Source organism: Excalfactoria chinensis, chromosome 1, assembly GCF_039878825.1.
Source record: "Excalfactoria chinensis isolate bCotChi1 chromosome 1, bCotChi1.hap2, whole genome shotgun sequence".
Lineage (NCBI taxonomy): Eukaryota > Metazoa > Chordata > Aves > Galliformes > Phasianidae > Excalfactoria > Excalfactoria chinensis.
Window position 1 is genome coordinate 105,511,716 of NC_092825.1, and position 144,179 is coordinate 105,655,894.

At 41.0% G+C, this 144,179-nt stretch overlaps 2 protein-coding genes across 2 annotated transcripts; one reads left to right on the forward strand and one right to left on the reverse strand.

The window, feature by feature from the left end:
• Positions 1-14,837: 14,837 nt before the first annotated feature.
• Positions 14,838-63,478, forward strand: MAOB (monoamine oxidase B). Its single transcript, XM_072345110.1, has 15 exons — positions 14,838-14,997; positions 33,634-33,728; positions 34,697-34,834; positions 45,080-45,184; positions 46,081-46,172; positions 49,018-49,159; positions 50,501-50,650; positions 51,312-51,471; positions 52,515-52,611; positions 53,392-53,445; positions 57,652-57,709; positions 58,694-58,791; positions 59,935-60,046; positions 61,153-61,215; positions 61,644-63,478. The coding sequence occupies exons 1-15, from the start codon at positions 14,952-14,954 to the stop codon at positions 61,797-61,799; spliced, it is 1,566 nt and encodes a 521-aa protein (XP_072201211.1). The 5' UTR covers positions 14,838-14,951; the 3' UTR covers positions 61,800-63,478.
• An 8,508-nt stretch (positions 63,479-71,986) lies between these two features.
• On the reverse strand, positions 71,987-116,876 carry LOC140249870 (amine oxidase [flavin-containing] A-like). The gene is made up of 15 exons (XM_072332101.1): positions 116,721-116,876; positions 102,738-102,832; positions 99,153-99,290; positions 92,737-92,841; positions 90,631-90,722; positions 85,775-85,916; positions 83,920-84,069; positions 82,531-82,690; positions 81,061-81,157; positions 79,495-79,548; positions 78,221-78,278; positions 77,716-77,813; positions 76,240-76,351; positions 74,730-74,792; positions 71,987-73,912 (listed from the first exon to the last, which is right to left on the reverse strand). Exons 1-15 carry the CDS (start codon positions 116,797-116,799, stop codon positions 73,757-73,759), a joined length of 1,599 nt encoding a protein of 532 aa, XP_072188202.1. The 5' UTR covers positions 116,800-116,876; the 3' UTR covers positions 71,987-73,756.
• Positions 116,877-144,179: the final 27,303 nt, after the last annotated feature.

Sequence of the window (144,179 nt, forward strand, 5' to 3'; positions counted from 1 at the left end):
AAAATGGGAAGAACTAAGTGTGAAAACCTAAGAAAAAAACTTGAATCTGTGTCTGCAATTAAGTCTCATATGAGGGCTTGTAATTTTGCATAGCAAATATAGGTTTGTAAGTGCAGTGCTTATTTCACATTGAAAAGGTGATACCAGGCATCACAAGCAGTTACTTGCAGTAGCTCAAGATGATGAAGAATGTGGCCACCCAGGGGAAAGCTTTGCACAACAGAAGGGACAAGGAATGGTCTTTGAACCTGAAAAACATAGAAAGACAAAATCACTACTTTCCACTTTTCTTATTATACCTGAAGTTGCCCATTATGTCAAGCCATACTCCCAGAAGAACCTGGCACTAAACTAAAATCTAGCCCATCGTATTTTTACCCTCTCCAGCAATTTGTTTTTTCTTGTTCCTTACAATTTTATGCTGCGGGTATCCTTCCAGCAGCTGTGGGGTGAAGAAGACCTTGCACAGACATCCAAGGGGTATTACCAGGTGCCACATGTTCCACTGAAATCCTGGCAATGACTGGAAAGGCATGGTTTGTGATAACCATGGTTTGTTCTGCCAGGTCTAAACTAAGATGTTTGGTAGATAGAGTGAGCTTGGGCTCAGAATTAATAGGATGCCTCTGTGGAAGAATTGGCTGCAACCACATGGTAGACAAAGAGGAGTCTAGAAGGGGGGGGGAAAGCATTTTGAAAACAAACAAAAACATAACAAAACCATACAGTAAAAACCCAAACCACACCGGCACACACAATTAACAAGGCCAAGTCTAAACCAAACCAAATAGACTTAACTGCTCTGCAACATACGGGGATTCTCCTTCTTATTTTAACACTTACTTATCTCAGCTGCTTTCTCATGATTTCCTGGTCTTCTGCTCTACTTGCGCAAGAAGAAAAACAGTAACACACAGGTAAACAAACAAAACCTGATGGCTGTGAGCAGCTGTAACATGGCTGATCTTGCAGAGATATGTTTTGCAGACAAAACTATCAACTGAAACTACATCTGCATCACAAATAATTGTAGTTTTGTGATCTCTCATACCAGAATCCAAACCTAATTCTCATGTATGTGATAAGAAGTTTTAGAAGGAAATCATGTTGTAAAGGAAACAAATATATATGTATGTATATTTCTAGTGCATGCTTTTCATTCTGTTCTTATTACTTAATTTTCCTCTCTGATATTTTTGTTTTTTCCTCCCTGAGGGTAAAGTCCAATCATTATAAATGTAAGCAGCATTAGTAATTTAAGATGATCTCATATGTCAAGGTTAGAAAGACTCACTGTCCTTTTCACTTGACAACTACCCACTGCTGTTAGGGGCTACTGAAATCAACAGTAACAAACTCCAGTGTTGCACTGTTACACTTGCACTGGAACTATTGCCCTGGTTGTTTGGTGGGTTCTTTTTTTGCTGAACTCTATAACAGTGTAGCAAAGCATGGCTATAATATATCAAATACAGCATGTCATACTGAGTGTCACACAGAATTCAACAGATGGGATTTGTCTCACAGGCACTGTATGGGAGATTGGTAATCACAGCCTGAACCTCTGGTTAATCAGCTGAGGCAAGTATGGGGTCAGCTGTGGGAGCACAGGTGAGAGTGATGTAGCTGTGCTCCCGGAAGGGGTGGAGCTCGACTCCATCTCCTCTGAGACCTCATTTAAGGGCTGACTCCCACTGAAGCAGTATCTCTTGGAGATTGCTCACCAGTGAGGACTGCCCCAGCTTCTTCAGCCAAGGTGCCACCACTGGTGAGTTTTCCTTTACTTATACCTTCTGTACATTTGCTACCATCTGTATATTAATAACCAATACAGGCACACACACCTCTGACATGTAATTAAGCCATCTGTCCGGCTTCCCACTGGAGTCAGCGTAGATCCAGTTGAGATAACGGAGTCTGAAATCAACTCACCTGACTTGACATTGTCCTCTGTCTTTGCTGAGCAGAGATGAACAGTCATCTAGACCAGACTAAGTGTTTTGACTAGATGATAATGGATTATCACAATGATATTAGTGCAAACAAAGTGAGGAAGAATGGTCTAGGTGGAACTTCTGAAGGTTAAGTAAGCAACTACCCTAAGGGAATAGCCACTAGTAAATGCTAAGTGGGATTTGATAAGAAGTAGAGCCATTCATATTTTTGGTGATGACAAAGAATATGGAGTAGAGATGATACTTTAATTGTGCATGACTTGAAGTGGAAGGGACTGCAAGTACAGTGGAAGAAATTACTGGTATTCCAAGAAATCCTGTCAAACTGAAGGTGCTTCCTAAAGAATGCAAAATAGATTAGACTAGAATAGAAACAGAGATCATCAAGTCCACCTGTCTGACCACTTCAGGGCTAACTGTAAGCTGACACATGTTATTGAGAGCTTTGTCCAAATGGCTCTTGAACACTGACAGACGTGGGTCATCAACCACCTTTCTAGGAAGCTCTTTCTAGTGGCTGACCAACCTCATGGTAAAGAAATGTTTTATAACATCTAGTAAACAGAAGGCAAAACTACAAGATGTGGTAGACAGGAAAGAATAATCAGCTGTACTAATATAAGCCTTCTTAACACTTCTCCAAGAGATGTAGCAATTATGATGGGTCACAATAGAGCATTACTGATTAGTTATGAGAAATTTAAATGGGATACTGGAAGGCACCATGAAGTACCTGAAGCAATCCTTCCAGCTCACTCAGTGTTAACAAAACTTCAGCAGATACAGGGGAGAGAAATTCCAAAAGACAGAGGGAATGAGAACATAGCCTATAAGAGAGAACTGAAACAAGTGAGTAGAGAAAAGAAGGCTGATAGGAAATCTGCAGAAAATATTAACATACTGCTGCAGACATTAGACTACTAACAGCTATAATGAAAAAAGAAAATCTTATACAAAGGACAATGGACCAGAAAGTATTTCAGTAGGTGGTTGTGAAAAGATATCATTGTGTGCCTTGAAGAACACTTTAGATAAATGTCCTCCTACAGATGGTTTAGGTATGATGTAGTGAATTACATTATCTACTCAGGCCTCCTTCAGACTCCTGAGTCCATGCCCTTATGTGTTACAGGGCAGCATGACAATGTTGTCACAGTATCATCTCTTGGAAAAGTTTATGATGAGTGACTCCTGAGGGGAGAGGGCTAAAATACAATGTCACCGAACAAAGCAGGGGAAGTGTGCTCCCTCATCATAGGGACTGTCACAGAACAATCATGTCAAAGTGATGCTCTGACTGGCAAGTAGAAAAGCAAAATCTCTCACAAACTGCCATCAAAACTGAGATAAAAAGACAGCAAAGCTGCAACATTTCGATAAAGTAAATGTACCATGATTTTTAATTCTTTTAAATTTTTTTTTTTTTTTTTTTTTTTTTTTTTTTTTTTTTTTTTTTTTTTTTACATAACTGGGCAGCCTGCAGAGACTTGGCAACATTTGAATTCTTAAAGTGCAGGCTAAGGCAGACTATTTGATCTAACTGCTCTTTGGCAAGAGGTATTAAAATGTTTGCTTGTAGCTGTGAGCATGAGCTCACAAAGCCCACTGCAGATGCCTGTGGAGCCGAGATAGGTTAAACCCAAAATCTTGAACGTACCAATCTCTGTGAGCTTCTACCTTTTTTCCACTGCTTTCTCCTTCCAAGAGTGATTTGATTATGTTTCCCCTGGCTTATGTTTTCTGCTTCTGTTCTTGTTTGTACTCCACATTTTCCAAAGGCCTTAAAACATACATCACATAGCCAGGAGGCTTAAACATTTCCAGTGACTCAAAGTCATGGAATTCCAACCAGTCAGCTCTAACTTAGTGTAGCATCACTTCAAAAATTCTGTGCAGTTTTGGGTGCCATGAAATTAGAAGGACATAAGACTATTACAGTGTCCAAAGGAGGGTTTCAAAGATGGTGAAGGGTCTGAAGGGAAAGGCATATGAGGAGCAGGTAAGGTGCCTTGGTTTATTCATCACAGGGCAGAGGAGCTGAGGGAAGGGCTCATGGCAGCTGGGGCTCCTCATGAGGGGAGCAGAGAAACAGTTCTGAGCTCTGCTCTCTTTGACAGCGACTGGATGGGGAAAGGCAAGGAGCTGTGCTAGAGGAGGGGCAGCTGGGGGTCAGGGAAAGGGTCTGCACCAGAGGGCATTGGGCATGGAATAGGCTGCACAGGGCTGTGGGCATGGTCCCCAGTGCTGGAGTTCTGGGAGCATTTGGACAGTGCTACCAAATATGCAGTTTGGATTTTGAGTGGTCCTACGTGGAACTCAGAGTTGGACTCAATGATCCTTGTAGGTCCCTTCCATTTTGGGGTATTCTATGACTCCATGACTCTATCGGTCCTTGGCACAGACATTATCAATATTAATCTGTGATTGTCCAGCAATAAAGAGATATTCCATTGTTTCAAATACATTGCCAAGGCCAAAAGAAATAAGATATATTAGTTTTGAAGATAGGTACAGAGAGGTTTTCTCTTTTTAGGCACAACGATATATTGGGAAGAAGATGGCAAAAAGTTGAGGAAAACTGTGTCCTAAAATCTCAAAAAACAAACCTAGGGAAAATATTTTGAGGGAAGAAGGCAGTGATGAGTAACAGGTATATGACCTCTAACTGCAATTCAAGAAAGTTCAAGATATATACAGCGATTCCATTAAGAATAGGCAAATACACTCAGTATCAGGGCAATAGTCCCATTGGAATCTCCAGTAATGGCAAGGAGCCAAGGATGAGATGTGTGAGGAATCAGAAAGCAAGAGGCAGGATGGAAACTGAGTAATTGAGGGGGATCTCTTTTCTTTTTTTGCAACAAGTACAAATCCTTCTGTCAGAAAGAGACTGAAGTTACATAGTCTGCAGGGAAGCACACATACCCCTTACAAGACATTCTGCACAAGGGCTAGGATCTGGAATATTACCAATATAAATAAACAAGGAGGTAGAGTAACATTATAATCCTTTCCTTGAAAATTGCTTCATCAGTAAACTGTCTTGAAACACTAAGATTACGAACTTTCTGGAGAAGTATACACCAGCCAGTACAATACTTTTTCTGTATGTATGTAATTGCCATGGCCTTTTCAAATGCCAACACTGAAATCTTTTCTGCACTGAAAACTAAGTATTGGATACGTGTTCAGGCTCTGAGGCTTCATATGGCTACAGTAATAACCAGAACATCACTTTTAATTGTATTCTGAGGTTTATTTCAGATCACTGGATTATGAATCATTACTGAGAACCAGACAAAACTACTGAAGCCAGACACATATAGAAAAAAATAATATATAGAAAAAATAATTTCACCCAGAATTTCCATTTTGGTGCTTCATACATTTAGACTAGGTTGTTCTATCACTTTTAAACTGAGTTATTCTATCATGTTCATTATGACAAAAAAGAAAAAGAAAAAGTATGCCAAGAGAATGTAATCTTACTGTTCACATGAATGGAAACAAATGTGTTTTTCATAATATAGCTGAGACATATCAACCTTTTTCTGGCTTGTCCAGAAACAAATGGTGCCAATACAGTTTGTCTTATATGGAGCGCAGATCAAAATGCCAGCAAGATGAAATAACTAGCAATCATGAAGCCTGTAATAAGAACTGCTGCTCTTCCAGTATTCATTTCCAATATATAATGCTGTTACAGATATTTCAAAGGAATTGTTGAACAAGAATAATGTTGAAATACAACTGAAATAACTACAGCTGATGACTAATTCCAGTGCAGAATAAGATGGCAATAGTGCTAGCTGCAGAATACATGCGGTGATAGCTCTCCTATAGCTCGCATCAGTAAGTCATAGATTTGTAGACTGCTTTGTATTGGGACATTTAAGTTCATCCAGTTCCAAGCCCCTGCTATAGGCAAGGACAATTTCCTCTAGACCAGGCTGCTCAAAACCCCATCCAGCCTGGTCTTGAGTGCTTCCAAGGAGGGAGCATCCACAACCTCACTGGGTAACCTGTTCCAGTGTCTTGACAACTTCACTATAAAGAATTCTTTCCCAATAACTAGTCTAAATCTACCCTCTGCCAGTTTAAAGCCATATCCCCTCTTCCTGTCGCTACCCACCCTTATAAAAAGTCCCTCCCCAGCTTTTCTGTAGGCTGCTTCAGGTACTGGAAGTCCACTGTAAGGTCCCCTTGCAGCCTTCTCTTCTCCAGGCTGAAGAGCCCCAGCTCTCTCAGCCCATCCTCATAGGGGAGGTGCTCCAGCTTTCTGATCATCTTCGTGGCCCTCCTCTGGACCTGCTGAAAGTGCTGGAAGTATTACTCCACAGTAAGACATCGAAGTCCAAACAGGCACTTCTTATCAGCCAAAGAAAGACAGGCATATATGGACAGAAAAGCATTCTTTTTTAAATGTCTAATAATAATCAAAACAATCAACCTCAGAAATAATGCTGTTCCATACTTAGGAATTAGTGACATCATTTCAATTGTATGCTGTATCATTAAGCTGCCCACATGCAATAATATTCGTTTATATTTTAACTTCACTTCTCCTTAACATCAGAGGTAAAGAACTCTGTCATTCTTCACTTAGTGATTTCTAGAGCTTTGGTCCTTCAGACCTGTGTTACCTCTCAGATTTTCTGTAGGCAATCATGCCTCTTTAGAACAGGGTTCTAATTACAAACTCTGCAAAGACATTAGCTCTGTGATCATCTGCAGATCTCTTGCTACAGTCTCACAGAACACCATGCTCTGAAGACAAACAGATCCTCAGAATTGATTTACAGGGTACAAAGAGTCATTTCTTTTAAAATTTGGAATGACATTATTTGGTGACTTGTAAGCAACCCCACTATCTCTGGAATAGGTCTCTGTTCACGATGCATTTGCCTGTCAGTGAAATGATAAAGACTGGCAAGCTATGAATTTTGGAAACCACTTTTCAAAAAATTACACTGAATGCCCATGGCACTGTATTATCTAACCTCTGCCATTTGAGGAAATGTTATTCTGAAGAAGTACCTGAATGCTCAATGCCATTTTAAAATATAAACCCCAGAACCAGGCTCCAATGTCTCCAAGTCTGAAAAACTCCCCAAATTCATCAGTTGAGTGTATTCTGGCCACAGAAGATTTGTGGTATGCCAGCAAGACTGTCCATAGATGAATTATATTCTGGGCCTGCACTTACATCTGTTAAAGTGTGCCCTCTCCATGAGTGTTGTACATGTTTCTGTGGTCAACAATCGTCTGGAGCTCTGGACACTTTGCATAAGCTGTTGTCACAAACACCTTTCAGAATTAAATTAAAACAAACAGCAGCTTCATGTAATGAAGGAATCAGTCAACATCAAACAGCTGTCATGACCGTATTCCATGTCTGGATCAATGAAAAATCACAACATTCACACATCTGTAGTACCTCTGCCAATAGTTGTGCTATCTTAACCTCCTATCACCATGAAGTCCTTCATCTAAGTTTTATGCACACTTTACTGTGTACACTTCATAGCTGAAGTTTTGTATGCATTTGTGACCTCTTTCAAGCACAGCAAACTGCTGTGTGTTTAGGTATTATGACACTGACATATCATAGCAAGATTAGGACTTGAAATAAAAGTTCTGAGCCCGGTTTATAAGCCATGAGTACCATTAACTTTACAGAGGGTTATTGCCAAGGAAAACATGACATGGGAAATTCTAGACATGATCTTGTGAGAGATAAAACGAACATTTAAGATACAGACGAGCTCACTTGGAGAACTATGTATTGTTAAAGACTTGACCACCTTCTTCCTTCCCATTCATAGAGGCAGGAAAGACTGTTAAGGGGGGTAATATCCAAGAATATTGTGCTGTATTTCTCTACAACTCCTGTCTTACTATTTCCTTACACGGGATAGCAATGTGTTCAGTATGGGCACCATTTGCAATTGTATGAATGTAGCCATCATCCTGGCTTCAGGAGGTCTGGTCCTCCATCAGCACACTGGAAATGCAAAACCTGCAGTTTTATCTCTGACCTTCATTCAACTGGGTAAATGCAGACACCGCAGGCCAGCCCAGCTCTGCTACTAGCACTGAACCTAGAAAGCATTCTTACACATAGTGATCTCCTAGGGGCATGACAACAGTGCTGGCTTTCACTGGGACACAGCTCAAGGGCAGAACCAGAGAGCCTTAAGATTTGACTCCAGGGTGTATAAATCAGTGGTTACAAGCTAGATTCTCCATGATCTCTCACCTCTCACCATGGGATCAGAGCTGCAGAGCACAAAGTCTAGAAGCTGTGGAAAGGAACACTACTCCACGTTGTGCAGCACTTTCTTTAGAAGAAAACCCACAGTTGTTTGTCAGGGAAGTGAGTTCTTGTAATACACTAAAAGTCAGTGGGTAAAAAGTATAAGGGATGTCAGTTCTTTGTGCCAATATTAAGGAATCTCACTTCAGAATGAATTCCTTCATTAAGCAAGGCTCATGGTTTATAATGTTTACAATACTGAAGTCTCCTATGAAAATGTCATCTAATTAATCCTGATGTGTTTACTTTGCTTATTCTCTACTGTGTTTTTTGGTCAGTCAATCCTAGAGAAAATTCTAATGAGCTCAGGGTATTTGAAATCACTAGCCAATATTCAAAAGGCCATTTCTCTCTGGCATTACCTATACATGTTCTCCAAGTATGAAAGTATGCAAATATACTTGATTTATTAAAATCTTACATCAGCAGTAGGGCTTTCATGACTGAATTCCTAAGTCCTGACTGAGAAAACTGCTTCAGTGGCTTCACCAGACTGATACAACATAAAAGTTGTGTTTGTTTGCCATAAAAATTACCAGATGTGATATTTTTTGTACATCTGTCCATGTATCTCTGGGCAGGTATCAGTTCCAGAAACGTGGCTTAGATAAAAGTCTGTCTAACCTCAGCAAGCTTCTTAAATGCATTAACGTTCTTCTTATCCAAAATAATACAGGTATAACAAACCAATTTATTTTTCTTTTAAGCCAGAAGTTTTACAATAGCAATAGGGACCCCAAAATGGGCTCTCAGAAGACAGATGCCAGTACGAGACTTTCCTCTGACTCCAGTGAATTTTGAAGGAGAAACCTTTTATATTACCATCAGACATCAACCATTCTTCGTGAGAGAAAGCAATGGTCACCACATACTGAAAGGAAGCAAGCAGAGAGATGTGTCTGGTGGCTCGGGACCAAGATTTTAATTGCAACAGAGAAAATGCAGAAGGCATGCCTTGATTTTTTCTTCCATCTGCTGTTAAATGATTATTGCCAGAAGAAATACTGCTAGAGATCTTCTCCCAAGCATGCAGACAGTAGGGTCAGGTATTTGAACATGACACACTTCCCAGAATTGAAACATGCTGTTTTCACACCACATCCTTAGTGATATATATTCTAGATGATTATGTGAGTCAAGACTGTGGTTCATGAAGATAGAGCTAGGATCAGGTGAGGTCTTTAAGGTAAAGGTCGCATGATGTTGTCCAGCTGGTTTCTCCTCTCTGCAAAGCAGCAGCATTTTAAAATATCCTGCCTAGTTCTGATCTCTTCCAAAACCTATCCTTTCTGAATCTTAACTTACAGTAACAGTAACTACATGCTGGATACCCCATGAAACCAAAATATTGATCACGGCAAATGTGAGAAGAAAAAAAATATTTGCATCCAAAAATTATTGTTCTAGACAAAAAATAACAGGAAGACAACTAAAAAAAAACAACAGTCTTAGCTCTAGATTCTACTCATTTTTATCTACTGTAGAGCCAACAAGTGCATACCTGTGTATATTTTACTCTCTGGAAGAGGTTTGACATTTATGCAGATGTGTTAAAAGAAGTATCTATAGAAAAACTGATAAGGAACTGTACTTGGGATTTAGAAAGGCAGTTAAAAAGTTTGGAGAAAGCCTAAGCTTGAGAAGAAAAAAAAACCCGTGTGTATAACAGAAAGAAAAATAACATGAGCATGGAAACTCTACCCAAAACCTCAAGGAATAGGATCAAGCCTTGATCCCACAGGACTTAGCAGAGGAATATTTGGATTAAAGACTGCTCTTCACGGGGCTTCCATTTTGATTGTTTAGGAAATACGTAGTGCAAAGGGCAATTATAGGACAAAAAAATACGGTACAGCAGACAGCTACTGACTGTTCTATGGGTGCGTAACATCTTTGCTATGATTTTAATAATTAGAAAGGCCTTCCTGTATGAAGTGGCTCTCCGTGCCTGTTCAAGGAGATGGATCAGCTTTGCCTCAGGATATGGAGGGACACCAATAAAAGGCAGGGAGGGTGACCAGGACACAGAGCTTTTGCATAGATAGCCTTGGCCTCTGCAGAAGAACAGGGAGACAATCCATCCTGAACTCAGAAGCTCTTTTTGAGGAGCAAGGACAAGATCTTATGTTCTGTACAAAACAACCCAAGTGGTAAGCTTCTGGGGAAGATTTGCATTGATTTCTCTCTCTCTCTCTCTCTCTCTCTCTCTCTTTTTTTTCCCCCTAGGTTACAAGTATTAATTACCACTTCCATCGCCTTCACTGAAGGCTCTTTACTATGGCAGGGGGTTGGAACTAGATGATCTTTGAGATCCATTTCAACTCAAGCCATTCTAGGATTCTACAATCTTGGTACTCAGGCCCTTGTTCTGGACTTGCACTACAGTTCTTTGTGCTCAAGGGAAGCATGTTTGTATTTACATAACAAATTTACTAATGGACTTAATCTTGTAGGTTTTATATTTAACAATCAGTCCTACTTGGAAAGGAATTTGGCTGATAAAATATCCAAGTTTTGCTTATTAGCTTTAGATTAATGTCAGACTGTTTGATGCTGGATTCAAAATCTTGGCTGCTAACATTTAGGCTCTTAGGTTAATCAAGATACATTTTGATCTTGTCTGATGCTGCTTTAGGGCAAATGGATTGATTAGACAACCTTCTGAACTCCTTGCAGGAGTTTTCATTTATTGGAAAGCCAGACATGAAGCCTATGCTCATTTAATTGCACTATTGCACTGTGTTTCAAAAGCACTGACATGTGCTTTCACTATTTATGCACCAGTTGTTTCAGAGAAATTGAAATTATGTAAAGCTGTACACCTATCTTCTGTAATGTCAGTATTCAACAGAAAGTAAAATGCTTCTCCTTGTGTAGTTTTTCCACATGTGACTGTGATTCCTTAAGGTTCTTTCTAGACTTTGAAACTGTGCTCTTGAGCCTGACCATCTGACATGAAAACAGACTAAGACCATTTAGTTTTTATATCCCAAGTAGAATTATGAAGCTCTGGGAGTCTGTGCTGTTCTTGTCTTGGGCTGCCTCCTCGTGCAATAAGGGATGGTAGTGGTGATGGAGAAGGGTGGGAGACAGGATGAGTGCCCAAAGCTTGCTGATATGGACCTGATGCAGTGAGAGTTGACACCTGGACCCAGGATTCTTGGCGCTGACCATACTGCTCTTGCTGAAGTACCTTGGTGATGCAGGTGCTAAAACAGCTTGCTGCTAAAGGAAGAATTCACTCCGCCACTTTGATTAAAGTCAATCCTGGCAGGAAATTTCAGCAGTGAAAACCATCTTTTCCTAAAGTGGATACTTTCTAGCTGAATATGATGAAAAGAGACAGTAACATAAACAAAAGAAAGACTGTTTATTAAAAACACTGCTATATAAGGAGCAGAAACTGAGAAGATGTGTAATTTAGAACTCTGTGCTGTGTTTTTACCAACCACTGACCAGACAGTCATGAATCATGAGCCTGAATTCTACCTCTTAGTCTTTGTAAGTTTGCAGATCTTTGGCTTTGACCCCTACTCCATCAACTTTCCACTAATTTCTCAAAAGATAGTCCACAGCTGTTAGTTCATTTTCTGCCAGACAGTATAGCTATTTATGCTATCTTATTACCACAGTGTCTAAGTGTCTAAGAAAATTTATGGAAACAATACACTTGTACAGGTCTCAGGCGAGTTCCCTTCCAAGCTGATAAAATGTGGAGGCTCTCAGTTGCTCTGTTTTCTCAGAAATTTGCTTTGCTTGCAACAATGTGCATTCAAAGGATAATGTACCAAAATCCAGGTAGAAAAATCTTTTGTCTGCTAAATTAGATGGAACCACATGGGATGTGAGGAGTAATGGGACCATAACAAAACAGAAACAGAATCTTAACATGATTAGATGTTTTCAGGCATAAGCAAATCTTTTTTCCATCAAAGCAGCTTTACTAGGATTACATCTACATGTTGTAGACAAATACACTTTGACTAAGGCAGGTGTGGTAAGGATGTATTAGGATAAGTAAATGTGCCTCCCTTCACTGGTGGATCCTAAAGGGCTTGATTAGTGTTAACTCTGTGAACAGGAAAGCAGAAGGGGGAATATGATCTCTGTTTAAATGGACCATTGTGTAAACACTTTTGAAGCAGAAGAGCCTGAGATGAAAAAAAAATAAAAAATGAAACTTTGAAATGGATTTATTGCAAGAAAGATGAGGAAAAACAACTCATCTGGCTTTAGGAGAGATTGCTTTGCTCTAGGTAGAGCTAGATTTATTCACCTGAAGGATATTGCATTCTCAGTGTCAGGATACCAGGCTTAATGACCCAGATGTTCACTTAATTGTATCTCAACAGCCCTTGGAAGGTTCTTGCCTTCAAATGCCCCTGTGGACCTTCAAATGACTCTAGGGTATGCACCATGTCATCTAATTGCAGACAATACAGCCTTCTTTGTTTCACTCATATTTGAAAAATATTGATAATTCCTTAGGCCACCGGGAGGAAGGCAGGGACCAGGAGAATCTCAAGCCTAAGTATTATTGATGTTGGGATCTTTGGCATTTGGCATTAGATACAGATGTAACCATAGCTATCTGTGCTAACTGTCCAAATAAAATGACCCTCTTCTGCTTTTGGAATGGCCTTCTTCCGCATTCAACCTTTCACATGGGATTTGAAAGAAATATTTACAGCTGCTGTTTCTGGCAGACACCTAATAATTGTGTGTCCCTCAGTAAGAAGAGGTCTTGGAGCTTGATTTAATCTGCTTAAATGAGACAGATTCTCTTTTAATTGGATTAAGAACACGTATTTCTGACAAGAAATGCCAAAAATTGCATCTTCTGTTAATTCAGCCTCAGCAGCCTCCCAATAACTTCTTTTTATTCAAGTTGTTTGGAGAGACCTGTTTATCTCTTCAGTGTTAACTACTTTTCTTAAAAATAAGGAACTTCTCCCTGTAAATGATCAGTCAGGTGGAAATGTTTCAGGCAGGGCTGGTAACACTCAGAAAAACTGTTTTCAGAGGGAGAGATTTATGATGCTTTTAATGAGGCAAATACCATTATGTGGACAATGCTCTCAGACATACTGTCTGATTTTTAGATGGTCTTGTGTGAAAATAGGAGTTGGACTTGGTGATTCTCACAGGTCTCTTTTAATGGAGGATGTTCTATGATTCTATGGTTACTGCTATTTACATCCACAATGATGGAAAATCTCAGAGACAACTGACCAAGAACAAGAATGGGAGAGAAAACTCCCAGGCCCTCCATAGGCTATGTGGAAGTAATATGGCTCTGCAGATCTGGTGATCAACAGTAATCATCTCCCAGCATCTCTCTGAAACAAATATATGTCTGTATTCCACTGCCTCTAACAACACTAGATCCCAGTTAATCCTCAGCCATGCTGAAACACTACGTCAAGTAATAAACATAAGGGCAACAAGAAAAAAGAGATGAGTCCAAACTGATCAACGTTGCAGGCAGTTGATCTAGACCCATCTTCATCCTGCCTCCTAACTCCTCCATTTTCCTCCCTTCCATTCTCCTTAAAAAGACAAGACTGCACCTGCTGTAGTCAACATTTGTGACTCCTGTCACAGCTCTCCCTGTCTTTGCACACCAGAAACTATCATGTGAGTTATTGTGGAAGAAAAAGAGAGAATTCTGTCCAGACTGTCACAGCTTGTTTCTTTCAATGTGTGGCTCCAGGAAACAGAGAAGGGCATAGACTGACTAATGCCTTCAGTTCAGAAGGTTCTTGGGGTTGGATCCCTTCTGCCTTGAGCTAGCTGCGTGGGGAAGATCAGGTATGACTAACACGGCTACTAGATATAACCTGTGCAGATGGAACAGAGTCATAGAAACATAGAACTTAGCCTTAGGATGAAAGGGACATTAAAAATCATTTGGTTTGAACTTCTTCCCATGGGAAGGGCTGCCCCACACTACCTCAGGTTGCCCAAAGCCCCATATTTGAGCACTTCCAGGGATGGGGCACTTCAGCTTCTCTGGATAGCCTGTGCTGGGTCCCACTGCCTTCTGCGCAAAGAATTACCCCCTAATGTCTAACTTAATTTCCCTTCTTTTAGGCTGCACAAAGGCAGAGCATCCCCAAGTCCTTTTCAGCAGGGCTGCTCTCATACAGTTCTCCTCCCAGTCTGCAAATGTATCTGGAATTGCCTTGATCCAAGGGCAACACCCTGCCCTCAGCCTTGCTACACCTCAATAAGTTCACGTGCCTGCTTCTCAAGCCTTCTGGATGGCTTCCCTTACTTCTACTGTGTCAACTGTACCACCCAGTTTGGTGTCATCTGCTAATGTTAGCACGTGTACCATCTCCAGACTCCTGGAGCTTCACTTATGGTAAAGTAGAAACCCAAAGAGATGGAAAACTGCACTGGCTTTGTATGGAGCCAGCCTAAAGGCCGAAGGTGAAGGTACTGACACTTGTTTTTGCAAACACCCAGCCCCGCGGGAGGTGGGTGAAGGACAAGCTGCCTCAACCTCTGCACCAGCCTCACCCCCGCCGCCTCCCCAGGCGGGGTCCCTCACAACCGGGGAGACGAGAGGCGGTACCCGGCGGCTGGGCGGGGCTGTGCTGCCCGCCCACCGGAGCCGGTCCGGAGCCGTCGCCGCGACAGGGCGGGAGGCAGCAGCCGGGGCGGGGGTCAGCGCCATGGCACAGAAATGCGACGTGATCGTGGTCGGGGGCGGCATATCAGGTGGGTCCGGCGGGAGGGCAGGGCCGGCACTGTACGGGGATTGAGCATCGGTCGGGTGGTGGGGATGATGGCTCCGGGACGATGCCTTGCGGGGGTCCGCGCCCCAGGAGCTGGGCGCTGCCGGAGTCAGGTTGGGGGAGGTAGCGCTGGTGTCTCAGTTTACGAGTCTTTAAGCGTAAAGTGTCCGTAATTCAATCTGTCACAGGTTGTGCAGACTTTGTTTTATTTTTCTGTCAGTTTACTCTGCTGTCCTTCCTCGACATTCTCCAAACCCATGTCATTCCTATCCCTGGAAGTTTGGGACAGATGAGGGGTATGCACTCTGTTGCTTCTAGGTTGAGTTCAGGGATGTCACGTAGAGGCCCTCAGTCACAAATGACTGATATAAGTGTTGGGATGTCTTCTGTTTAGAGCAGGTAGAAGCATAAAGGAGTGAAGCCAGAAAGCAGCTGGGTCATTTCCCCAGTCTTTAGTCCTTCTCAGCCCAGGTGTAATGGAGGTGAGATCAGCAGCCTGCAGAAAGTAACAGCAGGCCTGGGAGCTTTGTTGCATTTGGTGGCAACCTGCTTTTTAGCCTAATTCTGCTGGAAGAGTGCTGTGCATGCCCAGAATGAATCTCGCTTGTGCATTTTGTTCTGAGGCGCATGGGCCCAATTAAATTGCAGTATGTGTGATAGATTATCTTAGTTTTTCTTCTGTGCCTTTGACATATGAAACAGCTGCTATTTGGCCTGTGCCTGTTGGAAGAAATGCATTGTGGTAGTTCCTCTGACATGTTAGTCCCATTAGTTCATAATGATTATGCATGTCCACAGATCCAAACAGCATCTCTTGTGTTGCGAACAAATTAATCAAAATATGTCACAAATCATCTAGAATCATAGAGGTTGTAAGGTTGGAAAGCCCAGTAAGATCATCCTTCCTTTTTTATTTAGTGTGGCTTTTCATTTCCCCTACTTATTCATATAAGGTAGATTAATTTTTGCACAAGCGCTATGCTGAGGTGTGCACTGTGGAAGGAAGGTGTACAATATGTAGGGGATAATGGCGTGTTTGTTCCACAGGACTTACCCACCTTGTTGCCTTAGAGCTGATTATTTCTATGAGCTGCCTGGGCCTTTAGACTCTGATATCTTTTCCTAAGGATGGTGCTGTGATAAGAAACTGCTGAATAATTATTAAATGTTTGAAGTGTATTTATGTGGTTAGCAAAAAATCACTGTTTCATGAAACAGAATTGATTATAAACACTCTGTTAGGGCTAATTTTTAACTTACACCTTGTTTCATAATGAAAACATTACAGCAAATTAACCACTGTTATGTATTTATGCCTTTTAAAGCCTCAGTAGCATGTTTTTGTACAGAAGCTGTGCTACAGGTTCCTTTTCTTTAATGAGTTGGAATCAGAGTTAGTGTAACAGATTTTAATATGTCCTCGGTTTTCATTGTTGCCATGGGAATATTATCATGGCAAGCTTGCACAGACTTCATATGTTTTCTCTTGGAGCAGAGCAGCAGTGCTGCGTCGTGTTCACTTGTGTGCTTTGCTCTTTTCTACCTGCAGACAGAAGCAAGTGGCATGTGGTTGTCAGAAACCAGTTTTCCACTTACTTTTTTTCTACACCAGATTGCTCTAAAGTACTCTGTTCTTGTGTTGTAGCAGCTTTTCTCCAAATCCCACACAGAGGCTTGAAAAATACACGCATACGAGAATTACTAGTGACTCTCTTTGGTCACTTTACTTTAGCTGTTATTTACTACTCCTGATTTACCTGTCTTTTATCTGTGTGCTTGTTGTAAATCATTGGACTTGTACACAGGTGCATATAACACCATGCTTTTATATCTCCTTGCCCTTATTGAAAACTGCCTGTGGCATGCTAGACTGCTGCAGAGAGCTGGTCACCTGTTGACTGGAGAAGGAAGCTTTTGATTTTTGAAATGGGTCACTCTTTGGAGACTGGGTTTACTAATGCTCCAGGTTTGGTTTCCTTCAGAAAGTCACTGTCCCAGGAGCAGCTGGCAGAGATTAGCTGTTTTGCCTTTAGGGGAGGCAGGCATTGTTAGGTGCACTGATGTAAAACAGTGGATTGCTCCCCCGTCCTTCAGGCTAAGTGTTGAGTTGGCTGATACAACAGCTAAGGCAAAAGCTGGTCAATGAAGAAATAAAAAGCTGCTGTACTGATGCAGAAATGCGAACAAACATTGCAGAGGCTGCTTTCAGCTCTCTGCTTTCTATTTATTTACTTTTTTTTTTTTTTTTTTTTTTTTTTTTTTTAAAAGGTAATACAAACTGTCCATTTGAATACTCCCACAGTTGTGCAGCCCTTGAAACCAGCTGTTTTCTGGGATGCATCAAAAGAGAGGAGGCCAGCATGGAGAGAGAGTGATTGCGCCCATCTATGTTGAGATATTGGCCTAGGGCCGCCCAACACAAAAAGATGTGGAGCTGTTGGATTGGATCCAGAGGGTGCCATGAAGATGATCAGAGGGTTGGAGCACCTCTCCTGTGAAGACAGAGAGCTGGGCTTGTTCAGTTTGGAGAAGAGAAGGCTGCTGGGAGACCTCATTGTGGACTCCCAGTACTTAAGGGGGGCCTACAAGAGGGATAGACAGAGGCTTTTTACAGGGATAGGTAAAACTTGTCCTGTGTAATAGGACAAGGAACAGCAACAGGAGGATCTATTGAAGGTTCTGTTTTATGGACAAAACTGCAGCAGTCTTTGACATTTCTGTGAATGGTGTAGTTTAAAAAGAAGTGCCCATATGTATGAAAAGGCTTAGCCATGGATTGTATGGAATACACTTGATACTGAGGAATATTTAGATTGGAAACGTAAGGGGGTAATTAGTTCTGTGGAGATTTCCAAACTTGAGCAGTGTCTGGATTTTCTGATTCTTCAGAAGCATCAGAAAACCTTAAGAAGTTTTCTTAAATCAAAATTTGGAAGCTCTTCAGAGGTTTCACATTAAAAAAAACCCCAAACTTGCTGCATATATTTTCAAAACTGCCTTCCTGTACTTGCTTTTGTTGTGAAGACCTCTTTCCTTTGAAAAGACCAGATTTTAACCTAGCAATTTCTTATACTTTAGTCATACTCAGTCATACTCAAGAAAATGTTTCTCATAAATTAGTAGTGCATAGATTTTGCAATCAAAGTGAGGTTAATCAATTTTTTGTGAAAGGCAAAGTCTTTTTTGACTTACAGCCAATGTTATTTGAAGTATGCTTAGTGCTTTCTCGTTCACAAGAAACTTGTATGTTGCTGACTGAAAACCTGCCATAACAAAAATATTTCTATTGAAATGGTAGATTTATAAAATATTTACGCTCCTATCATTGTGGTATTGAGATGTGATTGTACTCTTCAAGTCTCTACTTGTGTGAAGGTTTAATGCACTGTGTGATTACAGTATCTCTCACTCCATCTGTAAGTCAATTTCAATTTACTTAGAAAGAACACAAAACAAAACAGGTCAGGTGTTCTGGGGGCCGTTATCTGAAGATGTTCAATTTGTTCTAAAATAGACTGAAGCAGAGGGCAGAATCAGTTTTTGAAATAAAACACAAGATGCATTACAAGAAAAGTATATGTGAGATGTATAACTTCCTCTGTTTGCTTATTGGTGTTTTCCTTTTTCTCTCTGGTGGATATTTACAGTGTCATAGTAGTTCTCTCTTGGAAAAAAAAAAAAAAAAAGTCCAGTTTGTCAAAGAAGGTGCTATTTTTGGAGAACATTCTCAATCTAGCAGTCCTGTACCGTCTATCTTTTTGGAAAAACAAACACACAGGCATGATTGAAATAACTGTGAATCATGCATTGGATTGGACGCTTCTGAGGGAGGACTGTGACCATCTCCAAGCCCCTCTGCAGAGGGGTACCACTCTCAATAGGATGCAACAGGCAAAGAGAATCTGGGACATTTCTCAATTGATTGAAGCTCTTTCTTCACATTTTCAATTGTCTGTCCCTGCCATAAGGAGTTCTTCCTTCTGTTTTCAACTGTGTTCATGGCTACTGCAAAGGAACACAAAGCAATAAAGCAGAGCCTGCCAACTGACTAAGATTTTTCACACAAACCTTGGCAAACATAACAAACAGTGCAGAAAGCAGCTGTGTAATGCTGTGAGATAGGCTGGTAGCCTAGGCAGCCAGGACAGTAGTTGTAAGTCACTCTCTGATACCTCCTAGTTGATCTGAAAGTTGATGTGCTAAGAAGCTTTCCCTTCTGTCTGAAGAAGCACTTTCATCTCACAAGGCTCAAAGCAATGCATCATTAAGCAAAGCTTTTCAATTTATTTATTTAACTGTTACAAAAGGCTGGTATTAGGGCAAGTTCATCACATACAGACAGCAAAACAAGCAAACTATCTCAGAAGGAACAAAAAAGATAAGTTAGGATACCAAAACTTTCTGCAAAAGATTCCTGAGTAACTGTTACAAAGGTAACTGCTGGAAGTACACAAGTTTGTGTGTACCAGTTCATGTTAGTGTTGCAGACTGCAACCTTCACAGTTGTTTTCTTGTCTGCACTGCTGAATTCTCTTTTTGACAAGATTAGACACAGGAGAAAATGAAAGTCCTCTGTAAGACAGTTCAGCGTGTTGTTTGCTTGGGAATCTCCTGGTGTGATACTTGTAATTCAGTAGATTGGTCATAGTCTGGTTTAACACTGGACTAGCACCTAACAACACCAGGGGTGGTACTAGATTTTAATGTGCATTAGTTCAGAGCAGGCGTGCATCTTAAGCAGGTCTTCTGGTTGACCCTATTTACTGCTCTATGGTATGTATCACAGAGCAGTGTCGAAGCAAACCCATTGCATTAATTTTTCCTTGAGGAGTCATGCTCTAGGAGCTTGCCATTTGTGCTCCAGCCCCTGAATAGGATGTTCAGTCCTTAGGATATAAGAATTAGTCTGAAGTAAAGCATCTTTCACATACATGACATGGGATATTCAAGGTACAGTTATTTTACTCTGTAGATCTCCTGTTCTGCTTTATTTGCTAGCAAAGACACTGCAAACTTGCTGTCTTGTAATACTTTTAGTTATATGTTTCAAAGGTGTATATATGGAAAGAGTAAACTTTCCACCTTTGTGTTCTTTGTCTATGGAGGTGCAGTAAAAAATTTGCTGTGCCACCCTGTCAGCAGATATGCACCTGCATCCCCATCTCCATCCTGTATGTCCTCCTTGCCTAGTTTTATTCTTCCTTTCTATAATTGTCTTGTAGCATCAGTAGATTGCTGAAAGATAAGTTCCGTATTTCTATGAAATTTGATCTGCCCATTTTACTCTTTGGTTTCAGAAAGGATAGGAGTAATTTTAAAGTCACACAGTTCAGCATGCTCCTTCCATTGTGGCAAATGGCTGTAGTGTTAATCTTCACCAAATGGGAGAGATATTCACCACTATTTACCACTATCACCAGATATTCACTGAGAGTAGAAGCCCATTCCCTAGAGGCTGAGTAGAAGCCCATTCCTCTGGCTCCATATGTGGTTTGTTCAGAGTGTCTGATGTGATCTCAGGAGTATCCAAGGACTTAAAGAGAGCTGGTGAGTGGTGTTGGCCTTTCTAAAAGGTGAAGAACTGTGGCAAAAAGCTAAGTAGGCCTGTTTGTAGTGCTTTAATAGACAGCCTGAGCAATGCAAGCTTTGTTTGCTTGATTGTCCCAGAAGTGAACTTCTAGCACTGTGTGTAGTATCATAAACCAGCAGAGAGTTTGCTTTATTTACACATTTCACACAGCAGCTAATGACAATGAATTAGGTCTTATACATAATTCAGTCAACCGAGAAGGCTTCTCTTCTTCAGAAGTTACTATTGTGTGTGTAAACAATCTGGGTGATTTTGGCATGTTTCCCACTGATGCATTTTGCTTCTCTGTAGCGCAACCAACAGTGGTAGTTAAATGGTTCTGTTGATTAAAAATGAAAAGCAATATTGTTTCACTGCTCCTTTCCAGAACAGGAGGAGCTTGCCTTTGTGTTTCGTCTCCCTTTCTGCACAGCTACTTCATAGAGTGATGCAGTGGTAGAGTCTATGTTGGTTATAGAAGTTTTCTAAGCAGTGTCATGGTAGATTAAAAACCTCTCTTTAGTTTTCCTTTACAGAGGATTTATCTTGTTATATTTATAAAGCACTCAGTTATACTGTTTCTGAAATCAGTTGTCATTTAGCTGGGCTTTAATTACATGAGGAAATTGCTTTCATGTCATTATAGTTTCAATCATTTAATTTTTATGTAGCTGTCTTTGAACTTAACATGATTTTCCTCCAGGGCTGATAACCTATTTTATCCTTGTAAACTTATGTCAGATATTAAGGGTCTTGCTCTATGAGATGGTTTGTTAAAATGTGATCATTCATCTAATCGACTAGTCTTTGTAGAGGCTGATGTGTTTAAGAATTATGTAGGATCCTTTTTTCAAGATACATTTTTCTCATTTCAGTGGTCAGTAGGAGCACACTACAGTACCTTGTTACTTGAACCGTGAATGTCTTGTATTATTTTCAAGAACTCATCTGTGCATTTGTATCTTGCCCAGCTTCCTTCCTGTCAGTTTTCAGTATCTCAGTTGAGGAGGTACTGAGTTCTGAGTGGCTTAGCAAAAAGACTGGAAAGTGCCTACCAAGCCACACCGATGTTGCCTTGACTTTAGGGTCAAGAAGCAGTTATGATGCTACTTACAGGTAGAGCAGGCTTCCAAGAAGAAGAAAAGTAAAGAATTAAAATCTGCTTGAAGGAATTCAATTCATCTTTTCCTCCATCTGTTCTTTTCTTCCCTACCTCTTTCTGTGATGCCAGTGAAATGTACCCATAACCTGAGAGTTTGTGGAGACCTGGTAAGCAGACAGCTGTCTTGGTGAACTGAAGAGTTTCTGAGTAGGCTTGAGTGATTTCCATCTCAGTCTGCCTCAGCTGCCTCTTGTTTTATTTAAAATAAAATTCATGTTGAGGTATGATGTTGATGCTGAAATTATGCCATCTTTCATTATGCCTGAGCAAGGTGGGCATGTAGCTGTACGTTTTGCTCACCACCATACCTCTGCTCTGTGTGCTCTGTGCCTAGAACTGAAGAGTCTGGCTGTGATTCATTAGGGCCCCTGGCATCTTGCAATTGCAATGATTAGGATAGTGACCTCTGTTTGACATCCCTTGCTTCAAGTGGTTCAAGTGTTACACAAAGTTTTAATTCACGTGAAGCCTTTCTATCTATTTCATTATGTCTGTACTATTACTTTATATTCTATTACATCATGTCTGTATTATTCAACTACATTGTCTCTTCCAGTTTCTAAAATATGACTCAACTGGGAGAGAGAAGCAAAAAATACCTCAAATATGCCTCCTGTAGCCTTCTGCCTCTCAGCCAGCTAGTTTTTATAGATGAATTATACCATCAAGGTAGAACATTGAATATGATCTTCATGGTGGATTGCACACAGCAACAGCTGATCAAACAGCCAGTTCATGCTATATAATATCCTTGTGGACAGGAGCTTGCATGTAAACTTGCACCCTGTTTGCTCAAGTGATAGATCTGTGTTTGAATCACTGAATGTTGGACCGAGACACCTCTTTTGTTCCAGTATGAGTTAATAGTATGAGACTAGCTTCATTAGAGGCTGAATCAGTGAGTTATGCTAAATAACGAGCAGAACTGAGGAAAGAGTATGAACTCTTTTGTTTTACACTTTGGATGCTTCTTTTTTTCTTTGTGCTTCATTCACCTTTTTATTTTTTTCCACCCACACATCCTATCAGAATGGGGGCAAATACAGTGGTAAAGTATTTCTTTTTTCATAACACATTAAATAACCTGCTTAGCTCATGACTAAGAGTGGTGATGCACTGGAACAGGCTGCCTGTATAAAAGTGGTAGACTCACTGTCCTTGGAGGTGTTCAAGAAACAGGGAGGTGTTGCACTGAGGGACATAGGCAGTGGGTATGGTGGGGATGGGTTAATGGTGGGACTAGATGGTCTTAGTAGTCTTTTCCAACCTTAATGATTTTATGTTTTCTCTTGCCTGTAATTAGAGAGAGAGGAAAGACAGAAACTTGGAAATCTTCAGTGGTTCCCTTTTGAGCCTTCCTAGGTGACATCTATGTTCTCAGCTTTAGGTATCTCAGCCCAGTTGATGTCTTAGTTCAGCCAGGCAACCCTTCATCCTGGGCCAACCATCAAGAAATGTAGCGATTGACAAAAAGCTGTCAGGCATGTATGATTATTCAGTTGATTATACAGGATACTGAGCAGCAGAACACTTATCAGTTGTTCAGGTGGAGACACAGTTCACAACTCTTCGTAAGCTGCACAAGCTATCAGTACTTAGCTTGTGTATGTATGTGTTTGTACCTGCTTGTATACATGTGGGGTGTGCATATATGTAGCGTGGATTCTCAGAGAATCGCCAGAGCATGATATGGTGTAAATTTGAAAGTGACACCCAGACAAGACCTGCAATGTAAATCTGTAACTAACAAATGGAACTGGTGTCATGGCTTGGATGAAAATAATTAGTGAAATATCAAGAAAAACGTAAACTAAAATGAGCACCCATAGAATGAGGACATGGTTGCTCAGCTGGGGGCTTTGATAGCTTCCCTATGAAGTGACCATCTCTAGATGTGGATGCATGTGAATAACTGGAGAAATGTGAGAAATTACATGTGTTCCTTAACATCAAGATCTAAGAGTGATAATCTGGTGATATTTTTTAGTTTCTATTTCTAGTAAATTCAGTTGTGTTTGATATTGTACTTTTCTCCTCAGTAGGCTTACAAATAAACAAGTAATAATTATATCATTAAGAACATGCAAGGTTTAGTAAAACAGATGAGCTTTTCTCTTCTAAGGCAAGTGCTGCATAATTTTGCAAAATTTTCCCAACTTAATTGAGTTGTTTTTTTTTTTTTTTTTTTTTTTTTTTTTTTTTTTTTTTTCCCCTCCCCACATTACAGTGTAGAAGGAAAAACTCATTTCAAGAGTAAATCTGGCTGGCATTTTATTTACTTTTGTATATCTATGTAACAGTAATGCCTAAAAGGATGCTTTTAGTAAGCTACCCTTATAGTGCCTCAGCCAGGAAGGGGCTGAGTCATGCCCGGGTTAATGTGCTAAGCTCTGTTAGTTCTAATGCTATGATATGTTTGATGTAGTGCTACCTTGTCTTTCAGTTATCTCTGACTTCTTTGGTTCTTTCCTCTGCTTGCTGTGTTTTAAGGCAGTATAAATTGTAAACTAGCAGAGAAGGGATTATCTAAGATGAAGGTGGCCCTAGAATTGAAACTGTCAGATAATGTTGCAGTACAGATAATACTAATAGAAACACAATTAATGTTAACTCTTCAGCATGTTCACAGAATGGTTGGGATTGAAGGGGACCTTTGAGACCATCTAGGTCTAGCCCCTGCTATAGGCAGGGACACCTCCTTCTAGACCAGGTTGCTCAAAGCCCCATCCTTCCAGGCCTTGAGTGCTTCCAGGGAGGGGGCATCCACAGCCTCACTGGGCAACCTGTTCCATTGTCTTGCCACCATCACAGTAAAGAACTTCTTCCTAATACCTAGTCTAAATCTACCCTCTGCCAGTTTAAAGCCATCCCCCCTCATCCTGCCACTACCTGCCCTTATAAAAAGTCCCTCCCCAGCTTTCCTCTAGGGAATGTATACATATATTTTATATGTATATATATAAATGTGTGTGTGTATACACACATATATATGCACCTCACTGGAGCGTACAAAATAACTTCTGACTCTTTTAAGCATGAGATCCAAGTGTGAGCTGGGCATTGAATAGATCTATCACTCCATGTCTAAGATAGTAGCATTTCTTAAAATAAACAAAGCACACAGTAAACTACTGATGCTGGAAGTATTCATCTTTTAAAATGCTGGAGTTCCCAGTTTTATCAGTCTGAAGTTTCATTGGAAACCTTAAGTGGAAAAGTGCAATAAAAACTAAAGAGAAGGCCTGATCAAGGACTGGACAGCTGTGGTTTCAGGACCTAAGCTGAAGCAGAACTGTGTGGAAGGAAGTGGTTTTCCACACAAACGCAATAAGCCGTCTTCATTCTACATATAACAGGATTTGAGCTAAGGTGCTACCAGTTTGTTTGTCTCACTCATTGCTAGTCAGACTCAGTATTGCTTCCAAGGTGTGAAGCCTTGCACAAATTTAGACTGCTTAATAAATACACCTCCCTGCGCTACAAATGAATCATCTAGAAACATTGCCAGGAAGGAAAGGTCACATGAGGTTGAGGGCTGGGAGTAGAACCGATGCTCTTGTAAAGTTGCAGTAACTCACTGGGATGTTCATCTTGACCTCAGTGACAAGGTTATGGAGCCAGCTCACAGGATGGAAAAACTCACTGCCTAGGCTCAACAGTGAAATGTTAACAAGAATAAATTATATTTACTCATGAAGTACTGTATCCTAGGCAGAAATGTTATGCTCTATGTACCAGTATTTTAAATAAATGCATGTTTTAGACAGGCAGAATGATGACATGTTAATTGTTCATTAGGATTTTAGAAACTGTTGCTTTTTTAAATGCTCAGACACTGTAGGTGGCATTCATCACTGCACAGTAATACAGCTTAGAAAGAGAGAGTGTTTCCCCTCATGCTGAAACTGCGTGTTGCTTTGATACCTTTCACTGTGTTGTTCAGTGAATGGAGGTAAGATATTGAGAATGACCAAGACAACAATTTTCAGACACAGCTGTACGCTGTGATGAGGTTCTGAACTGTGATTTTGTCCTTTTCTTCCATGACATTGAGTAAAATATCTAAAGTACTTTTGTAGATGTGACTAAAAATTTTAGAGGTTAAAGGAGTATATTCACATTTAAAAACATACAGAACTAAGTGAAGATCTGAGTTAATAAAAGTTACTGTCGGGTTGCAGTATCTCACTGTCCATGTAGTCCTTTGCATTTCATCCCTTTTTGGCTTTTTTGTCATCTAGAGGTCCTTGAGCCATCTGCATGCTGCAAACCTTATATTGCAAAGGACTAAGGGTGCAGTGAAGAAGGAAAACTCAGTATTCTTTTCTTATGCATGCCACTGGTTTTGCAAGCACTTGGACAGTCTGATGTGAGCTGAGTTTCAAGCTGTGTAGTTATAGCTGTCTGTGCTGTAGGGCTCCCATTGCAATTCTGAGCATGTCTTTTGAGTTTACAAAGGAAAAGCATTATTCATGAGAGCAAAAATTGCTTGACTATTTTGTATTGAGAAGGAAGGTGCAAAAAATGGCTGTACCACCACCCAGGCCCCAGACTACTGTTTTCTTTTGCCTTTTTTTTTTTTTTTTTTTTCCTTTAGTCCTTACTTACAATGCCTTGTAGGCATTATTGTCTCAAGCCATTGTTTCAATTAAAATATTTTAACTTAGTTATGATCATGAGTGACAGAGGTAGAGGTGACCAACGCCAGGTTCAATCTCTCAGCAGCAGAGCGGTAATCAGATTTTGTTCATTAGAGAGGTCAACACAAACACAAACAGTGCTATTAAATTGCTGTTTCTAATATAATAATGCAGTAAAGAAACCATGAAAGATTTCAAGGAGAAAACTAACAGGTACCAAATGGCTGCTCAGCTACAGGTAGGAAAATGTCTTTCCTCTGGATTTGCTCCCCATTCCTTCTTTTGCTTCAGCATTGCGGTGATATGCTGTGTTGTGTTCCTGACATTGAACTTACAGGGTTGGTTTTTTTTCTGACAGCTCTGGAAAGGAGGTCAGAGAGCTGAGCCCTGAGTATAAGCATGGAGACTTTTTATTTGAATTTCAGAATAATTAGGTCAAAACAGCAGCAAATGTAATTTTTTCCTTTAACTGAACTAATTTTTAGATGCTTGGAACTTTCATAGAGGGTTTTCATGGTTGAAGGAGTGTTCCTCTGCTTCCCCGTAGATTTTCCTCAACTGCTTAGGGCAGATTCACCTTTGTTTCTTCCTAATGCTCTCAGCCATACATAGTGATTATGTTAGCTGTGAGCAGAGAGGTTCTTGAAATGTCTTCTGCAGTATATTTTGACAGATGGGTGTATTTGGCTTTACTGGATACAATTCAGTTCCAATTGGAAAAGACCCATAAGATCAAGTCTGACCATCAACCTGACCCAGCACCAAACCCACCACTAAACCATGTTCCTCAGTGGCACATCTACACATTTCTTGAACACTTCCAGGGACAGGGGCACCACCATCTTTATGAGCAGCCTGTTCCAGTTCCTCACCACTGTACCTATGAAGAAGTTCTTCCTGATGTCCAATCTAAACCTCCCCTGGCAGAATTTGATATTTCCTCACCTCCTATCACTGCTACTCTGGCTACTTCAGGATTTGTAATTATGTGAGACTTGTTGCTTTCATTAAAATAAATTGTGTTCCTGGCCCCTCTGGTTGGCTGCTTGCCTATTCCAAAGGTCATAAAATCGTAGTCCCGTCACTAAACCATGTTCCTTATTGCCATGTCCACAGCTCTCTTAAATATTTCTGGAGATTGTAGCCTGCCTATACAACCAACATTTGTATGCAGTTCTATGTGTGTGGTGCATACTACAGATGTTACAACTCCCCTGCCCAGCATGTCGGAAATATACCTTTGCTGCCAAAACAAACAAGTAACTAAAGAGAGAATCATATAGAATGGCTTGGGATGACATGGACCCAAAGGATCATCGGGTTCCAACCTACCTGCCACAGAGGAAAAGTATTAGCGAATTTCATGACAATAGGAGTACAAATGTGATAGCAGCCTGTTCAAAACAAAATTTTCCTTGGAGAGAGAAATTATAAGATTCTAAAATAAACAAATTTCTGATAGCTAACTTGAAAACTATTAGATGAATACCATACAAATACCATTGCTTTAAAGGTAGTTGTGGGGTTTTTTTGTCCCCTCAACCCTTGATAAAAGTTAAGACTTTATGGATAATTTTTATAGCCACATATATGAGAGAAAAGAGATGTTTTGTTCTTAAGATATAGTAAATGTGGGGGACATGCTAAAACAACATGCAATTTAAAGAAGGTACAACAGGACCTGCAGGAATATCTTAAAAAACAGACATTATTTACAGCCTCTCCCTCCAAGTTAACCACCTTATTCCCTGTACACTGCAATGGAATTGGATGTAGCCTGAAGGAGAGAGAACATCCTGCTGATGGGATTGCTGATGTGCATTGGTCTAGGTATCCAGAGTATGACAGAAGTATCCTAAATGGATACAAATATTCATATACAAATACAAACACAGAAATGCCCTTTGGAGAAGTTTCAGAGGCACAGTTTCCAATTTCATTGTTTCTGGTGACATTTTTTGGAAATAATAAGGTTAAAAATATTTAGCAAAAAATATTCAGTAAGAAGTACTTCAGTTGAAAGTATTCAGTAAATTTGCTGTTTCCAGACAGAATCATTGAATCATAGAATGGCCTGGGTTGAAAAGGACCATAATCATCAACTAGTTTCAACCTCCCCTGCTATGTGTGATCAGACCAGGCTGTCTAGAGCCACATCCAGCCTGGCCTTGTATGCTTCCAGGGATGGGGCATCCACAGCCTCCTCAGGCAACCTATTCCAGTGTGTCACCACCCTCTGAGTGAAAGACTTCTTCCTAATATCTAACCTAAATCACAGAATCACAGAATTTTAGGGGTTGGAAGGGACCTCTAGAGATCATTGAGTCCAACCCCCCTGCCAAAGCAGGTTCCCTACACCATGTCGCACAGGTAGGCATCCAAGCAGGACTTGAATATTTCCAGAGTACTTGAATATTTCCAATATCTCCACAACCCCCCCTGGGGAGCCTGTTCCAGTGTGCCATCACCCTCACTGTAAAGAAGTTCTTGTTCACATTTGTGTGCAACTTCCTATGTTCTGGCTTATGTCCATTTACCCTTGTCCTGTCTCCACGTACCACTGAAAAGAGTCTGTCCTCACCACTGTGGCCCCCACACCTCAGATATTTATAAACCTGGATTAGATCCCCTCTCAGACATCTTTTCTCAAGGCTAAACAGACCCAGTTTGTTTAGCCTTTCTTCATAGGGGAGATGCTCCAGGCCCTTCAGTGGTTATAAACCTCCCATGTCTCAGTTCAAAACCATTTCCCCTTGTCCTATTACTGTCCACCCTCACAAACAGCCCTTCCCCCTCCTTTTTATATGCTCTGTTCAAGTATTGGAAGGCCACAGTGAGGTCTTGCTGGAGCCTTCTCTTCTCCAAGCTAAACAATCCCTCCCCTTTCTTCATAGGGGAGGTGCTCCAGCCCTCTGATCATCTTAGTGGCCCTCCTCTGGATTCAATCTGGTGTTACAAAATTGAGATCAGTTTTCAAAAATTGTGCTTAGAAATTCTTTTGAACAGATAGGTTTCTTTGACTCTAAGGCTTCACTGTAGTTCATAATGCCTAGAAAAATATGACTTGTCACACTAATCAGTCCAAATGTGAATATGGATTGTGCCCTAGCACAGAAATTCAAGGTTACCATTAAAAAATAAACACACATTGATTGTTCGCTTAATATAAGGAAATTTTGAAGGTTAGGACATGAACTGGTGATGAAGTCCTTTCATCAAATGGTGCATTAGGATACTTAGTAGGCACATAGATATCAAACAGGGAAGAAAGAAGTTGGAAGTAATGTTAAATAGTTCTTCTGATTATTATGTACGAGTAAGATCTGTGTGCATGCAAAGTGCTGCCTGATGGAAAAACGATTTCTGTGGCTTGAACTTACATTATAGCATCCCCTGGAAGGCAATCTCCTACCAGCATCTCCAAGGGGTTGCATTTAGATAACGGGTTGCCATGGTAACTGATAAAGGCTTGCCTGCTTTACCATAATCTAAGCACAATGGTGTTTTCAGTCTAAGGCTTCAGATAATACCTAGCATCTCTGCTTCTTTGTTGTTTGCACTAATTGTGTATCAGTTCACTGAGTGGAACTGCAGGTGGGGCTGCTTTGCCATCTGTATATGCATAAGTATGCATGTATATATATATATTCTGTTGTACTTCTGTAAGCTGTCTTACAATGGTTGCTGTCCTAAATTCCTGTCCCCAGTGAAGTGGTTAAAGTGTCTCAGATTGCAATTCGTATATTCAAATATTGAATATTGCAGTTTATATCAGTTTTGGTAGAAATATCCCCAGAGAGAAGGTTGAGATGTTGCTGTATGAAGAAACATTGTTTAAGAAATGGGAGTAACAGCAGCCCTAGCCACACTTTCAGATGTGCTTTATGTTTGAATATGGTTGGTTGCCTCCTTTTTGAGCAACAGGGGTAAAGTAAAAATCTGTCTCTTGCCTAGTGGTGGGTGCAGGATGAATAGGTGAGCTGGAAACAGTTCTGAAATGCAAGGGGTTAAACCTCTCAGCCAGTCTGTGCATGCTTTATGGAATGCTTTGTGGAATGTTAATCACAGAGAAGCCTCTTGATCAGCCTCTGTCTCTTAGCCAGAAAAAAGACTGTAATTTGTAAGAGTTTCCCAATTCTTTAATTCTGAGAGCACACCCCAGCCTCATGCCCGATACTTGTGTTAGTATCAGTATCTATTTGCTGCTGTTTTGGCACCCTATATGTCCTTGTATCACTGTGGCAAAGAGCTCTAACTCTGCATCATCCAGTCCTCTGACTGTTACTGCAGTATTGCTCCTTTCTGGGGTCTGAGATCCAGCTCCAGGGAAAGAATGGCGAGGGGTGTTGTGGCTGTACTATGGCAGTGATATGGTGTCAAATATGTGAGATACCAAGAACACATTTGCAACAGCAGTCTTGCCTTATCCTGTCCTGTGTGTGCTGCAAGACCTGATCTGGTTCTCAGCAGTGCCATCTGGATCTTAAGCTTCTGCCTTCACTTCTTAGAATCATGGAATCATCACAGTTGAAACAGACCACTATGATCACCTAGTCCAACCATCAACTCATCCCCATTAACCATGTCCCTCAGTGCCATATCCACACGATTCTTGAACACCTCCAGTGTAAGTGACTCCACCACCTCCCTGGGCAGCCTGTGCCAGTGCTTCACCGATCATTCTGAGAAGTTTTTCCTAGTATCCAACCTCGAACCTCTCCTGATGCAACTTAAGGCCATTACTTCTCATCCTGTCACTGTTAAATGGGAGAAGAGGCCATGCCCTACATTACTGCAACTTCCTTTCAGGTAATACTAGAGATAAGTCTTATCTAGACTAAACAATCCCAGGAGTTCTTCCCCAGTGTTAGATTTCTGTTAGTACTGAAGCAGAGGAGTTGGAGGGTGGCTATGTTTCCCACCTTTGCATCATTTCTCCAGCAAAACTGTGGACCATTCTGGAGCTGGTATGTATGAGAGAGAGGGAGGTGGACTATTAGATACTGATAAGGAGTAAGTGGTGAGATGGGGCCTGTAGCCTGCAACTTTCACTGTGGAGTCAAGCCCCAAGGACACATCCCTGTCCTTACAGAGATCTGATCCACTGGAAATTGGCATGGATGGTGCAATATCAGTGCAGAAGGAGGCTCTGCTTGGTCTTTCTCCTTTGTAGAATCTTAAAATCACCAAGGTTGGAAAAGACCTCCAAGATACATCCAATCCTACCATCTGCCAACCACCAATATTTTCCCCCTAAGCCATGTCCCTTAGCACAACATCTAAATGTTTCTTGAGCACCTCCAGGGGTGGTGATTCTACCACCTCCCTGAGCAGCCTATTCCAGCCTGACACCCTGACACTGATATTTATTTTTTATTTATGCATAAGGAAAGACTGATCCATCCTCAGAATGTACATTTGTGGACATATGGGAAAGGAAAGTGACATCTGCCCCCAGATAAATAATAGGGAGTAAACAGTGGCTAGCTGAGAGATGAGAGTGGTAATGTGGCTGAGATGTGCGTAGGCAAATGACATGATGGTGTCTGTGCTGAGCCCTGTGAAACCAGCTGCCTTCCACTTGAGTCTAGGGAGCCATCTCTTCAGCGGCTTCTCTGTCTGTTCAGCTCCTGGGAATAAGATTGCTATTTTCCCAGCTGGACTGAGATGTTTATTCATTAGATTTTCATTAAGAAAGTCAGATCTCATATTGCTTAATCAGTGTTGGTCACTGAGTAGTATTAATTGATAAGTCAATACCTGTTAGCATGATAAGCCAGCAGAAATCTTCTCTGATAACAGCCTTGAGGTCATATATTCATCTGTAAATTATTAATAAATACTATTGAACTTGTCCCAGCTGATCAAATATTTGTCTTTGCTCAAGAGCAACATTTTTTTTTATTTTATTTTTTTTTCCTCTTTCCATGGTAAACTGTGTTTGTTTAGGGATTTTTTTTTGTCTATTTGTCCTCCTAGAACCGATCTGTTCTTGAAAGTTGCTTGGAGATTTGGGCCATGTTTATGCACCACGACTGTTTTCTGTATTCTGTTCTCCTTGGCTTCCTTAAATATTTGTGAGAGTAGTCAAGGCTGCTGAGCCAGCTGGATGTTTTTATAATCTAGTTTTCTTGATAGGGAAGTATGGAAATACGAGTATTACTGATGGTTTTCTCTACTCATCAGCACTTATGTGAAAACTTAATTTATCTTAAGTTCGTGAAGCTGGAAGTAAAAGCAAGACAATATGATCTTTTAATGAAAACACCTCCTACTTTATTCATTTATTTATTTATTTTCCAGAAAACGCCCAAGTCCTTTAAAAATAGGTGTACATTGTCTCTTTTTAGACATTGGGAAATGAATAGCTTAATTTATTTAACCAACATTGCTCAGCTGCTTCTCTACTGGGAGCAAGAACTGGATCTTCTAGTCCCAGGCAAATAGTTTGCCATCAGGATGTTCTGTAATGCTCTCATTGATACTCTTTCTACCTAGGACTGCTGTATAAAGTGTTTTCATCATTGTCATTTCATTCAGTCTTGCCATGCTAGCTTTGGCCATCTGTTTTTCCTGCCAGTGCTTTTGGCATTTTTTCCACGGCTAACTTATACTTAGGACAATCTCATTTGACTCTTCATTTCCCTCCTCCTTCTCAAAAACTGCATGTACTAAGACATCAGGAGGAAACTGATTGCCTTCCAGTGGTGACAGGACAGGGAGCCAGAATGGGTAAGGAAATTATACTGTGTAAGTGTGGTTTCTAGCCTACTGTGTGCTCAGCATAATTTAGCACATCCTATCATGCAAGAAGACCACACTGCCCATCAAAATATGTTGCTTGCTATTACACTGGAAATTCAGCCACATGTGACCAAAATAAGAACCTCAGATTATACAAATCTCAGTTTATTCACACTGAACTGTAAGGTAGTGGTGATCCTAAAAAGTGGAGACGTTGCAAGTTGCATTTCCTTTGTCTTGTACACGCTTTGTAGTTCCCTTAATTCCCATAGTGGCTTGATACACTTGCTGGAGGGCCTGACTGATATTTTCTCTGCATTTGTGAGGATTTGTGGCATCAGAACTAAAATGAGATGTTCTCTCCTGTATTCCCATTGCTCCCTCTCTTGGTGTCTCAGCTTTAAGAAAAGCAAAATGAAGAAAAAAATATACAAAGAAAAATTTTAAGGAATGAAGCTAGTTTCTAGTGCATTTTTTACTTTGTTTCTTTTTCTTATCTTTCAGGTCTCTCAGCTGCCAAACTATTGACTGAGTCAGGCTTGAATGTTGTGTTGCTAGAAGCCAATGACAGGGTTGGTGGAAGAACCTTCACTGTAAAGGTAATTGTCTCCAAACCCACTTATACAATATATGTGCATACTTAGTTTATATTATACATGTGTATAATGTGAAATTGACAATTAATGCATATGTATGATATATATGTATGCACATTGTGCACACACTATATAAATATTATGAATAAATGTATTTATGCATATGTTCGTACTTATTTAACTTACCTGCTAGAGGACACCCTTGTGACAAAATTGCCAGAGAGGTAGCAGAAGGGAAGTTTCCCGGTACCACACAAACAAGAGTAGGAAAAGACTGGTGGAATGATGGGGGCAGAATGTTTCCATGTTATCTGCAGGCACTGGAATCATTCATCTTTTCCTCTGGGAAGGAGCAAATGATTACCTAAGTTTTAAAGTTATTTCCTATAGAGTGACTCAGGAGAAATCTCTATTTAAAAATACCCAAAAAGGCTAATTGCGTGATGAAAATCTTTGAGTTGAACTTTTAACAAACACTGTGAAGAATGATACAGATTACAGGAATGGCAAAGGTGGCTGGAGACCAGTGTTGTTCACTCCGTTACCACATGCTCTGTCTTGACCCAGGAGTACCCCATGTACTCTGCTCATCAAAAAACCTTACCTGTGCTGTTCCCTTTTATACTCTGTATTGAGCTAGTTTCTGGTGAGATGCCCAACCAAATAAGAACTGTGCAGACCTCTCTGACTCCATCTTCTATATTAAGGTCTTTGTTTTCATGCTTGTTGTGAGGCCTGCTCCCTTACAGCCTTAAGATGCTTCTGAAATCCACATATGAGATTCTTAATAGTTGCCACTCCTAAACTTAACCAAGAGAAATAGAGTTTCCTGTGGGGAGAGGGATCTTCACTAGAATGCTTGAATAATTCATCTAGATTTCTCTTTTAATCTGTGTGGTGTTTGCAAAAGTCACATCTCTTTTTTATAATCTTTTTTTTTTTTTTTTTTTTATGTGTGTGTGATATACTAGAATAAACAAGTTAAATATGTGGACCTTGGAGGAGCCTATGTGGGGCCAACGCAGAATCGCCTTCTGCGGTTATCTAAAGAGTTAGGAATAGAGACATATAAAGTGAATGAAGTCGAGCAGCTGATACATCATGTCAAGGTAAGATGCTTGTTGCTGTAAACAGACAAGTTCAAGTATGCATCCTCTGAGTTTCTTGAAGAAAAATAAGTATGCTGGTAGAGAAGAACTCATAGAAATTACTATATGCATGCATATCTAAATGTGTACCCTTGTAGATGCATCCTTGCAACTGATGCTTTGATTCAAGTCTGAGCTCGTAGTTAAAAGTTCCCAAAATTTTCACTGTTTCCAAGTAGTACAACTGCAGCTGTTCTATAGATGCCAATAAGGTTCCTAAATTCTTTCCTTCTTTCTTGATACTGCTTGATACTATTCTACATGAGTGTTGCACTTTCACAGAACAATGTTCTGTGTTCATTCTGAGGAAATTAACATTGAGATTCATTATATTCTTATGAAAAGACTTGCAGTGACTGGCAAAATATTTGTTGGATGATAGTTGGTGTCTGGTCAAGGGTTAAGGAAAATGCTCATGTGCTTAAGCTGACAGCAATAGATAAAAAATATTCTGTCATATGTTTTGAAGTATCTTTCCCATTCAATTGTTATGAAAAAGAAGTGTGTTCTCAAAGCAGTTTCCTATGATTGTCAACAATTAGTCCTGCTGTGGTAGAATTGATGAGTACATCCACACTGTTTTGCTAAATGTGCCTCTAGCATCATCCCCAAAGACAAGTCTTCTGCTTCTTCACACTGTGGAAGGAAGTCACGCTGTGAGGGGAAAGTTGATGGTGGAAGACAGTTGACATGGCTGGTCTGCATGGTAAACTGTCAGGATAACCTTGCTCTCCTAGCATGGTGGCATTCCAAAATACTGTCATAAGTCACTGAAACATACCATTGCCAAAGCTGGAGCTGATATGAGGACTTCATCTGTCAGCAGCCAGCACAGGCTTGGCTGCTTTTTTTATTGGCAAGACCCCATTTTCTTTTCAGATCTCTAGGAGCCAACTTGTTGGGAAGGATGCTGGCATTAGTATGCTGGTTGAAATGACCTTTTGTTTTCCAACAGACCTCTAGAGTGAGGGAAACTACAGAAGTAGAAGTTTGGGCTCTTTCCAAAGGTAATCTGTTTTTGACCACAAGTGTCATAATACATGGGTTGCTAGAGGTAGGTTGGGTTGCAAACAGCCTTTTGCCATCATCTATGGACATTTCTAAGCACAGGGCACTCTCAGCCTTCCTCCCTATCCGGCACTGACAGAACTTGCTGGTGTTCAGGAATGTATCCCAGGCTGGCAGTAAAGGATGTGCCTTGGCGCTGTCTGGGTATAGGAAGGGCCTTGCATTGTGGCAGTAAGGCTCTTCTCAAACTGAGGGCTGAGCCAGCAGAGTCTGTCCAGACTCAAGTCACGGGAGCTTATGCAGCAGTACAGCTTGTGTCCAGAGATCCAGAGTTGAGAGGAGCCACTCTTCTACAGAAGGCATTTAAGCCACCTAAGTCTGGGGGATATGGGATGTTTGATACTTTGGCTAAGGTTCTTAGATATACTGGGGGGATGTGGCAAATGTGGTAGTTTTATACATGCAAGAGTGGTAGTCTGAAGGTTGGCAGGTATGTGTGAGATTGGCACCATGCCTTACACAGACCTGTGAAAAAAGAGACCCTGGAATTAGCAGGATCCTTCAGGATTCCAGTGTGTCACAGTTTTATCATCCTGCTTAGAGCCATATCCAGTCCTGTGAGTTACTAAACATCATCTGAGGAGAGATATTGCATGTCTTGGTGGTGGCTGCTTGTGGGAGAACTCCTGAAGGGAGACAGGGTAAAAGTGTCCAGGGAGAGAACTGTGTGCCAGGACTCCCTGGAAGCCAAGCAAGGCTTAACGAAAGAAGATATCACACAGACAGTAGCTCTTCCTTGTAATTTCTTAATTTCATTCATTTTTAATCTTATTTCTTTTTTACTGCTGTGCTTATACAATTAGTATAATAGAATATTATACTATGACACAGAATATGAATGTTATATACTAAACATGTACATCATTGCATGTAGAAATGAGTGCACTAATCCTTCAAGTTTTGCATTTCGTGTGACTATAATACAGTCCTTGCAGATCTCTCACTTTAGCCATGTGGCTGCACTTTGCTTTCCCTGCAAATGGACAATGCTTTTGTGTGATCTATAAAATCCAAGCTATACTCTCAAGTCATATACCTTGTAAAATAGACTCCAAAATATACAAAGGTCTGGTGAATTTAAATTCACATGCTGACCCAAGCTTCGTGACTATAGACTAATAACCTAATGAAGTTCTGGACCACAACATGCTCTCTGAATTCAGAGAGGCGGTGAAACCTAAAGGATTTAATTTTTGTCTAACTGCACTATCAGGCATCAGAGTGCATCTTGGAAAATCAGCTGCTGTTTTTACAAGTACCCAAAGGCAAAATCAAGCCTTTCATAGTTAATTAAATTCATTTTAGAGGCTTTTTAATACAAGTAATATATGCAGCTTCTTTGTACTACAAAATGAAAAGAATGGATTTTGTTGATCTCTGGGTGTGTCGCTGCTAATTAAGCTTTACCAGCTTGATTGGATTGTGTGTTTTCTCCCCCTTTAATCTTTTTTAATGCCAAGTTCTATTGTGAGTGTATTTTTGAACTCACTTATATTGTGTTTGATATCTTCACAGAAACTCAAAATTATATTTCTTACCCTACATTTTTATTTTTTTTTTAATTTCCCTCCACTTGTTAAACACCTTCTTTTATGGTTTTTGAAAGGATATTGGTGTGCTCTTTTCATTTGTGTAAGTGCTGTTTCATCTGTCTCAGGGAGAGAATTAGTAGAGCTCTGCAAGTTGTATTTGGTAGGCAAATTGCTATCTGAACACCATTGCTTTTCAGTAGCGTAACCAAAGTTAGGTTCATAAATCCAGATCTAAGAAACAAAAGTATCCGAGATATCAGTATCTCTTAACAGTGGTCCTTTTGGACTGGTAAGCAGATAGTAAATACTTCTTAAAATCAGGTAATTTTTCCTTACCTACTCCAGGGAATTTTCAGGGCCCTATTTTAGATAGGCAGATCTGCAGCTTTTCACCACTGGCTTTTATTTCTCTCACCAAAGTGACAGCTTATGTCTTCAGAAAACAAGCCAAACCACATACAGCCCACATAATGTTTACCTTTGCTATGTAAAGACTCTCTGGAAAGAGATGTTGAAATACGACAATATTTCAGATGGTTGTGTGGTATTAATTGTGAACAGATTTGCTTGGCTAATCCAACTTGTGTTTAACTTTTGTGTAGTCCCGATAGCCATGCAAACTTCTTGCCTTTTAAAGCATGAATCACTGCTAAGTAAGATAACTAAAGTTTTGATTTGGTCTGCTACCCTAATCCTGTGTAATTAAGCAATTATTGTATGTCTGGTTTGACAGATCAGTCTTTTTGTAACTTGATTCCTTCATATATGGTAAGGATGATCTTCCTTGTGTCCTGCTGTGATGCCAACTGAGCACACTCTGATCCCATTTTCACAGTTTTATCTTTCTCCAGTTCTTTCTCCCACCCCATTGGAGAGGAATACTTGACTGAAAATAGCTGTGTGGTGCCGAATTGTTACCAAGTTAAACCACAGGACTAGCCTGCAGGGCACTGCTGAGGTGAACATTTAATCTTATACACACAATACTTTTACCTAGGACCACATATGTACTCTAATGTTAGCAGGCTACATGCTGACCTACAGTGAATCTGCAGAAGTTTTTTTTTTCATGACCCTCCTGGGTGTCATTCATTTTCAGCACTATTGTGTTTATTAAAATGCAGTTTGCTGTGGTCTTGTTCATGAATAAAAATGCGATGGTCCTGTTCTATTAGGCTATAACTGGCAGCAGGAAGAGTGATTGCTTATAGAATATATATTGCTTATAATTGGGGAATTTACTAGTGTTTCTTCTGTGCTATCACTGATGCGTACACCAAAGCAACATGATTTCTTTTAGCTTTTGACCTGCTTCTTTGCAAATCTAAGGGCAGTATCTCCTGGCATAGTGTATAATATGTAGTATAACAGCTTTAATGGATTTTGAACGACTATATAAAGGCACATTCATTTCTCTTTTGTTTATCTTAATTAGAGTGCATCCAGAGAAGGAAAAGTCCGTGAGACTATTAGATATCAAAAAATTTAAGTGAGGCAGAATGGCTTCATGTCTTTATTTTTCTCTTTTCTCTGACAGTTTCTAAGTCAGAACTTAGAAAACTGGTGGAAATTATCTGAATCTTGAAGAAGCTGGGAATCTGGCACCTTGTAAAAGAATTCAAAGACAGTGAAATTACTACGGCGCCTTGGTAGTTTCATATGTTCTTACTCAAATGCAGGTCTGCCTTGATTAAACTGTATTCTAGATATAGGGATGCAATCATTCCTGTCACAAAATGCCATGTCATTATTCACCCTGACTGAGAGCCTCAGGGGAGACTCTGAGGACTGAACAGGCTGAGGTAGGTGAGAGCATCTGCCAAACCCACAAGGGATGTCCTCCATGCTGTGAATGAAAAGCAGCCACTGGCAGGAGTAGAGGGAAGGCAGTTCTTTTCATACCTAACCTGTAAATAATGGACATTTTCCCTTTTATTTGTGCCAGTCACTTGGCAGCAATTGCAACAAGTCAGATTGTAATTAGATCTTTTTGAAAATAAAATAGAGAAATAATATTTGTATTACAGCAGTCTAAAAGGGTCAAAATAATATACTGCAAGTCTGCAAAGTGATCTCTGCCAAAGGGGACCATAAAAAGGAGTCTCACAAGAGATGTTTATTGATCAGGAAAATTGGCTGGAAGGCTGACAGCTGTGTCCTGATGGCAGCACCAGGATGAAAGCAGTAAGGAAAGTCAACTGGAAATAAAGTATGCATTTCTTAATTAAAACTGAATGCAAAGAAAATTCCTCAGCCTCAGCCCTCCCAGTCCACAGGGTCTGTTTCCTAGAAGATAAGGAAAAGGAGCAGTACTTCCACCTAGCTTATTTAATTCAGGCTGCTGGGTGAAAAGCTTCAATTGCATTTGGTTACAAGAACTGATTTTTGTTTCCCTTGGGAAGCTGTTTAAGGCCTATGGAAATGCAGAATTAAGTACATACTGCAAGAGCTGGCTCAGCCTGCTGTGTTTCACATCTGTAAAATTTTATGTAAGATTTCAGTTTTTAGGTAAAAAATGTAGAAACCTCAAGTATCTCAGAAACAAAACCAGTGATGATGTTGTCATCTGCTTTAAACGGTGTTCTCATTTTGAGAAGGCAAGGATGCCCTGGTGCTCAGGGGTTGGCTTTGTGTTGTTTTTTTCCTGTGGGTAGAGAGTTGGGTTCATAGTTAACTCCAAAATGACACTTTTTTTCTGTTTTTATTCATTTTTGCCACTTCTCGGCTTCTGGGAGGGGAAAGCCACTTGGAGCCCCAGTTTCAGAGGATATTTAGAACTGCAGTCCCTTGAACTCTGTGCTTCGTAAGATACCCAAACACTTTAAAGGTGTTTCTTAGTATCTCTAAATAAAAAATCTGATTCTAGTAGGAAGGAGACTTAGTCAACTCTTTTCTCAACTTCTTGGGTCCAGAAGTTATATTCGCTTTTAAATTCATAGCAGAACCTCAGGCTTCTTCTCTAAATACTTTAGTGTTATATGTTTTTTTAATTCTGCTTTTTTTTCAGCTAAGGCATGTATCTCAGCTTTTGTGTGGCTGATGTAGTGGCACAGTGGAGATGAACTTTACATCTATAATACACTGGAAAGAGATTGCTCCCACTTAGCTTTTTTTCTTTTTCAAGATACATGTTTCAGGCCAGCGTGTATGAAGCACAAAATGCTTCAGCATCCAAAGCTTTTGATCCCAAATTGAGTACTGAAATATCATTACAAGGTGTTTTGGCACATCTTAAATATTGTTGGTTTGCATCATTAGTTATCTAGATTTTCTTTCACAGCATTTGTATTTTCTAATCTTTGTATCATTTTATCTTTATGATAACCAGCTTAACTTACAAGCAGGACAGGTTCTCAAAGAAAAGACTTGACTGTCACAGTTCTCTCTGTAGGCTTACTTAACTTTCTCAGCTGCTAGACATATCATTTGGTCCAACTAGTTGCCACATTTTCCTGAAAACTATGATTGCATGGAAGGCTGAATACCAAAGGCACATATTATTAGATGTCATAGATAAAATGAAAACAACAAGGTGGGCAGTTTTCCACAGTATAGCAAGTGAGAAGATGAATATGAGAGGCAGGTACTGAATTCCAGCCTGATGCAACTCCTTGCTATTTCTCATTTTCCTCCTCAAGAATTTGTATCTTAGAATCATACAATCATTATGGTTGGAAAGGACCTTCAAGGTCACATAGTCCAAGCACCAGCCTATCACACCCTGTTCACTGCCCATGTCCCTCAGTGCCACATCCACATGGCTCTTGAACCCCTCCAGGGACAGTGACTGCACCACTTCCCTGGGCAGTCTGTGCCACTGCATCACTGCTCTTCCCGAGAAGAAACTTTTCCCTAATATCCAGGCTCAAACTCCCTTGGAATAACTTGAGGCCATTATCTCTTGCCCTGTTGCTGTTACCTGGGAGAAGGGGCTGTTTCAGTGCTTCATACAAATGAGATTTCTGGGATTTTAAATTGAGAGTACAAGGCGTGTGATGTACCCATGCTTGCAGATCAGCAGAGGGCACTGTATGCCCACAAAGCAATGTAACTGTGAATGAATATGCAGAGTGGCATCCTGGTGAAGTTAGAAGCTGCTACTCTGTGGTTTGGAGGGCTTAGCTGAGGGAATATCTGTGCTTATTCATGGATGCAGGGATTGCATCACAGGGTCTTGTTTCCTACAATGAAAGCTGACTGTATTTGAAAGATGTTTCTACCAGCTATAAAACCCGTACAAGGAGCTGTAGGTCATGATGTTGAACACTGCTGAAGCTCTGCATGGGCACATAACATTGAGAGGAGCATGAAGGGGTGTGAATTGTGCCTGAAAAAGCAGACAGTCTTCTGAGATCCCAACGTGCAGTGAGATATGGGTGACACTTGCTGGCAAAGCATGTCTTTTTTTCCCTAACCATTCCCTCACTGCCACTCTTCCAAGGGAAAGTGTGTGGGACCCCTGAGGCCTCCCTCCTGACATGATATTCTTCAAAACATGAATGAAAAAATGTGTTGGGAATTGTAATAGTTCTGACATTTAAAGTTGGATTCCTCATTTCCCTGTTTTTTTTTATTGCTGAGAAAACTGAGTTCATTCAATTTACTCTCTTTAGTTTCAGCTTCTCCAGTATGCTTTAGCTCATGCTGCAGCAGTAGTCTTTTCAAGCAGCAAGTGACCTGTACAATAGCAGGTAGTCCTCCAGCTGTCAATGCTGATGTTGGAAGCATTGCAAGTGGCATTATGAATCAGTTTCTAAGGACCGTGCATGCTCTCTATTAAATACAATTGAGTGCACTCCTGCTTTTCCTCCCTCGAAAAAAATAAAAATAAAAATGAAGAAAAAATAGGTAAGAAATACTTCTGAGCATTATCACAGTTGTGATGTAAAAATATTGTATTGAATGATCAAAAGGGGTGGTTATTATATATCCTATATTGGTTATTATTGTTGTATAGGTAACCCGTGACAATAGGAAATAAGAATCAGACCTTAAATAATGCCTTAGGACCCAATAAATAAAACTTTTACAGTAGACTCCCTCTCTTTTGTGATTGTTTTTATTTTTCCAGGTTGAGATTTGTTTTTGTGCTTTATGAGACTTGTCCCTCCAGATTTCTACACAAGAAGTATAGCCGAGTTATCCCTTTCTACAGTTCAAATGCAGTGAAATAGAAGAATACTAAAACAAAGATATGTTTTATGTGTCTCTTAGCCGTGCACTCATGAAGAAACACCACAGGGAATTTGTAAGACTTGAATTAACTCAGAGGGGATAACTCAGTTAGGATTGCCTGTGGCAGGGCAGAAAGCTCAGAACAAAATCAATAATTGGAATAACCCATTCTGATGCTGTCCTTGTTTTCTCGAGCACAGTGGTATACATATTTCATAAGTTTCAATCTGGGAAACACTAGGTACTAAAAACCAAACTGATACACTTTTTTTTTTTTTTTTTTGAAACACTTATGCAAAGTATTCCACCTTCAGTGCTCAGAACAAAGCACAGCGCAGCTGACTGCTGGTTGCTGTGTAATTTTTATGTGCGCCAAAAAGCTAAAAGGTAATTAGCAACAGGGTTCAGATTTTATAAGCTGGGACAGGAGATTACTTACTCAGTGACCTATTGCTCTTCCGTTATGATGCCCCTTGGCGATAGACTATGAGAGTGCAGCCCAGTTCAAATTAAGTTCACATTCAGAGATTTTGTAATGGTGTCAAAGTGTCCATTTCAGAACAAAGTGAAGGATAAACTCACTACTATTCATGGTCTTTATCTACAGGAACATATCTTTCATTATTTTGGAGTAATGTATTTTTATATGACCAAATATGAAAGCTGTAGAGATGCACTTTTATTCCTCTTTGAATGAAAACATCTTACCTGACATTTTCTGTGGTGTTTCTGAATGTGTTCCGTTATATCCATTCTTAGATTGAAAGTGAGGAGTTTTGTACCTTCATACTTCTGCCTCGTGGCTGAGAATCACCTCCAACTGTAACAAAACTGCTGATTGAAAACTTATTTTATACTGACATTTTGGCATGTTACAAACCATAGACTCTCTTCAAAAGCCTTGCAAAACAGAGTTGCTGTTTTGCAGTTACTTCATCACACGCCACTGTAACAAATAATTTCTTTCTTCTTACTCCTTGCTTTCTTCCTGACTTTCCTTATCTTCGTGTTTCTTAGAAGGATTCCAATAGAGTCTCACAAAGGCTCGGTGAAAAACCAATTTCTTCTTCCTCTAATCTATATTGGGTCTTTTTGTAGTTTTGTATGTTTGTTGGTTTTTGTTTTTGTTTGTTTTAACAGATTTCTATTTTGCTTTTACTTTTATCCTTGGGTTTTCAAGATTTCTGCTTTCTAAGTTTCTTTCTCTTTGAATTAGAAGCCCTCAAAGTTAAAAGCCAGCATTTTTCAAGTTTATATCTGATTTTGTTATTTCTAGACCAAGTTCTTTTAGTCTCTCAGGATCCCTTTCTGCTCTTCTACTGTCTCTTTCGGTGTTTGCAACACCTGCGGTTTTGAATGATGTCCTTCTTTCATGTGAAGAGGCTAAATCAAACCTATCTTGACCCTTCTTCATGCAAGTGGTCTTCAGATGCTATCATCAATGAGATACAGTCTTGTCTTTTCATTTCTACCTTGTTCTAAATATTTGATCATGATACAGTGTTTCTCTTGAAGGGAGACCAAATAAATCTTTTTTTAGTGATCAGTTGATGTGGCACTGTATCAAGGATCTCTTAAAAGTTAGTACTTCTGCCAGTTGACATTCATGTAAATGCACAGTCCCCTTAAATATGTAATAAGTTTCAAAATATCAGCACATGTGGCACATAATATGATCTTTATTATTCATTTGTTCAGTAGAGTCCAGAATATGTTATGAAGAAATGAGTAACCATATAACGCTAATGAGCAATTCTTGGTGATTTTTAAAACTATTATGTTGCCATATCTATAGTCAGCCAGGGAAATCCCTCATAAATGAAATAGCTCTACCAATTACCTGTCATATTCTGCCCTTAATTATGTTGGACCTTCTGAATTCATAGTAGTGGCTAAACTTATAAAATCTAACTATTAAGTGTATAATGGTATAACTGGGACATTGGTATTGGCCATGCTGTCACTCTTCAGAATGTATATATTACCAGACGCATGGTTGTTGAATGAGAGGAATGGTGGTTTTGCTATTAAATGCTACATTTTCTTGCAGCTAAAATCAGTTTATTCCAGGAACGTCTCTGAGCTATGATTTTAGTGCTTGATAGAGCTCATCACAGCTGCTTCGGTCTGATTTTGAAAGAAAAAAAATAAAATACTAAATGCAATTACCAATTCAGTCTTTTCATGAGCACTTAGGAAAATATGTAACATGTGTTTCTTGTTTTCAGAAACATCCAGTTTCTCATCTCAGTTGAGCAATACTGTTCTGTCTCATTTTTGGACTGACCTTAGTGATTACATTTGTGTGTTCTTTTCGTGAGCATTCAACCATTTAGTGTGTTTTCCTGCAGATAGAAGCTACGATTATGATTTAATTTTAGTTTTTATGAGTTTATTGTTTGTTTGTTTGTTTGTTTTTATCATCTTGTAGGGTAAATCTTACCCCTTTAAAGGCGCGTTCCCTCCTCTGTGGAATCCATTGGCCTACCTGGACTACAACAACCTATGGAGGACAATGGATGAAATGGGAAAGGAGGTATGTCATGAGGAATTGCAGCTGACTACCTCACCTCTGTGAGGGATCAGAGGGGTAAAGTGAAAATTGAACCAGGATGCAGATAGGAAAAGCTGTTCTAGCTTGGATGTGTGTAGTGCTGGCAGGAGCAGCATTATTTTGGTATGTGTACTTTGCTCCACACTGGTAGTCAGAACACACGCGTAAATGGCATCCTGGCAAGTTCATTCTGAAAGCCATGCTGCTGAGCCTGTCTACAGTCGTACCTTTGCAGTTTTTTATATGCAGGCATCCATGTTTATGCGTGTGATTTAGCGTTTTGACTGAGGAAAAGACGTGACTGTAACCTGTGTAGATGAACAAGAGACACATGGAATAAACCGGAGTCATCCCTCAGTACCGTGCTTTATGTTCTAGCTCTTAACTCTAAAATTAGTCTCTGTTGTTAAATCTTACAAGAATACATTAAAAAGTACTACCCTCAAGGCATCTTCTATTAAGTTCATGATACTACCTGTCAGGAATTTGCAAGCTGAGTAATCATATAAGGATGAGATTATATTGGTGATGTTGCAAATATTAGCAATAAAGCTGAAGTTCTGTTCCGTACCTCCTGTCTTATATATTTCTCTTTCATGCAGTCATTCAGCTTATAGTGTTAATTCTCTCTCTTTTTTTTTTTTTTTGCCTAAACTTTTAATTCTAACCCAAAATGGTATTTCTTCTGAAAATAACTCATTCAGAATGAATTATTGAAAATGAATATTAAAACACTACATAAAAGTTATTTTGAAAATAGACCTAAACAAAGCTCCAGATTTCCTTATTTTAATCTGAAAATAATGAGTTCACTTTTTTTGTCTTTTTCTTCTGACATTCGTTCATTTGCTGATGAACCCTGTTTTATGTTACCCTAGATTCCCAACGAAGCCCCATGGAAGGCTCCACATGCAGAAGAATGGGACAGAATGACTATGCAAGATTTCATAGATAAAATTTGCTGGACAAAGTAAGAAACTCTTCAATATGGAAGTAGTTTTAAAAACTTATGTTTATATACCTTAGAACTACAAATAGGCACTACTACTTTTCAGATATAATTACCACTATAATACAGCCTTTTCAAGGAAATGAGAGGAGAAAATATTTTTATGAGAGACTGCAACATCTATCAGCATACACAGCATATTTCCATAGCTTTTTAGGCTGATATAAAGGTATAAGGAAAGTGGATTTTGTGTAAGGGATTACCTCTGAATGCATGGGCAGTACTTTCATCTGATATATGTCAAAATGTGTTTGACTATTCTTGAAAAATGCTCTGGCTACAGCAGGTTTCTGAATCACACCTTTGATGGAAGAGCCTACCTTTATTCTGCACTGGACCAGCTGATTTTACCAAAGTACTGTAAGAATAACATTTGTCTTGAAATGGCACTAAATCAGTCTAACACCCATCACTCTGTTGTTTAACCGCTGCACTATATACCACCCAGGGAAAAACTGAGAACGAGTGCTTCCTTTTTTTTATGTATACATCAAAACAATTTTTCTTTGCTTGCCATTCAAGAGCAGTTTCATTGTTTTTCTTCACACTGAAACAAAAATACATTAATTCTTCCTTGCTGTAAAGGAGATTGATTTCAACAGCAACAGCTTCAGAATTACTAAACACCGCACACTCTGCTGCAGGGAGTCTGAACAACCTTAGTGAAAAGGTCTGACACTGCCAGTGGCATCTGGGGAGCATTTTTATGGTTTCAGCCAGCCTTCAGAGGTTAACGTGGTCTTGTAAATCAACAACAGACTCTAGCCCAAAACTTTCAGTGTTCTGGTCATTTTCTTTTTGTTTGCAACAAGAGTTATAATTGTGTATGCATGTATGGAAAGCCTTTGTCATTTGTGCCACCATCCATATTCGGTTAAGCAAAATAGAAATACGTGCTGTTCATCCTGCTGGCCACCGTAACCTCTTTTTTGATAAGGAATTACTCAAGTTATCAGAACACCACACGCTGGTAGTCAATATCTGATAGCTCTACAATCATAATTTTTCAAACACTGTGATGGAATAAGTCTTGACATTTTACTTCAGTATTGGCATGACTGTCAGGCTCCCTTAATTCCAAGATGCTTTTCAGTTTTTATTTGTGCATCTCAGCTTGATTTGCCCAGTTTTGGATAACATGCTTTAGAAACCTCCCACCCTGGAAGGTAGTGATCCAGAAGGATAACCTTCTACTCTTTACTCTCATCTAACAGACCGTACAGATTTGCTTTTGGCTAGTCTCATATGTTGGAAGTGCCCTGTATGCTCTTGGCTGAAATCATACTGCCATTTCTAGGTAAAACACCAGAGGAAACTGGGGAACAGAAGTGTTGAAAAGCAATGGGAAAAGGCAGCAGAAATTATGAGGTTTTAACTATTGCCTAGTAGCTTCTGCCTATGAGATATTAGTAAACACATACACTAATTCTCCCATTAAACAAATCATCTTTCATAGCTGATCGTATGTTACAGTATGTGTTGATACGCACACATGTGAAAATGATAAATATTTTCTGTATTATTTTTAACAGTCGATAATGAAGTCAGAGTACACTCATTTCAGAAAGTGTGTTAGCTTTTCACTTCAGCAGGGCTGTGTGCATTTTTAGTAGGGATAGGAGACTTGTTCTTCTATGTAGAACTGCAACTGAATATGGAATAGTATGTTTGAATTACGCGTTTCTCTTGTTTGTTTTTATTTTTTATTGTTTTGGAAGTTCAAAGGCTGAAAAAGGTTCAACTGAAAGTGGATTCATTGCTGGCTTTGGTGATCACTGATTATCTGGTGCTTAGCATATGAAGTGCATTTAGACACCCAGTCACTTTTGTTCATGATGTAGTTAAGCTAAGTGTCTTGTGGTCCTGTTTTAAATGTCATTTTTAAATCTTTCTCTGAATGAGGGTAGATGTATTTACTTTTAGCTGGAGGAATGAGCCTTAATTAACTGTCCTAGAGCATGCCAAAATGTTGTAGGATTTTATACAATAGTCCCCATTCTGTGCAGCCTTTCACTTATTCCAGTAATGGAAGTTACCAACAGCAGGACATAAAGCAGCAATCCTTCTTCAGCTGCAGACCACTTTTCCACTTCTGTGTTCATCACCACTGGGTACCAGACCACTATTCGAAATACTGAAGTGCACAACCAAAACTCTCCTTTACTTTAATTTATTTTTGGCAGACATTTGCCTGAGTCTGTATATACTGTGGCTACTTTTATGGCTTCCTTCTTATATTTCTTTCCTTGGTGTGTTCCTGCTGCAACAGCTTCCCCAAGCACAGCAGAAGAGAACAGTGTGGGGGAGTGCTGACTAACTAGAGACCTTAGATAATTAACATCAAAGATACCTAACCTTTTAAAATGGCAAATGTTGAATAATCTGTATGCTGTGTGCTTGAGGGACAGGCATTCCACAAGTGCAAACAGACAGCAGATGTTTGATATAAGCCAGGAACTGGGAGGACACGATGGCTTTGCTGTCCAGTGAAGACAGGAAAGCTTTCTTCCCATAATCCCGAGTCTGGGATGGCAAGCTGATTTTGTATTATTAGCCTAAAGTGCCGTTAGCTTTTATTGGCTCTTGTGTTTCCTAATTTTGCTAGAAAACAGCAGTATTTGATTACTGTTTTTTTACAGGGTTCCCAATTGCTATTGTTCCCTCTTTCAACTGAAATCAAGGAATTCTTTGCCTTCAACTCCAATGGAAGAAGAAGTTGAGAAAGTCATTATCTCCCCAACTAAAGAGCAAGATCGACATCTTTCCTCAGTTTTTAAAGCAACGTACTTTCTTGTCTTTGCTGCAGGGCTGCCAAGAGTTTTGCAACTTTGTTTGTAAATGTGGATGTCACTTCTGAACCCCATGAGGTATCCGCCCTCTGGTTTTTGTGGTACGTGAAGCAATGTGGTGGGACAGCCAGGATTTTCTCAACAACCAATGGAGGGCAGGTACTGTGAACCATCAGCTTCTGCAGCTGTTGATGGACCTTCCTTTAAGTTCCATTTTTATATATATAGTTATATATATATTATATATATATATAGTTAAGTTCAGGGGGCAAGACAATACACCCCTGACTTTGACCAATAGGACAATAGTAACAGCACTAGTTGCATGCATTTACACAGTAATCAGAGTCTTGCAAAACTTGTGTTAAAGGCTGTGTGCTGAAGTCATTGACCTAGGGATCAGTGCATTTATAGCAGTTTCTGACTCCGTCTCTTTTTTTTTTTTTTTTTTTTTGGGCTCTAGTCAGAACATGTTGTTTATTCAGTTTAAAATGTCATGGGGCTGAAACAAGCCTTACCACTTTAGAACTACTTCGTGAGGATGGGAATGCTTACTGCAGGAGTGTGTAGAGCACTCCAAATGGATACTGGAATTGTAGCCAAGAGCTCAGTTCCTGAAAACACAAGCTTTCAAGGATTAAGGCTGTAAAGATTTTAAAATCAGTCTGATGAAAATGAACACCTATTCTGAAGTATAGTGTTGCTCTAAAATTACTGTAAACTGGTACATCTGTTCTACTTCTGCATTTCAAAGAAGTGAAGATTCTATTAAAGGTCTTCTACCTTAGAACTGCTAATTTTTACTTAGTGTGTTAGAAACAATTGTACTTTTAGAAAAGTTATTTACTCATAAATAAATACCTAAGGATAAAAATACAAAGAATTCATTACAGCACATTAAAATACATTGGTAGATATGCACTGATAAGTCAGTAATTGTAGATAATTTGATGATAAGTACTTTTCATAAAATATTATTTGTATTCTTCAGTGTGCTAGAGGTGATTTTTTGTGTGTGTGTGTGTTAAGTTAGATTACGTACTGCAGGATACATTTTTGGTGTGAGCTATTTCTTTTATTATTATTTGTTATTAGGTAAATCAGGGTTCCTACTTCTCATGCACAGACTTAAGCAGTGAAGAGAATGAACTCAGAGAAAGATTTAAAAGTTTAAGTCCTTACAGGAAATGTTGCTTATTCACACATATCTGTGGAATCCATTCGGAGACTGCATGAGAGTAAGTTTTTCTCATGACATTACTGGTACTTCTAGTTTTGGCTAGTAGTCAAACATGGGAGGTGCAGAAGTTCACTGAAAGAAAAAGTAATGTGGAGACATTTTCCAAGTGAAACTGCTAAACTTACTTAAAAAGGTTTGGCAACAACAGAAGAATAGAGTTTGGTTTGAATCCCAAGCAAGACTTGTCATGATGCGTACAGTCTTTACAGGCACTGCTCTGCTGATTTCTCTTTGCTGTGTTGTTGTTTTCTGTGTTTCAGGAGAGGAAGTTTGTTGGAGGCTCTGGGCAGATCAGTGAGAAAATAATGGAACGCCTGGGAGGCCGAGTGAAGCTGAAGAAACCAGTAATCCGCATTGACCAGTCGGGTGAAAATGTTGTAGTGGAAACCTTGGATCATGAATTATATGAGGTGATGAACACTCTTACATCTAAGCAACCATTTTTTGTTTGGACAGCTAGAAAATTTTAGTTTGCCCTTGTGAGTCCTCCAAAATCCTGTAAAAAAATATAAGGGGACTGAAATGACTGTGACAGAAGGTTATGTTTTCTGGTTGTCCCTGAATAATAGTGATCAACGACAGAGCTTTAAAGTGATATCTAAAAAGAAAAGTTTATATTAAAATTACTTCCTCACAAGCATCTCTATTTTGTGTTCTGTTACCTTCACAATTAACAGGCAGTGGTAGAGCGAACTCAGCAATGTAGCTTGGTAATAAACTTCCTATGAAGGCATTTCCTTCTTGGCTTTGAAGTTGTAAGAAAAAAGACCAGATGGGAAGACCAACAAACTCTTGTAATGTAGAAAATCTCTCCACTGGATTTTTTCAAGAGCTGGGAAAAGAGCAGCTGCCCATCATTGGAACAGATGGCTGTTTATATAATGCTTGTTTGTTGTTTTAGCAACCAGGATTTTGTGAGGGTTCGATTTCACAATTCTTATGCTAAATGCCAAAATTGCTTTTGAAAGATAAACCCTGCAACCTCTCTAGAAGTCTGCTGAGATCATTAGAGCAATATTTAAGATGAAGCAGTGGAGAATGTATTGGGCTTATGTATAATTTCTTTTCCAGGGCAAATATGTGATCAGTGCCATTCCTCCAGTTCTTGGTTTGAAGATTCATTTCAACCCACCTTTGCCCCCAATGAGAAACCAGCTCATCAACCGAATCCCGATGGGCTCAGTCATCAAGTGCATTGTGTACTATAAGGAAACCTTTTGGAGGAAGAAGGGTATAATGTTTTAATTAAAGGGAATAGTAGTAATAGTTGTACAAAGAGAGGGAAAAGGTACATGGTAGCAGAGTAGGCTATGAGTTTAGTGAATTATGGGTCTTAGGAAATTTCATACACTTCTATACCATTTTTGCCTTTCCCTGCTTGAGAAATTTGAGGGAAAGAGGTTCAGAAAAGAGAGTGTGTTGGAGAGGAAATAGAAGAGTAGGTGTGAGGGGGAAAGCAAAGTGCACTCTTGCCTGCTGCTTAGTACCTTGGTTGTTCTTTGTTGTCCTCTCTTTTTTCCTTCAGATTTATGAGATTCAGTTATGAGATGAGTCTCTCCCACTTGTATGATAATCTAAAGGTATAAGTGATATATGATGGAGAGAGGTCTTACCTCAACAATTATCAGCCTGCAAAACCTCTGCCTTCTGATGCGTTGGGCAACATTCACTTAGAGTATCTTCCCACAGACATCCCTACCTGCTCCCTTTGTGTCCTGATTCCTCAGATTTCTTTTACAACTTACTCTCAGACAAACTGTGCTGTAAGAAGCACTCATTTATCTTCAGTGGTTGTGAGTCTCCATTTGTACTTGTCTAGAAATGTCACACACCCTTCATCTCTGTGAATGATTTTAACAGTTCTGGGTTTTGACATTTTTTTTTTTTTTTTTTTTTTTTTTTTTTTTTTTTTAAATGACACTTCCAAAACTTGTTAATTGTCGGCATATCCCTTTTAGATAGTATCTAGGACTTCCATGAGCCAAAGTGATCTGCCTTGCAGGTCATCAAGGGATGTGTGCTGGTTTTTGTTACTGCGTGTTTTGTGTTGTTTTTTTCTTTCTCCTTTCCCTCATTTTCATATATCCTTGTATTAGAATGGAATAGAGAACTGTATGGTTTGGTAGGGAACTCTGGATGTCAGTTAGTCTGAATTTAGATCAGGTTGTTTAGGGCTTTTTCTAGATGAATTTTGAGCATTTCCCAGCATCTCATAAGCTCACTGCTGTGTTCAAATGCATGAGTCCTATCTTCTTTTCCCCCTTGTGCTTACAGGGTATTGTGGTACCATGATGATTGAAGATGAGGATGCAGCAATTAGTTTAACACTTGATGATACTAAACCTGATGGCAGCTTTCCTGCTATAATAGGGTAAGAGACAGAAAAGATGTCCACTTCATGCCTTTTTATTTTGTCCTAGAAGCAACAACCGAAACATAAAATCTGCTACTTTTGAATGCTTTGATAAAATAGGCTCCTTGATCTCTGTGGGTTTTTTCCAACTATGGATATTCTATGATTCTGTGATAATTAAAGGGCTGGATCTCAGTATATGGTGAATATTTTTTGTGAGTCTTGCTTTCAATAAAATTCTCATTGGGATTTATTAGCAATTTTTAAAATAGGAAATACTGTTTCTTTTCTTTTTCTGCCTGTCATATTTTGCCTTGTCATGTCGCAAAGTATAAAAGTGAAGAAGCAGAAAGAAAGGAGGAAGAACAAAGGGAGTGAACGCACAAATTTAATGCTTTCTCCAAATGTTTTGGTCCCCCAAAACTTGCAGCTCTTTAAATGAAAATTTGTTCTCTAGCACTGGGTTATTTTGATTTTAAATCTGGCAGATCAGTCTTAAAGAGTTACTGATTTCCTGGTCAATCTCAGATTTCCGCTGTTGTTATTATACGCTGCGTGCACTGCTGTATAAAATTTAGGCTGCTGGGAAACAGCTCACACAGCTATTACAACCCATGAGTTCCATCCGTAGTGAGTAAAGCATAAATCATTATATGAGGTGAAGCAGATAGTTTGATAATGACCCGAAAGCTAATATTACCGACCACATTATCTCATCCAAAAGTTTGGGTGTTTTCAATAGTGCAGGAAACGTAGTAATATAATGGAAACAAATCTTTTGTGGTCTTCCTTTTTTAGTTTCATTCTTGCTCGAAAGTGCAGAAGACTGACCAATCTCACAAAAGAAGAAAGGTGAGTACAAGTGTTGGAAATTTGAATGGGTTCAGAGTCCAACTTTTGTCATGAAAAACCAGAGCAAGAAAAAGTTCCCAGGAAGGAAGGAGGCTGTGTAATCTTGTGGCAATAGGCGGAAGTGTCACTTTAGAGAAGAATTTCTCTTACTTGTTTTTTTGAGGGAATTCTGTGGGGCCTTCATCTGAAGTGTTATCTGATGTGGCAACCAATCTCTTCTGTTTGGAAACACCCTGGAACGGGTTCTCAGCCTCCAGCAGGACTGCTCTTGTTGCATGTCCCCAGCAGAAGAACTGCTGTAAGCTCCTGGCTATGAAGTAGTGCATATATCCTGCTGTGCTCACTGGGAAGGATCTAGGGCAGCCTCATCCTCCACTGCTGCCCGTCCAGCTTCCTGCAACTGCTCTGAGCTCTTTCAAAGCTTGTCAGAAGGGATAGATCTGTCCACTGTGCTTGATTTTGCTAGTCATTCTAGTGGGTTCTTTCATCATCTGTTGCTGAACCCTGATGATTCTGTATCTGCTATGAACAAGACCTTAGGATCATGAAGAGGTCAGAAAGCTGCCTCTACCTCTCCTTCCACAGCTGCAGACAAAAATGCCCTTCAGGCACAGATGAAGGTCTTTTTTACTGTCTTGAAAACAAATGTGTGCATACAGAACTGCTCTTTTGTCTATTATGAAAATTGAATTTACAGAATAATGAACTTTTTTTTTTTTTTTTTTTTTTTTTTTTTTTTCCATTACACTGATTCACAGGATCTTATTAAATTAAAAGCTACATATAGACTGTGCAAATGAGAAGAGCTTTATTTTGACACAGAGAAAATGTATTGGTATTTTAAGCATGCCACAAGGAATACCATATCCAAATAAGCAAATATTTTTAGGGTAATGGCTAGCCTAACTAGAGGAGAAGTAGTCATGTTAAATTGGCTTTGCAGGTAGTCTAGCAGTCTGTGGATAATGAGTCTAGCTGGGGCTGTTAGTATCCCAGTCTTTTGAAATGACAGCCTGGAATCACAGGCTCCCTTCATTTTGGCAGCAATGGACTCAGGCTTTGGAGGATAGAAGTAGTGTAGTTATTCTGAAATCCAGCATGCCCAGCGTTTTCAGTCATCATAAACGTCAAATGACATCTTACGCTGTGTCGGCCTATGAGATATTACGGAGCACTTGCAATACCTGAGAACAAGTTCTATTTCTGTGAACAGCTATTCTAGTGATGTATAAGACACAACTAAAGAAAGGAATTTGTTTCAGCTAAGAATGGTCATGAAATGTGTGTAGGTTGGTAGATACACCCTGGTGCAGGAATCAAGGGTGCCTCTCTGACCCCTGTGATCCTGATCACAGCAGTCCAGGTAGGAGCCTCCTGGGACTGCAGCTTCTCCCCTGCACATCAGGACAAGTCTCCTTCCACTGGAAACCAAGGTCCAGGAGAAGGCAAAGTGCAAATGGTTTTTGTTATTTAGATAGAGATTATGATGTTTTGGTGCACAAGTCTTATGGAGATCAGCTGAAGGAACTGGGATTATTCAGTCTGGAGAAGATGAGGCTCAGGGGAGATTTTATTGCTGAAGCACTTGAAAGAAGGTTATAGTGAAGTAGGGGTCAGTCTCTTTTCCCAAGTAACAGCAATATGATGAGAGGCCAAGGCCTTAAGTTGGCCCAGGGGAGATTCAGGTTGGATATTAGGAAAAAATTCTCTGGAAGAGTGGTGAGGCAATGGCACAGGCTGCCCAGGGAGATGGTGAAGTCACTGTCCCTAGAGGTGTTTGAGAAACACATGGATGTGTTACTGAGGGACATGATTTAGTGGGTAATACTGGTGATAGGTGGATGTTAGAACTAGATGATCTTAGAGGTCTTCTCCAATCTTAATGATTCCATACACACAGATACTATGAACAATAGTTGCGCTCCAGCTTTGTCACAGGATCAAGAGAGTCAGGTTTTCAGTACTGGATCTGAGGAGTGGCATGTGGTGTCTCTGACAGCTATCCTAAATCATGGCTGCGAACATTAGTGGTGGGAGGGCATGGGAAATGCTTTACAGTTTAAGCCAGACGTGAGGGGTGAAACCTACCAATGCCTTTCAGCTGGTGTTCCTGGGCTAGGTGCCAATGAGTGATAACAGTATTAGGTTTTACCCTTCTTTTCACAGCTGTGCAACAGAGGTATCATGTAGTCTTGGGATAAAAGGCCAGGGCGAGGAGTGTGTCTTCACGTGCACTTCATCTTCACTGGAGGGAGGAATCGTGTGTCACTCTTGATGGGATCCTACCTAAGCAGCTCCACTGCTAACATTCCTCTTATTTAGTGCTGGTGGCAATTTCACAGCTGAGTCCAAAGCCAAGAAATAAGGATTTTACTTACTACATATTCCATATGTTCCATACAAGCATTAGCAGTAAATTCATAAATAATAATTTATTTGAGCTATTCAGAGACAAAGGAGACAGATGGTACAGATAGGCCAGTGCATCTGTAGGGATTACTCTTATTAGGGAGAATTATCTCAGTGACAGATTACTGTTGCTACATTGCAGCCCTTCAGAAACTACTTTTCTGTGTGTTGTTTTGTGGTGGTTTTTATTTTCTTTTGAATACCATGGTACTGATAAATAATTCCTTCCAAGGTCAAAGTTTCTTCATAGTCTGAAGATGCCCTGGACCTGAAACTTAATATTTTCTCTTACACAGCTAACTTTAACTAACTTTATGTGTGTTTGCAATGTGGTTGGCAAACGGCAGTGAAGTTGCAGCATCCTGTCCATACCTGAGCAACCTTACCACCTTCTGCTCTGCCATTTTTGGGCTCCCAGGAGGGTCTATAAGTCACATGTGGAAAAGGGGCAGGGCACACGTGGATCTTGAGGGATGCTCCTCCTCATCATCATGGTGCTGGAAGGAACAGAAGCAGATGGGTCCCTGAGAGATGCTCACTGGAGCCTTGCAGTGTTATTGACCTGCCCTGCAAGCAGGAGCCCAGTGGACGTTTGTTAGGGGTGGTGAGCAGACCCTAAGAGAGGGCCTTTGCTGGATCCTGCTGTTAAAATGTCTTTGTTTGGTTGAGACACTGCAGAAGTGCTAGTGGAATGTAGGGCATGGTGATCACTTCACTCGGAGTGTTGCTGAATCCCTGACTGCAAGGAGATGTTTGTATTGTTTGTATTTTGGTTCTGCAGCTCTCTTGGCCCCCTATCCAATCACTCTGTATTTCTGCTTCTGTCCAGGAGTTTCAGGAGGGGGTTTCTTCCCTTTCATCTACTACCACTAGGCTCATTGCCTTCCAGCAGCAGCAACACCCTAGGCTCACAGCTCTGCCCCAGCCTGCACAGTAGGACACCTTCAAGGGCCTTCAGACCTTCCTCTTCTTTTTCTTGTCCTTTTCTTATAGTATTCCTTGAGTTCAGCAGCCCATGGGTATAGCTGGGCTGCATCCTAGGGCACCATCAGTAGGATTTTCTCATAGTCTCATAGGGTTGGAAATGGGATCCATGCTGCTGCATTGCTGTGACTTGTGGTCAAAGTGGATTTCTGTGGAGAATAGGGTTTGCTTCCAGAAGTAAGCACCTTTTCAGTGTTGTGTGTTTGTCTGATTTTCATAACGGCTTAACTATTATTTCATCTCAATCTTCTTTTTGGGAATTGGTGCAGTGCAGCTAAATGTAAGACCCGAAAGCTTATAAGAACAAACTTAATTTCACTTGGGGCTTGCTACAGAATGAACTATATTCATGGATTTATAGACTCATAAACTAAAACAGGAGGAGATTTTATAGATACAGAAATAAAGAACTGTTTCTCTGAGAGCCTCAGGCTATCAATACCTGCATCTTTGTAAGAACAAATTTCATCTTGGACTACGTGCCAAGAAAAAAAAGTGCAATCCCTTACTTCTTTTTTTTTCCTGACAGCCTAGAGGACCTTTGGGTAATATATGAACTTGGCCTGCTAGAGTTATCTTAAAGGAACAGCTTGCATAACTGCTGGTAAAACTGGCATTTATACAGCACCGAAGTTTACTGAGTGAAATATGTTTGTAAAGTGATCTGCTCCAGAGTCTAAGCAGTTAGAATAGATCCTAAAAGTGGAACCTCAACTTTTGAGCAAATACTTATACTTACTATCTTGAAACTGGAACACTTTAGGGGCTTTCTCTTTTCTTACACAAAAGCCTTATGTTGTTTTTCTCTTGCAGGAAGACGAGGCTATGTGAGCTCTATGCAAAAGTTTTGGGATCAGAGGAAGCTTTACATGTAAGCACACAATCTAAATCTTGGTATCTTTCATCAGTATTGTTGCAGTTGGGAAGGGCAAAATGAGACTGGAATGCAGCAGTGCTCTGGGGCGCAGCACTATTGGGATGTGGCACATGATACAGGCAGTTTTGCTGCTCTCGGTAGAGAAGTAGAGATTATGTTACAGCAAGTCTTGTGTTGTACTTGACAGAGAGGATACAAATACTGCTTCAGACTGTCATGAAGCAGTTAAAAAGACAAATATATTCTCATTCTCTGCATTGCTGAGGGTGGGATTCATTGTGTTTACCACCATAAATATCAACAGTTCTGAGATTCCCTTCTTAATCCATGTTGAGCGCAATGTTTCTTTGCTCTTACTGGTTGCTAAGATCCACTACTACACATATTTTTCTTTTTGTCTTTGCTTTCTCTTCTCTTTTCTGTAATGGTAAATAACTGATAGGATTTGTGTCATCTCAGACTTACGTTATGTGATCAAAGCCTGTTATTCTTTAAGGGCTATTTTGAATGAGTTAAATGTTGTAGACACCAGTCTCAAGATTACATCATTTTAAACACAACGATACTGTACGTCAAACCATAAAAGCACCATACTTTGCATTTTTTAACAGTAAGTGGTGTTTGTATCCAACGTACACATTACAAATATTACACCAGTTTATACCAGAGGTTAATTTTGCTTTTCATGGCTCAAAGCATAAATTTATGCTAAGAGCATAAATTTACATTGACAGTTTAAGAGGATTATCTTCTGTGGTGCTAAGATTGGCTATTTTTTAAAACAGCTAGCAATGTCTAAAATTAAGGTTTATTGTGTCTGATCCATACTGCATTAACAGACTTGTTAAATGTGCTCATCTTATCAGGCATTGTCGTGCAACAAATCATAAGCTATTTTCACTGCTGTCTCCTCCGTTCTTTTATTAGCTTCTCTGGGAGTTTATCCTTTCCTTGAGTGAATTAATGTCTGTTTTACAGCCAGTGCATTATGAAGAGAAGAACTGGTGTGAAGAGCAGTATTCTGGAGGCTGCTACACAGCCTACTTCCCACCAGGCGTAATGACTCAGTATGGAAGGTACAGTGTCTATTTATAGTGGGCTTTGGAGTAGCAAGATAAGACCAAGTTAATAAATAATCTCGGGAAGGGTCATAAATCCTCTGTCACTCTGTTGGCTTTATACCTTTGAGATTGCTAGAGAATATTTTACACAGATCTTATAACCTTCCGCTTGTCTCAGTTGGGCTTTATGATGGATGAGTACAGTATCATTAGGGTTTGTTGTGTGGGGTTTTTTTTGTTTGTTTGTTTGTTTTTGTTACTCGATGAATGCAATTGAGTAGATTTTTGGAAGCGAACCAGGAAGTTTTGAAAAAAAAAAAAAACAGACATTAGGTATTTGAGATCATTGTTACCATTTCCAGAACATCTTTAGCTGGTGTTTTGTAAATACCTGTGGAGAGTTAATTCCTATCAACAATGACATTGCAGTCATTTCTTTGGACAGTTCCTTTTAGCAGAAAAAGCGTAATACCTTAATCAGTGTGCAATTGTGTGTGGCCCTCTCAGACAAACATTTTTTCATGAAAATAAGATTTACCAAGAAGAAAAGGGTTTGCTGCTCAGACCAGCGATTGGCTTTCAGATACGTCGTTTTTAGTGTTTACTTGAAATAAAAGTTTTTAGAATTAAAAACCAACAACAAAACAAACCTGAGACCAACAAAACAGTTGTAATGAAGAACATATGGAGTCCTTAGTTTTTAAAGTAATTTTAATGACACTTATTATTGTGAATTATGGAAAAAATGAGGCATAAAATCTTCTATTTCCTTATTGTTACTTAGATATTATGGGGATATACTTCAGAATGCTGCACTGTGAAGTGAAGCCCTGGTATTTAAGACAGTGGATAAAATTATGAGATATAAAAAATCTCATCTCAAACTAATTGTCTTTTACATCTACACAAGCACTAAATTCACATCTAGAAATAGCGCTGCAAGAGCTGCAGTGTGAAAATTTAAAAAACATGAACGCTGATTTTTTTACCTTAAGAAATGCCTTGCAATGCCAACCACCCATCCAGCTCAACTCACTAAAACATAATATCTCTAAGTAACTGCTATTATTTAAAACAAATTTATTCTAATATTAACCCAGTGATTCTGTTGTCTTATCTGATATGGCTGATGTGATTTTTTGCTTGTTCTCTCTCAAGGATTCTTCGGCAGCCCATTGGCAGGATCTACTTTGCTGGCACTGAGACTGCCACAGAGTGGAGTGGATACATGGAGGGGGCCATACAGGCTGGAGAAAGAGCAGCCAGAGAGGTAGAGGCACAAGCCCAAAGCTGGGGATGCTGTCAAGTAGTCTTTGGAAGATGAAATATTGGCTGGAGGCAAAATGGGACCTGAGTATTAACATTTTTAGACATTATGCAAAAGAGGATAGACTGCAAAAAGGATGAGGAAACATTAGACTTGGAATGTTTAGGAAAGGCTCTTTGAAAACACCCATAGATTGTGTTTCATGACCTCTTTAATGTAAGAACATCCATTGCAGCACAACCTCCACAGAGGATAGCAGAGAAGTTGGCAAGTGAGCTTGATCAGTAAAAATGTGATGTTTTTCACTCCCTCATTTACTTGTGGAGGGAAAATAAGTATAAAATCCAGTACAGGGATGTTTCCCACTCTGTTTTATTGAAAAGTTGACAGCGTTCCTGAATCTTGTCTAGAAGAAAAGACTATTGTTAAACACAGCAAATCTTGTTAAATCTACAAGTGACTGGAATAAGAAAAACATTTAATATTACTGCCTCCGTTTCATTTTACTGTAGCAGTTCATCTTGCTGTCTTTTATTACTCTCAATTCAGACAATCTTTGCTTTCCTATTTGTATCCGGTGTCTCTGATGCAATGAATGGTTACTTTTTCATTGTGAAGGTTTCCTTTTTAATCTTACTTTTTTTCTGGCTGCAAGTGGTAGTATTTCATTACAGGATTGTGTTCCTCTGCCTACATCATGGTAAAATTTACAAAACAAGCCACACATGACTATATTGGTTGCTCTTGTTGTAGCTGTGTATGCACACCTCACTTTGCTGTGAGTGTATACTTAACTCTTAGTCATCTTCATATTACCTTAGTCACGTAAGACTAACCAAGTTCTGGTATCTGACATCGAGCAACTAAACACTCAGAATTTCTTCTGTTATATTTTCTGTTTTCTATTAAGAAGGATGTCTTATTAAGTATTTGTCCTCCCCAGAAATATGTTGTAAAAAGATCACGTTTTCTTTAAAAATTGAATATATGGGAATTTATGTGCTGAGTTGTTGTCTTAATCATGCTATTTTAAAACAAACACTGAAAGCCAGACTTCTTCCCCTTCAAAGAACAAGTGGTGCTTACTAGGAAATGCTATTTACTTTCAGGTACTGTTTGCTATGAGGAAAATCCCAGACACTGAAATTTGGAAGCCAGAACCTGAATCGATTGTAAGTTTTTATGTGGATTAAATGGATTATTATTTTATCTTTGGTACTGTGAATGAGGAGGAAAAAAAAAAAAAAAAAAAAAAAAAAAGTGGCTTTTTTTAAGCTTTGTAAACCAAAGCTGCAATAATCTTTTCTTACTTAACAAAACTGCCCTTCTCTAACAGGAACATGAGAGAAACTAAGAGAAGTCATCCATCCGACAGCTCTGAAACATCAGATCAGAAAGAATTGCTCTTCTTAACTGGTCAATTAATCTTTTTCATGTGCCTCTTCCTAATCCTTCTGAGTAGAAAACTTTCATAGTCTGCACTTCTTAATAACATGAATGGCTTCAGCCCAGTTCTATTTCTGCTCAAGAATCTTTTCATATGTATCCTGCCTCTGACTGTGGAGATGTTATGTTGGTAATGGATGTTTTCTTTCCTCAGGATGTTCCAGCTTTGCCCATCACAACCACCTTTTGGGAGAGAAACTTGCCATCTGTACCAGGACTGCTAAAGCTGATTGGGTTTTCCACTTTCTTCACCTCTGTGGCTGCTGTGGGGTTATTTGCCTACAGAAAGGGACTTCTGGTTCGAAACTGAAAAATGTGCCAGTGCAAAGCCTCACACTTACAGTTTTCTTTTTCTCTGAGGTTTTTTTGGCATGTACTTCCCTGCCTCCAAAGACAGGTCAGGACTAGGGAAGAGGAGAAAACAGTAGAGAGAAGACTCCAGAGGGGAGGGTAAATGAAGGGGATCCATATTCAAAAAGAGCCCCTTGAATCCAGGCCTCCTTCTAGCAGTAATTATTTTGTTGTTGAATTTCTAGGAAACCTTGTAAAGAATTATCACCTTGAGATTTTCATCCAGATCTCAGAACACAGGTGACAAAATGCCTTGATAATACCTGTTTTGATAAGATTTCCAGTAATTTTTACACATACATCATAATCAGGCCCTGAATTATGAGTCTTCTTGGCTCTCCCATCTTTAGTTGAAAAAAAAAAAAAAAACACAAAAAAAACAACCAACAAAAAGCCACTTCTGCCTTCCTTTGTGGTAGATTGAGAAAAGAAATCCATAGCTTAAAGAAGAATTGATTAGTGAATGCAAATTTTTGTTGAGAATCCTTTTAGTGATTTTCTTTTTTTCTCTCTCAAATGTCAGAGCCTAGGTAGTCCTTAAATAAGAAGTCAGACCACCTTTTCAAATGGTGCATCCATCCCAGCTATGCAAGTGTGGCTTTGGGTTGTTAGTTATTTCCAGTGGTGTCATTGTCCTACAGTAAGCTGAAGGGGAATGTTTCTACTGCCTTTTGCAATGGAGATGAATTTCAGGCTCCCTGTCCGTGTCTGAGTTCATACCTGTCCAGGATGAGACCTCCTTGGCCTGGAAAACCAGTCAGCTCCAGACAAACTCTGGTGAAGTGAACATCATGTATGGTCAGGCTGTTGGGCTTGAGTGTGAACCAGGGGCTTTAGGTTAAATGTGTTAGTACAGACAAAGCATTTTGAACCTTTGACATCTTTCTGACCCCAAGCCTCCCCTACCTCTTCAGCTTCCTAAAGGGAACTGCAAGATAGCAAGAGAACAGCTTAACTTCTGCTTACCCCTGAAAGCTGTAGAGCTGTCCATACAACAATTTTACCACTTTTTCTTATCTCCCTCCTTTCTTTCACCCGCTTAAATTTATACTTTGAACACCTTGAGGGTAGCTCTTGCCTAGTAGGGCACAATGGGTTCACAAATGTAGCGTTAGCATAACAAATAATACCCTTATCTGTCCCTCAGCACTGCTTCATGCTGAACACTGCTCAGCTGATTCAGAGTTCCAGTCCCTTCTAACCACCACATTAACATGATTAGCACTTTCACTTCTTCCTGCTGTGCAGTGTTGTACTGACTGCATGCTGCTGGTGACTAATCAGGGATCTAAATGATGCAAAGATCAAAGGGAACCATGGGTTAGACAGTCACATGCTAGTACTTCTGCCCTTCCTAGCTTGGTACCTTTCAAACAATGTGAAACAAGAAGAAAAGGGGGAGGAAAGGCAGGAAACAAGTGGGGGAAAAAAGCCAGCAAAGAAACAAACCCACCAACCCCAGCAGTACTTTAGATACTAGCCTGCCAGCTGAGTATTTTAACTGTTTAACATCTGCGCATGACAAAAGAGGAAGTCAGTTATAACTAGGAAAAGGATTTGGCACTGTGCATGAGAAAAATTGAATTCTTCTGAGTCCATTTGCTGCACTCCTACCTTCAATCAGTAGTAATTTCTTAGCAAAATAAATAAATAAATAAAAATAGAATAAAATAATAATAAAATAAATTAAAAAAACAAAAGTCGAATTGCAATTTGGTAAAAAGCCGTCAAGTATGAAGTATAATGATATATTCAGCAAAGAGGAATGAGTAGACACTAGAGGAAATTTACTGTCAGTCTCATGCAGACTTTCTGGGCCAGCATCTGATGTCCTTGCTTGTGCTGTGTAGTACTTTGCACTCCAAATAGTCCCATGGAAATCCACAGAACTACCTATAAAGCTGTAATATTTGTGAGTGGTGAATTGGTTTCTGGCTCTTTGGTTTCATTCTTTTTATCTTGATGTTCCAGTTAAAAATCTTCTTGTAGCAGCAACTTGGATTTTATCACAAATGAATATCCTCATAACAGCCTTTTAAAGTACATGGGGGAACTTTTCAGACATAAAGATCTTTAAGTCAGAAGAACAGTGCAGCACTGTACATATGGCCTTTGTCATTGTATTGCACCGAGCTCTAATTGGTTAGGACATTTGCCTACCACAGTTTATTTCTGCACAGGCTTTCTTTCTCTGTGAATTATTTATGAAATGAATTAGAAACCCAGAGCTGAATGGGAACTGTGTGAGTTCAGAGCTGTTGCAACTCAGATGGTTATTAGTCTGAAAATTAGTGTAGGAACCTAAATCTGGGAAGACGTTCTTGAAGTCTTGGCCAATATTTCTAAGCGTAGGATGTGGAATACATACTTAACGCATAAAGAACCGCTACCTTTGCAGATCATTTCACTGCCAACACTGGAGTTCAAGTCTTGTTTCTGCCCTAGAAATAGTCTGTATGACTGGAAAGGGGAGCAAATCTATGAGATTAATGAGGGCAAATTGTTTTTATTTGTGTGCAAAATGTGTATTTTTCTTTTTTCTCCTGAATGTCACTTTTTTTTCTCATCTAACAAGAAATTGCTCTGTGCTGTAGGAGCAGAAATCTCAAGGAAAGAAACAAATTTAGGTTTAGTTTGAACTGAATTATGCAACTACAAAAGCTTTTCATGAGGTTGGTCATTAAATATATACAGATAGATAGATAGATAGATAGATAGATAGATAGATAGATAGATAGATAGATAGATAGATAGATATAAAACTTTCTCATTCTTAGTTTCAAAATGAATCACAAATGCAAAAAAACAAAGCAACAAAAGAAACCGCGAAGCATTTCAGATGGATTGACATGAAATCATAAGCTTGGATCCCATGAGGTTTCTAGCCAATACTTACAGAGCCAGCAGGTCTGATTTGCTGCATATGTATTAGCACTGCAAAGTCTTTGACTTCTTCCTCCCAGCCTACCTAAGTATTAGGACTGGTCTCTTAGTCTCCATAGCCACGTTCTCCTATTGTGCTGTGGAACTTGTTGCCACTGTGTAATAAGCAGTGTTTGCTGTTGTTTCCTTAACATCTTTCACATAAAATGAATGTGGCAGATTGTGTATGTCAGCATGACAAGAAAACTCAGTGATGAGAAATACAGGTAGAGAATGAAGGTGCTTCTGCATGGGTAGAGGAAACTGTTAGCACTAGCTTACACTTGAAAGTTCTTTCATGCCAACCATCAGAGAGAGGGATTGTGTCTGGTTTAACAGGCAACCAATAGTGCTGTGCTATATTCTTAACTTGTTAACACATTTGATGAGAAATCTGCTATTCATGAAGGTTCCAGGAGTTTACCAGCTTAGTAAGATGCATTATAGGCACAACCATGGAAATAACTGTATTCATCTCTTACAAACCTATTTGTGTAATTGTATATAGTCTAAGGGTCTTTAGAGTTTGATACAAAAAATAGGGAAAAAAAGGTTTTCTTGTTGACTGTTGTAAAAGTAACTGCTTACTGCACAGGACATCAAGTTGTGGCATAAAAATCTGTGTTAACCAAAGTTCTTGGAAATTAATTGTACAGGCTGTTCAATACTAACTAGGAAGTGAACAGTCCCCTTGTCTTTCCTTAACTAGCACATTGCTCTTTTCAATGGAAATCTTGACTGCAATTAGCATATCTGCTGTCAATAAGACAAAGGCATTAATCACCTTTAAGTATATGTCTAAGCAGTGTCCATGACTGGAATCTGAGACCTGCTGGAGAAGTCGGAGGTTTCAATCAAAATAATTTCCCTCTTTCCTCAGTGGGACTATTTCTCTCTTAGGTCTACCTTTTATAGATGTCCAGAATTTATTACATATATATATACATTTTTGAGACATGAAAGAAAAGTGTTTCTGAGGATGAAGGAATTGTGTGTGCTGCAGAAGTACTTGGATGCAAAAGGGACCAAGAATTAAATGACAACAAATCTGCCACTGCTCTCAGGCAAGAAGCAAACCCACTTAAATTGCAGATTACAAATGCTCATGAATAAACCTGACCTGTGTTTAAATAGATTCATGTTTCTCACTTCTCCACCTTAAGATCACCTTGATCTAACTATCCATTCTTAAATAGAGATAAAAATGAGATGGCCAAAGCAGGCTTGCTTTCAAAGCATCTCTACAGTGAAATTGTTTAGGCTCTGTCATAGACCGCTGCTTCTAGTGTGTCTCTTGTGACCATGTGCAGGTCGATGTGAAGTGATGCTTGCCTCCGTGTTTTGGAAAAAAAGAAACAAAGTGACTTTGCTTTGCAGGAATATGTATGCTGTGTGCGTGATGAGTCTGTGCCTTTTATAACTGTAGCATTTTCTCAAGTGCCTCTGTGGTGACTGTCTCCCTTGGTTTCCTTCCTAAGTTCCCTTTTCAGCAGGCTCTGCAGATATTTTTATCTGACAGCTGTGAACCTTTTTTTTTGTTTTGTTTTTTTTAACCTTAATTGGAATCAATAAATATCGTCATGTCACATTAATGTTTCAGGCTTTTCTTTTGCAGACCCAGAACCTCCCTGTAGATTTGGCTGTGATGGTGGGTATTACTTAGTGACACAACATTTCACATTTCATACTGAAACCAGAATGAAATCTTTAACTTCTCTCTGTAAAGACACAGAATGACATTTGGCTGTAGTTCTTCCTGACCTATAGGTAGCCAGCTGTCTCACAGCTCAGAGGTATTTTTTTGTTGCTATAGGGATGGATTCAGGGTGTCTCCATCTGAACATGGGAAGAAACAGTCCTTATGCCAAACACTGTGTAGCGTAAGTGCAAATAAATAAATAAATAAATGGAAGAAAAGAGAGGCTTAAAACAATGGCATAATTTCATCCCCCAGCTCTGTGTCGGTGCTAGGGAGAGGTAGTCTGTGAGTACAGGAGAAAGCTTAACCATTCATGTGAGAAACATATTGAAAGCATGCAGTGCTTCTTGTGTAGGCTGAGCCACCAGAATTACAGGCAAGTTATGTAGGAACACAAATACCCTGAAAGCAAATATACTCCACTAATCCACTATATGCACTATAAAGCATATATCCCCAAAGAAACGTATCAGAACCAGCAATGCATTGCAGCTTTTCAAATGCTTGACGGTGCGAGGCCTCAGCCTGTACCAGATCACAGGAGGCCTATGGAAGTCTAATATCTTCCACAAAGACATTAATAGCAGCAAAGTTATGTATTTTCAAGGAACGTGTGGTAACTGCCCTCCTAGAGAGCAATTTGGAAGCTGAAACTGTTGTCTGGTGCCACTCAGATTCCTGAAGGCAACTCATCTCATCTCCAGATGCTGCATCAGAAGGCTGCAAGTCATCCTGAGACTGTCACCAACCAGCCCCATGCAGGTAGCGCAGATGTGCTGTGCATACAAAATGAGGTAGCTTCTACCTCTCACTAAAAGCTGATGACAATTAGGCACTAAACTGCTTTGTTGGGATATTCAGCTTTGGAGAAATGCATATTTGTATGGGAAACTGGTAATCACAGCCTGAACCTCTGATTAATCAGCTGAGGCAAGTGTAAGGTCAGCTGTGGGAGCACAGGTGAGTGTAATTTAGCCGTGCTCCCAGAAGGGGTGGAGCTTGACTCCACCTCTTCTAGACTTCATTTAAGGACTGACCACCACTAAGGCAGTATCTCTTGGAGATTGCTCCTCTATGGAGATTGCCTCAGCATTTTCCAGCCAGACCGAAGGCATCTGTGCTGGTGAGTTTTTCCTATGGAAAACCTTTTGGATATTTATCACTATCTTTGTATTATTTTCACCTTACAATATTGTAGGTCCTGTGAATCTTCTGTGATGCGAGTTAATGCACTGAGTGCTGAGAGGTAGCTACACTACACATGTAGGGTATGAGTGCATGGCTATCCTTCACACAGAAAGGTTATGCAATAATTTTGTTGGTCATTGGAAAGGAAAGCAAAGGTGTGGTATTCTAGTAAGTCTGGGTATTGGTGGTGCTTGCTGGAAATGCGGTCAGTGAGCAGCTGAGTGCTAAGTTAAGCTGTACAAAAATACAACTGTGTAAGAGGGCTTGCAAGCTGATATTCATTTGCATGATTTATATGGACAGCAGCAATAATATATTCTGAAGCTGTGCTAGGAAAGTCTCAAAGAAGAATTTTAAATAACTATGGTAAGTTGTAAAATACACATTAAAGGCCTTGTCCGTTGGGTCCTTACCCAGTGCTGTGCTGGCTCATTATTGCTTTTCCATTCTTCCTGGCATTGGCAAAAGGAGGAAGCAAAATTGTTTTGAGCTCTTATATCCATTGTAGATCAAAGTTAGCCTTGCAGTGGTGGAATCCTCATCTGCTTTAGAAGTGGTGGGCTATTAAACTTTCACTCAGGTTTGAATTTTGCTAAGCAACAATTTTTTGTTAGGTATTCTTATCATCACCCAGAACTGGAACAGCTCTAGTGAAATAATTACCACCTATCCAGCTCCATTTCATCTGGCATCAACAATTTCTATAGACTCCAGAGCCCAGCTTTGCAGGGGAAAAAGTCTCATCCATCTCCAAGTGATCTGTTTACCTCACCTATGGCAGAGTGGGCCAGAGTCATACAGCTCAGTCTCAGCTGCATTTGGATGAAAGGCCATTAAAAGCCAATTGTATCTTTGTGGGGTCTCATCGATTACATTACTGTAGAACAGCAGAGGCTTGATGAAGCACTCAAGCTGGGGAATGTAAGGAAGGAGCACAGCCCTGATGAAAAGTACTTGAGTGGTAATACTGGTGGATGGCAGGCAGAACATAAGCCAGCAATGTGTGCTTGCAGTCCAGAAGGCCAACTGTATCCTGGGCTGCATCCTAAGAAGTGTGGCCAGCAGGGTGAGGGAGGTGATGCTGCCCCTCTGCTCTGTACTGGTAAGACCTCACCTGGAGAGGTCATCCTCATCCAGATGGGGAGTCCTCAGTACAGGAGAGACATGGATCTGTTGGAACACATCCAGAGGAGAGCCATAAAAATGGTCCAAGGGATGGAACACCTCTGAGAGAGCTGGGGCTGTTCATCTTGAAGAAAAAAAAGGCTCCAGGGAGACATGAGAGCAGCCTTTAAGTATCTAAAGGGGGCTGTAAAAAAAGAAGGGGATAGACTCTCTAGCAGGGTCTGTTGTGGTAGTACAAGGGGAAGTAATAGTTTTGAAGTAGAACAGGAGATTTAGACTGGACTACCATCTCATTGCATTCAACCCCACACTTGTTCAAGCTCTAATGCTTAGGTGGGAAGGAAGGGAGGAAAGGGCATTAGTAATGCACTGAGGCATCCTTGTCATCTCTCAGGCTGCTAGCTAACAATTTGCATATGCTCCAGGTTGTAAGAAAACACTTTGCACAGCAGTGTTGCATTTAACAGAAATTACATTATAATTTCAGATGTGGAAACTACTATTCCAGAGCTGAGTTCCATCGGGCTGTGCAGTCATTATCTGAAACAATCGAAATGTGTGCTTGTACCTAATCAAAATTAAGGAGAGATGTTACTTCAGCATGTTCGGTCCCAAATGCAATGAGAATATTAAACTAAATTAAAAAGTCTGTTATTTTCCAATCATTTCTTTATGAGCTGGAGCTTGGCCAGAGTGCTTTCTAAGAGATGATGGTATATTTGAATCAATGCTTCCCTAGAACAGTAGAATCAGTGAGGTTGGAAAAGACCCCTAAGATCTCAAAGGTCCACTACCAGACCATTGTGCTGTACACATTGCCCACATCCTTTGGTGCCACATCCACCCGGCTCTTAAACGCCTCCAGTAATGGTCACTCTCCCACCTACCTGGGCAGTCTGTGCCACTGCTTCACCACTCTTTCAGAGAAGAGATGTTTCCTAACATCCCTCCTGGGGGCTCTCCCTGGTGCAGTTTGAGACCATTACCTCTCATCCTATCACTGTTACTTGGGAGAATAGGCTGGTCCCCACCTCACTACAACCTCCATTCAGGTCACTGTAGAGAGATTTATCAGTCTTTATGATAAAGCAAAATGCCTCAGAGAAATCCTTTTTCTGATGAGGGAGGTGTTCAGGAAAACATTGAGATCTGTGCTCACAGTTTTATTCCAGGCTATTTGTTCTGCCAAGCATCAGCAAAGACTTAAGCTGTCCCTTTTGGGGAAGTTTTGAAGCTGGGGACTTGTTTCAGTGTTTTGATTCTGGAATTATATATTTTGGTTACCCACCAGGTCTGTTATGAACCGGTACAGAAACATCCAGACACCTCTGTGAAAGTCCAAGTGTTAAGCTTGTCTGAGATGATAAAATACTGCAGCCAGAAGATGGCAGCCTTTACTTCATTGCCAATCCCCATCATGCTGTACTGTTGTACAGAGGGCAGCCATGGGCTTGGGCACTGATGTCAGAAACTGCTGTGCATGAAGAGTTGTTTCCCACATGTTCTAACCTCAGCCAGACTGGCTTTACCCTTATATTTAGATGCAAATGAATGGTGCTTAGGCTATAACTGAGTTTTCAAGTGAGTGGTGTGGCCACAGAAGTTGAAATCCTGGCAAAAGTTATAATTACTTTCTTTCCTTCATTTTCAGTCCCAGATGGAGAAGGAGTTATGTTTTTTACACCATGAATAGCAATGGAGCTTTTTCCTTACACAAATAATATGCTCATTCTTGGGAAACTTTTTTTTCCCCAAAGAAAATAAGCAGGAGGGGGCTAATGAGTATGGCTTTCAACTGAAAAAGGGAAGATTTAGGTCAGATGTTAGGAGGAAACTCTTTACCCAGGAGGCAGCGAGGCCCTGGCATAGGCTGCCCAGAGAAGCTTATGGTTTATAGGGGTTGGAATTGGATGGGGTTTAAGTTCCCTTCCCACTTAAGCCATTCTGAAATTCTGTGATTCCCTGCTACTCCTACATATCACAGGTTATTCTGGCTATCTCAGCTACATAAGGTAGAGCCAACACATTTTAAAAAGAGAGAGACACACAGAGAGAACAGAAACTTGGAAGCCAGGTGCTACAAATAAAGAGCAGAACAGCAAGTGAAACTGGAAACGAAACATTGATTGCTGAGTGTGGGAGCTCAGTAGGCATAGAAAAAGTTGCAGTTCGCTATCAATGCGCACATTTAATTTCCCTTTCTGGGTTTTCACCAAGGTGAAATTTGCTTTCTCTGTGCGTGTAGAAAGCAACTCTGCAGGGAACATTTACAAAGCAAAACTTGTTGTTTTAAACATCTCTGTGGAAAAACCTAGAAGCAAAAGAGGATACCCAACAACAATTATTTTTCCATAGAAAATGACTCACTGGATTTGTCCATTTTTCTATTTGTTGGTGCTGCTGTTAAGAAATAGGAGCTGTACTCTGTATAAAGAACATCAAACCAGGATCCAGCTTGCCTGTGGCATGATTTCTGGCCAGAGAAAAACATGCTGTTAGGCAGCAAACCTGATCAATAGCATGCAGGCACTGGCAAGGGAGAAACCTAGAAGTTGTGACAGGTTAGCCAGTACATACCTCTGTGTGGTATTTTTGTTCAAGTATGTGATGCTAATTTGTGCCTATGGTTGGAGGTATGCTTGGTTCTGGAAAAAAGAAGATAACTTGAAACTGGAGGTTGGATCAAACATGGTCTGGATAGCATTGCTGATGAACTACCATTAATGGGACCAAGCTGTAGGCTGCAACCACTTGTTTGCTAAGTGTGGTGTCAAAGACTGGATGTTCTGCCATTAGCATCCTGGAACCTGGTCAGACCTACCAGCACCTGCCCTTAGAAATTTGAAAATGCAGTTCATTTCCCATTGAGATGTTGATGGATTTAGTGTGGGCCTTGGCCACCTCATTGGAGCCCACCTCCTCCACTTCACCCGTCACTTTGAGAAAACAGAGCATTCCCTACTTCTGCCAGGTGGTGCAGGGCTCCAAATGGTCCATGAAGCTGGACTCCAACCACTGATGGGGTCAACAAAGGCTTTTCTGCCCTGTGGCCTGGTGAGGACCCTGCTCTGTTCCCAGTAGAAAGAGATGTTCTCACTGTTTCAGCCTTTTTCATGATGGCAGTGGCTTGCTTCTTTGAGAGCTGTCAGTGGTGCTAAATTCTGTTCCATCCTCTTTCAAAATTGGTTTAGGAAAGATGCCAGTAATATTTAAGCTAGACATTTAATGGTTAAAGAGGAGAGTTTTTCTGATAGTCAGAAGAGTCACAGAAGCAGAATGGAAACTGGTTGGTGATTTCTGACAGCCACAAACACTGCCCCCTGCTGCAGAAGCACGGTGCCTGAGAGCAACACAAGATTCAGAAATGCCAATTTAATCACCCTCCTTCATTTGCTGATTGTTTCTCCCACTTTGCAGTAAGATGTGCCCCTTCCCCATGCAGTGAACAACATTGCACTGGCACTGTTTGCCTCTAGTTCAGGTGGTTTGCCCTTGCAACCCCTTCCTGCTACAAAGACCTTCTGTTGAGCCCACTGGCACCGGGGCTGAGATTGGTCTGCATTAAATTATGGAGCCTGCAAAGCTTTTGCCCCAACTCTTAACCCTCCACCAGCATTCAAATGTGATGGAAGAGGTCGCAAGGAGTGAAGCCATCTTGCTGGGTGGGTGTTCCTGTTTGTGGCTACTGCACATGATACACCCTGTGACTTAATATGGATGCAGAGAAACACCACCTTCCACAAACTCACCAAAAATGACATGAGAGAAAGAATATGAAGAAAAGTTTATAGAAGAGGTCCTCTTATCAAGGTTTCAGGACTATTGAAAGGCACATTTCACTGATGTTGAATGACAATGGAGTTGGTGGACACATACAATGCTCACATTTCACGGCAAAAGGACCGCATAATGACAGTATGTTGTGAAACATGCATTCCAGACTTCAGTTAACACTAAAGTGATTATTTTAAGTGTGTCATGTACATAATAAGAGCAGAACAGGCAGATGCATCCAATTACTGTAATTTACAAGGCAGTAATTCAAGCCCCAAATATATTTCTCCTTATTGTAGGAAGGCAGTACGGATTATGAGCAATACAATGGACAGCAAATTGACAGGGAGCCAGGAAACTGCTGAGGTTCTGAACATAACAGCAAGCATGTGCTGCAAGTCAGAGGGGCTTCAGCTTTTCTAATTCACTTCACTCTACATTAACAGCCAGTGGCCAGGCTGGATCAATTGCACTTGGTCCAGGAAGCAGCCAAGAGCTGCTCCATGGAAGAGATGCAAAGTGTGAGGCTCACTGCCCTACATGGGTTTTGCAGGCACACAGTGTTGCCACTTGTTCGGCTGTGGGCAGAACAAAGTCCACGTGCACTTCCACTCTTGCTCCTCAATGATCCACTTCATGCTAATTATCTTCTTTCATACAGCTGATAGTAAAGTTTCACATTGTGATGATTAATAACTAATCAAATGCCTCTGGAAATTAATTTAACAATTCTGTGCCTGATTGGCATGCTAATCTCTGGTGTGCAGCAGGGATGCTGCAGAAGAAACCTCCAGTATCCTGATCCACTAACTGAGGCAAATATTTAAGGGTACTTACTAACTCATGTGACAAAAAATAAAGCAGCAAGTGGAAATGAAGCATATTCCAAGAGCTCTTCACTTTCTGGGTAAGATTTTCTTTTGCCTTCCCTACATTAGGAATACAACATTGATATAAACACGTCCAGTCAAGAACAAATGGACAATGAAAAGGCAATTTTAAAAAATACCCCCACAGTTGATTTAGTTTTGTTTTGCTGGTAGCCACTGCAGAAGGTTTAACGCATTAATTACGGTACTAAAAAGAAAATCACAAGAACACCTCTTGCACTTTCCAGTTGCCTGTGTCACTTCTCTCCAGAAACAACCCACATCTGGAAAAAGGGAAGAAGAGAAAGTATGCAAATTTGGCTGGACATCTAGTTTGCACTAGTTTCGAATTAATAGTCCCTTTTTAGAGGCAAACAGCACTGCAGCAGCCACAGAGCTGAAGAACACAGTAGACCCAAGTAGACAGAGCAGTCCTGGTGCAGATGGCAGGTTCCTCTCCCAGAAGGTGGTGGTGAATGGCCGGGATGGGACATCCTGAAGGAGAGAGAAATTTGTATGACCATAGGCTCTCCTTCATCGTGTAAGGGGACGCAGCAAATCATAGAGTCATTAAGATTGGAAAAAACACTCCGATCATCAAGTCCAACCATCAACCCATCACTACCATCCCACTAAATCTTGTCACTCTGCGACACATCTACCCTTTCCTTGAAAACCTCCAGGGATGGTGACTACACCAGAAAAAAATTATATGGAAAGCTTTGCAAATTTGCATGCCATCCTTGCACAGGGATGTCTCCCACTAGGCAAGGGATATCACAAGTTTTTCCTGAGGATCAGATAAGGCGGGGAAGGTGAGTCAGGGTTCTGAAATGCATCCTCTGTTGAACTGTAGGGCCACAGGACAGCAAAGGCAGAGCTTGGTTGCCCATTTCTTACACAGGAATAATGATATTCCTTGGACAAGTTGAACAAATGTGGATACCATCAGCATGTGAAGTAAAGGAAGGAGAGTAGATTTAGATTCAATGTCAGGGGGAAGCTCATTACTCTGAGAGTGGTGAGGTGCTGGAATACCTGTTGTGGATGCACCATCCCTGGAGGTGTTCAAGGCCAGGTTGGATGGGGCCCTGGGCAGCCTGGTCTAGCATTAAAAGAGGAGGTTGGTGGCCCTGCCTGTGGTGCAGGGATTGGAGATTCATGATCCTTGAAGTCCCTTCCAACCTGGGCCATTCTGTGATTCTGTGGTTCTATGAAGTAATTAAAACCTAGCATAGGAGCTGCCAACAGAAAGCCTGCAGGTCAACCAAGTGGCTCAATTCTTTGGTTACAACAAGAAAGTCAGGCTTACCTTTGACTCTGGTTCTGGCATCCAGATTTCATTTTTGGAGATCTTCCCCATATGATATAATATCTAGAAAAGATAAACATTTGTACAACATGGAAAAAAATGAAAAAGCACGCAAACTACCTTCTGTTTTGGGAAAACAGAGCAAGTCAGAGCAAGATGACACTGATAAAAAGCAAAATTGTGACCAGAAAATTGAATAGTGATTGAACCAGAAAATGAATAGTGATTTCTCTGTTCATGTCAGTAATGAAAGGAGGAGGCAGTTTTGATAGTTTCTATCAAAATAGGATTGCTGGTCATCAAATGCTTATCTGCCTACCAATATTCTAAGGATAAAAGGAAAGCTTCAGAGTTTCCTGTCTCACCAGCAAAAAGTAGGCCAATCCAAAAGTCCTATAGTTTTCCCAGATGTTGTGTTTTGGATTTGTTCTTCTTTTTCTGACTACAAATGCTTTTTCACATGGCAGCTCAAGAAATAGCAGGTGCCACACACTCAGGACACAAAGCCTGTTGGGAATGATGCTTCTTGAATCACAGATGAGGAAGAGGAGAGATTCAAGTCTGGGGCTTTCAGAGTGCACCATTATGAAATTACCTCCTGGCTACACTCAGGTAGTATGAAGTTCATCATGGAATTTTTATTATTTTTTTTCCAGCAAATTGATTTTAACAATCATGGAGGTTGTTGGGTGCGAGTGAATGTCTCCAGAAGAGAAAGCTAACTGTTGTTATAACATCTATTCAGGCATGGAGAAATGAGGAGACTCAAGCACATAGTGAAGATTATAAGGTGGATACATCACTGTCAAAGGGAAGCAAGGGATTGATTTTCCATTATTTTACACAACTGGCTCTACCATATAGCAGCTGTAACTGTAATATATATCCTTTAGTGTGAGTTTTTTCCCTCTTTACAGATAGTTGTAGAGATCTTACTGACTGGGAACCCAGCTCAATGCATGTCATTCTGAGGAGATTTAAACATTATCAGAGGCACCCATTATGGATTCATGAAGCCAAGCTCACCATTCTCTCCAGTGAAAGGAGAAGAAGGGATGAATCAAAAATCAAAAAAGGCTCAGATTTCCAGATCGTTGCATAGGAAATAACTACAAATATTTCTTATGACGGAAAGTGCTTGAAAAACATACCATGATTAATTAGATAGAAAGCATGCTCGCACATCTAAGGGCTGCAACAGGTTGGAGGGCTTGTTTCTGTAGGCACAGGGTATACAGCATGAGCTTCAGTTTAAATCTCTGGTGTGGCAACATGCTGTGTAATGTTCAGATTGTTGCACTTTATTCAATAAACAAGTTCAAAAAGAGTTGTTTCAACTTTTTTGTTTTTAAAGCCTTTGCTTCACTTTCTTCTCTGGGATTATCTGATTCTTCCCCACCAACCTTAGCACAATCACAATGTGTGACACACCAAATCAGACCTCTCCAAGCTGTACTTAACCCTTTTTAGCCTTTTAATAGAGATGACCAAAGCAAACCAGCAGCTGTACCTCTCTGGCTGCTCTCTCTCCTGCCTGTACAGCCCCCTCCATGTACCCGCTCCATTGGGTAGCTGTCTCTGTGCCAGCAAAGTAGATTCTGTCAACGGGCTGGCGAATGATCCTTCAAAACAAATGGAAAATGTCAGATAACAAGTCATAAGAAAGCCATGATCCTTCTAAAAGCAATTTGTTGGCTTTGATGAAGCATTCGACTTTGTTTCTCCATCATTCCTGCAGAGCAGGGCTGGGAGGTGTGGTGCAATAAGCTGTTCCTGCAGGACCACCAACTTGTTTCTGTAAACAACGCTCAAGAGCTGAGAGAGAAAATCCAATGCATAAATCAGTATGCCTAGCTTCTGTGCAAAATAACATCAGCCTTATTTTAGTGTTAGGATAAGAAATAATCCTCCAAAAAGCCTCCCAAAATGTAGTGCAGCTGGCAGGTGCATGACAGCTTTGCTGTTATCCTGCTATTACAATGGGGTGTGAATTATATTTTTGCTGTAGTAGGTCACCAATATCAGCTGCTCTTTGGGGGTTGGACTTGCCTGGTTGCTTGCCAAAAGAGGCTGGCAGCTGAAGGCCTCTGCATTCAGGGAGTTGCATCTGACCCTGAACAGAGTCATAAACCAGCTTATCAGCCATGCAAAGCTGCACAAGCATCTTGCTCAACCCAGATATAGGGAATGAACTCCCTTTCCCGTCCAACTGAGGATAAGAGACCTCACCCATCGCTACATGTGAACACAAAGCATTCAGATAAATTGCTAGAGAAGAGCGTGTGCAACAGGTGACAGAGGTCATGTGTAGCTTCACAATGGACAGTTGGTTTGAGGAAAACATGCTAAAGAGCTCACACTGTCGCTTGGTGTTTGGTAATGGATATGTGATTTGCCTGGTTGTTTCTAATAGGTGTTGAATTGCGCTTTCCAGAAGGCTTTTCAGAGATACACCAAATGTTAATCACTGTTATCTACTATGGCCCTTTATGAATACAGCAGTTCTGTGTGGGGAGGGTACTGCAGGCTATGCTGAGTGGGAGGAGAGAATGAGTTTTTCTGTAAGGGTTTGGTGTCTTCCCCTGGTGATGCAACTCAATAGGCTCTGCTAGAACTCAGTGCTCCACCTGCACAGTCAGTGGAGACTCCTCATCTGTCTAAGGAGGAGGCCTCATGCTCACGAGGTCTTAGAAAGCATTACAAATTATAATGAAAACAGGCAAATAATGCATAGAGGTCGATACTCTAACTAGACTACTGTGGAAAGGTTTTATACCTCTGGCAGGTCTTTTTGTGACTGTGCTTTGTTTCCTTGAAAATCACAAGAGAAACTTGGCTCTTATTAAAAGTCAAAAGCAAGACTCATTAGCTGGCACGTAGGGGAGTGTGAAGAGGGTTGGAAGTCCCCCAGTGTGCTAAATATGCCCTGTTTTTTTTTGAATAAAATAGATCATTGTACATGAGCTACAAAATTATTCTGTTTTACCTTCCATATGAATACATTATGCCAGGTGGGAAGTAGGCTGTGTAACAGCCGCCTGAATACTGCTCCATAGACCAGTTCTTCTCTTCATAATGCACTGGCTGTAAGTATGAGCAAACATTAGACAGTGAAACAGTGGCAAAGAAACTGGAAATAAAAATAAAAAACAAGTTTCCTTTGAAGAAGGGAAAAGAACAGGTTAAGGATGCCATGTCATGTCATCTGATTAATGCTATCCACGTACACACAACAAACACTTGCATCTTTAGAGAAGCAGTAGCTTCCCGTGTGGAAATGCTAGGGCAAATCAAACCACACTCCCCCTGATTATTGCAAAGAATGAGACTGCTGGGTCTTTTTTTCCTGTAGTAGATGCTGCTGCCCTCCCTTTGGCATTGTAAATTCCATGGCACAACACAAAATTTTGGGTACCAGGAATTCTGACTTCATCCTCCAGAACAAAATAGCAACATTACAACAGAGGTGAAAATGGGTATTAGTTTCTTACATGTAAAGCCTCTTCCATCTGCATTGCCTTGGCATATGACTCACAGATTTTCTTCCTCCTATATGAAAATAAAAGCACTTGGGAATTAAAGAAGGGAAGGGGGGGAGGATAAAAAGCTCTCAGCTATTGCTTTTGTTATTAAAAAAAAAATTGTACACATTGCAATACATTGGAAAGGAAGCTGGGTTTTGCTTTGATTTTTAGTCTTATTTCTAGTTCTTATCCTAGTGTGCATATTCAAATGTTGATGCATAAATGTGACATCCAAAGTGGACCCTGGAATGGAAAATGAAGGCAAGTTTTGGCAAAGAACTCTAAAAAATAAATCTTGGTACAGTTATTCTAGGATGCAGAGACAATTCGTTCTCGTGTTCACTGGTGTAAGACTAGAAGAGATGTAACATAAATCAATGAAATCCTTCCAGATTTACTATAGCTGAGAACAAAATATGAGCTGGAGAGTGCTACTCACATTCCTAAGCAGAATTCCTCTTTCACTTGTATGTATACTAAAATCACATTTAGAACATACTGTGTTCACTTCAGTGACTAATGAGGAAGCCATACTGTTGTAAGCATGGAGGTTTAAAACTTTTGGCTCACAAGCTAAACGTGAAGGATAAGCAAAACTTTGTACATCAGAGCTCCATTTATCCGAAACAATACTCTGTGGGGATGCAGTCTGAGAAACATGGAGGAGCAAGATGTGGAAACTGAGAAATATCCACAATTGGATGATAACACTGTTACTGTCTAGACCTAAAAGCTAAACCTTTACCTCAGCTTCCAGCACTGGCAGTTGCACTGATCATGTGTGTATGGACACATGCACACACAAACCACATGCACTTCTGTGGAGAAGCATTATAGAATCATATTATAGAATTACATGGTGGTTTGAGCTGGAGAGGACCTTATAGCCCACCCACCCTAACACCAGCTGCAGGCAGGGCTGCCCCCAGCAGCTCAGGCTGCCCAGGGCCCCATCCAACTTGGCCTTGAGCGCCTCCAGGGATGGGGCACCACAGCTTCTCTGGGTAGCTGTGCCAGCGCCTCACCGCTTTCTGGGGAAAGAATTTCCTCAACATCTAGCCCAACTCTCCCCTCCTTTAGTCTAAAGCCATTCCCCCTCTTCCTATCACTACCAGATGGTGTAAAAAGTTGTCCCCCCCGACTTCCTGCTTGTAAGCTTCCTTCAAGTACTGGAAGGGAGCAATGAAGTACCCCCAAGAAGTATTCCATATCTGAAGTATTTACTGTTTCTGAACTCTTACCTCTCCTCCTTACTGAGACTGGCCAGTTTAACAGACTTTCTGGTAAGGATGAAACTGAAAAAGAAAAATACGGCATATAAATATCACAGTGTCAGCGCTCCAGCTGATTTGTAAGCTCTTGCTTGAAATGACTCTAAAAAAAGATGGGTCAAGCATTCTAATGGTATGTAATGGTCTTGAGAGCTTTTCACTGTATGACATCACCTAGTAATTACAGGTCACAGAGGTGAAAGACCTGTGTGGGATACCCCGCGGAGTTAATTGAATGGAGGGCAAATGTTCCCAGGGGGCATGCAGAAAGGACTGCCTGGCAGCTACCAGCTGAGAAAGCTGAAAATTGTAGGCATGTTTCCAAAGCTGCCAGCACTGGCCTCATTCTCCTCCTCTGGAATGAGCTCTTCATTGCCACTGATTCAGGAGAGCAAAGTTATCCACAAACTGAGCAGAAATGACAGTATTTGACAAACCAGCTCCTTTCTTACACCTAGGTCTCATCCAAGAAGTCTGAGACTGAGTTTTCTTGCGATTTCGATGCCTTACAGGCAGTTTGCCATAGCACTGCCCCTGCTGACTGGCACTGATAAGTGCCTGCTGCTCTGACAGAATCATGGCCAATCTTGTAAGAACTGGTCCCGATATTTTCTCAGCTTGAAAGAAACAGATTTGGTGATTAGTTTATCTGACTTCAGCGGAGATACACAGGGGATGAAGTAGATTTCAACACCAAAGTTGTATGGAGAAGTCCACAAGAAGAAAGAATGAAATCATTTGCCTTTTGAGGTCTGGAGGAGGTTTATTGCTCTCAGGGCAGAAATTGTTAAGCTTTGAATATGCCAATAAACACGTGCAGTTCTGTAGAACTGGCAAGCTGTCTTGCCAAATACTTCACATTTAGTTGCCTGACATTTATATCAGCTTTTTGGGCAGGGGGGGAAGTTTCTCCTCAGATTACAGTGGAAATATTCGTAAAAATGGTTTGTTCATATTAGCTTAACCTTCTTTTAAAAGCCAATAAATGCTGCTACATATTTTCTCATCTGTTTGTCCAAACTACAGCTCCTCTATTTGGCAGCTTCTTCAGAATGCTAATTTCCTCACTGAACAGCTGCGGTAGAACTTAACCACAAGCTGATGCCCTTCATCCCTCCTCAGCCTGATGGGGAAAGGAGGCAAACGATGATGTCTTGAACAATTGTGTTTTCATTTTGGCCCAGGTGCTAAATACAAGGTCCAAGACGAGCAGAATACAACCTCACAAAACTAGGATATTTTTCTAAATCTACTCAACTGCAAAACATTGATTGCTTAAAATGAGCAAAGATTAATTCAGCATCCCTTTCCCCACAACCGTCTCTGTAGGGGATATTTGTAGCAGGATTTTTTTATTTTTTTCCCACACATAAAAGCTTATATAGGCTAGAGAGGCACAAGGGAGATGTAGGAAGTACTCTGTCTATGAATGCTGTGGAAGTGGGAACCACTGATATGAATCTCATTCCCATCTTTTCCTCCTTCTCTGGCTCCCTCATAAAAACAAGAAATATGCATGTGCTAGAAGCTCCTAACCCCATAATGGCAGGAAAAGATCCATCGGGTTTCGTGTCATCCAATGTAATTCCAATTGGACATTCTTCATCGTCAATGAAGAGAGAAGCACAGCAACCTAAGGGGAGAATAGAAAGCAAAATGATTGTCAGAGAGACTCGATGATGATCACCAAAAGTGACAGCAGTGAACAAGGAAAACTATCAGTAAAAGAACTGTACAGTAGTTCCTCAGCCACCAATAAGATCTACAAGTCTGAAGCATTCTTACAACAGTTTTATCTTTTCCACCTGACTCTGGGAAATTTTGTACACAGACTTGTAAAAGTCATATGTGGAATTTTTATGGCTTGCTGTAGGTCCCTTTGGCTTTCTAAATTGGGCACAGCAAGCATTAAAAAAAATGTGTCTAGCAAGAACTGTGATGGTTCATTCCAGGAGCAACCCCAGTCAAAACAAGAGCAGCAAGAAATCCCACTGTAATTACATCTGGTAACGGACCATCTGGTCACCGTAGGCACAGATTTGCACTCTGTATTGATTTTGTTGATAAGGCTGTTGGGAATGGAGTTCAGTAACAGTAATGTGGGAGAAATGTGGGCAATCTAATCAAGTATCACATCCCCATTCCGACTGACATGTTTCAGATGAACATGCAAAAAATGCTGTATAGATGGCAATGTATAAACCTGCTTACATTTCTTTTTAATTAAATTCAGTTGCTGGTTTATGTCTTGAAACATGCAAAATTATATTCTTTCAACTGAAAAAACATTCTTGACCAGTGCAACTCTTGGTATCATTATGCAGGAAATGGAAACAGAGGGGCTGGAATTAGAGGATCTTTAAGGTCTCTTCCAACAGAAGCCAATTTATGATTCTATAAAACTAGTATGTCCATATAAATGGTTCTGGAAATGGTAACGGATTTTATGATCATTTATTAACAGTTAAAGCTGAGAAACACATGAAGTTGCAATACTGGGAAGAATATGTCTCAAGTTGAACGAAAAGGTAACCTACTTTTTCCATTCCTCTGAGATATCAAGTCTTTAGAACAGAGGCTGAAAACAAAGGAAGGGCCTTGCTGACACCTAAAGCTCTCATTGTCATTTGCTGTAAATTCTCTCTGGTGGCCCTAACTCTATCCCAGCAAGAACTTCCTATTGCAGGGCCTGTTTCCATGTGCTGCAGGTGGCTCAGCAGCTTTCAGCTTTAGTTCACTGTGAAATCTGGCTTCTATCAGTCATCAGCTGACAGCTCAGATATTTGGGACCCTCCTTTGGCTTGAAGTCTGCTTTAAGATGAAGTGTATACCTAAGCTTAGAAGAATAGCTCTCCTTCCCAAAGAGCTTCACCTTTTGTTTCTCCGTGTATTTAGTTTGGGGGGTTTGCACATTTAATCCCCCCTTGGATTTATTCCCTGACAGACAGCAGACCTTCAAAATCAGCAGAGCACTGGGAACCCAATTCCTTCACCTTCCTCACATACCCTTCTTCATCCAGAAGGCTTCCTTGTAGTACATCATGCATTTTATGACAGATCCCATAGGCAAACGCTGAATTAACTGGTTTCTCTTTGGTGGTAGTTCTGGTTTGAAGTGGATCTTTGTCGTCAGGATGGGAGGGATAGCAGAGATTACATACTTGCCCTGAAAGGTAAAACACAGTCAGTAGAAACAAGACACTGCCTCTTATTGAGGTTGTCCTGCAGGACACATGCATTGCAACACACTGCCCAGAGAAGCTGTGGTGCCCCATCCCTGGAGGCGCTCAAGGCCAGGTTGGATGGGGCCCTGGGCAGCCTGAGCTGATGGGGGGCAGCCCTGCCCATGGCAGGGATTGGGATGGGTGGGCTGTGAGGTCCCTTCCAACCCAAAACCTTCTGTGAATCTGTTCTCTGATTTGAAAGATGCTCTTACCCATTGTTAACAACTTTCCCACACCTGGCATTACTACTTGGTTCTCCCATGCAGGTGTTTCCAAGTGGCATGAAGAATTATCTCATTTGAGGAAAAGAATGTAGGGAAAAATACATTGTTTTGTGAGTAGGTGATTCTTGACCTATTTCTGAACACTACAGGACCAGAGACGAAATCTGGCAGAATACAAGTTTGGGAATGGGACAAGCAGAGTTAAAAGCGCCTTTAACACCTCCCAAGGAAATATGATCCACATTCATTCAAATTACAGGCTGTTAAAAAAATAATCATCATCGTTTCTGTGCATATTCACAGGATACTACTTCAGGATAAGCAACAGCAATGCTGAATTCAGCCTTCCTGAACATGCTCCATCCTTCCCACAGTTCTTTCTCTGAGCAGAGTGATGAAGGATGCTCTGCTTCAAGGCTCAGGATGACACTGAATCACTACACACAGGCTTGGATCTGTATGTAGCACTGCATGTCATCATTACACTGACAGCACATCACTGCGTGAGGGGGCTGAGTTCTGGTCTTGCCTAATTTGTGACCAGCTGATCTTTCAAATCTTACTAAATAGGTATGAAATATCTCTTTCTTTTCTTTTTCTTTTCCTCTTCTTTTCTTTTTTTTTCCTTTTTCCTACAAACCACAAGCTTAGATACAAACAGGACCCTTATTTTTCTTCATTTGAAATAGTCTCAATGTTTAAAATGTAAAATCGTATAATCTAGAAAACGTTAAGACAGACAAGGCAGACTAATAACCAATTTGCGAAACACCAAGACTGGCTGAGCCATAAATAAATCTATAAAGCAGGTTTCACAGATTGTCTGTCAGGACAGTCTGAGGAATAGACACTCACAAATGAGTACTTCCTGATTACATCTGGCTAAGAGCTACAGCAGATGTATTCCCCCACTAAATGCATACTCTACTTTATTCTGATCAAATTACCTCATATGTCTCATGGTTTAGAGTCTCCACAATGACATTATCACCTGTCTGATCAATACAGACCACAGGGCTCTCCAGTTTAACTCTGCCTTTGAGGCGCTCCATTATTTTCTCTGATATCTGACCAGAACCCCCAACAAACTTCCTCTCCTAAAAGAAAAAAAGAAAGAAAAAAAAGTAAGAAAAATACAACAAAACAAAAATCCACCATCATTAGTCACAATGATATTGAAAAAGACTTTTGTTCATAATGAAGAAACTGCAGATCAAATACGCATACTTTCAGAAGAACTAATTCCTAAGCCTTGAACTCAATGGAGAATGATATGAAAAGCATTTTTGTAATGTATTTCCCAACTAGCCAGTTCAGAGGCTCATGAAGCCAACAGAACAAACAAAGATGAAAGAGGTAATTTACCTACTCTAAACAAATCACTTAATTTTAAAGAGGTTTTTAGTATTTTGCCTGTCACTGTGCTATCATAACCCTTAAGCGTGACAAAACTACCAGCTTGCATCTGTACAGCTGAAGTATTTACAAATGCAGGAGCAAGACAGATCTTGAACTGAATTAGGCCATGAGTGTGGAATGTAATCAGTTTTATCCATGCCTGGGAAGACACAGCACGATTTGTAACACATTTGTTTTTGTGATGTCCATGTAGAGTCCCAGTGGAATCACTGACCTTCGTTTATCATATTTTAGTCACCATAGTTATATCAAGCGGCTCACTTTCACCTGTTGGATACAGGTATTGGCAGGGAGGTTATTTCTATAAGACTCATCTTGGCTGTTAAGTCAGAAACACTCATTGGTGCTGCTCAGCTGAATTTGATCAGGATGAGGGAAGGCAGGTAGAAACCTAGACAGCTTGATAGATCCAGGCATGGGGAACACAAAACACTATTTTCAGTTTTGTATTTCTCTCTCCATGTCTTGTCTACCTGGGAGTGTCCTGGAATTCATCTTGCTTTTAATTCTTATCACAGAATCTAGTACTTGCTGATGTGGAACAGCAACTGTAGCTGAAAGGCCCCTAGGCAGGAAGACTCTCACTCCTATTTGTGGACAGCATTAGCCTTGCTTATTTCCTTCTCAATAGTTGTCTATTCTCACCACAATGGACAGACATTGATTGGGACTTCTTTCTATGTTTTCCTACCTTTACTACTTGGAAAGGTGTCTCTCTCTCCACTTTTGCAATTGGTCACTTAAGTTTGAAATACTGCATGTATCTTCTGAAGCAGTGTTAACTGAAGTAGGCTAGCAAAGGGTGTTAACATACCATATCCCAATTATTTTGAAAGATTCCCTTTTCCCTTTTCTGAAACTTCAGACCAGCCACATGAAAAACATGAGGTTCTGAAGCCTGACAGGACCAAGGTGAAAAACAGTCTCAAGGAACTCAACAAAACATGCTGCTGTGTAAGCTGTCTTGAGAAGGTTTTACAAGCTGCTTCCAATTCTTGTCAATAGAGACTTTCACAAAAAATAAATAAATTGGTATTTCAGTCTGAAGCACACTTGCTTTGAATGCTTGACAAACATTCAAATGCGATTAGTATCCCATGGAAAACAAATTGTCAGAAAAAGAAAAGCAACAACACTGTAACAAAAGGACCGCGATGAACTGAATGCAGGAAGGGAGAATTAATTAAATTGTCCCAGTTTATCCCAAAGCCTTGCTAACAAAAATTCTCATTGCACAGAGCAGAGAGGGCCATTCAGCCCTATGAGAAAATAACTGCCACATAAACTTTTGTCCTCCTTACATTAACTGCACAGTTTGACAGATACAACACTCCACTTGTTCTTTATGGTTTAAAGGGGGAAAGAACACAAGACATTTTGTACCTGGCCCCCATTGGTGACAGAGAATATCCTGGATGTGCCACCACACTGCCTCACATACCACAGGAACCAGAGAGCAGAGACTTCATGAGGCTCAGACGTGACGTTGACATTCACAAAGAGTGTGGCAAAGTCTTTAACAGCTCTGCATGAAACACAGCAGCAGAAACAGGTAGTGAACAAATGTGACATAACGGTGGCTTTCATTATTAATTATTGAGAAGGGTTGCTATCCTACCTACAGTCAAAAAAATAAAAAAAATGGTTTGTACGTGTCTCATTTTTAGCCTGCAGCTTGATTGTTTCACAGAATCACAGAATTGTAGGGCTTGGAAGGGACATCAAGAGATCACTGAATCCAACCCCCTACCCTGCTAAAGCAGGTTCCATACAATAGGTCACACAGATACGCATCCAGACATGTATTAAATATCTCCACAGAAGGAGAGTCCACAACCTCTCTGGGCAACCTGTTTCAGTGCTCTGTCACCCTTACCGTAAAGAAGTTCTTCACATGTTAGTACAGAGCTTCTTATGTTCAAGTTTTAGGCCATCAGTCCTTGTCCTATTGCTATACACCACTGAGAAAAGCCTGGCCTCATCCATTTGCCCCCAACCTTCCTTTAGATACTTATAAACATTTATCAGATCCCCTCTCAGTCTTCTTTTCTCAAGGCTGAACAGACCCAGGTTACTCAGCCTTTCCTCATACAGGAGATTCTCTGGACCCTTTATAATCTTTGTGTCCCTCCACTGGACTTCTTCTAGGAGATCCCTGTCTTTTTTGAACTGGGGAGCCCAGAACTGGACACAGTAATCTATACGTAGCCTCACCAGGGCAGAGTAGAGGGGGAGGATCATCTCCCTCGATCTGCTGGCCAAACTATTTTTAATGCAGTCCAGGATACCACTGGCCTTCTTGGCCACAAGGGCACACTGCTGGCTCATGGCCAACCTGTTGCTCACCAGGACATCCAGCTCCTTGTCTGCAGAGCTCCGCTCCAGCAGGTCATCCCCTAACCTGTACTGATGCACGTGGTTATTCCTTCTCAGGTGCAAGACTCTACACTTGCTTTTGTTAAACCTCATCAGCTTCCTCCCTGCCCAACTCTCCGGTCTGTACAGATCTTGTTGAATAGCAGTACAGCCTTCAGGTGTGTCAGCTACTCCTTTCAGTTTTGTATCCTGAGCAAACTTGCTGAGGGTGGACTCTATCCCATCATCCAGGTTGCTGATGAAGATATTGAACAAGACCAGACCCAGCACCAACCCCTGGAGAACACCACTAGTTACCGGCCTCCAACCAGACTCTGCACTACTGATGACCATGCTCTGAGCTCTGTCAGTCAGCCAGTTCTCAATCCACATCACCATCCACTCATTTATCCCACATCTTCTACATTTCCTGACAAAGATGTTGTGGGAGACAGTGCCAAACACCTTGCTGAAGTCAAGGTACACAACATTCACTGCTCATCCTGCATCTACCCAGCCAGTGATAAAATCATGGAAGGCTATCGGGTTGGTCAAGCATGATTTGCCCTTGGTGAATCCATGTTGACCACTCCTGATAATCTTCTTCTTTTTCAATTGCTTGGATATGGCATCCAGAACAACTTGTACCATCATCTTTGCAGAGATGGAGGTGAGGCTGACTGGCCTCAGTGGCTATATCAAGATCTCCTTCCCTTTCTCCCAAAACATTTACCCATGCAATTTGAAATTCCACTGATTTTACCTCAGATATTTCTTAATTAGTTTTCCACTCATCATTCCTTCCATCAAAACATATATTTTTTCTCAAAAGTACAATGCATTTGGTAACTTGTAAGTGAAAACCTTCTGCATTTCTCCTCCACAGGCTGCTCATTGTTTCTAAGGCCTGATTGGCCCTCAGGACCTCAACTAGACACACTACCAAGACACTCCCCATCTTCCACACAACTGTGCTGCACGCTGCTTTTGTGAGACCAAGAGTTAAACACTGTAAGTAGCTCAAAGAAACCCAATAAATAACTTATAAACTTTTACAACCCAATTTCCATGGACATGAAGTCCAGTCACCTCTAGTCTATAAGCAGAGATATTAACACATCCTGCATGCAAGAGCCCTCTGTAACCATTCTGAAAGCACTGATATACAAAATGCTGTAACCTGAGAAATGTGAAGAGAGTCTCCAGGATCAGTAGATGCTGACCTGAGACACATGATGGATTATTCTTATGTTACAATCTTGACCAAAGTTATACAGAAAATGCTTGTCATGACAATGCTGTAAAAGAGATTAAAGAGCTTTTCTCGTTAGGGCAATACAGTTTTTAACTTTTAAAAACAAAAAAATCTGTTTTGTCTTGAAGATCTAAAAGATGTTTTTCAATGTGTTCCCACTGTGCACATCCATTAACACTGCAGCATCACAAAGCCAGTGAAAGTAGAAACAACCTTGCAGAGGAGCACTTTCCCACAGAGATCACTATAAACCCAGTTCTGCTTATACTTCACTGACTTCCTGACTAACAGGAACAGTAAAAACAAGACGAGGAAGAACCAGTGCACTTGGAACAGAAAGGATGGCTCAAAGGGACTGACTTTGCAGAGAAACAGCTCATGAAATTTATTGTAAAGAAAACTATGATGCATCAGAGAGCAAGAAAAAAAAAATCGAAATCACCGTATCTTGTATCACATGCAGCAAAAGTAAGATTTAACACTGTGAAATAATTTCAAATGGAAAGTTTTGGTCGGGAAGCTGCAGGCACAGTGCTAAACCACAGTCAGCAAGAAAAAGTAAACAGAGCACAGTTAAACAAATATAAAATACTGAATGCAAGGCAGGAGAGTAGTACAGAGTAGCATAGGGCCAGCAAAGCATGCAGGGATACAGGTGCTAGCATAAGCATGTTTTTCTTTGCCTAATAAAGAGAATTAATTGAAAAGGATGGGGAGAAAAGAGTATTTCCAGCTGTTATTTCATAGTGAACATTGTTCCTTTTTCTATTCATACAATATTGTCCTTCATAGACATATAAAATGCACTGCACATTTTCTAAGCAATATATCAACTTGGGTCATGATCCTACAAACTAGGGAGTTACTCTGTTGGACCTGCTACTCACAGACAAGGAAGACCTGTTGGATGAGGCAAAGGTGAAAGGTACCCTTAGCTGCAGTAAGCATGAGAGTGTGGAGTCTAAGACCTTAGAAGGAGTAAGATAAACAGCAGAATTACAACCCTGGACTTTGGAAGGGCAGATTATAGCTTCCTCAAAGACTCAATTGGCAGGATCCCATGGGAAACTACCCTGTAGGGCAAAGGAACCCAACAGAGCTGGCTGATGCTCAAGGACAGAAGCTCCTTGGAGCAGAAGGATGGTGCTTTGCAATGGGCAGAGAGATGGACAAGCGTGGCAACAGACCAGCTGGGACGAAGACAGTGCTCCTGGCCCAGCTTAGGCACAAACCAGCAAGGGAGGTGAAAGGCAACAAGAAGACCTTGTTTCCTTCCAAGGGCTAAAGCAGACACACATTATAACTAAGTATGAGAGATCATAGCCAACAGTCATAGGGCATCATTCCTCAGCTCCTAGTCTGCCATGGGGCTGGGCAAACTTCTTCACCTTTTCTGGCTTCATTTCTATGCCTGCCAGTGACCTTCATTCATGTGTACAAAGTGGAGTTATTTACACTTTGCTTTTCCTAAAGACAAAGAAAAGTATGTTCTCCAGCTGAGTTAAGTGGAAACATAGTAAAAAGATCACATGCTGTCATTCCTATGTGTGGGTCTGAAAAAGAAAACCCCAAGTTCCTCTAACATCTTTAATCGTATCTGTCAGCCAACACAAGCACTGTGTACTATACCCTGTCATCCACACATCCTCATCCAGTGCCTAACAACAGTACAACACAAAGATCAGTCTCATCTCAAATGTCTCCTGCTCTCTCATTGCCTGTGTATACACCTGCTATCTCTATCTCTCAGACTAAACTGTAAGCACTTATGGCGAAATACCATGTATTTCTGTTGTGTTCACATAGCATCTTACTCTAAATATCTGGTCTGTGATTAGAGCTCAAAGACACTAAAATAATAAAAATGCATGTTGATAATAATGCTTAGCCAACTCAAATGACTAGCAATTCTTTATCCTTCGTGGATGGCATACCCTTAACTTCCCAAAAGCTCTTCAAAAGACTTGTTTAAATAGCTACTGTTTTATCATATCTCATTTTCTCTGTCAGTTCCCTATATCTGAACCACTAACTGCACTGAAGACCACAGGAATTTTTCTACAAGGCTTCACATCATATGGTAACACTTCTCAACTCCTCTACAAAGACTTCCTCCAAATACCTGGTAAGTTTCATATCTCTTTCAGTCAGTCCTATTTTTCCAGTCCCCTTTTTTTGTCAGACAAAGAAAAAACCCACATCATTTTAATTTCCTCCATAGTACTGAATAAAAAGGAACAAACATTTATCTTGTTTTACCTGAGCTACAGTGTGTTAAAGCAGTGTGAACTGTTAATGCATTCAATGTACTGTCCATATTACCTTTCTTTTTCTACATGGTCACTGTCTTATACTACCATCCTTGCCTTTGTTGGTATGAATCATGTTTCATCTGCTTGAGACACTCTTAACTTCTTAGGTTTAATCTGTCCTTTCAATTCCCGAAGGCATTCGCTACCCCCTTATCCCATGGGTGCACAGCCCACCAGAGATTTGATTGTGTCCCATCTGAAGTCAAAGAAAACACGAGCAGGTCCTTCACAAGTAAGCTTTGTGCAGCTGTACCCCAGAATTTGCTAGGGACCCACTGTCATTCTATGGCTCGATTTCAAAATGAAGAGTTACTTACTTGGTCCAACAAATCTTATTTATCAGCTCTTTCATGGTCATTTTGTCCCACTTTTCGGCATGTGGAGCATCCCATGGTGCTTCAGGAGGAATCTAAAGACAGAAGCAAATTATTCAAGAAATAACTCAGTACTATATCATTGCCAGGTCATAGCTAGTTTGTGGCACAAAGCTGACTGATACACTGATTCTAAGATTTGTTTTTGTTCTCTGTTCATGGCTATAAGTTTGAAAGTGCACTGAATGGAGTAGTTTTTATAATTCATACCCTTGAGTAAGAATTGTACCATGAGAACTAAGTCTGACTTTGACTAATGAATTATATCCTTATGTTGGGACTCACCTGGCCTTTAGAGATCTAGAAGTGAGGTGTGCATTCTAATTTAGTTGTCTTGGTTTCCTCTAAAAGCAAACCGAAAAAATTCCTTCTTCAGTTAGAGGTTCACTGAGTTATAAAACAGATATCTGACGGCCCTTATGTCTCTCTGTTAACTACAGATAAAAAATATCTAGATACTACTATTAAATGATGTTTACACAGTTACATTCCTATTGATAATCCATGACATTTGAGTATACTGTTGTACATTTTAATATTTTAAAAATACATATTCTTTTATAAAAAGATGTATAGTATAGTGTACAAATTTGATTGTGCTAAATCTCATACACCAAATGAACTTTGCTGTAACAGCAGTAACTTCATAGAATCACATAACTTTTTAAATAGGAAGGGACGCTTAAAGTCCAGATGGTAACACTCCCCTGCAATGAACAGTGACACCAACAGCTCAATCAGGTTGCTCAGAGCCCCATCCGGCTTGATCTTGAATGTCTCCAGGGACAGGACATCCACCACATCTTTGTGCAACCTGTGCCAGTGCTTTACTACCCTTACCACAAAACACTTTTTTCTTATATCCTGTCTAAATCTTCCCCTTTTGCTTTGAAACCTTTTTCCCTTGTCTTACTGCAAAAACCTCTGCCAAAGAGTCTGTCCCCTTCCTTTTTCTTTTAGATATAGAAAGGTCTCTATCAGGTCTCTCTGGAGCCTTCTCTTCTCTACAGTTTGGCATCATCCACAAACTTACTGAGGGTGCACTCAATCCCAGTGTCTATATCATTGATGAAGATACTAAAAAGCGCTGGTTCCAGTACTTAACCCCAAGGGACACCATTTGTCTCCATCCGGACAATGATCTATCAACCACCACTCTCTGGGTACAATCTCACAATCAGTTCCTTGTTCATTGAACACCCATCAAATTTTTATATTTACAATTAAAGAGAAAGATTTGAGGGGTACTGTGTCAAAGACCTTACTCAAGTCCAGACAAATGACATCAGTGACTCCTCCCTTGTCCACTGATGCAGTTACACCAATCAGAGAAGGTCACCTGGTTGGTCAAGCAGGTCTGCCCTTGGTGAAGCCATGATGGCTGTCTTGTGTCACCTCCCACTCCTCTATTCCTTAGCATAGTTTCCAGAAGGACCTGTTCTATGACTTTCCTCAGCACAAAGGTGAGGCTGACAGTTCGATAGTTCCCTGGGTGGTCCTTTCTACCCTTTTTAAAAATGGATGTGACATTGCCTTTATTCCAGTCACTGGGGAATTTACCTGACTGTCATAACTGTTCAAATACACACTATGCTTGTAGGTTATTGTATGGCAGGGCCCATGAATTGTAACTAGACCATAAAGCAGCTAGTAAACATTTGAAAAACAGTATGACTCTCCAAGGGATACTTTTTTGTACATGGGAAGACCTCCATCTGTAATTCTCATCCCCCAGTTTGTGTAGTGCTTTTTTCCTAACATGAGAAAGTACAAACATTAAGTACATACATTGAAAGTACATACATTTTTTTCAGATCTTGTAGACAATCAAATCTTTTTCTACCTTCTTGGTGAGAAAGCCCTGCCATAGCTTCTTGCTTCTAGCTAATCTAGATTTCTTTCCTGATGAGTTATTGCTTTTTTTGTTGTTGTTGTTGTTTGTTTAATATAGCAATAAAAAGTCTGCCAGAGAAGAAAAATACAAACTAAACAGATTTTCTTATGATGACATAGGCACTACAGTATACAAGTAGAATTAACAAAGCCTACCTCTTTTCCCATCTTGTCCATGGTCCTCCAGAAGTTATTGTAATCCAGATACACAAAGGGATTCCATGTTGGAGGGTTAAGACCCGTGAATTGACGTGACTTTCCCTAAAACAAGATTATAAGCAACATAAGTAACAGAAACACCAAAAAAGCCTATCCACATTAATCAAGAACAAAGAATTCCCAAATCACTTAGTCAAACTTTTGGCCCCTAACTTACTATATTTTTTTCCCACACAAAGGTGTTAACAATTGAATATATAAAACTAAGTATGAACAAAAACAACAAAAAAAGTTGGGCTGATATTATAGCTGTTGTTTTTTAATTTGGCCTGGACAGATCGTCAAATTCCAGGCTACGGAGACTCAGGCATTGGCCAAGGAGGTGATATTCCATGTTCTTATGCATTCTTCATTACCACATACAAATATATCTAATGCTTGCCTGCCTGCTGGACAATTTCCATGGGTTTAAAACTGCACACATTTTAAACTTTCTAACTATCTAAGTGCCTTTATGACACACCTCACCTCTATAAAGTAAACATCTCTTTATTATTCCAAGTATCCAGAGAGAAAAATATACCCCCAAAAATTATTTTGCCAAAAAGGAAGACGTAGGCTGCAGAAAAAAAAAAAAACTGCCCGCTTGCAAAAATGGTATCAGTACTCACAATGCTCAAGACACACAGCTGCAACAGGAATACAGACCATTTACAGATAATTCTGTGATATAAAGATAAGCAAAACAATCTAACAGCAGCTGGTTCTTTCTGATAATATTAATCTGAAAGAGGATTGGATGAGGTGGCAGCATTTTCTCTTATTAAATTACTTTGAACCTTCTCCCATGTAACTCAAGTGCAAATGTCCCACCAGAACTTTTAAATGTTTGCTTTTCAAGGTGTGTCAAAAGTTTGCACAGGTCACGTGGCAGGATGCAGGGAACATGTTGGACCATGGCACGTAGGAGCTGTGGTGCTATGCTGTGTTTAACACCCTTCTTATTGCAGTGCATATGTCATGCCAACCCACCAAAGTCTTCCTCGCTGATAACTGCGTGCAGATTTCTGATATTTTTCAGACCATTTCTTTGCAAAGATCTTAACAAAAATAAATGGCTCAAGATGAAACTTGGAGAGCATACTGAACTTTCAGACTTCAGAAAAGTAGTAAGAAAAGCCATCCCCAGAGCAGGTGCAACAGCAGGAAGAGGAGTACTTGGGCAGGAGACCAAGTCATGGGGAGGACTGGGTATGTACAAGTTGGATAGGGAAATTGCTCCAGCCTTCTCAAGGTGCTCCACTACTGCTGCTGCCAGAACAGTGAAAATGCTCCTACAAACTACCAGCAAAGGAATGTTCCCTTCCATTTCCCTGAGCAGTATTTAAACATAAAGCCCACCCACCCCAACACCTGCAATGGGCAGGGCTGCCCCCCACCAGCTCAGGCTGCCCCATCCAACCTGGCCTTGAGCATCTCCAAGGATGGGGCACTACAGCTTCTCTGGGCAGCCTATTCTTCACTGCATGTTCAGACACAGAAAAATAGACCAAAAAAAAAAAAATGTATCCAGTGTGCCCAGCTGCATGCTATAGCTTCTACTGTAACAAATTTATGCTCTATCAAGCACAGTAATCTTTATGCAAAGCAGTAATGCTTTTACTGATCTTAAAATAGTCCCACATCTTTGGTCAATGGCAAAGCCCAAGAAGATCAATGGGAAAGCGTACTACTAACTGCCAATTGACAATGAATATTGCCTAAATCAGTGTTATTTTCTGTTCTCTTTTGCATGCAAAACTCATAATTCTAGTAAGATTCAAGACAAGGGGAGGAAAACATGAAAAAATGCAATACCAACTGACCTGGAAGGGGCTGAGACAGAATTTATAGAGCCCAAAACAGTTCACAGGCTCACTAACTAACTCCTTGTGCAGGGATCTGGAACTGTAACAGGTCAGGGCCAATTGGACAAAAGCCCGATTCTTCTAAGTTCCAGGAGAGAAATTCCCATTGTCCACCAGACAGAGAGCCAGACCTCTTTGTTCACAGATGTTCCACCACAGCAGGGACTAATCCAGCCCCAATGGCATGGGGTTGGTGAATTATTCATTGGTTTTTAATACTGTCTCCCTGCAAGGCACAGGAGCTCTGGCTGCATGGTTCACAGAGAAGGTCACTGCGAACAGCCAAGATCCTGAAGGATTCCATTTTTAAACAATTTTATAGTGTTCTGGGTAGATTATTTTGAGAACTACTGTTTTCTTAACTGAAAGACAAACAGCTTCCTGGCATTGTTCCCATGCTAACACAAGGCTGCTTGATCACCTCACAGAGTTTATCTAATACTTTTTTCCATATCCTGGCATGTTGAATACTTTCCTGCAGACCTCAGAGTTGTGTCCTGCTGCCTGCCTGCATTAGTTATCCCACATCAATCCAAAGAAATTATATCCCCAGGCACTGTAGTTCCATGACTAGCAAGAAAGCCTCAGAAAGATGCTGTGCTCTCCAAAATCTGTCTTCTCTCTGCCCAGGGTTAAGCTACTGCCTGTAGCCATTGTTACAGGAATACAGCCTAAGTGATGACACCACCCCAAGAATGGGCAATTTTGCTTAGGAACACTGTTTAGTGGGTATGGTGGTGATAGGTGGATGGTTGGACTAGAAGGTAGTCTAATCTAGATAGTCTTCTCCAAACTTAAAGACTAAAGACTAACTACTAAGATCATTGATGATATCTAAGAAATAAATAGAATATTTAAATATCAATGGTGTCTTTATGTTTATGAAGGAGAGAAAAAAAAATCAAATTACTTTGAAAAATAAAGCTATATACAACTATCATCCACAAGTACCTTGTTTTTTGCCAGCTTGTGGCAAAAGTCTGGCTCCTGCCCCCTGTACTGAGACCATCTGTGTGTCAGAAGCACAGAAGGAACATTTATTGCGCTCCAAGAACAAAACTCCTATTGCTCCTGGATCATATACAGCATGCACAGCTGTAGCAGCAGCTCCCTAAAGTATGAGCCCTCTAGTGTGCACCCCTTCCTGCTAAATATCTCCAGCAGGTCTTACCTAGCAAGCTCTCCAGTACCTTTGATTCCCATGCCTGGACTGTAGATATAAAGTGATCTGCACAGACATATTGTGGCAATGCTAATCTCTTAAAGCTAGATGAAGAAAAGAGAAGACTAGAATGGTGAATGTGAAGCACTGCATAAAAAAAATGATCATCTTTTGTCACAAATTACCTTGCTCTGAAAATGGTAAGCAAAAAAATAAGCAAAACCAGTCTTTATTTATTGCTGTCAGGAGTTCAGTGCTGCAGCCAGGCACCTAGAGGACTGCTGTCATAAGAGAAGGTTAATACTATACCAAAGCATGAATGCCTTTACATTCTAAGGTCTTCTGCTAAAAAGAAGGTGAAAATGGAGCACAGCAACCTTCAAGGACCTCTGTAAAAAAGCAAAGCTATCTTCCCCTTCTGGAAAGAGAGAACCTCAGCACATCTGCCTTTTCTTAATCAAAAAGAATGCTCCTTACGAACTATGGGAAAACAGCCATGGAGCAATCTAGATGGAAAGTCTGGCAACAAAACCTATGCCCAGAAGTTACAGATTTTCAGTGACAGGATACAAGCAAGTTTCTGATTGATATCAAAGCAGTTCATGTTACCATGCTAACTGATGGGAGTGAATGAGTATATAACAGAAAAGATAAACTATAATTACAGTTTTGGAATTTCAAATAAACCATGACTACAAAGCAAACCTGCCCACACCAAGCAATGCAGTTTCTAAAGCATCTAGCATGTGGGATTTTTCCACAAACATACTGGAAAAATTCCATCCAGAGCAGAGCAGTTCATGAAATCCCTTGGGGAACTTCCACTTTCCCTTGGCAACTTCCCCTTCTGGATAAATCCCTTTCCTACTTTTCCCTAACCCAGTCCAAGCTGTATCCTGGAAACCTGAAGAAGGAGCAAAACTGAACCGACCACTGTGGTAAACAAACAGCCAAAAATCTTTTCATCTGGGCATGGGGGGGGAGTGGAGGGGGATCACATATGATTGAACAAATGACTGTCAGAACTACATCTAAAGAAATGTTTGGCCTTTCCTCAACACAACTCTGCTTCTCACCTCTAACAAAACTGTGGAGTCCAGAGATAGGCCCTTAGGAAGAACCCTTCCTGTCTGATACTGCCTCCCGTGCTCCTCGACAGCTATTAATGGACAGAAACAGTAGATGAGATGCAAGGGGAAAAGACTTCAGTCAGACTCCTCAAATTCAAAGGGCATCTGGTCCATACCTGGCAGTATCCAAGAAGCTGAACACAACCCTCTTCTAGATTAATATTGAATTTCGGGGGCAATATTCTCTAATGTCAATTCATTTTTTCAGCAGTAAATTTTTATCATCTATGAAATACTACTTTGGGTTCCCTAAGCACCTCTGATGAATATGAGTCGTACACCTACAGCAAAGAAAGCACAAATCCCTACCAGGAACATTCACTGTCAGTGCATGATAGATAAAAAAAAAACAAAAAACAAGCCCTAAGATCACTGAGCACTCATCAATCTAGCCAGCAGACTGGAATGCACAGTTTGTTTTCAGAAAGTTTCAAGCAGAAATAGGATGTAGAGATAGTTCAATAACAAATCCCTGAAACAAAGGACACAGTGACTACATGAGCTCTCAAGGGAGGAAAAAAAAGACGTGAAAAACCTTAGGGAAAGAAAACAAGAAGTCTGCAACTCATGGGGAGAGGTTGTGAGAGGAATGAGACCCACTGGAGGAAAAGCATATTATTATTTATTTAATGTTTAAGTCTTTCCACATGGGAAGACCTCAGATTCTCTTTGCTGTCCTCCTGTTCCAACAGCTATGCCTCTCTTGGGGACCTTGGTTTGCTTGGTGTGACCATAGTGCCCAATCTAGAATTGACCCACAGCCTGCGATCCAGCTAGCAGCTCATAATTCCACCTCTTGCTTAGGAACATGATTCCACTTCAAAGAAAACTTACGAAATTACTTGCTCATTAGCAAGGACACGCATAATGTGATAAGGGACAGAAAAACTGTATCTTCAGTGTCAAAATGGATTAAGGACTCAAATTCATGAAACCTGTTAGAGCCTTTTATTTAACACACACAAGATAAGTGCCTTTTAAGAAGCAAAGAGTTCCACATGTGTGCTTAAATTAAATACAGTGGGCCAAACATGGCTGGTAAAATCAGCCCCCGTTTTCTTGCCATAGAGCTATGTCAACTTTACACCAGCTGGTGCAGTTAATATTTTGAGTGGAGTGACTATACAATTATTTAAGGTGTGACTACTTTATGAGCATGGCATGAATCTTCCTAGTAAGGAGAAACTACAGAAGTAGGCCATTAAGCTTTCCAGCATGTGCTTATTGCTTTAATACTAGGAAGAAAAAGCAAGAAGATAATAAAAATCAAATCAGTTAAGGATCTACCACATAGATTTGCCTCTATCAAGCAGGTCAATTCTGCTTCATACAGGCTTCAAGCCTTGTTCTGACAATGTCTGGGAAGTACCAAAGCAAAATGATATTAAAAATAAATAAATAATGGAAAGTAACTTGTGAGTTACTAAGATGAACACTTTGTACCTTATACCTTTGTCTCTCTCTCTACCACTCTCCCTCTGTACTGGTCCTGAGTAGGACCTAAGTAAAAAATTGGTGGGCTAAAGAAGTAAGACAAGAGAGGATAAAATACTCTAAAGATAGTTTTCATTTCAGTTCACTTCAGTCATTTAACCATACCTAACCAGAAGGAGTCATTCAAACGCCCTCCATCTCAAATCTCAGACACAATGTTTATGTTGAGCCTTGGAATTGCCTGTTCCTCACCATGAGCCAGAGGACCTCAGCAAGTGTACAATTTCTAGACATCCAATTTTAAGTAAGATGAATCCCACTCTAAGGGACTGGGAGAGATCTTACATGAAGCTAACTACGTAAGTGGGCCAAATACATTACAATACTTCAAGGCTAGTCCCATAATACTGTTGTTTAATATCATTATTCAATATTATCTTACAGCATTAGTCTTTTTTCCAGTACTGAACTGGGCTTGTATTTCAGATAGAGAATTTTCAGGCAACAATTCCTTAAGAAATGTGTGAAAAGATAATGAGGTGCCGAATGTATCCCAAAATTTTAGAATGACATATGTCTAAATTTTTGAGGCCTTTTCAAAAGAAAACAAGAATCACTGATCTAAATGCAAGGAAGTTAAAGGAGGGTAACAACACTTCAAACAGGTGCTCGTGGGATTCCCAAGAGCAAGCTTTAAATGATGCCCCTTGAATGACTGCAGCAGTTTCCAAAATTCAATTTTATCTTTAAGTATCTGAACATGAAAGGTGTAATACTTACCCACTTATAATGGATGAAATAACCATCTACATTCACTTTATAGGTCTCAATACCCAGCTCTTTTGCCAGCCGGAGAATACGATTTTGTGTAGGTCCTACATATGCTCCACCAACATCTACGTAATTAACTTCCTTGTTCTGCCAAAAGAAAGAATACAGGAATCAAAATGCTGTAGGAAACTCCTCAGTATCAACACCTATAATCAGGAAAAAATATTTCATACTGAGTAGAACTGCATAGCACTGCAACTATGTGAAGAGGAGACAAGGCATACTAACACAAGCAATACTGACCCCTGTAATGATGGACACACAAAAGCTTAGTGTCATTACCACACATATGTTCAACAGGGCTTAACTTGTTTAAATTTCACTAAGGCTTTCAGTATTAGCTTTTTGTTTACACAAAAGGCATGAAAATATAAAGAAATATCCAAATAAATACCTTGGTAAGAAGTCTAACCTCACTCTCTCAGAACTCCTAACACTTTACTTGCCATTGTAAAACCTTTCTCAAATCAAAACTTTCTCAAGCACCAGGGTTGGTTTTGTGTTGTTTTTTTTCCCTCTCTCTCTGCAGATAACTGCTTACATTTAATGCTGTAGATGCTGAGCACTGCAGTGCAGTATTCAAAGGATGTAAGCTTCTTTGCAGCATAACACTCTCTGGATCTACCCCACTGTACCTTGGCTATCAGCATCTAGCCATGCCTGCCAGCAAAGGCACCCAGCACACAACACTTGAACCAGCATCACGCTCACTTGGGAAGCAGACAGAAAGCAAGAAGTTTAATATACATGCTGTTACAAGCAGGCTGATTTTCCAAGACAGTAACACTTAGGACAGTTAACACTGTTTTTAACACTGTTTATAGCAAGCATTTGAAGCCAGACATTTTCAGTATTACAGAAGGATGCTGTTTATGTTTCACGTACAATTATATCTACTGAAACACCACTGTTTACCACTGTTTCCCAAGCAATGGCATCTGACCTAATTTAAATCTCTCCCATTTTTAGACTGGGAGGCAGAGTTAACATCTGTATTACATTACCCTGTGCCTCAGGTGACTCATCATTTCTTTCATTTTCCTTTCAGTAACAACCAAGATGATGCAGTTGATTTTTAAAAGCAGGATAATGTTAAGCCATGCTAAAACATATGCCTGTGCTCTAGTGATGTCTGTCCCTGCTCAGGCTGCTTCCCACTTAGCCATCATGCCTGCTACAGTTTGCAAAGCGAGAGGGGAATGGGACGAGACATTCACAGTCTCAGATGATGGTTTCTCTCTATAATCACAGAATCACTGAGGTTGGAAAAGACCTATAAGATCATCTAGTCCAACCATCTATCATCAATATTGCCCACTAAACCATGTCCCTAACTACTACACCTACACGATTTCCTGAACACCACCAGGAACAGTGACTCCAGCACCTCCTTGGGCAGCCTGTTCCAGTGCCACATCACTCCTTCTGAGAAGAAATTCTTCCTAATATCCAACCTGAACCACCCCTGGTGCAACTTGAGGCTATTCTCTCTTTTGTCCTATCTCTAGTCACCTACAGAGCAGATCCTGACATGGACAAAGGATATAGACAAAGGAGATGGGCAGAGTTCAATTACCTTAATAAAGATGATTAACAATGTTTTAGACACTCTCTCTGCCTTTCCTCATAGGAGAATGCTCAAGTTCCTTCATTATTTTAGTGGCATCCCTTTGTAAGATTCTCTCCAGTGTATTTGATACTGGGATTTGTAGTATTTATTATCTTTATTAAAAACACAGATGGTAAGACGGAGCGAATCTCTAGCAGGTCTGCAGAAACACAAAGCTCCATAATGCAGCTGACGTGAACAGAAATAAGAGATGCCATCCAAAGGGACCTGGACAGGCATGAGAAAAGAATCCATATGAGCCTTGTGAAGTTCAACAAGGCCAAGTGCAAAATCCTACATCTGGATCAGGGCAACCCCTGGTATCAGTACAGACTAGGGGAGGAATGGATGGAAAGCAGCCGCATGAAGAAGGACTTCGGGGTACTTGTGAGTGAAAAAAATGGACATTAGGTAGCAGTGTGCATTTGCTGCTTGGAGGAGATATTCTCTGAAAGGTTCCTTCCCACCCAAATCACAGGTTTCTATGATTCCATGTTCCTGCCTCTTTTGAACCGGGATCCCAGAACTGGACACAGTCCTCCAAATGTAGCCTTACTAGTGTTGAGCAGATCAGCTCCCTCCATCTACTGCCAATACTTTGCCTAATGCAACCCCCCAAAAAAACCATGAGATTCCTTTGCAGCACATGATTGGCTCACATTCAACCTGGTTTACACTACAATTTTTCAGGTCCTTCATTGCCAAGCTGCTTTCCAGCTGGTTGCCTCTTAGTATGCACTCATGCCTAGGGCTGTTCCTCATCAGGTACTGGACTTTGTACTTCCCCTGGAAAAACTTCATGAGGTTTCCATCAGGCCATTCCACCAGACTGTCCACATCCCTGTGGATGGCAGTTTGACCCTCTGGTGTACCAACAGCTTCTCACTTCTGTATCATCAGTCAACTTGTTGACTTTACCCCACCATTCAGATCATGACACGGATATGATAGAACCTCAACCACAGTGTTGAGTTTTATGACCCCCACTGTGAGAAAGATACTGAATCATTGAAACATGTTCAGAAAAGCTAGTGAAGAGACAAGAAAGCACGACATAGGAGGAGCAGCAGAGGGAGCAACAGCTGTTTAGTCTGAGGAAAAGGAGGCTGAGAGGAGACCTCATTGCTCTCTACAAGCACCTGATAGGAGTGTGTAGCGATGTAAGACTCGATCTCTTTTCTAAAGTAACAAGCAATAGGCTACAAGGAAGTAGTCTCAAGTTGTGCTACAAGAGGTTTAGACTGGACATCAGGAAGAATTTCTACATGGAAATGATGGTTTGGCATAGGAACGGGCTGTCCAGGGAAGTGGTAAAGGTGCCATCCATGCAGGTGTTTAAGAGACGTGTAGTTGGTGGTGCTGGAGGACAGGAATTAGTGTTAAGTGATGGTTGGACTTTATGATCTTATGGGTCTTTTCCAATCTAAATGTTTCTAGCAACACTAATGAATACACTGAACAGGACTGGACCCCTGAGATATGCCATTAGGTACATGCCTCCCTTCACACTTCACAAAAGTGCTCACCAACCTTTAGGTAGTTTTCAGCCAATCACACTATCTGCTTAACTAACCATTCTTCGTATTTTCTTTATGAGGATGTTATTGAGAGACACTGCTGAATTGCCAAGGTCCAGGCAGACAGTATCTACTGCTCTCCCACTGTCTATCTTGATAGTCATTTCATCATAGGTTATCAAGTATGACTTTCCCTTGCTGAATCCATGCAGACTGCTAAATTTCTCATCCTTCATATGCCTGGAAATGGTTTCCAGGACCAGTCACTCTACCACCATCCCATGAATTGTGTTGAAGCTTGAGGTCTGTAGTTCCCTGGAAACTCTTACTTGCCCTTCTGGAAGACAGGTGTGACATTTGCGTAGAGAAGCACAAGTGAGAGAGTCACAAACTTTAGGAAGCATTTACCCTGATGGTGAATGTCCTTCCTCCAACTCTGTCCCGGGCCTCGAGCACCACCACATTGAGCCCATACCCTTGCAGCAGCTTGGCAGCTGACAAGCCTACAAAATGAAAAAAGAAATAGCATGTTGTAAACCAAGTGGCAACTATTAATCACAGTGGTCCAAAACTGAATCAAGGCTTTATAGTCAGGAACCATGTTTTGAAAGATTCCTGCAAGAATTCTGAAACTTTTCAGTGTCTTATCACAGAAATCACGACTGCTTCTTAATTGCACATGATAAGCAACTGCACAAACAACATTCCACAGATTTAATTTGCCTCCTCTGGGTTAGAATTTTTGGCTTTTTAAAGAAATTAACCTATTGTTATGGGCATGCAACTCATTTTTCTTTTGTGTAGTGCATTGAAAGAGAAAGACCATCACGTGGCTAGGGTGATAGGAATAACAATAAACCAATTAGATATGTTCAAGCACATTTCTTCTCCCACCCAACTCTCCACTCTGCTGCTGTTCACTGTCCTCACTTCTATACAGAAATAAAGTCTGCTTCACTGTCAAGATTAATTTTAAACAACAGAGTCTGATCTTGACAATCAAATAGCCTGTATGTAGATACTTTATAAAAGGTATTACCGTCTCAGTAAAAATTATCTAATTATGGGATTTTGTGATAGACACACTACAGAAAACCAAAAATTCAACAGGACAGAAGTCCTCTTCACTTTTTACAAATGAGAAATGAAATTGTTAAAAGCAATCATGAGCTTCTGAAATCAGATTATCCCATTGTCCTGCAGGGCAATTTGGCACTGAAGCATTGTTCCTCTGGAGTTGTTTCCCCTCCTTAAGTATACAAAAGCCAGACTTATTGATCAGAACTTCTAAGATACCCTGTAGTAAGAAATAATAATATTATATTCATGTTTATTACACTGCTTCAAAATTTGATTAAAAGCAACCATTTGTGAGCCCACGAAGAATGCAAGTCTTAAAAGGTCAGATGAGAGGAATCACTCTAAGGTTCTGAGCAGTGCCAAGAATACTCATTTATTCTGAGGACAATATAGAACAGCCCATAAACTTCTGCACATGTGATCTTTTAATATGGTAGTGGGACATAAAATAATGGAAACAAGGAGAGGAAGTTCAAATGTCTTACACTGACAAAAAAATTATCAGTAGAAGTGAATATCTTATAAACTGATATAATTTTTTTCAATGGCTTTTCCTGCATGAGAGACTACAGACAAGATAGTTAACTATAGTTATTGTTCATTATTAAGCCCTTTTGCTGATAGTGTTCCCATTCTCAGCATAAACATAGACAACATAAGTCTTCAGTGTTGGAAACACAAACTGCAGCATTTTCTTATAGATAAATATTTTAATATTTGGAAGAATCTTTTTTCAAAAATTCCCATTGGTTACTGTCACAAAAATGTGGATTTCCTAAACACATAAAATGGAAAGTTGAATTCATATATTCTTTATGAATTAGACACTTGGGCACGAATGAAGGTCTATATGTATGGGATACATAGATGTTGGATAGTTACATCTCTTTTGAAAACATTCATAGGAACATAAAATGGCAGAAAACCTGGTCTAGGTATGAAAAAATGACTGTGTGCAAACCCGATAACCTTATTAGTGTCAAAGACTGACAACCTTGTCTCTTATTTCATGCTGTATGCAACAGCTATAACCATGCTACAGCACTTTAGGAAGAATAATGGTTTCAGTGAATTAGGTTGGAAGTTAACTTGAATGTTGGTTCATACCTTAATTATATCATATGTCCTAATAAAGAAAAGCAGCTAAAAGTTGGAGAATGCATGGTAATATGACCAACGTTCTCTATCCTGCTTGTTTGTCAATCTTGCACTCCAGCCAAACAGATTTTTAGATTTGTTATTGTTAACCCAAGAGTCACTGTAAACTGATGCAAAACAAAACAAAACAAAAAAACAACAACAAAAAACCAGTTTCAGAGCTATAGAGACTGGAAAAGGACAAGAGATACACTCAGATAATGATAACTTAATGGCAGTTGGCAGAGAGCCTGACTGAGAATCAAAAACAGTGCCAATTTGTAAATTCAGGTTTATGAAACTTGAAAAGCCAATGACACAGCATAAGCAGAGGTGGTGATAGTTTTATATCCCTAAGATTAAAAGCTGAAGATTAGACTCAAAAGGTCAAATATAAAAATATAAAAATATGCATAAAATAAATAATAATAACAATAAATAGAACAATTACAGATTAAAATAGTTTTGTTCTCTTAACAGAATAAAACTAGCACAAAAGGTAGGCAGGGATAGAGGCTGGGGAGAAGACAAACAAAATATGCTGGTTGAAGATTGTTACTGTGCATATGTTTGTTTGAAGCAAAGATAACAATTTCCTTTGAGAATGGAGGGCTAGCAACAACACTCAGATGCAGAGAATATCTACATGTAGTTACTGAACTCAACTCTTAGCTTCTTTCTGGTTTGAACTGAAGTGCACAACACAGTGGTGATTCCACATGCATGCCTCAAGAACCCCACATGTCACAAAGCCTGTGTGCTTTTGAGACATAGACTTATTGGCCACAAAAGAGACTGCCATGCCCCCTCACCACACACTGCTCTGAAACCAGACACAATATCCAACTTGTCCTGCAAGCATGACATACCAGGCCATGCCAGGCAGTGGGTTATGACCTCCCAGGCCACAGCTGGGACTCAAGCAAGACATTTCATGATAAACTTGTGAATGCCTGTACATCAGTAGCACAGATATTTCTATCTCTGCCACTCCACCTGAGTGTCTTCTCCTTCCTAAGCTGGAGACCTGTGCCCTGATGAGCACACATAGGGCCCTCCCCGTGACTGTAGTGGGTGCTATTTCACAGCCCTTCATTGCACTGTGCTTGGAGACATTTTCCTCATCCTGGGATTCCTCCCATTATCATCATGGCTTCCAGTACCCAAGTCTACTGGAGTCATACTGGTTGACTCCTCCACAGCCTCTAAGTTTTGCCTAGAGATAAAGCTGCAAAGGACCCCAAATAGCCGGCTATACTCCTTCCATACACTCTGTGAATACAAAATACTATCTGCCTCAGAAAGATGAAAAGAGCCTGCCAAAACCATGCCTCATTTGAAGTATCTGGCTGGAGAAATTCACTTGTTATTAGATCAGAATAAACAAAGCCGGATGACTTATACATCCTCCACAAGGGTTTCTATGGCAATCTCATACCAGGCTCTCTGTGTCTGAAGACACCACACAAGAAAGCTCTTCCCCAATTGATTCTGCAGTGCCGTTAAGGGCCCAGAATTGCTGTGGTCACAGATCATACTACTGGCTGCTTTCATTTCAGAAAATTGTCATAATGATATCAAGCAAAGTGGTTTCAAGTGCATCAAAACACTGGATACAGGTTAATATATATATATATATATAAGAAATAATATATATATATATTATAAGAAAAAGAATTTAAGATGATTTTACACCAATCTGCAGACTATCAGGCACACACCAGGGATGAAATAGAGAACAATACTGGATTCTGTATGTAGTCTGAAGGAAAATCAGCCTTTCAGTAGCTAAAGGGGAGTTACAGGAAAAAAGGGGGTACACACTTTAGCAGGGTCTTTTGCAATAGAACAAGGAGAAATGGTTTCAAGCTTAAAGAGGGTAGATTTTGTTTAGATAGAAGGAAAATGTCTTCTACAGTGAGAGTGGGGAAGCATTTGAACAGGCTGCCCAGAGATGTGCTTGATGCCCCATCCCTGAAGACTTTTAAGGCCAGGCTGGACCAGGCTCTGGGTGATCTGATCTAGCTGTGGATGTCCCTGTTCATTGCAGGGGAGTTGGACTAAATGACCTATAAATGTCCCTTCCAACTCCAAGGATTCAGTGAATCTATAGGAATAATACACAGCATGCCTGCACCTCACAGGAGAGACAAGTTCCTCCCTATAGATAGAGTCCAAGGCTGAGACTTAAGAGACTTCAGCTTGACTCTCACAAGAGCAACATAATGTGGGAAGTGTTCCCCTATGAAATAGGAAAGCATTTATATGAGAAACCTTAATGAGAATAATTCCAAGTTGCCTAATTATAAGGATTGATACAAGGCATCCAAATAGAGTTCTGTAACACAGATGGTGTGAGATAAAAAACAAACAAACAAACAAAAAACAAACAAACCAACAACAACAACAACAACAACAAAAAACAACAACAACAAAAAAAGACCAATAATTAAAAGATGCTACTTTATTGGACACATGATAGGATGGGACAAAAGAGTAATTCTACTTTTCAAAATATTTACTCTGTAAATCCAATTCTCTAAACAGATTCCTGGATATGCCATGATAGGAGGCAAAAATTATCAGCATCTGTCCTAGAGGCAGCACTTCTAACAAAACGGATGTTGAACATTTGCAAAATGTATGAAGGCAGAATCCACAATAAAAGGAAGTGGGGCAATCTAAAACCATGAAAACATCGCCAAGGCAGGCAGAGAACAGTTCTGACCATCACAACACTGAGTCTAAAAGTTTTGGATCCCCCTCCCTTCTCTTCAGATAACTTGCATCATTTGGGTAACAACTAGATATTTAAACTGAAAACCAGCTCATCTTCACTATGCATTAATGATAGAATCTTAGAATCATTAAGATTAGAAAAGACCTCTAAGACCATCTAGTCCAGTGACCAGCCCATCCCCACCATGTCCACTAACCATACACCTCAGTGCCACATCCACACAGCTCTTGAACACCTCCAGGGACGGTGACTGCACCACCTCCCTGTGCAGCCTGTGCCACTTCATCACTGCTCATTCTGAGAAGAAATTCTCCCTAATATCCAACTGAAACCTCACTCGATGCAACTTAATGCCATTACCTCTTGTCCTATCACTGTCACTTGGGAGAAGAGGCCGACCCCAACGGGAGCTATTATATTCTCCTCTGTCACAAATATCCTGCAAACCACAGCTGCATGTTTCTCACCAGGCACCATCTTCCTAATTAAAGTCATGCACGCTCACCATGAAGTCTACTTTGGTTAGCTACAGCCAGGGTGACTGTGAAGTTACACTACAGCACAGCCTTGTAAAACTCTTATGCTGCCTTCGGACACTCAGATATCTGGTGAAAAAGATCATGCTATGGGCATGAAGTCTGAAAAGCACTGGTAAGTACATGAGGCATTTCAATGTATTAGAGAAGCCTGATTTTTCAGGGACTTTTAACCTTTGAAACAGAGGCCAAACTGTGTCACATCAAGCACTTCAAAACAAAGAGAAAATTAACTGTTACCACGGAAAAGGCAACTGTCTGCTGTTTTTCTGGATGTATTGTTTATTTGCTGGTGTCTTACACAAAGTGTATTTGCTTTTTATGCAACCAGTGATGGGGTGAAAGTTAACAAAAACCAACTTAATACAACATTCCTTCTTGAAATCTTTCTTCATTACCCTTCTATACATAAGTGAGATTGTTATATTCTGTGAAAGGCTACAAGCTCATTGTTGTGGTGTTCTAGCAAGATTTAATTGAATAATTTAAGGACAAAATCATTATGGAAAGACTTAACATTTTCCTTATCTTAACAGTGGAATAATTTTTAGACCTTTTTGCTCATTATTCTAATTTACATCAGTAAAGTAAAGTAATTGTCACTACACCCTCATTAAAGTTCCACTGTAACAGCATGCTAACACTGAGATTGTTGTTTCTGTTCCACTGACGGAAAGCCTAATTTTTTCAAGATACAATTGAGTAATTAAATCTGGCAACAGCCACCTAAGAATTATGTCTCGTTATTCAACTCACAGCCACTTTGCCAAGTTAACACGAACCTGCCAATAACGGATGCAAAACATTTCTATCATGATTATAGAGTAAAATCTCCCTTCCTTTCTCTTCATCGCCCTTCTTCCCCATAAGATTTTGCTTTCATTGCAATCTTTTGGTGCACCTTGAGTTTTAAAATAAAGGCAAAATGTACTCAGTTGAATCAAACCGACTCCAGAGAAATCACTAATAGACAGCAACACCCAGAAGGCTTGTATGAAAGTACTGTTTCCATACTACAGGTCTGTCTGATCTAAAATTGCCACTGAAACTGTGTAAAAAAATCTTATTAATTAAATTATACTCCCTTAAATTTGCACAGAACAGCAAGAATACACAGCGCTGATCACATGCCTGTATTTATTTCTCCTTTCAGCATTGCCTAACACCAGAATACTACTGCTCAACTTCCTGTTTGTCGGAGGCTGCATTTGGTCTTTCTGTGAGCTTTTTCATTATCCCTGTTGTAGTACATTTGGCACTGGGGATGAGGGTGAACTTCTGCATTTTCTTTTCCAGACAGATGATTTTCATATATATAATTTCTCCCTCTCAACGTCCATCAAACATAATCTAGTTGATTCACTTAAGATTTATACCATAAAGGAATAAGTATGTTCTGTCACAGAGTACACTGCTTAACTAAGAGCAAGCCACTCTCTCTAGTTTCAATGGCGCTACTGTCCAGACACTTCAAACAGTTGCAGACTGTGTCCTGGAGGGTACAAAGGCAGTTTCTCATGGACAATGTTAACAGAAACACAGTGCACATGAAGAGGGAATTGTACTCAGAGGACAATTCCACTCCTACGTACATACCCATTCAATTTCCAAGTCCAAAATCTGGCTGCAGTAAACATCTCTCCCCAGTATAACTTCTTCTGTGCCCCAAAAACAGAGGCAGAAAAAGGTTAACTAGCATGGACTTCACAAGGGAGCATTTTCCTTCTCCTTACATGTGAATATGTTCATAGTTTGAAAGCACCTAGTTTATGGAAACATCTATGGTGCTCATGCACCAGCAGACAGAATAAATTTCTATCAGTTAAACTGCAATTGTCAGGTAAATAAATCTGTGAAGAAAAAAAAAAAAAATGCTGCAAAACCATGATTGATATAATTACCACATATATTGAAAATGTCAGCACTGTTATTCTTGGGAGGGACATAGTGCCTGTCCCACCCTTATGCTCATTATGCTACCATATTTTGATGTATGCCCTTACAACTTGGCTGTTTCTTTTGCTTGCTGTAGTTAATAACACTCTTAAGACTGCAGAACAACTGAGCTAAAGGTAATATTCTTTGCCACCTTTGAATAATTTGCAGCTAAGCCTGGAGTGTGGCAAAAAACTTGCTTCCCAGAGATTAACCATAGATTCACGGCATACTTCTAGGAACACTGAATTTGCTAATCAATGAATCACACTGCTGTATATACTATTTTCTTTGATATTTTTACCAGAAACCAAAGGAGCATATGCTTCATTCAGTAACAGAAACATATGTGATCACTCAGGTTACCACCTGCGTTAGGCGAAGTTTATAAATGATGCATTTGCCATAGAAAACCACATGAAGAATGTGATGAAAGACAAAGAAAATAGAATCATGCAATCACAGAATGTCTTATTTTGGAAAGAACCTCACAGCCCACCCATCCCAATCCCTGCCATGGGCAGGGCTGTCCCCCACCATCTCAGGCTGCCCAAGGCCCCATCCAACCTGGCCTTGAGCGCCTCCAGGGATGGGGCGCCACAGCTTCTCTGGGCAGCTGTGCCAGCACATCACCACTCTCTAATATTTCCATACTTGGCATCCCAACTATGTTTTGGCCAATACTAAATATCTTGCAGTGAGCATAACACAAAGGCATGTCTTCACAAAAAAATAAACATGCCCCACAGTCATAAGATCTTGTATCTGTGGTAGCAAAACATAAGAGCATACAATGAAGAAAGAGGCAAATGGAAATTCATATTTTTGCTTATTTGTAAGCATTGTACATAAGGCCTTTAAAACTTTTTCACTGCGGGAGAGGGGTCCGCTGTTCTGTTCTGCAGGAAATTCTTCACCTAATGACATTCAGCTTGATAACAGTACATGGGGAGCAGAGAGCTTTGTACAACATTTACTCCTCCATCCAAAAACGTGGCTTACAGGAATGTCTCTCTCCAAATGACAATATTATCACTGACTGCTGCCTTTTCTGTTGGATACAGAAAGAAAGCAGGAACTAATCATTTAGCCAGAGCCCAGCATAGGACACATGTAAAAAGAGAAACACAGAACATGTTTTAGGAGGCAGATGCTGCATTCTTCCAAGGTATTCTGGACACGTTCTGCAGGTAGCACTAGAAAAAAGAACTATAGAAAACTACTCCAGATTTACACAGGTGCAACTGCTTTTTATCTTCTACCAGTAACTGTGTGTTTGACAGTTTATCTGACACCACCACCCACCAGCAGGTTGGTATGCTGTCAAAACAATTTGAGCAGTATACAACGTAAATTGTGCTGCCAATATAGCAAGAAAGGAAAAATCTGCATCTCCACATTATTCAGTATTTCAGTCCAAGTCCACAGCCTACGCGTAGGTAGCTCAAGTAAATGGAGTTCTTGATCGCAAATCATGGAGCGGGAGATGCCAAAGTATTGCTCCATGGAAGGGATAATAAAACCAATCACATAGCATATCATATGCTTTATTTCAATATAAAGACTAATTACTAGCATTTTTTACATTTCAACTTCCTTTACAATTCACGGCCCTTGGACTCCTCTATAAATGCAACAGAAGACACTGCTGATTCCTTCCTGTGGCTGGCAAATTTAAGCATCTGTTTTCTTCATCCATGAGAGCTCCTTGTTTCTAGCTAGGAACAAACATGTTTTTATTTGGAAATAAGAACTATCTGTGTCAAAGAATGACAATCCTCACTGCAAGTTTCAATTGTGGCAGTGTTTCCTTTGTGCTTTGTTCTTGCAATGCAATGTGCTGAAAATTCTTCCAGAATATTTGCACACAGGTTCCCTTCGACTTGCATGCTTTTGGCTATCTTTGTCCATATCTGATGTATCTGTTCTGAATTATGTATATAATCAGCCTTAATTACCCATATGTTTGACAAATTGGGCTTCCAATGTCTTAAATTTCATAAATAAACTGAGACGAGCACATAAATACACTCCAAACTTCCCACTGAAAAAGTTGGGAAATTTTGCTTACATCTTTCTTTTCCCAATGTTTATTTATCATAGAAATAATAGAATAGCTTGGATTGGAAGGGACCTCAAGGAACATCAGGTTCCAATCCCTCTGCCACAGGCAGAGTCACCAACCTCTACTTCAAGCACTAGAACAGATTGCTCAGGGCCCCATGCAATCTGTCCTTGAACACCTCCAGGGATGGGGGGCATCTACAACCTCTCTGGACAGCCTGTGCCAGCACCTCACCACTTCCTCAGTAAAAAACTTTCCCCAACATCTAATCTAAATCTTCCCTCCTTTAGTTTAAAACCATTCCTCCTTGTCCTGTCACTATCTACCCTTGTAAAAAGTTGATTTTCCTCATGTTTATAAACTCCTTTTAAATACTGGAAGTCCCCGGTAAGGTCTCTCCGCTGCCTTCTCTTTCCCAGGCTGAATAAGCCCAGCTCTTTCAGCCTGTCTTCATAAAATCATGGAGTCATAGAATGGCCTGGGTTGAAAAGGACCACAGTCATCACCCAATTTCAACCCCCCTGCTATATGCAGGGTCACCAACCACCAGACCAGCTGCCCAGCACCACATCCAGCCTGGCCTTGAATGCCTCCAGGGATGGTGCATCCACAGCCTCCTTGGGCAACCAGCATGTCACCACTCTCTGTGTGAAAAGCTTCCTCCTAATATATAACCTAAATCTCTCCTGGTTTAGTTTAAAATTATTCCCCCTTGTCCTATCACTATCCACCCTTGTGAACAGTCGTTTTCCCTCCAGTTTATACACTCCTTTCAAATTCTGGAAGGCCACAATGAAGTGTCCTCAGAGCCTTCTCCAAGCTAAACAAGCCCGGTTTCCTCAAGCTTTCTTTGTAGGAGAGGTGCTCCAGCCCTCTGATCGTCTTAGTGGCCCTCCTCTGGACCCAATCCAAGAGCTCCATATCCTTCCTGTGCTGGGGGCTCCAAGCCTGGATGCAATACTCTGTGTGGGGCCCCACAAGAGCTGAGTAGAGGGGAACAATCACCTCCCTCTACCTGTTGGCCACTTTTTTAATGCAGCCCAGAACACAGTTGGCTTCCCACAGCTGGGCTGCAAGAACACACTGCTGGCTCATGTTCAGCTTCTCATCTACCAGGACCTTCATAGGAGATGAGCTCCAGCCCTCAGATCATACTCATGGCGCTCTTCTGGACTTTCTCCAAAATCTCCACATCCTTCCTGTGTTGGGGTCCCCAGACTTGGATGTGGTACTCCAGCTGGGGTCTCATGAGGGCAGAGCAGAGGGAGACAATCCCCTTCCTCACCCTGCTGGCCACCCTTCTTCTGATGGAACCCAGGAAAACATTAGCCTTCCAGGCTGCAAGTGCATACTGCTGTCTCATATTCAGTTTTTCATCAGCCAGGACCCCTAAGTCCTTCTCAGCAGGGCTATTCTCAAGGAATTCTTCTCCCACTTTCTTAGATCTATGTTCCCACTTTTACACAATCTTTGTTTTGGATTACTTCAAATTAATTCAATCCTGAACTTTCAGGGTGTGGTTCTTATGCTGATTCTTCTTGGCTGGAAAATCTTCATTAAAATTGGCTGACTATTCAGGAAACAAACATCCTTCCAAAGTTTTTAAAACAAGTACTTTCTGCTTTTATTTATTGTTTTTCCTACTTTGGAAATACTAGCAGCAGCAACTTGAAATTCAGCAAGGAGGTAGCCTTTGAGTCAATACAATGCATTTTGTTACCCATGGGAAAATATGCCCAGTTAGGTTAGTTAGAAAGCTCTGAAGATCATTATATATCATATATATATATGAAAATCTCTGAAGATCTTAAATGCTGAAATATCTGAGCATTCAGTAAAAAACTCCCAGAGCACTCAGGGCTGCGCAACCACTAATACACAGTCTTTAAGGAGTGCATGAGTATGCTGGAGCTCCTTGCAATTCACTTCATGTATCAAAGGAATGGGGTGTTCTCCATCCTAGGGCTACAGAGCTGAAACCCAAGGCCCCTGTAATTGTGGACTCAGCTTAGGGAACAAATAGTGGAGACAGGATTGGGACAGTGCATCAGGTATGACAGCAACTTAAAGAATTGTAGAATCACTGAGGTTGGAAAAGAACTCTAAGACCATCTAGCCCAACCACCAAGCCATCATACCCACTGCCCACGCCCCTCAATGCCACATCCACACAGCTCTTGTACACCTCCAGGGACGGGGACTCCACCACCTCCCTGGGCAGCCTGTACTTCTGTCTCACCACTCTTCCTGAGAAGAAATGTTTCCTAATTATCTAACCTGAATCCTGCTAAGTAGTAAGATACAAGTTCATCATAAGATACAGTTCACACACTGTCAGTTTACTGTCCTTGACAAATGAAGGATGACATAGTCTAAATCAAAATGTACAACCAAAGAGTCAGAATCAGTTCAAACCAGAAGAGTACCTTCAGTTCACTAAAAAGTCCTCTAAAGAGAAAATGGGAACATTATTATAGGTGTAAACATATGATTTCCCCATGGGTATGAGGAAAGTCTAACTCCACATATTGATTTAACACGCTTGACTATAAAATGTTGTAATTACCATTAACTGTAGAAGGTGGACACTATCCATTAAGCATGATGCAAACATGTTCCTGGGGCTTTTACTGGCCACCATCCACCCTTTTAATGTGCATGCACATGTAAAAAGAGAAATTAAGCCCAAGCTCTGCAGCTCCCTCTCTGCAGGGGTCTAGAGGTACTTTTTCAGGCAGTCTGGACAGCTTGAACACAACTCTACACAGTACAGCAGAAAGATCCAAGGGATAGAGGCCACCAAAGCAAAGTTCTTCTTACAAGAGTTCTTCCCACCACAAAGGGCTCAGGGTAAGAAGCACCCTTGGTGCCCAGCTTGCACCCTTCCTACAGGTGCAGAATGCATACAGATGTGTGTATACAGAGGCCAGGAGGAGGATGGGCAAGAAGATTGCATTGGCTTTAACAGAAACTCTCTCTCAAGACCATTTCTTGTTTCAAGAAACAGATATCTCCAGAGGTGCCAATCAGGATTTGAGATGTGTTTTGTTAGGCACTATATGAATATTTTAAAAAGCCACAATCTCATCACTGGGAAGCTCTCACAGTATATCAAGCAGCTTGCTTGTCCCTAATATACATTTCATGTATAAAAGAACAGGTTTATCCCAATGTTTCCTATCATTTCTGGTAAGCATCAAGTAGAGTATTAAGGATATAACAGTAGCAGAGAGAGTAACCTTATCAGATGAGCCATCTGGAAATGTATCTTCAGAGAAACAAGTAGCAGCATGTCAGTTCTGGGATGAGAGAGATGTAGAGTGGGAAATCCTGCCTGTACTGGAGCATATTTTACTGTTTATCTCACCAGAATTGAAATCTTAGATATCCATTTATAAGAGCAGAAATCAGCACTTCATCCGTAGCTGAGGTGTAGGTATCATGGGACAGACCGAGCAGCTGTGTGAAAGGCAAAACAAATCAAGGGCTGACAGGAATTACTGTGCCCAGCTACAATTAGTACTCTGTATTAAAGATGGTTTAATTATGAAATAAGGCATTTATTGTTCATTTTTCTACAGTTGCTTTCTTTAAGGTATGTATGTCCTAATCCTTAAGAGGCAAACTATGCCACTGGCATGACATAAGGGTTACCGTTGGCAAGAAAAACGTTCCTGTACCCCAAGAGTGTTGTGGTGTTTACTTGTCCTCCTAACTTCTCTGACAAACTTTCAGGGACTGCAACACCTTGAAATTTCCTGCTTGACTCCATTTCAGACTTGACAGTAGGCTTTAACCCATGAAGTGTTCTGAACTAACCTACTGATGCTCACACTATGAGTCCAGATGTCAAATAGAAATGCCCAGTGTCATTTCCAAATCCCTACTGTAGATCGGAAAGCCAGAGAAGCAAGGTGCCTGCCAGGGATGAGAAGCTTCACAGAGCCCTTGAAACCATATTGAGATCGTGGTAATTCCTTAAGTGGACTACATGCCTTACGGGAACCTTAAAGATGAAGTGCAAATGAATTGTGCTATGGAAAATACCCAGGCACCTGGTAAAACCAAAAAAACCCGTGCTACTTTGTGCATAAATTCGCTGCAGTTTAATCACAAAACCACAGAATGGTTTGGATTGGAAGGGACCTCAGAGCCCATGCAGCCTCAACCCGTGCCGTGGGCAGGGCTGCCCCCCACCAGCTCAGGCTGCCCAGGGCCCCATCCAACCTGGCCTTGAGCACCTCCAGGGATGGGGCATCACAGCTTCTATGGGAAGTGGATCTGAGCCATATTTTGGGACAGAGTGTCCTACTAAGCAGTGAAGCACCCACCGCTGTGGGCAACTCAGCTGTCTGCAGGGCGCATCTCCCAGCAACACCACCTGTAGCGACCAATCAGTCAGTGCAGGTATTCCCAGCCGCCTTTCCGGAGCATTTAGCAAAGGAGCACCAACACCCGCACTGCACGAGCAACTCAAAGAAGCACAGATACAAAACACCGTCGTTCTCGAGATGCAAACCCGCCAGCACGTATTCCCTACACACTTCCACACCCGTAGACCTTAGAAAGTCACTTTTTCCTACAGATTTCTTTCCGACGAGCAAAAAGTGCAAACCAACACCAAGCGGACACATCCTAATACGCCCACATGGAATTTTTTCCTTTTATTAATCCTCTCTCCTGTTTCCCATCCAAGAGGACCGGGAGCCACAGCAGACCCGACATCCCATGAACGACCGCCCAATCCCTCGAGGTGCCCGCGGGGACGGGGCGATCCCGGGTACCCAAGCGGGCGCTCAGCAGCCCCAAGCACCGTTCTCCGGCGCTGGATGAGCCCCGGGACCGCTCCCGGCGGGGATGTCTCACCGGAGACCGACGCCGCGCTCTCTCGAACCCACCTGAGATACCGCCCCCGACCACCACTACGTCGTACGGCTCGGCCATAGCCCTGCCGGTCGCTTCGGCCGCTGCTTTCATCCCGCCCTTCCGCGGCGGCGGCTCGGGACCGGCTCCCAGCAGACGGACAGAGCCGCGCCGTCCCGCCCGCTCCGCCCGCCAATGGGAGCCGCCAGTGGGCGGGGCCTCGATAAGCCACACCCCACCCGCGGTTCTCCACGCGCCCGGCCCGACGGGGCGGTCGAGTGTTGCGGTGGGCGCTGTGTGAGGGGGGTCGCGGGTGACGCGGTGTCTATTCTGTTATCGCCGTGCTGATCGCTGCTGACGGTTAGCATGGGATATCTGGAGGTGCACGGGACTCTGGTTTTACAGGTGGCAGCAGCAAAGCCTTAGCATTTGCTAGGAACGAACAGCACTGGAGAGCTGGAGAATGAAGTGTTAACCATCATGTGTTCCCCACGATGAAGCCCGCAATAACAGCTAGCTGGCAAAATACCGGTTCTGTTTGTATTTGTACTACTGTGCTCTGGTGGTGAGGTTGTGGTGCATTCTGCAGCTCGCCCATTTTTATTGCTGAAGTGTAAATGTCATCTCTGGGCAGCTAAGTAGAAAAAAAATAGGCAGACCTCTTGTGTATTGCCCTCCAGGTAAGCACAGAAGACCTTTAAAATTCACATAATTATTGGAAATCCTAATGGTCCTTCATGATAAATATTGATACAAGTTCCGAGACACGTCGGTTTCCACAATCACCTCCATACCTGAGCAGGACCAAAGGAATGAATGGGAGTTTGATGCTACACAGGCAGTGCCCACAGAAATGCTTTTCCTTTCCTAAACAATTAGGGTTTCTGATTCTTTCTAATTATGCCAAAGCAAGACAGCAGTGACCAGAGACAAAAATACGTACGAAACCACTAATCTCCATGAGGATCAAGAATAGGAGATGGTTTCAAACAAAAATACAGGAGATTTAGACCAGACACAAGGAGGAAGTTTTTTTACAGTACAGGTGGTAAGGCACTGGCAGAGGTTGCCCAGGGGACAGTGGATGTCCTGTCCCTAGAGATGTTCAAGGTCAGGGTGAATGGGGCACTGAGCAAGCTGATGTAGCTGTAGGTGTCCCTGTTTGTTGGACAGGTGACCCTTAAGTCCGTTCCAACTCAAACAATTCTGTGATTCTATTTTGTAAAAAGAAGGGTGCGCAGAATTAGTTCAGTGAGGTGGAGGCATACAAGTGCCAGATATTAGTGCAAAACTGACAGACAGCTCTCTCATGGAGACCACCGACTGATACAGCAGCTTGTTGTCACTGACACTGCTGCTGCTTCATGCCACAGTAAAGTCTGATCAAAGGGGACAGCCCAGGATGGTGAATGATAGGTATTTCGAAGCAGAACATGCAACACACCAGCAGCTGTTTGTGCTCACTGGGGGAAAACAACTCTGCTTCTAGAGAGTGATACAGAGAACCACTCTCACAGCTCTGCTGGCCCTGCTGAGTGGGTCATAAAGAGTTGAACAAACAAAAAGCGTCACCAAGTGTCACTTCCCTCAATATCCAGAAGCCAAGTTTGGTGGAGAGCAACAAAAACATCCTCCTCACTAATGAGGAAACTTGTGTGCATCTAGATAACTGGATGATAGATGAGGTTGCCAAAAAAAAATCTCTGCTGCTGAATGCAGCTGCAGCTGGCTTGCTAAAGAGCAGTAGAGATTCACACGGCTTTACCTAGCGCAGCTCTAATGATGAGAAATGACATCAAAGTACAAATTACACACATTGCGTTTGCCAAGCAGGTAAAATTTGATTTGGAAAGAAGTTAATTGTTGCTCAGAACAGAGAGATTAATAATAAAGAAATGCTCACCAATGGCCCCCATTCCTTCTGTACTACCAAATAAAACCAGTGAGCAACTCTGGAGGCTGACTGTAGGAAATTACTGTTACTGAAATTGCATCCTAGCAATATACCCTGTTGATTTATGTCTGCTTCAGTGAATGAGTTGCTGTAATAATTTACTGAGCTTGGAGAACATGTATAATTGTTCATATGAAGTTAATATATATAATATCACAAGACTGACATAGATTTTCACTTTTACCAGCAAAACAAATGAACAGTTAAAACACACAACCCCACACATAAAGGTGTTGAGTAGTACAGTGGAACATTCACTTGACACCACGGCTATGTCAGCACTGAAAAAAACAGCCATGTAAGAATGAGCCAAGATGCACCCATTTCTTAGTCAAACAACAGGGAAAAAAAAGTATTCAAAATGAATGTTAATTAAGTTCTTTGTTGTACTAAGTGTGTTTTGCCCATCAGTTGTTGATGCGAACAAGTCAATTGTTTCAGGTTACACTGTAGTCATGGTCACATGTTATTTTTCTATCTGATTATTACCTCAAATGATGAGTAAAATCAGCCATAATCATTGGGAAGATGCAGATATTTTGTATTTCTCCCTGTTGTCACTGTTACCATATTTTGACAATACATTTGAGTATCAAAACACAGACTTTGGCAAAAAACACTGGCATTAAAATAAACTATTTTTGTCAAAATAAAAAACAAACAAACCATTCTCTATTGTTGATTCATGTGCTCAGTACAACTTGTTAGTTCATTGTGTTTTTTGGTTTTAAGAGTGTCTTTCAACAGATAAATACAAAGAAACTTAGTGCTGTAAGGCAAAAATGCATTATGCCTAGAAGACTGATTGTCATTAAGATCACAATTGCTGCCACTTAGCTACCTCTAAAGCTAAGTATTTCCTGTATCTTAACGATGTCAACAGAGACAGCTGAAGTATCCTAGAACTTACCATCCTCAGTGTCACCACCAGCTTAAATTTTTTGCCATTAGTTCATGACCTGTGTTGATTAACAGCCTCCTTTGCAGGCACAAAGATGAGCTCTCAAGAGAACATCAGAGCATTTTGCAAAGCTTGATTCACTTAAATCTACATGCCAATATCTACTCATTCTGGCAATGACGTGGATAATATTCTACTTTACATCAAGTTGGAATATGTAAAACTACAAAAAATAACCCAAACTCCTCCAGACATCAGACTTCATAGTTCTGATATGAGCGTATTAGTTGGGCAACAGTGAGCACAATATGCGGCAACCTCAAGCCTCAACTGTATGCGATACTGTATGTTTTACGGACAGCTTTCCATTTTGGAACATTATCTTAGACAGTATTACAATAGATTTTAGATTTTAGATCTTCAATTAGTTTACAATACTAATGATATTTACAGAGTCCTCTGTATTTTTTTTTTCCCTGTAGATATTTTATTAGCTGGGAAGTATTGATGATGGTTGGACTGGATGATCTTCTAGGTCTTTTCCAACCTTGATAATTCTGTGATTCTGTGAAGTAGAAAAGGCAGTTCTGCCTTCTTCTCAAAGGTCATCCCACTGGAGCAGGTGTCTAAGCTGGACCACCTTAGTTTTGAATGCACTGAAGGACAGAGACTCCAGAACCCCTCCAGGCACCTGCTTCAAGTCTGGACCACCCCACAGTGGAACTATTTCTCCTCATACTGAATTGGAACTTGCCACATTTTCAAGGGATGTTAGCTACACCTGCAACATTACTGTCCACCCTGGGTGTTTCGTGCATCTTCCAGCTTGGCTGTTTTGGAAAAGATGTCTCTTGCTCTGTTCTGTTGGAGGTATTTTGGGAACTATTAAAAACATTACACTATACAGTGAGTCTTGAACTTCCACCTTCATATTCCCATGTCCTCTGAGTATCCTGGAGGATGTTTGTCATCTCTTTGGCTCTCCCTGGCTCTTTGGATACACAGGTATTTCATTCATCTGGAATGGTCTTAACAGGGGAATGGTAAAGAGTTTGGTAAAAGCTGGGAAGAATCAAGATGTGAACAGTATTGTAGATCAGTAATGGACATTTTTATTGACTGAGTTGTATATTTCTAGCTTTTCAAGTCCACTTTCTTACTTAGGCATGTATTCAAAATTATCAGGAAATAATCACCATTCCCATATGATAAAATAGTCTTAACTGCTTTGATAAAGGCTTTTGCACACAGACATGGCTGGGACACATTTATTCATCATTATTCATCTTTATTGGCATGTTTTCAACAATTACAGGGGCTTGAAGCTTCCTGGATATCTCTGTTTCAAGCCCTGCACTAAGCTTTAATCAGTGAGTAAGCATCTTGAAGCAATTTATCATCACTCGTGGTTATTAACATTTGATTAGATTTTATATATATATGTATCTTATCACCATAACCTTCTAAAGAATAACCCAGGCAATTATTGCAGCAATAAAAATTTAGCACTTAACCTTCTCCTTGACTCATGCTTCTTACCCTCTGTTCCCAGGTGCTGCCTATCCCAAGTGTGAGGCAGTGGCAGTGAGATGCAGCACATGGGGCTGTGGGAAGAGAGGAGCTTCAAGCTGGTCCCCACCATTGGCAGAGTTTTTCAAGGATGGATCTATACTTGACTTAAATCATTTGCTTTCCATCTCCTGCTATGCTCCAGCGACTTTGGTCCCATCTGCTGTGCTGGATGCAGAATGAATCACTCATGGCTGTGCTGCATTCTAGAAGCTGGAAAATTTGGGTAGGGATGGGGAGAACTGGATGTCAGGAATTTTCTAAAAGCCCTGATTAAAAGGTCAGCTTTAATGTCCACAAGGATACCTACTCAAATATATTTAAAACATTTACCCAAATTTCAAAGTGCAGCTCTGTGACAGAGGATAGAATAAAAATTCTGGTTGAGGGAAAAGTCATCATACACACATGATGAAGTTCACTGTTGCCCAGAGTAAACTCTTACATACTGACTGGATAAAGTCTCCACCAAAATATATTTTGCCTCAAAACTGTGGACTAGAATAAGAGATTTTTAGGTAGTCTTAACTACCAAAGAGTTACATATATGTTTTCTTTTAGTGATAGTACACTATCAATAATTTCATTCTGTAAAATATTTCCAACACCATATTTCATTTTGTAATACAACATACATGGGACACCAACATTCACAAGATAATCTGGACAGGAAACTGAATTACTTTATCAAAACAGTTATAAGTGGCCTTCCTGAGCAGCTGTCCAGTTTGACAAAGGTTATCACTGATTTTAAACAGAACCGAATTCTTCTCTTTGTGTGAGTTTTAAAACTGTCAAATATTGCTGACTGATACAGATCTTGAAAATTCAAGCAACATGTTATAAGCACTGAATAGGCTGCAGCACTGGGTGACACATAGCCAAAATCTCCATATATGAGAAGAACTTCAATATTCCCAGGCAGCAGTCTCACAAAGAAGTGGTTCTTCCACATGGCTGTAGGCAGAGTGAGGATACAGGACTTGGGAAGAAGTATATAAAGTGTGATAAGCTCATTTTTCATTCCCAGGACTGAGTCTTTTCCTGTTACAGCTTCTCTGAAAGAAAACAATTTTTTTTTATTTTTTTTTTAGGTATCTTTAGAATTTAATAACTAGTTATGTTCCATTACAGTGGCACATACAGACTTCAGAAAACCTCTTGATAAACATCTTGTGGGGGCTGTACTACCAGATCACTGAACATTATTGATGCCTTTAGAAATCTGCAAATCCCACACATACTTTAACACAAGGCAGGTGAGAAATATAATTTCAGAGCTGACTCATGCTAACAATAAACACAGAAGCAATTCAAGTTAAAGCTAGTAGATAAGATTCAAAAAATAATGCTGGTAACTTGCTAGCCCTTGTCTTTAATTATGTATCTTCATTCTGTTAAGATGGACATGAAGTCTTCCCATTCTCTCCAATTTATTTTTATAACTCATTTGTCTATAAAGGGATTTAATAACTCTGAGACAAGATACATTCAGTCACTGTAGTTATAAGAATTTCATATATATGTGTGTATGTGTCTTTGCTTGCTTTCAAACAAAAGAGGCTCTCTGAAATTATTTCAACAAGCTGAAGTTGAATAAGTCCTCTAGGATACTTAGTTTTGGGGTTCAGACACTGCTCAGACTGCTGGAGCAACTTCTGTCCACTTTTGCAGCTGGCTGTGTAGAATCTGTGATGCAATAATGCACAGTAGAAGGAGCAAAATGGAGGCAAAGTGGCAATGCCACTTGTTCAGAGCATGCTTGGTTGTGTTGGAAAGGAGCTGTCCTAAAAGATGCCCATTAGGGATACCTGCAAGGGTTTTGACCAAAATTCATGCAAAGATCCCAAGAAGGAATGGAGAAGCCATGGTGGTGCAGCTTTTGCCTCTAGAAACAGGGAAAGATGCAGCTTCCCTCCCTGACTCAGTTCCTCCCCAGGCATGGGCTTAATATTTATCCTGTACATTTTAGGTAGACCAGGCTCATGTATCCAAGGCTGTATTAAACAAACTTCCATTCCATTCTTAGTTTTGGAAATCCTGCTGAATTGCCTAGCCTTGCTTTTCAGATACCACGTGCATGCTTTCTGACCTTTGGAGGGGAGAGTGCTGGCATTACCTAATGCGTGCACCAGCTAGTAGATATGACTATGTGTGAAGAGCTGAACTTTGCTCATGTTCGTTAGTGCATATGAAGCAGACTTAAATTGTGCAGAGTCATAGCTGACATCAAGTTCTTTGTGTGCCCTTCACCACCAGCATACTATCAGATCGCTATTATACATCAATTTTACAATGCACTTTTGCTGATACTAAGAAAATGTTCCTCTAATTACCAACTCCATAGAAAAGTGGTTTGTACACAGCTCATGGATTGCTGGTATAATTCAAGATAAAATCAAAGGTTGCATAAGATATAACAACGATCTGTGACAGTCCATTTGAAGCAGAATTGGTTAGAGATCACAAAGCCTGGCTGCAGTTTGAGTGGGATGTTAGAAGCAGAACAGCCATTACAGGAACATGGGGAGATCAGTGGAGATCATTAATGGAGTCAGTTAAAAAGCAGAGAAGTACAATAAAATCTGATCTAAGAGTATGGAAAAGCCTGGTGGAACACCAGATAGAATAATGAGTCCAGTTACAGACAGTGAACTCCAGCCTTTGAGACAACAACAAAACACATCAAAAACTTTTGCTAAAGTAGGTCAGAGAAACTGGTCATGTCCTCACACTCCCTAGTAGATAAAATTGAGGTGGAAACATATAGAAGGCAACCAAAAAGAAATAAAGACTGTTCTCTGTAAATCCTGTGTGGGAACTAGTCAGCTGAAGCCATGTGGATGGCTTTGTGTCCCTTCTAGTTTAGCGAGTGATTCACTGAACACATAAACTCCCAGTACCTCACAAAAAACAAACTCATTGCAGGGATTTGGGGGATCATACCCCTTTCTCCTGGCCCTGTACACTGATCTCAGGCACTATTTATCTGGACCCATCTCTAAGCACTGGCAGGTAGAAATCCAACACACTGACACGTTCCCCCATGTTTGTCAGGCAGCTGAACTGAGAAGGACAAAAAGGCTCATTTCAGCTTTTTCAACAAGTTTTTGACTGGAGTTTATCCTGTTTTCCTGTCTGCAAACCAAAATATAGAATCCCAGACCCTAAAACAGTGTTATCCATCCAAATAATTTGGGGTGTTAAAACAGACACTGGAAATATCATCATACCCATTTGTAAGGCTGACTTAGAGAGAAGCACATCCTTTGTGCTTGACGAAGTTACTCTGCCTTGGTTTTGGCTGCGATAGATTTAACTTTCTTCCTAGAAATTTAGATAATAAATTAGTAGGCCAAAGTATAAAACTGGTGGATTTTGTAACTGACAGTTGTGACAGAAATGGATTGAATTCCTAAGAATTTCTAATAATTATTACTGCCCTCTGGTGTACATATTTGACCTTAGCAGTACTTATGATGGTCACTGTCACTTATCTGGTGATATCAAAACATGCTCTAGAATATTATTAATTACTTTGCACTATGCCAGTTAGTAAACAATTAATTCCTACTGACTGCTTCAGAGAAAAGGTGTCTGAGATAAGGTTGCAGATTGGAGGGGGAAAAAAAGGTAGAAAAAAGCAACCTGAAATGAATCTGTGATCAGGATAATCCTGGCAACATGCTTCCACTCTAAGAACAAAAACCTGGCTGTATCCTATGCTGATACCCGCTGACACCACCACTTTATGTAGTTTCTAAGAGTAGTAGCCCCTGCCAGCTTCAAAAAAGATCATCTCTGGAGGTGAATGGAAATGGCTGGCTGCATAAGCCTTCTTGATTAATAAACAGGTATGCATCCGTGCCAGTGCCCTTCAGCATTCAATTATACGCAGCAAGCAGCATGAGTCTTCAGGGTCTCAGAAGGCTGCATAGGATATGGCAGCAGAGCAATCAAAGTTCAATTTGTAGCATCGAGGTGACAGAGAGGGAGGACGAGAGAACTGCTCTCAGATAGGAGCTGCCTGCCTCTGGGACGTTGATGTAGTTAGGGCCAAATGCCATGTGAAATGTATGTACAGCAGCAGCAGGAGGCGGATTTATCTATGTGTTGCTGCTGTTCTTAGCACAGGCATGCAGCACAGTGTGTACTAGGGCACGTGTCTGGCCTGGCCAGCAAAGACTTTGCTGCATTAGAATCACAGAATCACAGAGTGGCTTGTGTTGGAGGGACCCCAAAGCCCACCCATCCCAACCCCCTACCATGGGCAGGGCTGCCCCCCACCAGCTCAGGCTGCCCAGGGCCCCATCCAACCTGGCCTTGGGTGCCTCTGGGGATGGGGCACCACAGCTTCTCTGAGCAGCTGTGCCAGCACCTCACTGCCCTCTGGGGAAAGAATTTCTTCTTAACATCTAACCTGAATCTCCCCTTTTAGTTTAAAGTCATTCCCCCTTTGTCCTGTCTCTATCAGACCATATAAAAAGTCAGTCTCCCTGCTGCTTATCATAGAATCATAGAATCACAAGGTTGGAAAGGACCTACAGGATCATCCAGTCCAACCATCCTCCCATTACCATTGCTACAACAAACCACTAAACCCTCTCTTGGAGCATCTCATCCAGACACCTCTTGAACACTGCCAGGGACAGTGACTCCACTACGTCCCTGGGCAGCCATTCCAGTGCCTGACCACTCTCTGAGAGAAAAAGTTCTTTCTTATGTCTAGTCTAAACCTCTTCTGGTACAACTTGCAGCCATTTCCTCGGGTCCTGTTTGTTGCCTGGGAGAAGAGGCCAAGCCCCTCCTCATCACAACCTCCCTTCAGGAAGTTGTAGATTGCAATGAGGTCTCCCCTGAGCCTCCTCTTCTCCAGATTGAACAATCCCAGCTCTCTCAGCTGCTCCTCATAAGACTTGTGCTCCAGACCCCTCACCAGTTTCATTGCCCTTCTCTGAACACGCTCCAGGGCCTCAGTGTCTTTCTTGTAGTGAGGAGCCCAAAACTGAACACAGTACTTGAGATGCAGCCTCACCAGTGCTGAGTACAGGGGGATGATTGCCTCTCTGCTCCTACTGGTCACACTATTTCTAATGCAGACCAGGATGCCATTAGCCCTCATGGGTCTTATAAGCTCCTCCTGAGGACTGGAAGGCCACAGTGAGGTCTCCCCAGATCCTTCTGTTCTCCAGGCTGAACAAGACCAGCCCACTCAACCTGTCTTCATAGGAGAGGTACTCAGGTCTTTGACCATCTTCATGGTCTTCCTCTCAACCCATTCCAACAACTCCATGTCTTTCTTGTGCTGCAAGTCCCAGTCCTGGACACAGTGCTCCAGATGGGGCCTCACAAGGGCAGAGCAAAGGGGGAAGAGTCACTTTCCCACTTTATTACATAGTGCTGGACAACATATGTATCAAAAAAACTCACTCTGCATTGCATATAATCTACATGTTTTACTCCATAGATATCACAGGTTATAATGGATGAATACCTATTCTTCTGGGGAAAACAGCATAGAAAGGCTAAAGCAGTCCTGATAGAATGTTTAATAAATGGGTTATTTCCAGTAAGTCACTAAGGGATCAAACTGTGATCAGCACACCTTAGACAAACAAAGAACCTGAGGAGATCTAGGCGTGAACTAGAAAAGCATTCCTAGGGCAATGCAAACAAGCCCAGGTCTTTCATGGAGTTGTGGTTCAAAAAGGCATGGGAAAAAAAAAAAGCAACAGAATCTACTGGGAGTGGCTCACACTTAATGCCAGTATTCTAGCCCATAGACACACAGGAGTTTCACTCCCCAAGATTTATTGTGGTTTTGCTTGTTCTTTGTCTTTCCTGAATGAATCTCATGTCAGCAGCTGTTTCATCATTACATGAATATTTTCTCAGGAAAAGTTTTGTAACTGGGTGTCAACTCCTTATAAATATGTTAGAAAGCCAGAACAATTGCAGAGGAGCTAAAATTCTCCTTTCAAGAGACTCTGATTTACTACTGTGTAACTTGCAGTGCCTGCAGATAAAATGTTCCATAGGTCAAAAGTTCAGGCAGATACAAAAGTTCACATATGTGATGATTCCGCAGTTCAAAAAGTGCATTTTCACTCTAAGAGGAAACATGCTAAACGGTTTATTGCTGTAGGATTGTTTTAGTCTCTCTATTGTGTTCAAGATAGAGAAACTGAAAAGTGTCAGAAGGCAAAATCCAGAGGGCAGTACGTAAGATAGATGCTTACTAAAGCACTGTGTGAATGATAAGCAAAGTAGTCTTCACACTGAAGTGTTGAATTACATGAGACAAGTGGCTCCAGGGTGGGCACCCCAGATTACTACAGTCTGTAGAAGGTGTCCAGAGGGCCCCAGGCCTCTCCTCTGCTGAGATGCACTTTTCCAGTGGCCCAAGAGCACAAGGTGCCTGCAAGACTGCACTGCGATGCCTCCTCAATGCCAGCACTGTGGAGGGACACATAGGACATCTGCAGTCTGGTCATACCGAGTGGGGGTTGGTAGGGCCCCCAGTGCAAGTAGGATATGTTGGAGCAGGTCCTGAGGAGGGCCATGAATATACTCAGAGGGCTGGAACACCTCTCCTGGGAAGACAGGAGGGATTGGACTTGTTCAGACTGGAGAAGAGAGGTCTTCTAAGAGCCCTTATTGCAACTGTCCAGTATTTAAAGGGAAACTGTTTACAGGAGAGAAATCAACTCTTTACATGGGTAAATAGTGATAGAATGAGGGGGAATGGCTTTAAACTAAAGGAAGAGAGATTCGGGCTATATGTTGTGGAAATTTTTTCCCTAGAGGGCACAGCTGCTCATAGAAGCTGTGGTTCCCCATTCCTGGAGGTGCTCAAGGCCAGGTTGAATGGGGCCCTGGGCAGCCTGAGCTGGTGGGGTGCAGCCCTGCCCACAGCAGGGGTTGGGGTCCTTTCCAACCCAAACCATTCTGTGATTCTGTGATTCTTTTCTACGATTCTATGAAAATTTTCTAGATATCAAAGATTCTATTATCCTGCTGGTCAGTAAAAATGTAAAGCTGACATTAAGGTTGTCTGAAAAGCAATGGTTGCCTAGGCAGAGCAACCTGAGCATGACGTTTTGGAACATTGCAGTGGACAAGCACTAGAGAGCAGGTATGAATTTGTCAGTGGTCCCTTTGTCATTCTTGGCTGGCTGCACAAGGACAAGACACACCAAACAGCTCAGTCCAGGAGCCACTCCCGCATGTAACCACAAGTGTGATTTCCTCCTCCCCAGCCATTGCCTGCCCATGCAACCTCCCCACTTCCCCCATCACACAGGGGCTGAGCTGCTGGCTCTCAGGAAAACCTCTACACACCCGGATCCATTCAGCCATCAGGTTGGTGTAGGGACTGTCATTCAACTGACTGCTTCTCCGGCACTTTGCAGTGGCCTTGCCTCACATCTCCAGCTGTCATGGCTTTTCTAAAGCACCTGAATGGACTAAAGAGTTTCAACAAACCCATATGTGAAAAGGCATTACTGCTTAATTTCTAGGATAACCATAAACAACAGCCTCCCTTACTGTCTGGTCAAATAAGAGAGAGCAACTGTGTACAACTCATCTCACCCAACTTCGCCTGTCTACCAAGAAGACATACTGTCTATCTACATTTCACAGAGAGAAGGGTATATTTTTGTATATTGTATTTTCCTGCTTCCTATTATTTTCCTTCCTGCTATTGTCCCCAACAAAGATTGGCTGCCTTTATTGTGCTTCCTTTGGGCAATTCCTCATGATGTCTGTCTAAATAAATCAGGTAGGACTGTTCTCTAGTCTGAAATATGTGGATTGCTCAGGTAGCTCTCCATCTTTCATGCTTCTAGTTTTACCTGCGTTTTGGTAGTTGCCAGCTGTCAGCCTGTCAAACTGTGAGACAATATTATATCTAGTAAACACTTGGCACTGATGACTGCAGCCAAAATCTCATTCGCATTCCTGGATTCCTGTAGCAGAGGAACTGCAAGTACATTAAATAAAAAAGTTATTCACATGTGCCTTTGTGCACACAAAGTCTCTGGGTTCAAGGGCACATTAAAAGTAATATAGGATATACAATGCTCATGTACGTGTAGGACTTCCACAATCCACTACACCAGAAGCTGACAAAACCAAATGAAAATGCTGATTCAGAAAAGGAAAATACTATTATAAATAAACCAATACATTAACAAGCAGAATTTTAGGTAGATAATGTTTTTTTCTGTGTATCTAGGAGAAATCTGTTCAGGCAGGTATTTTTAAGCACCTACTAAAAGAAAGGTAAGGGGGAGGAAAGAAGCAAAGATGCTTTTTTCCTATCTAGTCTTGCAGCTGTCATGGCATGAAGGCAGAAAACATCAGAATCCTGGTGCACCTGTTAAATTCTGGATTAACTGATATTTTCATTTTAAAAAGTTCTTATTTCTGAATTTTTTTTAGGAGCTGTGAATCCTTTCTTAGAGCAATTAATACAGCATTTAGTTGAACCTTTCTCTCATTTCCACAAACAGAAATTATGTTCCCACAATACATACTATTGTTAAAATAGGCAAGCAAGAAAAATTTATTTTTCTTACCCTTCCTGTTTCCTGTAGCAAACACAATGTCTTGGGCATTGCACAGGCAGGGCTAATGTCTAATAATCAAACTGATGATTCAAAGCTGTGATTTAAATGATGCACTGCCATAAGGTGGCACTTTTCCTTGTATAATTCAGTATGCATAATTCAGCTTATGGCATAGGCTTTTATTTGCTGTCAGAAGAATAATCCCAGTTTGGAGGCAACCAACGGCTTTCTACAAAGCCAGACACGGTAATGTCAGCCTTTGAGGTTAATAAACACAATAGTTCTCCCCAGTTATGTTTCCATTTTCACACATCATTGAAAATGCTTCATCTGCTTAAATTGGGACATAAAATACTGAGATATTAAACAAAGATGGCTCATCTCACAGGCATCTGCAACTATGTTTCATTCCAGAGGCTTAGCATCACCAAGCAATGAGTTTGGTCTGTCTGCATGCCGAGGAGGAGAACTCATCTTTCAGGGAAAGTCTGCATCAACTCATACCTCCTCTCTGCTGATGCTCTGGAAGGACTGTTGGGAGCAATTGTGAAGCCCAGCTACCTGTGATGTTGTCCTCACCTCATTGCTCCAGACCCTACAACAATTTGTTAGCTGAGAGGAAGGACCTCTTTGTGGCTTTGCAGTCATTCTCCAGCTACCCCTGAAGATGAAGCTCAGGACAAGGAAAGGTTTTTGCTGTGGAGGTGACTCTTTTGTGCCCAGCACAAAAGCTGTTGATGAGTGAAGCCTGATGACCAGAGATGTGAACAGGTGGCAGAATGGATTCACATGGGCATCAGATATTAAGGTACACGAAGCTTCTGGTTTCCAATTTCCATCTGTCCAAACACCGTCAGACAGGTGTTGTGAAGTCATGGAATGGTCTTAAAACTTCTGACAGTTAGGAAAAAGAAAAAAAAGAAAAAAAAAAGAAAAAAAAAAAAAAAGGAAAATAGATAGTGGAAGGGAAGGGAAGGGAAGGGAAGGGAAGGGAAGGGAAGGGAAGGGAAGGGAAGGGAAGGGAAGGGAAGGGAAGGGAAGGGAAGGGAAGGGAAGGGAAGGGAAGGGGAAAATGGGAAAATGGGAAAATGGGAAAATGGGAAAATGGGAAAATGGGAAAATGGGAAAATGGGAAAATGGAGAGGAGAGGAGAGGAGAGGAGAGGAGAGGAGAGGAGAGGAGAGGAGAGGAGAGGAGAGGAGAGGAGAGGAGAGGAGAGGAGAGGAGAGGAGAGGAGAGGAGAGGAGAGGAGAGGAGAGGAGAGGAGAGGAGAGGAGAGGAGAGGAGAGGAGAGGAGAGGAGAGGAGAGGAGAGGAGAGGAGAGGAGAGGAGAGGAGAGGAGAGGAGAGGAGAGGAGAGGAGAGGAGAGGAGAGGAGAGGAGAGGAGAGGAGAGGAGAGGAGAGGAGAGGAGAGGAGAGAAGAGGAGAGGAGAGAAGAGAAGAGAAGAGAAGAGAAGAGAAGAGAAGAGAAGAGAAGAGAAGAGAAGAGAAGAGAAGAGAAGAGAAGAGAAGAGAAGAGAAGAGAAGAGAAGAGAAGAGAAGAGAAGAGAAGAGAAGAGAATTTCAATTGTTTTGTCTGCATTACTGGCTTTAAAAGTTTAATTACAAAATCTAGAAAACTCAGAAATTTTGGTGGAGTCACAAGAATTGGCAGTAATTTCTCTGCCTCTCAGACATACACCCCTCTGGAGAATCCAGTAGTTGTAGTAACTTCCCAGATTTCTGGCATGCCTCTTAGAAGAGAAATCCTGAGCTTTCATGGGTTGCTTTCTTTATTCCTGTTTCTCTACAGTCAAGCCTGAGGCAGCTGATACAAAAATACAGCATTTCCAGTAATGCAATTATGATTTCTGCCCAAGCATAATCATTTATATAAAAACGTATGGCACCCTCAGGAGCAAGCTTCTGGAAACAAGATGTTTCATGACAATTAAAAACACAGATCTTGTTTCACATTAATCTGCTGCACTTATTCTCAAGTGTAAGAAATGCTTTCCTTCTTTCTTTCCAAACCACGTCACAGTTTGAATGACATATAAAATATTTACACAATATTTGCAAATACATTATTCAAGATCCATTTACTGTTTTGTGTTGGTATTGTAAGACAGGTACTATAAAACAGGTGTTGCTTTCCAGACAGGGACAGACACAGCTGGGAAAGCAAACAGCAAGTTATCTCCGAGGGACAGCAGCAAGAACAGGCCCACAGGCCAATTGGACAATTACTACCTCACTGTTTTCATTTACCTCATTGTCCCTTATTTGTCCCTTGCATAGCCTGGATGGGCAGATCCTGCCCGAGCCTCCCTTATCATGTCCCATGCTTCTTCCCCTGGGCACTACTGTGGTGGTAGAGGCCAAGATGGGATGTGGTCCTGTGGGAATACAAAGCCATGGGGCTGGGGTAGAGGATAATGCTGGCTTTCCATAGCCATGGAAGGGCTGTTGTGATAGTTGGATCCTATGATGCCAAGGAGGTGCTGTCCTAAAGCCTCAAGAGCTCTGAGGAGGAAGCTACCACAGCCTCTTGGCTCCCTGCCTCAGAGTGCTCCAGTGCTTATGGTATGGGCTATGACACAGGAGAGCTGCTGCTCGGTAAAGTGAGCAAGAGATGTGAGCAAGTGTAATTCTGTGAAAGCTTCAGAAATCATTCTGTAAAGGTGACAGCATCTTCCTTCACAGTTGGCTGCCTGCCTGAAAAGCAAAACTCCAGAGCTGTACCAGATCTTTAATAACACTGATGATCTTTAAACCCAAATTATGATTTCAGACATTAATGGACATAAGGGCTTGTGGGTGATCTTATTTTGTTGTTGTTAGATACTCAAACTCCTTTCCCAAGTGGGCTCCTGCACAGAATAAGAATCGAATAAGCTATAATGAAAGACAAAATGCCATCACCTCTTTCAAAAGATATGACAATTTTATGACACTACAAAGACTGTGCAAGTTTTTATAACTTTTAAAAATGCAGCGATTATTTTTTTTCTCTTCAAGAGCTCCTATAAACTTGTGATTCTGAGGAACCTCCTTAGAGATGGCAAAAGCCACACAGGTGATGTTCCTTAGTCCTGCATCCCGACTGGAGTGTGGACAGCAATGCCCTGAATCTGAACATTCTCTCAAGTACTGGGCCTGAACAACCTTCATTGTCAGTGACTCAGCTCCAGTCAGTCTTAATTGAATATTTAATTCCCACATATATATATATGTTAAAACAGCTTCTTCAGTAATGGACATTATTTTACCAATTTAGAATGCTCTAAGAAGAACACTGGGCAGCATGTATAATACTGATAGAGAATGTCTGGGGATACTTTAGACTAATATCATTAGATCTGTATCTTCCCACTAATACTCGAGTACTATGTATGATGCCATTAACAGCGCTAATCTTGGGCAGAGGTGCTAATCAGGGCAAATGTATGGATTCAGGCAGGCAGGGGAACAGGCATGATTAAGCTCCAGCTGATGCAGAGCTGAGTGGTCCAGGGCACAGTGTGAGAACTGAGCAGAGGGAAGCAATGGGATACAGAGGGGTCTGGAGAAAAGGTTATGGTCAGGCACTGGGAGTTGGTTGATCACTTCTGCCTGTTTAGCTTTCAGGGTTTCCAGAGGTTAGTGGATCCCTTGGGGAGGGAATAGAGAAATTTTTCCCACAGATTTCTGTATTCAGTATGTGCTATTTTCTTATGTGGTCTAACCTCATGTTTGAAGGTTTTTAGTAATATTTGTTTTATGTGAAGAGTCCCATTTGGAGTTATAAGGTGTAAGAATTAAAACTGGGCATTTTTCTAATATTTACTTAAAAATGACTTCATTGCACAGTGGCCAGCTAACTCTACTAGGCTATACTAAGTCAAGGTACTGTTGATTGAAAAAATGCCAAGTCCTGTGATATTCTTAACTTCAGCACGGGGCATGAAAACTGGGCTGTGCTGTCCTGTGAGCTTCAGGAGGTGCATCTGCGGAACATCAAGGTGCATCCAGGTGTCTGCTTTAAGTCCGCACACTTTTAATCTTCAGTATGTCTTTGGGGTTACTTAATGGCTTGTGAGAGCCAAACATGAAGAAAAGGGCAGGGAGGGATGTGCCCAGGATGACCTGGATTAGAAGTAAGGTAATGGCCTGACGTTGCATCAGGGGAGGTTCAGATTGGATGTTAGGAAAAGTTTCTTCTTGGAAGGAGTGATGATGCAGTGGCACAGGGTGCCCAGGGAGGTGGTGCAGTCACCGTCCCTGGTGGTGTTCAAGGGCCATGTGGATGTGGCACTGAGGGACACGGGCAGTGGGCACAGTGGAGATGGACTGATGGCTGTGGCTGGACTTGATGGTTTTAGAGATCTTTTCCAATCATAATGATTCTATGAGTCTGTGATTCTAAATTGTCCTCATCAATGAGTAAGTGACAGCTGTGTAGCAATGCTCTAATTAATGCAAGGTCAAGTTATTTTGTACGTTCTCTCCACCTCAGCTATTCTGTTCTGTGCCTATACTCAGACCATTCCCTGTCCATGCTGTCAGAACTACAGTCAGAGATGACTTACTTGGTAGGCTATACAGAAAGTTAACTGATTGCTTTAATGAAGAATTCCTGAAGTCCCACATGCTTTGTGCTATCTGTTGCTAATGAATTAAATGAACTAAAAAAGTTTGAACTCCATGAATTGGATCAATGTCCACTAGCAATTCTTCGGTGGACATCACCAGTAATCTCAAGATTAATTAGGCATGAAATTACATTCCTAACCCTTATTTCACATGCATTACTTGGATTACAAAAAAAAAAGGGAGTAAAGGTTAAAACAAAGAACCAAACAAACACACACACACACACAAAAAAACCAACCTAAATGTCTGACTGGCTTTGTTCAAAGTCCAAATGTCTATATTGTAACTGAGTGCAGTGATCAATAAAATATTCTGCTTCTGATGATAGCTTTCTCTTTGGTATATCTTACCTAAATCTACCTGACGGGATGGCCTGGAAGGAGAAGCCAGTGTGTGCTGTAAAAAAGCAACTGACTTCCTTCAACCAGCAGCAGACTGCGTCTGGTGCATATGTGGTTGGAAACAGAGGAAAAACAAACCAAGCCAAGGGGAAACAGGATCTGACAGAATTGGTAATTGAGTCAGTTTCTTTGCTAAAATAAGAAGGAGCAGGGAGAGACATTTTATCCGTGTTAGAAGACCTTCTAGGCTTTTAAAAAAAGATCAGTTAGTGTCTATCCACAGCTATACAGCATGCTGGCAAAGAGGCATGAAGTAGTCTGTGCATCAAATGGCTGGCTCTGGAAGGATTAATCGGGAAGACGGGATGTGATGAAGCTGAGAATCTGACCTGACGCCTTCATTTGTTTTTTGTTGATGGCTGGACATTGAATGCTCTGTTGGCACAAGATGACGAAGTGCTGCAGTCAGAAAATGGTGATACAATACTTTCAGAAAGTGTTGGCTGTGTCCTGGACTGTGGTAGATATGAGGCAGCAGCAGCAAATTATTCAGATTGAGAGTGTAAGATGGGCAACCAGGCCCTGTCTTCTTGAGAATTTGTTATTGACTACAGCCTGTGTTGGTGTGCTTTGCAGGGAGTGGGGGGGAAAGGAAAAGATCTCATAGAAGGACACTAGAAAACTTGCAGGTGATTGCACAAAAGTGGAGCTGAAATATTTGTACTGCAGTTCCAGCACAGAAAGTATTTATGAACTGGACCCAGATCTGGCATCTTTCATTCGTCTGCTATAGTATCTTTCTCTTAGTGATCTCTCAAGCCTCTATCTCTCTCCTGCTTTTTTTTGTTTCCACTTAAAGTACAGGTCCTGGCGCTTTCATACTCTGAGTTTGAAAAGAGATAGGAAAAGCAGATAGATGCTTCACTTTGTAGGTATAAATTGTGGCAAAGGGGCTTTTCCAAAGCAAAGAGATGCTTACAGGCCTACATTAAATAAACTCAGGGCAAAATTGGAAGGAGCCAGTCACTAGTGCAGGTGCCCTTTGCTTTACTTTACCTCCCTGAAAGGGAGAGGGGCATGCCTGAGCCAAAGAGTGCTGAGCCTATAAAAGGAGTTACAAAGTGTCAGAGTCAACCTTGTCCACTGCATCAAGCAACAGCAGAAAAGGAAACCAATCAAAACTGCCACAAGGATAGAGCAAACAAAGTGTAAAGGTTCATATAGCAATAACTAGTTCCCTTTGTTCATGCAGAAAATATGAAATCTATGGATAATCATCATATTCTGTGTGCATTTACTCTCTTTTGTTCCCAAAAGACACCAAAGAGTGTTGCAAATGAGAATATATAGCAGTAATTACTTCCACGGTGGTCTGGAAAGCAGAAGCTTTTTAACCACACAGGTTAAAAGGGGAGGAGGGGGGTTCATTTTGGAGGGCAGGATTGGGCAGCACCCAGAACACAGTAATGAGTCTTCCTGTCTTCGTAAAGGAGGATATTTGGTTGTTTTATGATAGTAGATATGCTGGGCCATACCTTCTATATTTCATCAGAAATCTTTTCCCTTAAGCGTAGTTTGGATCCAATTCTCTGAAGTGCCCAAATGCACACAGATTTTCTCTGGACTCAGCGAAACAAAATGTCTGTGCTTTTCAACCTGCTGAAAAACTGGTGGTCCTGATGTGATTGAAGGTTTGGGAGCTTGGAATACTCAGAAGCACCAAAAAGTATCTCAGGGAAACCACATGTAGCAACAGGAAAGCTGAATGCATAAGGCTGCCTGTTTATTTATTTATGTAAATACATAATTTATAGCCACACTGGTGATTTCTTGTTTAGCCATGACTGGTTATACAACAATTAGGTATAGCAATAGATTTCAGCCAGAGTGTCAGCTTGAGTCTTTCATATCTCTGTTTGGCTATTATATCTAACAGTGAAGACATTGAAATAAATCCTTATTGCCTGTGCTAAGCAATAAACACTCTGAGAAGAACCTCCACACTTGCGGAGCTTTTTCAGCGCTGGCAATTGAGAGTTTGTTTGCACTGGGATAATTTCTGTGGTGCCTTCCTACCCTTCCTACATTACATTTGGGCTAAATTTACTCCAAGGGAAAAATAATACAGTGTAAAATGTTTACAGTTCCTTTTAGTGCCATGGCTATATCCTCCAGACCTTTTGTACTGACATTCATTTGTTTGCTGTCATACTGCCATGTTGTTCTGTCCATGTCCAGCAACATACTGGGAGCTTGTGCTGGAAAGCTGAGTTCCATTGCTTCAGGGTGACTGTGAATAACTTGACAGATTTGCTCTTAAGATGAAGCCACAGAAGCTGTAGCACTACAGTTCCAAGAAAAGCTTGATTGAATCATCAGTGGCCAATGAGAGCACATTGGGTTCAAACCCAAACTGGGCACAGAAGGATCCATTATGAGGAGCCCTTGAGAATGCATTCTGTGAAGGGCACTCAAATACTCATATTGCAACCCTAGCAGGGGGTCACCCAAACTGACGTATGACTGATGTGCAGAAGATGTCCTTAGAGGCTCATTTGACCTGACATGTGCCTCTACTGACTTTGGTTGCCATGAACCTATGGCAGCAGAGTGAGTGAAGACCGTGTTGTTTCTATTCTTCGGCTTCAATAGCAAAGGAGAGTGCATGCAGGATCACTAGGGAAATTTCTGCTATAAACTGCTGGTTTCAGGATCACTGGTTCAGGCTGGGTACTGTGCACAATAACTGACCACTGAAAAAGATAGGGAAAGACTTATGGACTGTAGCATCATCACTGCAGGCATTTCATAGAACATGTCCTTCTGTTGCACAGGCTTTGCTTCACCATTACCCTGCCAGACAGATGAAAGAGAGAGGAACCAAATGAGAAAGGGGATAAGTCAGATATCTGCATAGAAATGGGCAGCTCTGCCAGCTGTTGGAATATGCCCATCCAACTTGTATGCAAATAATAGCTAAATTTGTGTTTAATCTAGATTCCAAGAGAGTGGGAATGGATTATCTTTGCCCAGATCAACCAGGAAAATATAAAATGTAAAGTGTTCCATTCCTTGGAGGTGCTCAACACCAGGTTGAATGGGGCCCTTGGCAGCCCAATCTGGTGGGGGGCAGCCCTGCTCACAGCTGGAGATTGAGGCTGGATAATCTTTGAGATCCCTTCCAACATAAACCATTCTGTGATTCTATGATAATCCCACCTGTGCTTCAGGTGAGAGCCTGAGACCCCAGCTCAGCATCTCAGAGGTGTCTGGGAATCTAGCTAAAGTCACAGCAACATGGTCACTGCATAAGGCAACACAAAAATGTCTTTGTCACAGTCATGTTCTTCCTTGTTCCTTTGACAAAATATCCACAGTTTGAAAGCTCAGCCCCAGACTGCTTCCATTCTTATAGCCTTGCTACCAAAAGGACAATCGCTCAAGAAGGTACAGGGTCTACAGAGCTGAAACCATTTGGTGGCGGAAACCAAAGAGCCATCTAGCTGGGACAGTGAGTGCCTGGGGTTAGCATGAAGGGAGAAAGTGGTTGTTTAGGCAGACCTCTAATTGAATATTGCAGCCAGTCTGCAGTTGGAGCTCCTGAACTGGTTGCCTCTGACAGGAGCTCTTTGTACTGGCAGTTGTTATGACACCAGCGGATCCCTGCGGTGGGAGGCACGTACATTTGAACCTGTAAATACAGACACAAATACAACAAAGAACAGAAAAGAAAAATGCTGCTTCTGCTATGTCTGCAGAGGTTTGAGCCTCTGGATATCTCTGGATATGTAGATAGCAGGGCTAGCCGAGATTTCTAAAAGTAAATAAATAAAAAAATATATTATTCTTTTAAAATTTAATTTTGATCTTCTATTTTCCTTCCTCCACCTCCCTGGGAAGAACCCGTTGGCCCCATGGCGGCGGAGCCCGCGAGAGGGCGGCATTGGCTCGGGAAAGTCGTTCCGCTCCGCACTGCCCTGCACCATCCTGCACTGACCCGCACTGCCTGACCCGCACCGCGCCGCGCTCCAGGCAGCTGCACTCCCCTCCGGGATAGATGTGACGATGTGAGTCTGTGTGCATTCCCGACTTGCACCGGGCAGGGATTTTTACAAAGCCATCTCGGCGTAAACTCAAATGCTGAGCCATTTTTTTTACTGCCTTAGCAGGATACACTGAGACTTCCCCCCAAATAAATAGATAGATAGACAGACATATCCGTGCAGGAAACAATTTCCGTCCCCCTTTCGAACAAACTTGGGGAATTCCTTAAAGTCAGTCAAGTCATGCGCATTCACAGAGAAAAGATCCAGCCGGCTGCAAGAGCAGAGCATCGTTTGTACTCGGATTGCATTGGAAGCACCCGAGCTCCCATGGCAACCTTGGATCCTGCTGGCTGGAGGGCTTTATTCCATCCGCCTCCGTGGAGAGCCCCGTGGCATCCTCTGCTTTGCGCCTCCCTACCCTTCAGCTTGCAGCAGGATTTGCCTGCAGCCGGCTGCCACCAGCAGGAGATGTGCGTTATATTCATCCAACCGCACCGTGAGCTAATTGCAAATGCAAACATGCAGAATTTGCCATAAAATGTAAGGAAGCCAAATGACGTTCTCTCTGTATCGTTTTGACTTAGAAAACTCTAGTGATATTGTTGTTGTTTCGTTGCTGTTGTCTCTATTGAGTTTTGTTTGTATTATTATTTTTTTCATTTCTGTAAGGGACATGTCCCTCAGTGCCACATCTACATGGCTCTTGAGCACCTCCGGGGATGGTGACTCCACCACCTCCCTGGGCAGCCTGTGCCACTGCCTCAGTGCTCTTTCCAAGGGGAAATGTTTCCTAACATCCAAATTGAACCTCCCCAGGCACAGCTTGAGGCCATTCACTCTGGTTTTATCACTGTTAGATGGGAGGACAACCCCCACCTCACCACAGCCTCCTTTCAGGTGGTTGTATGGTGTAATAAGGTCTCCCCTGAGCCTTCTCCAGAATGAATAATTCCAGTTCCCCTTAAGACCTGTGCTACAGACCCTTAACAGCTTTATTGCCCTTCTCTGGACACACTCCAGGGCCTCAAATATGATGGGAAGCATTTCCTTTTCCTGAAGACATCTCCCCTTTGACAATTCTGTGTTTACAACCTTCTTGGAAATGCAATCCATCTGCATCAGTTCAAAAGCATGTAAGACAATTCAGTTACTTGAATTTCTATATATCTAAAATCTATATTTTCTAGCATTCTGGTATTGCTTCCTTCTCATTTCTTCTAGTCACATCCTCTCAAATCAGGCATAAAATAGCACTTCCAAATAAACTGTGTGATCTTTCTGCAAGAATCACTTGGCAGTCTCTGCTGCACATCCATGTGTACACACACAAGCATACCAATAACCATACCCCGGGTCATTTCCATATGCTCCACTTCACATCTCTGGGAGGCAACTGTTTTGCTGGCCTAAGCAGGAAGCTTTCTAGGCTTTGATATCTACTGAAAATGAGTGAAACATTCACAAAAATCTAAGTGGGTGAATGTAAGGGGCAATTCTGAATAACGAGGATTCAAAAGGTAGAAAAATTATCCAGAGTTTTGCTATACTTTCCCTTTTTGTTCTGAATCACAAGAGTTTGGTTACGGGTATCTGAAGTTCTCACCCTGTCTTTGGCATCAGCACATATGGCTAGAAGAGCTCTCTTTAGTATGTTATGACACCATTTTCCTTAGATAAATGGCTTATGTGATTTTGTTTGCTATAACCAGCAACATTACACCAGAGGACTATAAGAGTCTCATTCAAGGACAAAATAAATTCATATGTTCCTTTAATTGCAGTTGCTTCTTTGAAATTGCACAACCAGTCAGGAAATGCACACTGAAATGTTCAATTTCTGGTACACAGAAGAGGAAAAATGCATTGCTTTCCCCAAATACAACAACTAATGCTTTTAAAAACTATATCCCTCTCCCAGTTTACAGGACGGTGTTGTAGCACAGTACATCCAAGGTCACTCGGTTTTCTGAGGGCAGTTTATAACTTTGATTTGTTTTAAATTTTAATTTTAAAATATAATTTTAACATTTGTTCTCTTGGAATATATATGTATATATATATATATAGACACACACACACACACATATATATATATATATATATATTATGGGAAGACTCCAGCATTTGGGTTTCATAGCTTAAAAGCCTGTGGCAAACTTCAAGGAGCTGTTAGTTTTATGCTTTGCTATTTTGGATCCTCATTGCAGGTGTGTATGTTGCAGTGGCACCTACCTACCTACCTCATCATGGGCATGCAGGATGCAGCCAAGGCACCCATGTTACCCAACAAGTGGGTAACAAGAACCATCACAGCTCAACACAAAATAATATTTTGTAAGGGTACAAGAACAGCTCTTCCACCTTTTGCAGTTTTCCAGTCATCTTTCATGCATGGAATACCTGAAAACTGAATGCAAGAGCACTGAGTCAGAGAATTGCAATGGTTGGACAGGACGTCAAGAGATCACTGAGTCCAACCCTTTGCTAAAGCAGGTCTCCTACAATAGATCGCACAGGTAGGCACTGAGCTGGGGCTTTAATATTTCCACAGAAGATGACTCCGCAGTGTCTCTGGGCAGCCTGTTCCAGTGCTCCATCATCCATAAAAAAGTTCTTCCACATTTTGTATGGAACTTCTTGTGTTCAAATTTAGGCCACTGGTCCTTGTCCTATCACTACACACCACCTAGCCTGGCCTCATCTACATGCCTCCCACCTCCCTTTAGATATTTATAAGCATTTATCAGACCCCCTCTCAGTCTCTTTTCCCCAGACTGAACAGCCTTTTCTCATATAGATGTCCGGGCTCTTTATCATCTTTGAGACTCTCCACTGGACTCTTTAGAACAATCATCAGGCAGACCTGTGAACTAAAGGATTGGCCATCTTCAGTTTTGGCATAGTGAATTTGAGAAAAGTCAACAACTAACCCAGCTAGTAAAACCAGCTAGTAAAACACAACACAATTTTTTTCTCACAGACTCGTCATGAAGTGTGGAACTGAACAAAGGGAATCCAACTCAGACAGGGAGTTGAAATACCTATATAATTAACTTCCTCTGCAACTTCACCTATCAGAGATGGCAGAGCAGAGGGCTTGTGACTTCAAGATGCAGTGATATAACTTGAGTAAACCCTGTGCATTCTGGGCACTTAGGCTTACTACAAGATCCAGGCAGCCTCATTGAAAACACATGAAGAAAGCAAGTCTTCACCAAACTACTGCTGAAAAGCAATGGTTGCTCTAGGGCATTGTCTAGACAGTATTACTGTCTACTAGCAGTATTCAAAATTGGGAAGTCTTTCCCCAGCCTAGCAAAGCACATAAGCACATGGTTAATAACACACAGTGTAATAGTTCCAGGGACTCCAATCAAATTAAGCTGTGTGCTTACAAGCTCTGCTGAACTGGAACCAGATTGCATTAGCTTGCTTTAACCTCTCCACAGATCACAAACACTAAGCTGGAGACACCTGCTTAGAGAACTGGAGGTGATAGAGTGATGCAGGAGGAGGCAGTGCTCTGACTGAGGCTGCTGGGATGTGTTGGGCTCATGCTGAGCCCAGTATGCAACTCTGGGCTTCAGAAAACCTAAGAGTTAACTCAGATGCTATAGCATGGTTTGGGGAAATAAAGTCAAACCAATCAGAGACCTTGGCCAGGATAATTTTATTGATTTCGGTAAGAATGCTTGTGTGTTCAGAAAGAGTGGAACTTCTACATGTAGAAAGAATGAGACACAAAGCAATCTGTTAGCAATATCCAGCCCTACAAGAGATGACTGAGGCAATATACAGTCTCTAAGGTCCCTTCCAACTCGCACGATACTATAATACTGTGATACTATGATACAGGCTGGTTTAGAGACTGTGATCAATGGAGTGACAGCCGCTTCCAATCTGCGTGAACTTTGTGTTTAGTCACTTGGGGTTTTCTTACATTAGCAAGGAGTTTTACTGACACAGCTCAAGCTAGACTAAAAAACACTGCCACTGCTTCTGCTGTTGCCGAGTGCTGTCTGTACAAAGACTGTACTGCTTAGTGTCCTTCTTTTTAATTGAAATTGGATTTTTTGTCTGAGAAATGAATGGTTGGTGTTGCTGGAATTCTAGTCCTTCAAAACCATTGCAGATCTCATGTAAAGCATGCTGGTTTTGTGTTATATTAGTGCCAGTCACAAAATGGCTTAAGCTCCTCAAATGGTATACTTTGAGAAACATTAAACATGTTCAGTGCAGGAAATCTGTCAGGGATTGCTGATGGCATCCATTTTGGAGGCTATTACAGCTCTATCTAGGGACTTTCTGGCAAACTGCAGTTATCTAGGGACCATGTCAAAACAGTCAGAATCCGTTTTTCATACTTAAAGCCTTTATCTGTTTAAGGACCTGACTTCTCTTCATATTATTTTCATCAAGCCATATCAAAATAAGTCTGGGCATGATAGAGATAAAGAGAGATTCCTGTATTTCTGTATTTTCTTTGGCTTTAAAAGGTCTGTAATCATGCACTGCCTCTACTAGGAGACTGAAGATTTGCTGTGGAAAACCCTGAGATGTGAAATGAATACCACGGGCACCTGGTTCAAACCAAAGCTCTCCATATAAAAAATAAATATAATGTTTATGTGAAGCATAGTCAGCCTCAATATGTGTTACTAGCATTTCAGCAGTGGTGCTCACTATATTGTAGTTATCAAGGCTTCTAAGGGGGCTTTCTGGTACACAACCAGTGGGTACTTACAGCTGCTAAAATCCATCTCCAAAGCCTACAGAGGGACTTAATAGTGGCCAGAACCAGCCAGCTGCTGACATTTGGCTTTTCTTTCTGGATATCTGCTCACTAGGGAGGCTGGGGCTGCTGGAGCCATGCAGAGCCCCTAGAAGCTCTGCCAAAGCCCAGTCAAGCAGACAGTGCCTGGGGAAGTCTTGGGCTGCTGCTCCAATGCTCTATTCACTCCTCCAGCCCTTCTCACACACATGTGGCAAAGACCTGTGAGTCTGCTCTATGGCTTTATGTCACCATGACAAATCTCTTTTTTTTTTTTTTTTTTTTTTTTTTTTTAATACACAGCGGGAGCCTTTGAAACGCAGTTTAGAGCAAAGCAGAGATTTGTGGTTTTAATCATTGTCACAAACAGTGACATTAAAAGTGTTTGTTCTGATTGTCCATAACACTCTAACAGATACAGAACCAGAATTATATTCTACTCTACTCTACACTACACTTCACTACTCTACTCTACTCTACTCTACTCTACTCTACTCTACTCTACTCTACCCTACTCTACTCTACCCTACCCTACTCTACTCTACCCTATTCTACTCAATATTATTAATGTGATACCATATAAACAGTGACAAAGAGGAAGAAAAGAACGCTCTCTGAAGACAGTGCAATACCCTAGCTAATTTTGCAAAGCTCAGGGAATGGTTTCTCAACTTAACATCCTAGAAATCAGCAGAACAGCACCAGCTGATGACAGGAATCAGCAT

Coding starts and splice junctions, on each gene's coding strand:
- MAOB (XM_072345110.1), top strand. CDS start 14,952: ATGGCACAGAAATGCGACGTGATCGTGGTCGGGGGCGGCATATCAG. Junction 49,160..50,500: donor CAACAACCAATGGAGGGCAG/GTACTGTGAACC, acceptor TCTGTGTTTCAG/GAGAGGAAGTTTGTTGGAGG. Junction 60,047..61,152: donor GAGAAAGAGCAGCCAGAGAG/GTAGAGGCACAA, acceptor ATTTACTTTCAG/GTACTGTTTGCTATGAGGAA.
- LOC140249870 (XM_072332101.1), bottom strand. CDS start 116,799: ATGAAAGCAGCGGCCGAAGCGACCGGCAGGGCTATGGCCGAGCCGTAC. Junction 84,070..85,774: donor CTGTCACCAATGGGGGCCAG/GTACAAAATGTC, acceptor TTTTTCTTTTAG/GAGAGGAAGTTTGTTGGGGG. Junction 78,279..79,494: donor AGTCTCAGTAAGGAGGAGAG/GTAAGAGTTCAG, acceptor ATTTTCATATAG/GAGGAAGAAAATCTGTGAGT.